Below are 138,067 nucleotides of genomic sequence, written 5' to 3'. Positions count from 1 at the left end.
TTTGATTACTATCCTTTTGTTATGAGTATCCTAGGCCAGAGGGGACCTGAATTCAGGGAGTCCCAACAAAGCAGGCCCAGCAACTCACCCCCAAAACCAAGCTGAAAACAATAAGGATGGAAAGAAAGGAATTTCTTCAGTGTAGCTATACCGGGAAGACAAGAAAGGAGCAAGCATCCTTAGCCTTGCCTTTGGAGATACTATAAGAACCCCATAATTGTATGCGGTGGGGAGGGCACTGGGGCAGGGAACAAGAGGTACACAAAGTTAGAAGCCACAAGAAAGTTTCTCACTCCTCACCTGCTATCAGTTTCCTCTGCTCCTAGCATCTCCTGTGTGATGGGGCCAGACTGCAAACCAGATCTTCAGAAGGGGACTCTGCTACCTTCCATCTGCTGCTTCTGGGAAGGCATGGACCCAAATTGAATCAAATGCAGGGTGATAGAATTACCAGGAAGTGTAAGAAGTATTAGGTAGATGATAGAGGAGAAAGTGGCAGAGCCAAGGCCCTGCGGCCCAGGCCTGGAGAGAGAGTAATGAGACCTGACAGAGCACGCGGCCGGAGGGCCTCGTGTCCCCACACCGGATCCTGATTGTTAGAAGCAGTGGGCAGCTCTGCAGGTTCACTCCACAGACCAGACTCCACCATCCCAAAGGCATCTTCCAGCTGGACTTGGAGCTGGCCAGCCTTACGGATGGACCTGTAGGCTGTGGCCTGAGAACTCAAAAATGGGCCCAAATATAAAGAATAGCCCACTCATCTGAAAGATGGGGAAGGAAGCTCCAGGGCTGAATACACGTGCCTTGAAGAGGCTCAGAGATGCTACAAAGCCCATACAGAAGCGCCCTTGGCAATTTGAAGATCTCCACCCTATCACTCGCTGTGCCTCAGTGGAGAAGAGAAACCTGAACATGACTGGTGTTTTCTGAAGGGTGCTGGAGAAAGAGAAGATGCCTCAAAGAAAGGAGAGAGGGAAGGGAAGAGACTTTACTGAGAGATTAAGCAAGTGAGAAGAGGGTGAGACACTGGCAGGGGCCCAGCTACTCAGGAGGCTCAAGTGGTAGACCACTAGCCTTGAGTAGAAAAGCTCAGGGACAGTACCCAGGCCCTGAGTTCAAGCCCCAGGACCAACAAAAAGAAAGAAAGAGTCAGAGAGAGAGAGAGAGACAGAGACAGAGACAGAGAGACACAGAGAGAGAGAGAGACAGAGACAGAGACAGAGACAGAGAGACAGAGAGAGACAGAGAGACAGAGAGAGACAGAGACAGAGAGAGAGAGAGAGAGAGAGAGAGAGAGAGAGAGAGAGAGAGAGAGAGAGAGAGAGAGAGAGAGAGGCAGAAAGAAGAAAGAAGACGGGGCTCAGCAAGCAGGCAAAGACAAACATTCCTGCAGCAATATCAAGCTTTCCATTTCCCTCATGGGACTGAAGCTCCCCAGGGCTTGCTTGCCGGTGACTTTGGACTATCAGTCCATTTCATTTTTGTGCATTACCCCCCATAAGCCATTGCCATAATAAATGGTCTCTAACCACGTACTCCTAAGGCTTCTCAATTTACAATCTGCCCTTCCAGAGGCCAAGGGCAAGCGTGTATCTGGACTCACACAGAGGACACCCACCCCACAGAAAAACAAGAGGCTCCAGGAAAGGGGAAGACATGGGTGAGACACTGCACGTGGGAATGGAGCCCCTGCATCTGCTCTGGTCATGTCCCACCCCACTGTGTCTCCAGCAGCTTGCCTCTACTATGCCTCCACACATCAGCCACACTGCCCTCTCTTGCCTCTCTGATAGTCTAACTACAGACCCGGAGGGTGGAGCCCAGTTTCCATTTGAATCAGACTGAGCTGGAATGCTGAGTTTATGGAGGGCATGCTTCATTGAACCCATGACCTGAACTCAGTACATGAGCCTGTGATCCACAACGACAGTAAGGAATGAGGCTATCTTCAGGCCAACAGAGAACTGACAATTCAGCAGAGATAGCTTAAAATTATTCATATTGTTCAGAGCTTAGGTCAAGCCAGTCAGGGCCTGTACTTCCAGAAATGGAAATCATGGCCTTTATTTCCTCGCTGTACAAATACAGAATGAGACTCCCTCACACCCCAGGGGCTGGGCTGAGGAAAAAAGGAGCACGTGGCAGTCCTAACACAAACTCAAGGCCCCCATCCCTTTGCCCTGCTGACATGGCACCCCCTGGTACCTCTAACCAAAGGAAGGCAAAATAAGTTCAGGGTGAGAGTCCCGAGGGCAGAAGCTTAGTGTCTCGTCATGGCTGGACAGCTGGTCTACAGCTGGGCTGGGCAGTAGGTAGAGTTACATACCAGGCTGGAGGCCTGAGTTCAGGAAAAGCTGTGGGAGAAGCTGGGTCTCACACTGCTGCCAGGCTTCTTCCATCTCTTCTTCCTCAAACTCAGTATTTTGCTTCTTAGCTGGTCAAGGTTTAAGAAGGTAGTCGGCAGCCTCAGCAAATGGAAGAAATGTTCAGCTTGAGAAAGAGTCAGGAGGATCCTGAGCTTGAAAACAGCTTTGGCTACATAGCAAGACTCTGAGGGAGGGGCAGGGGTGAGCGGGAGAAGGGACAGGGAAGAAAGAGGGAGTATGGAGGAGAAGAGGAGAGAGGGAAAGGAAGAGGGAGAGGGAGAGGACAATTGGATTTTTATTGTTTGCAACCAAAGAATATCAAAAGATAGATAAGTTGGTGTCCAGATTAAATGACAATCTGTGCATTTATCCTTCCTTTGCCCCTCCCCCCATTGGTATTGAGGACTGAATTCAGGGCCTTGAACTTGCTGGCAAGCACTCTCCGGCCGAAATAAATCCAGACCCCCCTTTATCTCTGCTTTGACAAGCTACTTTTTGGATCAATACCATGGGAAACAATAATTATTTTTTGTAGCTATGAAAAATGTAACTATAAATTGTTTCCATTTCTAAGATAGCCCTTTTGTATAGAAGGAATATTCAGGTGCCACGTCAATAGATCAAGGTAACATTCCCGTTCTTACAGAAACAAATTAAAAGTCTAAATCTTCCCAAAGATTTTAAGTTTGATGGAGAAATAGTATTCCACTTAGGAATCTTGAAGTTTTCTACAAGTGCTTGTAATCCTAGCTACTCAGGAAGCTGAGATCTGAGGACCAAGGTTCAAAGCCAGCCTGGGTACAAAAGGACTTGAGATTCCACCCCCCCCCCGCCAGTCCTGGACTTGAGCACTGTCCTTGGGCTTTCTCAAAGCCACAGCTCTACCACTTGAGCCTCAGCACCACTTCTGGCTTTTTTCTATGTTTGTGGTACTGAGGAATTGAACCTGGGTCTTCGTGCATGCCAGGCAAGCACTCTACCACTACTCATGGCCCCTTGTCTTTTTTTTTAATTGAATATATTTTATTTATTTTTAGCATAATTAACAGAGGGGTTACAGTTACATTTGCCAGACAGGAGGAGCATAACTTCACACACATTGCCCTTTCTCATATTTTTGTCCCCATTTCCCTCCCCCAACCCCCTCCCCTCATCTTGTTTCCCCCCTTCCATTACCTATTTCAAAATACACAAATAAACGTATATACAATGTATCAGATTACAATGTAAGATACTGTAACAATATGAGAATAACCAAGGGACAACAAAAGAGATGAGAAATAACAGTACATTAAGAACAACATTCACTTATTATATAGCTCTTGTTTCCATATAGGACCTGAGACTCTTTTTTTCATATATTTTTATTGTAATTAATAGAAGGGTTACATTATATTCACCAGATAGAAGGTGCATTACTTCACATACATTGATACCCTTTCTCATGTCTTGGTCCCCATTTCCCTTCCCCCTGCCCCCACCCCTCATCTTGTTTTCCCCCCTTCCCTGTCCAATTTCAAATAACCAAATACAAATATATCCAATATATCAGATAACAAAGTGAGATACTGTAACAATATGAGATAACCAAGGGACAGCAAAAGAGATGAGAGATAACAGTACATTAAGGACAACAATCACTCATTATATGGCTTTTGTTTCTATATCCTAGAAGGACCTGAGACTCTTCTCTCCAGTTAACCTCTAGAAAACAGGAAGTGGGGCTTGGCTCAAGAGTAGGGCAGTAGCCTTGAGCTGAAGAGCTCAGGGACAGGGCCCCAGGCTGAGTTCAAGCTCCATGATCCACAAAGAAAAAAAAAAAAAAAAGATTTTTTTCAGTCCTGGGGTTTGAATTCAGGGCCTGGGCACTGTCCATAGACACATTTTTCTCAAGGCTAGTGCTCTGTCACTTGAACCACAGTGCCACTTCCAGCTTTTTCTGTATATGTAATACCAAGAAATCAAACCCAGAGCTTCATGCTTGTTGGTGAACACTCCACCACCAGGCTATGCTCCCAGCCCTCTCCAAGAATTTTTTTTTTTTGGTAGATAAATTATTTTTTGCGGGGAGGGGGAGACTTAAACTCTGGGCCTAAGCATTGTCCCTGAGCTCTTCAACTTAAGGCTACCGCCCTACCCCTTGAGCCACAGCTCCGCTTCCTCTAAAATGATTTGTAAGACAATTTAAAAAATTTAATTAAACTTATTTTAATACATTTTCACTGTATTAATCAGTCCAGTATATTCAAAATCCTTTTTCAAACTACTACAGTTTTCTGGATAACCAAGCAACTTCTCATAAGAACTTAAATAGCTCTTAGTCATAAAATAAATGTCCTTTTAAATGTGTCAGTGCCATTTACAGATAAGATTTTCCTTGCCATTTTCAGCTAAAGAATAATCAAAATGAATTATTCCATATCTATTTGCCAAATTCTCCAAATGGCTTTGGGTTCCATTTGAGTCCCTCCTCGCCTTCTCCCAGCCTACCTTTTGCTTTTAGTGGCTGCCATGGTAACCAGCTCCCAGCAGGTTTGGCCTCGTATATCTCTTGGTCTGGTATCTTTTGCTGTATACCCTAATCCTGATGCCCAGACATGGCCTAGCTTCCCTGGAGATTGCTCTACATTCAGCCAGGTGCAGACTCAGAAGTGTAAGAGACTTGCCACTCTACAGGGGAAATCCAGAGAGAAGAACAAGCCAGTAAAGCTCTCTACCCTTCCTTGGACCAGTCTAGAGCATATCCCACAAGATTCTTCCAAGCGCCTAACAGTAACCAACTCAATTATGCATCTAGCCTTATTATTTGATTTCTGTTCCCTGTGATCCTTTATCAAAATAAACTACCTGCCCACAAGTTTCATGCCAGCTCTGCTTTCTAGGGGAAAGTCAAAGACAAACTCTGATATGCACAAATTATTTGGCTGAAATGCATGCCAATATGTACAAATCATTCCCAGATTTTACACAATAGCGATACTGTGTATTTTGGTTTGCTTCATAATCTCTGTTCTCAATTTTAAATCATTCCCAGCTGTTAAAAAAATACCCAAAGCTGGCTGGGAGTTTTGCCTAGCATGCACAAAGACACCGGTTCAATTCCTCGGTACCACATACATAGAAAAAAGCTGGAATGGTGCTGTTGCTCAAGTGGGAGAGCTCTAGCCTTGAGAAAGTCCAAGGACAGTGCTCAGGCCCTGAGTTCAAGGCCCAGGACTGGCAAAAAAATACCCAAAGCTGCCAGGCACTGGTGGCTCAAGTTTGCAACCCTAGCTACTCAGGAGGCTGAGATTTGAGGATCATGACTCAAAGCCAGCCCAGCACGGAAGTCCGTGACACCCTTTTCTCCAATTAACTACCTGGAAACTGTAAGTGGCACTGTGGCTCAAGGGTCAGGGCAGTAGCCTTGAGCTGAAGAGTTCAGGATCGATGCTCAGGCCCACAGTTCCAAACCCATGGCTGACCAAAAAAGAAAAATACCTAAGGCTACCGTCACAAAGTGCTGCAAACTGGCTCCCAACAACTGAAACTCATAGTAGTAGAGGCTGAAGTGTGAAATGAAGGTATTGGAAGGTCCACGTTCCCTGTGGAATGCTGGGAGATACCCTTCCTTTGCATTTTCTGTGCATGTGGTGGTGGCCAGCAATCTGCAGCATTCCTTGGCTTGTGGCTGCATTGCTCTTCTCTCCAGCCCCTTCTTCACATGGCCTCTCCTGTGGACGTGCATACAGCCAGCACTCTGTGTTTGCAATTCTTCCACCTCATAAAGACACCACAAACATTTGATTGCAACCCACCTGTCCAATAACTTCTTCTTAACTTGGTTTGCAATAAAATCTGTTTCCAGATAAGGCAAATGAGACCCTATCAAATAATAATAACTATAACAATAATAATAAGGGTTGAGGTTATGACTTAAGTGTTGAGTATTTGAATACATGGCCTTGAGTTCAAAAGCCCAGTGCGACCGAAAGAACAAAACAAAACAGATTCCCCAGTCTTGGGTATTCTGCTGTGGCAATACAGACAAAGACCATTTCTTGATTGTAGTCAGGCCAGTCTGAGGACCCACAGGTCTGGTGTCCGCATGCATCTCCCTTGAAATTTACCTTCGACAGCCACTGCCCAGGTGAGCACTGACAAGATTGCCTTTCTGGAGTTCTACAGGTCCAACTGTCCTCCCTTTGGAGGTAACTTAATAATTGATCTAGGTGCTGTCTCCCACCCCTGGGTTTTCCTTACCCATCAAGCTTCTTTAATATATTGAGCCTATTGCGTCAGTCCCAGGAACCAGACTACTCAGCTAATTTTCATCTTGTAGTCTCTCACTGGGCCTGCAAATTTCAGGTCCTCTTGGTCTTAGAGGGTCATCTACCTCCTTGGTCCTGGTTTAATGATAGCTCACTTTTCCATAAGTCCAAAACTTTGATTAGGACATTTTGACAATGACCACCAAGCTGCATGTCCACAATGAGAGAGACTTTTGTCTGATAGAGAATGGTTGACAGGAATTGTTTACAAGAGATCTTTCTTAGTTAAAGGATGCAAATCTCTGTTATAGAAAGGGAAATATAAGCCAGGTGCTCATGCCTAGAAGCCTAGCTATTGGGAGACTAAGATGTGAACACTGAGGTTTAAAGCCAGCCAGGGCAGAAAAGTCCATGAGACTCTTCCTCAATTAACCAGGAAAAAGCCAGAAGGAGAGATGTGGTTCAAGTGGTAGAGCAGTAGGGCTTGACCCAAAAAGCAAAGGGACACACACACACACACACACACCCCACAACCAACTTTTTATTAAAAGAGAAACGGAAACAAATAATATAGATCTGACCACACTTATTTAGTATCCTAAGTCTCTCCTGGAAAACCATAGAGAATGTTTACAACAGTGTGACAAATGAAAAAGCAATTTGCTTGCTAACCAAATCCACACAAGGTGTCAAGACAGGCAATTTATGCTCTGTTCTGTGTGTGTGTGGGGGGGTGTATGTTATTCCCATTCAAAGTACGAAGATTAAGAACTTTTGCTGGCAAATTGTTTAATTCCAGAACTATTGTTTAACCCTCTGAAACATAATAAGGTCTAATGTTTGCGTTAATGACAAGATTTATAAAAACACGATTTAGATAATTGTAGAAAATGAAAGCAGGGCTTATGCCAGGATTAGTGTATTAATTTCAGATTGCTGCATCACAAAGAATCACAAATTTAGCAGTTTAAAAATCACCCACGGAGGGAGAATGATGAAAGATGTAATGTGAATCAAGATGCATTATACTTACCCCTCTGTACAGCTTCTTAAGACCAGGGGGGTGTGGAAGACATTTTCCACCTTTTATGAGACCATCAATACTCCCTCCTCCTCCTCCTCCTCCTCCTCCTCCTCCTCCTCCTCCTCCTCCTCCTCCTCCTCCTCCTCCTCCTCCTCCAAGTAACAGCAAACCAAAGCCAATCTCTCAATCTCTCTCCCCACTCCCCCCTGTCTCTCTTCCCTCTCCCTTTCTCTCTCCCTCTCTCCCTCACCCCCTCTCCGCCCCTCCCATTCCCCCTGTCTCCCCTCTCCCTCTGCTCCAGCACTGTCCTTGAGCTTTCTTGCTAATGCTCTCCCACTAAACCACAGTTCCACTTCTGGCAAAGTCCTTGTAGGAAGAATTCCAAAATGGCCTGGAAACCTTGAAGGCAGTTTAGGAGGTGATAACCTGGGTCACAGTCGCCCTCTTCTGGTCACTGAGCAGAACTGCATTTCTCCCTCACCCTGAGGAGAGTCTCCTCCCCAACGCTGGGGAAGCCAAGTACCCTCGCTGTGATGCTCCATGACCAGCTGCGAAGACACCTGGTCCTCTGCCTCCTGCCCCCACATTGGCTGCCCGGACCCGTGTCTTCCCCGGCAGGTGTCTCCTCCCTTCTTCACTCCCTGCTTGAAACACACATTCCTGGCTCTTTCCCATGAAAGATGCTACTGTTACCCACCAATATTCAGTTCTCCAACTCAGTCAATGTGATTACTTCAGCTCTTTTATTTGTAGCATATTTCTCTTTGCCTGACACTTCATCGATGCCCCTTTGAAAGAAACTAGGGAGCTCTTAGTTTGTTGTTTGAGATGGTATCACACTACCTCGCCCAAGCTGGCCTCAACTCACCATCCTCCAGCCTCCGCTTAAACCTGCTCAGCAAGTGCAATGCTGTTGGTTTACATCCCCTTTTGAGTTGTCCAAAATACTGATACCTGAGGGTGGGCTGGCCACAGAAAGGGAAAAGGGAAGAAGGATGAACAAATGCTATTCATTTACACGATGTAGAAAATGACTATGTAACTTGTGGATGTGGCTGGGAGGGGGAAGCTAGGGGAAAGCAAAGGAAGGGGTGACACTGCAAATTAAAAAAAAAAGCAATGGGCTCATTATCTCACTTATGAAATGGTAACTCCTCTGTGCAACATGTCAATAATAAGAATAAAATTATACCAAAAAAAAACCAATCCTTGGGCCTAATTCCTGACTTCATAGGCCCAGGCAGGGGCCTGGTGTCTGTATTTTTAGGACCCTGCAGGTGAGTCTGATGTGGTAGAGGCCATTGCCTGCTTCCAATCATGGCTCTAGTGCAGTAGACACTTGGGTAGTGTTTCAAAATCCAGACCCACAGGCTCCCTGTTCCACTCCCGTCACACTCATTCAGAAAGTACAGAAAGATGCAGTTTTCCCAACCCACCTAGGTGGGTTTAAGAAACCCCAGCCTGGCCTGGGCTTGCAAGAAACCCTCGGGAAGCTCTCTCCTATACAGCTCGAGCCTGTGGTGCTGTGAGCGCCCACCAAGCTGCAATGGTTACTGGGTATAGAAGACTTTCCCCTCTGAGTAGCAGGAAACAGAAAAGAAAAACAAACTGCTACTTAAAAACACTGGGCGGAAGCTAGGGGCCAATGGCTCATGTCTGTAATCCTAGCTACAGAGGAGGCTGAGATCAAGGTCAAGGTACAAAGCCAGCCTAGGAAGGAAAGACTGTGAGATACTCATCTCCTATTAACCAGCAAAAAGCTAGAAATTGAGCATCAGCCTTAAACAAAAACGAAAACAAAACTAAGGGAGAGCATCCTGACTCTGAGTTCAAGCCCCAGTACTAGCACATAAAAAGAAAAGGGAAAGAGACAAGGTTCAGAGGGGGAGAGGCTCCTGATTTTTTTATTTTTTTTTTTGCCAGTCGTGGGCTTGAGCTCAGGGCCTGAGCACTGTCCTTGGACTTTCTCAAGGCTAGAGCTCTACCACTTGAGCCTCAGCACCACTTCTGGCTTTTATCTATGTATGTGGTACCGAGGAATCGAACCCAGGTCTTCATGCATGCTAGGCAAGCACTTTAACCACTAGGCCAAACTCCCGGCCCCAGGCTCCTGATTTTTTTATGATACTAATAACCACTTGACACTTAGCAATGATAGGCTGGGTTCTAAGCTGGTTGTCTCTAGGAAAGGAATTACAGGAATGGACCATCTGTTTCTTGTAATCTCACATGATGAGTGGGGAGGGCTGATGAGTCTAGGCTCTGATTCGAGCTCAGTCTCAAATGTACATGTTCAGTAGCTCTGCCCCCCAGCTGAGGACTGAGAGACCCCTGAGGGCTTCACCTGTAACAAACTGGAAGGCTTAGCTGTCAAATTGTTTTTGTTTTTGTAAAACTGCTTAGCCTGCTCGACCACCTGCGTGTAGTTTCATCCTGGTGGTTATTGACTGTGGGATTTGTAAGGTGACGTCATAGGGTGACTACCACCTGCATGTGGTGTTTACCTTTAAAAGCTCAGCCCCACAGACGGGTGGGGTTGCTCTCTGTCCCAAGGTGGAGAGTAGCCGCCTGCTGCTATTAAAAGTGACTCCTAGCTCAGTTCAGTGAGTGCTGGTGACTTTATTATTGGGGGGGTTGGGACTCCACAAAATGGCTGGAATATTACACTGCAGCTCTGGGGGAGGCCCCCCAACTAATCCTATCCATTCCTACCCCACCATCTCTCCCACTCTGCCCGTATAATTCCATAGCTGTTTGGCTCTGTGCCAGCTCTGGCCCTGGCTTTGTCCCAGTGTAATGTGAAAGTCCCACGACCCTAAAACAACCCACTCCTGTCTTTTTGTTTTCATTAGATATTCCAAATGTAATGTTATGCACCTATGGAACTTTTTTAAGGGGGGGGTGTGGGTGGGTAAGAGATGCTGGGAATTCATCTCGGGACCTCACATATACTAAGCATTTGCTCTGCTACTGAGTCACAGCCCAGGCCCCAGCACGTTTCTGGTAGACTAGCCATATGAAAGAACTTGGCAGTTGCCTATGGCTGGTAATCACCTGCACACTGCTGGACACTAGAGGCCCAGGAAACAGTGGGAATCTCTGATTCCAAGCACCAAATAGTCATCTTACAGCCCTGTCTCGTGGGATGCCAGAGAAAACAGGGCTCTTAGGGAAAACTATAAGCAATTGTTATTATGAAAGTAATAGGATTTTAACTGGGCCTTGGGCTTGCTTAGCAAGCACTCTATCACTTGAGCCATGCTTCTAGCTCTTTTTGCTTTGGGTTTGCTTTTCAGAGAGCATCTCTCATTTTGTCCAGTCTAGTCTTAGACTGATTCTCCTGCCTCTGCCTTCTGCTTAGCCGGGATTATCGGTGAACATCACAGCACTTTGGTCCTGGAATGACTGAGTGTAGTGGAAAACAGTCAAGGCCAGGCCAAGAAGAACAGGTCACGCAGGGCCAGAGCTCTCATCTGACTCTGGGCAGGGGTCCCCACAGGAAGAGTCCTTCACCTGGAGCCATGGTCTAAGACCTCAGGCTAAAGGGCAAGAAAGGGTTGGCATAAGGCTGAAGACCTCTTGCACCTGTCCAGGGGTTTTTGAAGAAGCCACAAGCCCACCCAAGGAAGTGAGGAGTGATTCCTGCACACCTCCCTCTCCATCTAGTCAGGGCTAATTCCAGCCCGCATTGCCGTTAGACATAAGTGTTCAGCGAGCAACTCTCTCCCGAAAAGCATTCTAAAGCAGCCAAAGCAGAGGTGTTGGCAATGCCAGCCGTGTGTGCAAGCAGCACTTCCAAATGGGACTCCCAGAAGGAGATCGACGGTTCTTAATTCAGAACACCTCAAATAGATGGCTGGCTGTGGAGGGGCTGAGCAGTCTCTAAGAGCCGCACACTCGTTCGGAGGTAATTATAGCTCTGATGAAGCTAAATCCCTGGAGCCTAGAAGTTAGTTGTCAAATTGCAAGCACCTTAAAAGGAGAGAGGAGAGAGAAGAAAGATTAAAAAAGGAATTCTGATTTCAAGTCTCTGGTATTTTTTTTTTGAAATTTGGGCTCATTGGATAAGACATGTGCATGTGGAGCTTTCTTTCATACAGAAAGCATATTAAAGCATCACAGGTGTGTGTGTGCATGCGCGCGCGCGCGCGCGCGCACGCGCGCACACACACACACACACACACACACACACGTGCTCACACTCACCTATATCCCCAGATATTTTTGGTTTGTACTGGTAGTGGGGCTTGAACTCCAGGCCGAGGCACTGTCCCTTAGCTTTTTTTTTTTTGACTCTTATTTTATTCAGGTAACACTCTGAACATATGTCCAAGAACACTCAAGTCATAAATCAGATAGAATCAGATGTTAAGATTGGTCTTCAAACATCATAGCCAACGATGCTATGCTTGCCTAGGATTTCTCCAATACAAAACCACATCCACACCTCAGTGGCCACCAAACCATTCAGTATAGCTTCCTTAACTGTGAGCTGTTTGAAGCTACCCGTCTAAGCACTATGGATTATTTTTTTCAGGCTCTGAATAGCTGTGGGGACCTCAGCAGGGGTTGGAGGAACCAGCTCAATCCAGGTGTAGTGTCAATATGTGGCCAATCGAGGTCTGGAGTAAGTCACAGTAGCGTTCACCAGCGTTGGGGCCTTCTCCACAAGGTTGCGGACGAACTGGGCCTTGGCTCCTGGACAGAGGGTCCATCTGCCCCTGTCCCTTAGCTTTTACAGTCAAGGCTGATGTTCTACCACTTAAGCCACAGCTCCACTTCTGGCTTCTCCAATAAACCCAGTTTCTCAGAGATAAGCATCTCATGGACTTTTCTGTCTGAGTCTAGTTTTGAGCCATGACCTACAGATCTCAGACTCTTGAGTAGCTAGGATTATAGGTGTGAGCTATTGACGCCTGACTCGCCCAGGTTTTTTTGAATCAAGCATTCACAATGCTGAAGGAGTTGATCAAAGGGAGAGGCTTCAATTTAGTAATTAAGGGTACTCTGCTGAGGAGGCAGTGCGTGTGTGTGGTGATCTTAGCTGCTTCCTAGCAGATCCTGGGTTAATGTTATAAATAACACATTTGCCTTTCTTGCAGATTCTGAGTTAATAAAATGAAGATATAAATGTTAAGAGAATTCATGCTATTCCATTGTTCTAGAAAGGGCAGCAGCATGAGGTATGTGGAATTCTGTGGGCAGCCTTCAAACCTGCTGGGACAGGCTCTGGGCTGGCTTAATTACCCAACACAACAGCACAAAGTCCATACTGAATAATAAATGTTCAAAGCTGATCTCTAAGGAAAAGAAAAGAGCAAGGAAGTATGCCTCAAAAGCTTAGGTGGGTGGTAATATTTATGGTATAGAGGAAGAAAGTGGGGTCTTTTTTGAATTTATTATTAAGGAGTTGTACAAAGGAGTTATAATTCCATAAGTCAGAGGTTCTTAGACAACCTCACCCCTTCCTTCACTTTCCCCCATCGATCCCTTCTGTCCCTGCCCACAAGCTGCATAGTTCATATTTTGCATTTGCCATTTTGTTTATTTATATTATTTTGCCATCCTGGGCTTTGAACCTAGGGCCTAGTGGATGCTAAAGAAACACACTGAGATGTATCCCTAACCTATTGTTTGTCTATTCTATTGTATTCTTTTGTGCTCTACCCAGGCTTTTTGTGTGTGAGAGGGGAGCTTTTGTTAGTTTCAGAGTAGGTCTTTTCTAGGCCAGACTAGATTGCAAGCTTCTTAGTTATACTTTCTCCATAGCTAGAATGACAAGCATGTCATCCTAAAACTAGCCTTTTGTTGGTTGAGATAGAAATCTCACAGATTTTCTGCCTGGACTGGCCTCAAATCATGTATGTGTGTGTGTGGAAAGGCAGTTCTGGGAGGTTAAACTCAGGGCCTTGCTCTTTTGACTGGCTTTTTCACTAAAATCTGGTGCTCTAGCACGTGAGCCACAATTCCACTTTTGACATTTTGCCAGTTAATTGAAGATAAGCGACTCATGGGCCATGGACTTTTCTGCTCAGTCTGGCTTGAAACCATAATCCTCGGATCTCAGCCCCCCTGAAAAACTAGAACTGCAGACATGTGCCACCAGCACTTGACATGGCCTCAAATCTTTCCCATTATTTAGAAAGTTACTATGAGCTGTTTGAACTTGGGAAGTGGAAGAAACACTACAAGTCAATCTCTGTACAGGCTGCCTGCATTCACCACACCACGGACTCCAGCTCCAGAAACCCAAGTACAGAAGGCACAATTTGGATGCCCCTTAGAGCTAGGGAGGCCCCACTGGGTCCCCTGCATCCTCTCCCCACCTACAGCTGGAGAAATCCCACAGCCTGTAGGGGACAGTCTTGTATCGACACTGGAGAAACCAGAAGATCAAAGCTTAGATTTCTTAGGCAGATAGTATTTTTTTTCTTTTTTCTTTTTTTTTAACCAGTCCTAGGGCTTGATCTCAGGGCCTGGGCACTGTCCTTGGGCTATCTCAAGGCTAGAGCTCTACCACTTGAGCCACAGCACCACTTCTGAGTTTTTCTGTGTATGTGGTCCTGAGAAATCAAACCATGCTTCGGGCATGCTAAGCAAGCACTTTACCACTAGGCCACACTCCGGCCCCAGATATTATTTCTTGACATCCTATATAATAAAAAGCCTTGTAAAATTCTAAAATGCAAAACCAACTATTACTTTTCTTGAGCAAGATGGACACGAGCTTAATCAATAGTTCAATCCACCTATGAGACAAAAGCAGGGAGGACAAAGGTCTTCTGAGATTAAACTGCATATTACACGACCTTCATATTGAATGTCCTTCCTGTGTGTCGACTGCCCATTAATAGGAGGAAGAATAATCCATAAAATAGTTTAGCCATTTGAACAAATAAGCCATGCTTAATAGAGGAAATTGAATTTGTTCCTGTAAGTTGTAAAAATTTTATTTAGGAAATTAGATTTGCTTGCTGAAGTTGTAAAATGAGCTCTCCAGCTTTTAATTAGTTTAATTCACTTCTCTGCATAGTGCATAGATTTTTCTTGCTAGTCAGAAACATTGAACTCCTGAGGCTGACTTTCTCAGGTTTATGAGCAGCTAGTAAATTAACTGTTGTCCATTTATGCTGCTTCTAGTATACTAAACCCAAACACGTTAAAATGTTCCTTTTCTCCTAGGTGTCAGAGGAAGTTTTGTTTTGTTTTTGTGCCAGAAATGGTGTTTGAACTAAGAGCCTCAAACTCTCACTTTGCTTTTTTGCACAAGGCTGGGCTTTATCACTTCCTGCTTTTTCTGAGTGGTTTATTGTAGATGAGAATCTCAAGAACTTTCTTGCCTGGGCTGGCTTTGAACCTCAATCCTCAGATCTCAGACTCTTGAATAGCTAGGATTACAGGTATGAGCCACCAGTGCCTGGCTTTAAGGATTTCTTTTTTAATGCTTTTAAATTGGGTCAGTGTTAACATGCTATTTCAATCTTTATACTCTTCCCCTGGGATAAACAAGCTCCCACATTCTTCTTGTCATTAAGGTGGGGAGCGTAGAAAATATCTATATATTTTCTATAAACCTATGTTAGCCATTTGTATTTTTATATTTGTATTTTTCTTAACTTGTCTTTCTGCTTCTGTATACCTGCTTGCTAAAACCCTGAGGAATGTAACTGCTGTTCTCGTGGCTAATCTACAACCACACACTCGTCCCCGGGTCCCAGACACTCCCAGATCTAGAGCATGAGTTACAAGGTCAGACTTGCGAAGGCCAGCGAACTAGACACAAGCCTGCTAGCCTCTCTGCGTCTGGCCCCTTGTTGGGTCTTTCTCCATTGACCCCATGTTGGGTCTTTCCCTTCACCCATTAGCCAATCAGTTCAAAGCACGACAGCTCGCTAAACCAACCAATAATTAATCACGACCCTCTTCCTGCTTTGTATTGCGCCAATCATTTAATGGAATCGTGGTATGAATTTCCTGCATGGTGTATTGATTTGTTGCCAATGCTTGCTGGGATCGTCCCCCTACCAAAGAATGTATTAAAGGTGCTGTAATTTTGTGCTCGTGGCCTCTGGTCTGCACTCGATTATCAGTGCACAGAGACCCGCGGTCGAGCTCGTCAATAAACGACTCATTGCAATTTGCATTGATCTTCGGTTGCTGTTGATCCTTCCAGGGGGCTTCAAGTTTCTGGGCATTACAAAGGCAATAGTAAATGTCTTCCACACAAATAAGCAAAATAACATTTCTCAGTTTCCACAAGCTCATTTGACAGCCACAGTGTCTTGTGAGGTGGGTTTTTATCTGCTTTTTATAGATGCAGAAATGAAGGCTCCTACCACTGGCTCCCAACAACCACTTTGTTTGACCATCATGGCCTGGTTTTTTCCATTGGTGAAGCTCCTCCTTTCCCCTCCTCCTCTTCCCCTTCTCCCCTTCCCCCTCCCATCTCCGTGTCCCCAGGTATGTCTCTGTGTCCCCAGGTATGTCTCTGTGCTGATGTTGTAAAGCTTTGGATTTCTCATCAGTTTTTTTTTTCTTTTCAGAGATAGAAGCATGTACTTCTACCAGTGTAGCTTAAGAAATGACATTTAAACTCTGTGATCTACAGTTCTGAAAACATGGTCTACTTGCCAAGAGATATTTGGGCCATTATCTGGTAAAGAGCTGTAGGAAATTCATTAGCTTGGAAGAAATATGATTACTGCAGTCCAATCCAGAAATCTAAGGTGGGGTGTTAATTATTAACAAGACATTGCCTGAAAGATACAACTCAGAATTATTAGTGGATCTGTTGGGAATATTAGGTTGAAATGAACAAAAGTCCATTCAAATCTACTCTAGAAAATAAGAAGGCATTGAACCTGCTCTCGGCATTCAGGAAACAGCTCCAAGGGCCCAGCCAGAAAGAACAACTCATTATCCTCATTTAATTATGGGGTTTTTTTTTGGTAGTGCTAGCAAAGGAACTCAGGGCTTAGTCCCTGCTTGCTAGACAAATATTCTACCTGGATCACCCTCCAGCTCTAGTATTCATTTTTGTCAAAAATCCCAACTTCAAGACATGGAGACTCATGGTGCTGAGTCAAGTGGTAGAGCAGTAGCCTTGAGCTGAAGAGCTCAGGGACAGCACACAGGCCCAGAGTTCAAGCCCTAAGACAAACAAAAAGACAAAAAAGGGGGGAAAATGGGATGTCAGATGCCAGTGGCAAAAGCCTAAAATCCTAGCTACTCAGGAGGCTGAGACCAATGTTGGAAGCCACCCAGGCATGAAAATCTATGAGTCTCTTACCTCCAATAAACTACTCAGAAAAAGCAAGAAATGATGCTACTGCTCATGTGGTAGAGTGCTAACCTTGAGCAAAAGAAGCTTAGGGACAGATCCCGGGCCCACAACCGATCAAGAAAAAAATGTTTTTTTAAAAAAGGTTCAAGAGACTATCTCAACAAAAAGGGGTATAGTGGTACATGTCTGTCACACCGGGATGCAGTATCTGTAAACAGGTGGCTCATGGTCCAGATTAGCCAGAACAAAAACGGAGATCCTGTTCCAAAAGTAAGCAAAGTAGAAGAGGGCTGAGGAGGTATGGCTCAAGCGATAGAGCACCTCACCTAGCAAGCATGATGCCCTGAGTTCAAACTCAAGATCCAACCCTCACCACACAAGAATGACAATCATAATCTAGGATTACAAGCATGAGCCCAGAGAGCCCAGCAGAGCTGGAACATGGCATGAGTGATACAATGTGCTTTTATTTTCCTTTTCAAAGCTGTACACCTCTTTGGACCCTGGAGCAAGTCTTCAGAGAGTGCCAGGCCTCTGTGGATACAAAACGCCACATACCTGCTCTATAATGCATGCTAGTGACCACGAATTCATCAAAGCTCCTTTTAAAACCAGCTGTTGCTCTAGGTTTCTTTCCAGATAATGATTGAGAAGCTGATAAAAAAAAATAATGGTGCCAGATAACACAATAGGAAGAAAACTAGGCTGCTTTTGAGGTTTGGTTGTTTTTGTTTTTTGTCGGTTGTGGGACTTGAACTCTGGGCCTGGGCACTGTTCTTGAGCTCTATAGCTCAAGGCTATTGCCCTACCACTTCTGGATTTCTGGTGGTTAACTGGAAATAAAAGTCTCATGGACTTTAGTGCCTGGGCTGGCTTTGAACCATGATCCTCAGATCTCAGCCTCCTGAGTAGCTAGGATTACAGGCATGAGCCACTGTGCCTGGCTGAAGTTTGGCTTTATAACTTTATTTTATTTTTGCCAGTCCTGGGGCTTGAATTCAGGGCCTGGGTACTTGAGCCTCAGCACCACTTTCAGCCTTTTCTGATTGTATGATAACCAAGGAATCAAACCCAGGACTTCATGCATGCTAGCCAAGCACTCTACTGCTAGGCCAAATTCCTGGCACTGTATCTTCATTTTTTTAATGTTGGACACCTCTGGGATCTTGCTCAGATGACTTAAGATCATCTGAAGTTGCTGGGATGGCTACATAACAGAGTGCTATCACTTGTGTTACATATACATATTCCTATACATCATGCATATATATGCATGGACATAATTTGATTTCAGGTAAATTTGTGCTATGCTGTCAACTTTGGAAGAAAGTATCTCAGTTTCCTATGTTAAGCGTGAGCCTATAGAAGTTAATAGCCAGGGATGTATCTATTATGTATCTTGGGCAAATTACTTAACTGCCTCTTAGTTTTCTTAGTTTATGAGAATGCTAATTATACTTATGTCCTTGAGCTACTGTGAGTTCTACAAACATAAAAAATTCATAGGTAGCCAGGCGCCAGTGCCTAGCTACACAGGAGGCTGAGCTCTGAGGATCATAGTTCAAAGACAGCCTGGCAGGAAGTCCATGAGACTCTTATCTCCAATTAATCACCAGAAAACCGGAAGTGGTACTGTGGCTCAAAGTGGTAGAGTGCCAGCCTTAAGTGGGTGAAGCTCTAGAACAGTACCCGGGCCCTGAGTTTGAGCCCCATGACCAGTAACAACAACAAAAAGTTGCTAGAGAGTAGATAAATAAGTAGTAATAAATCAATAATAATCAATAAACATTACTATTTTTATTCTATAAGTTACCAGCCAAGAAATTCTAACACATTGACATTTCTTTCGGTTAGTTCTCTTTAAGATGTTCTTGAAAGCGATGACTTTTAAAAACGATGAAAAACTCCTAAATATAATCGCTGCAAGCCATCTGTTTGCCCTCTTGAACAACTTTAAAAATTAATCTTGGCATTTGCTATCAACAGCAAATAGCCAAATATTAAAAGCAAGTATAACTTTAAGCTAATATTCTGTTGAGCTCAGAAATCCAACCTTAGGAATACACACTAGTTAACCGGGGTGAACTTGAGGAGAGTGGCTGAAGTTAAGCGGTGAACCTACAGAGGCTTTCAATATCTTTAAAAAAAGGAAGTATCCCCGTCAAGCTTGGGTGGGAAAAAATTGTGAGATGAGAAAAACAACCTAGACTTTTATGCTAGGTAGGTAGGTATAACTCCATGGTGTTACTTTTCCCCTCTTTTGCCCTTCTTATTCCTTCTTTTCTGAGACAATCCTAAGAAGCAAGCAAAAGAGACATCCAACCAGACAAAACAGACAGAGGGAACCCCGGTGTCCCTGGCAGGGCTCTTATGTGGAACCATTGTCCTGACTCTCTGCGCTTAGAGTATTTTATTGGCGTAGAAGAACTGCAGGAGCTCTGGATGATAGTGGCTCTGAAAGACATTAGCAAAAGCACATGTGAGGAAAGGACTGGAAGCCCCCGGAAATATGTAACTAGTGGCCAGTTGTCAATGCAAAGCATTAGGATACACAGAGGCGGGTGAGCTGGTAGCTGTGTCACCTGCTTACAACTCCTGACCTGAACCACATCTGCCAATAGCTGTGTGCACAATCTTCCAAGTCTCTCACCATGACAGTATTATGGGTCAATAACAGTGGAAATCAATGGCCAGAGTCATTTAGTGTGTGTCTGGGGGGTTAACTCCCTGGTGGGCTTTGGCCACCTTCTGTGTCAGAGACTGGAAGAGAATTCTCTCCTGCCCTGGCTTGCTCACCAGCTGCCGGCAGAGTTTGGAGTTCCTTTGATCTTCTTCACTCTGGAAGGTGCAATCCTTCTTCAGTTTCAGATATGGAGAACAGGCTTGAAAAGTTGTTTTGCATGCCTGAAGAAAGTAATATTGTCATCCTACTGTGAAGAAAATACCAGTGAGCTTCTAGGGTCCCAAACAAGCAAGACTGCACCCCAATCTATGGGCAGGTAGTTTGCAAAACCTGAACCTTCCAGGTGATACCTTGAACCTTAAATTTAATTTGTCTTTGTTTCTTTCTCTGTCCCTCTCTGTCTCTGTCTCTGTCTCTGTCTCTGTCTCTGTCTATCTCTCTCTCTCTCTCTCTCTCACACACACACACACACACACACACACACACACACACACACACACACGCACGCACACGTGGTTTGATAGAACCCTTTGTTCCCAGTGGTTCTGAAACACGAGCCCAGTCTCACTCCAAAGCAGGCTGTAGTTGATCCTACAAGGGCAGATCGTGCTCAAAGCCTAACCCAGAAGTTACACAGGGCCTTGAGAACGCAGGAGTGAGAAAGCTATGCCAGGCTCTACAGATAAACAAGTCTCTCCCTCTCTGTTATATGAGCTTCCATCCCCACTGAGCCAAACTGCTCCCTCTCCATCCTCTGCCAATCTGAGTTTCTCTAGCACTGATAGATGCTGGACGGGGCATGTGGAGTGGGAGTGGATGGATGTGACCCCCCTGGCTCTGGGAGAGATGACATACCAGAAGGCACTCTCTCCAGGATTCACCTGGATATGCTATGGACTACTCCTTTTGTTTGTTTTGGTTTCTGAGACAGGCTTTTGCTATAAAACCCAGGGAGTCCCCTGACTTAAAATTTTCCTGCCTCTTCCTCCTGAGTACTGAGATTACAGGTGTGCAGCACCCCTCCCAGGACTTCCTAGTTCTAACTGAAAGGAATCCCAATGCCTCAGCATCTGAGCTCTGCAGGCTGCCCCACTCCCTGCTAGGAAAAGCACAGAAGCTGTGTGTGGCTGATTGGAGGATCGGAATCTTACCTTGGCGACATGAGGGTTTCTATCCTGTAAATGGGTTAGGAGGGAATCCTGCGTCTGCTTCACCTGATTGGTAAAAAAATTCTTCCATTTCTTCCCAGCAAATGCAGCCAACTGCCCAAATAAAATAAAGGCCGAGTATCTCACGCTGTCATTGTCCTGTGGGTTGTGTCAACAAACAACAGAACCATCATTCTTAAGTACATATTGCATTGTGGACAATCAGGTGCAGTGTGCTTTTCCTCCTTGAGTCTGTGGACTCAAGCCATTCCACTGATGCTGTGCAACTCCGTTCTTCAGTTCTTCTACCAACCTATCCAGGATTTTTAGCCTGCGTCAATACCTATAGGAATTATTATTCTTTCCTTTGTTTAGTTTAGTTTTGATTTGAGTCGTTTTGAGTTTGTTCAGGTTGGGTTGGGTTGAGTTGAGTTGAAGTGGATTGGATTGGGCTAAGTTGGTTTTTTTTTTTTTTCCTTGTTCTAGAATGTACTTGAGCAGCCACCCACTTACTAGCTCCAGTATATATATATGTGTGTATATATATATTTGCCAGTCCTGGGCTTGAGCTCAGGGCCTGAGCACTGTCCTTGGACTTCCTCAAGGCTAGAGCTCTACCAATTGAGCCTCAACAGCACTTCCAGCTTTTTTCTATGTATGTGGTACTGAGGAATTGAACCCCTGGGTCTTCGTCCACTAGGCCAAACTCCTGGCCCTAGCTCCAGTATTTTTACCAGGTGACCTCTCTGTTCTTTTTCATCTGAGTTTCTTCCATCTATGATGAAAACCAGGATTGTATTTCTTCCCCTGACATGCTCCCTACTATCCCAGCTTTTGTCTGATTGGTTGGCTTGTTCATAAACCCACATCTTGGGGCTCCCTCCCATTCTCTTCCCTGTGATCTAGCTTATCTCTCTTTTCACCAATAGAGACCAAAGCCCAGGGCTCTGCAGCCTGCCGGAGTCTCATTAGCAGACAAGTTAGCCAACACAGGAAGCGAGGTCCTCTAACTTACTACATAGATTTTCTGTCAATGTTTCCTGGTCTTATGCTGCTCCAGGTAAGCCAGAGGAAACAGGGCTGGTCAGGAAAAAGCATTTAGAACTGGGATCTTAGAGACCTGGCAGAACTGAGGACCGCTGTTCAGTTTGTAAAGTATCTGAAAAACTTTGGCATATGTACACGTACAGAATCTGTCTCTAGGTTGTACTTCATTAGTTGTTCTGTCAAGTGCTTATGTGTATGTACAACTCAACAAACACTGACTAAGAGCTTACTCCCTTCAAAGCCTGCTGAGATATACAGCGTGCTGAGATATACAGGAATGCAGATTGCAGGTGGAGCACAGATGGTGAGTGAAACATGAAGCAGGCAGATACAAACTGCAGTGAACAGCACTGCAGGAGGACTTCCTTATTCTACAGGCTCAAAGTTTCTTAAAAACAAAAACAACAACAAAAAAAGACATGGCTGGGAGTTTGGCCTAGTGGTAGAGTGCTTACCTAGCATGCAGGAAGACCTGGGTTCAATTCCTCCATTGCACATACATAGAAAAAGCCAGAAGTTGGGCTGAGATGTAGCTCAGTGGCAAAGCGCTTGCCTAGCAAGTGCAACGTCCTGGGTTCGATCCCCAGCACCAAAAAGAAAAGAAAAGACACAAAAAAAAGCCAGAGGTGGCTCACACCTGTAATCCTAGCTACTCAGGAGGCTGAGATCTGAGCAGCTCAGTTCAGAGCCAACCTGGGCACTGAAACGTCTATGAGACTCTTTTCTCCAATTAACCACCAGAAAATGGGAAGTAGCACTGTGGCTCAAGGGGTATGGTGAGAACCTTGAGCTGAAGAGCTCAGGGACAGCACCCAGGCCCAGAGTTCAAGCCCCATGATCCAAAAAAAAAAGAAAAAAGAAAAAGCCAGAAGTGGTGCTGTGGCTCAAGTGGTAGAGCTTTAGCCTTGAGAAAGCCCAAGGACAGTGCTCAGGCCCTGAGTCCAAGGCCCAGGACTAGCAAAACACACACACACAAGTATTGAGCCCTATACTTCTAATACTCAGGAGGTTGAGATCTAAGGATCATAGTTCAAAGTCAGCCTTGGCAGACAAAATCTGTGAGACTCAGCTCCAATAAACCAGCAAAAAAGCCACAAGTGGAGCTGTGTCTCAAGTGGTAACCAGCCTGGAGCACAATAGCTAAGAGACAGCACCCAGATTCTGAGTTTAAGCCCCTGGCATACATTAATTGATTAACTGATTGACGGGCAAGTGGCTGAATAGTCATGAAGGCTTGATGCTTACATGACAAGTCCTCAAGGCTTGTGATGGCCATGTGGACATCTTCCTGTCCTCTCCCCAAAGATGAATGGTGGACATTTAAAAGAGAAAATATTTCTGGAGACAGGAAGAAGGTGCTAGATCAGCCTGGGCCTCTCATCATCTCAACATCTGCCCTCTGATTCATCTAGCTGGTGCCTGTGGCTGCATGGAGTATGAGGGGATGAGAAGCTGGTGTGAGCTGTTCTAGGAGTAAATAAAAAGCTCTGTGCTTTTCTTTCAGATAGACAGACAGAGCAGTGGCAGCACAGCATGATGGGTTAGCCTTCAGCATCCTCCTGGCCCCAGGCTAAACACTGTCACTTGAGCACTTCCTGTTCAACTGGTCTTGTCACGCAGTGGTTAAAAGATCTAATGCTGAATCCAAAGAGTCTGCTTTTAGAACCACTTACAGGCTCTGGGACCTTGGAGGAGGTTCCAGGTGATGACATGCAAACAATGAAGGAAACCCTGTCCCCACTTTCCAGGGTGACTGTGGGGATTCTGCGAGATCAGCTATCAGTATAAAGTGTCCAGCACAGTGTAGTATAGCACATGGCAAGAGGTCCCCAAAAACTATTGTCACAGTTGCAGGTAGAAGACAGCGTCCACTGCATGCCAACATCCCTGCCATCATCAGAGGGCATCAAGTAACTTACAGAAACGAATGTGGATGGTGGCAGTGGGGTACTGTACATCTTTCCTGTCCTCCCTAACTCCCCAGTTTCATCTCTCAACACTCATTAACAAATGTCATGCCCACACTTCCCGAGCAGCATTCTCTTTTCCCATCCCACCGTGATCACGACACTCCACAACGCCAGGCATCATCTCACTCACGTCATCCAGTAAAGTCCGGGTCTGCAGGGTGATGTCTATGAAGAAGGAACCCAGACATTTGCCCTGGATCTTCGCCAGGATGACGGTCAGGGTCTTCACGCTCTCGTAGATGACCTCTGAGCTCACGGGGTCATACAGCCCATACACCAGCAGGTCCAGCATCATTTTCTTGTGCTTCCTCACCTGTTACCAAGATTGGACATACCATTCGTAGCCAAAGAATGGCTTCTTGTGAGGCAAAGAAGCAAAGTCTACTTCCAACCCTCCAGTCGTGGAAGACATGGCCCAGGAGACTGTCAACTCCCGCCAAATCACAAACAGTTCTCTAAATGCAACCTGAGAGCCCAACTAGGTTACGGAAGACAGAAAGAGCAACGTGGAGTGTGGGCTCTGAGCAGGTGAGTTCAAGGAAAAGAGCAGGCCAGGGCCATCTAAGGGCCTGCTCAGCCTTAGGTTCCTTATGTACAATAGCAAGGACTTGAGATGGTTCTGCCACTGGCAGATGCTAATGGAAGCAATGTGACAAATGTCTCTTACTAAACAAATGTAAACAATGAGCAAGCCTCTTCCATAACCCAGGAGGGCAGTGGGGGTGGGGGGATCGTGTGTCAATCTTAATGTTAGTGTTTTCCACAGCTAATAATCCAGAGGATTCCTGTGACTCTGAATCACTCTACTATCTGCTCTCCTCAAATGTGGAAAGACCCTGGAACTTACTTCCAGACTAACAGAGACTGACAAAATTGAAGTCTCCCTTGTGGCTTCTTCATCGGGTGTCAGACTCTGCTGCAGCAGACAAGCTGCCAACAAGAAAACAGAAACCTCAGTCCTACAACTGGAGAAGCCCCGTCGTGCCTGGAGACCTTGGGAGACGACCTTGGGCCTCAGGAAGAGTGTTGGGTCAACATGGGGTCTCATCCTGGACACTGTGAAGTTCCCCCAATGCACTGCTCCATGAGGCTAGGTGACACCTGAGGTGATAGCCCACCAGGTGTCACGGCCATGGGGAATGCACTCCCAGGAGGCTGGGAGGGGCAGGGAGGCCCGCTGAGCTCCATCTCCCTCCCCTACCTGGTCTGGGGCTTCGCAAGCCATGGTACCCAGGCTTTTCATTGCCAGGTGGCGCTTTTTAGCATTGGGATCGCGTGCTTTTTCAGCCAGGATGAAAAACATATTCTTCAAAGGCTCCTGATTCCGGAGTCTCAGTTTCCAAGAGACCTGGAGGTAAATGTATTCATTTGGGAGAAGTCAGAATCATAATCTGAACCCGACCCTGCCACACCCTCCTTCCCTTGAAGAAAAATCCTACTACTAAAGGGGTGTGTGTGTGTGTGTGTGTGTGTCTGTGTGTTGCTGAGGATCAAACCAGAGTTTTACATATGCTAAGTACACACTCAGCCACTGAGCTACACTGTGAGCCACTAAACTGGTTCTCAAAGCAGAGCTCCCTTGACCCTCTTCTTCCCTCTCATTTTTCTGCTTCACTTCATAGCTGAACGCCACAAACAGCAAGTCTGTATGGCCTTGCTTTTTACAACTTCTCCTCCTGTTCCCTCTTGATCCCCCTGCAGTCAGGCTGACACCTCCCTCCGCCCACCCCCACTCCCCACTCCACAGATTGCTAATCCCAAGGGTTCATTCTCAACAGTCACCTTCCTTAGCCACCTCATCGAAGGAATGTGACAAGACTGGCAAAGCAGAGCCACACACAGCTGCTACACATCCACAACCATTTCAAGGCACTTAAAGGCTGTCCCACCTCTAGAGAACGCAGGCATCTGAGCCACTGAGATCCCGAGGAGAAACGCACACGCATACACATGTTGGGAAACACTGCATGTCAGATGCACAAATGTCTTCTTCAAAGACTGGACTCTAAGCCACCATATACAAGAGATGGGGTGCCGTGATCCACATACACAATGAGCTTTGTCACCAGGAACGCTCTGGTGTTCTTCAAAGCCGGAGCACAGCAACCACACTAGAGACAGACTCACAAGCATGAAAGACCCAGACAAGGGAAAAGCCACTGCCAACATACCCCAGCTTTAATAAGAGGGGCTACCACATTGGGTTGAGATCTGGCTATTTCTCTGCTAGTACTTGAACTCAAGAAATCATATCCTCCCTCAGCTTTTTTTTTTTAATCAAGAATGGTGCTATACCCCTTAAGACACATCTCCAACTTTGGGCTTTTTTGCTGACTAATCAGAGATAAGAGTCTCTCAGATTGTCTTCTCAGACTAGTTTTGAACCAGGACCCTCAAATCTCAGCCTGTTGAAAGTCTTAGAATTATAGGCATGATCCACCAGCACCAACCCCATCGCACTATCAATGAGATTTGGTCATTTCCAAGCCTTGTGGTTACTTTTGACTATTCATTGCAGTTCATTCTGTATTTAAATTGGTAAGTCGGCAGCAGATTAACTTCTCAGCTCATCTTGTCATCTGATAAACATTCTGTTCATATTAAAAGAATTGTCATCACATGGTTTTCAGAAGGGACCTTGGTAAACAGCTCTACCTAACTGCAGGCACCTGCAGGCCAGGCAGGCACATTTCTCCATTACATTTTGTTTCAAACCTTAGAAAAGAAGGACAGAAGTGATGTTCTTTTCTTCTTGGGCTGGGAAATTGGGATAGGAAGGGGCTGGTCTAGGATTCTCTGTGAGTTGTCCATGGAACTAAAAACAAAATAAAAATCCAAAGTCAGAATCATCATGTGAGCCACAAACAGCCATCTCAAGTCTCAGCGTTGACAGGCATTGCTACACATGGCACTGAGCCGGAGTAAGAATGCAAAGGGCTGCCAATGCTGAATTTGACCTTTGAAATGATTTTTTTTTTGTATCTTGGTGATAAGACATTTGCAGAAAAATCTTGATTTTTGCCTTACCTCCCCAGACTTCAATCCTATGTATGCTTTGTACTTTAGCTGGGATATTAGGCACATACTGTATGGAGGTTTTTCAAGTTTTTCTATTTTATTTCTGCCTCCTGAGGAGCCAGATATGAGCCATCCCCAATCACTCTTAAAAGCTCACAACCTAGGTGCAGACCTGTTGGGAGCCAGAGTGGAATCAAACTGTACTTTGATTTGCATCAGATAATTGCTTGATTGTCTTATTGTTTTTTGGCCTTCTTCTGTTCAATTGATCTGAGATTTACCATATGAATGTAACCCCCAACAGTTCCCTGATTAACCATCTGGATGTAACACCTGGCAGTGCCCTGGTCTCAAGAAGGGATATAAGCTTTGAGTTGAGAATAAACGAGGCGGCAGTTTTTGCCTGGGCTGCAGACCTCCCAGACCCGATGTGTTTGTCTCTCTTCTATTTTTTCCAGTCCCTGCCCCCTATTTCAGGAACCCCAATTTGCTGCCGGTAGGCCCCGGCACAGACCAAGCCTGTGAACGCTTCAGTTTGAAGCATCTAACACTTCCCTAATTGTTTTTACTGACAGTGTGACCTATAACACGGCCTGTAAATAGAAAAATAAAATCAGCTTCAGAGAATGTCACCAAGTACTCCATCCTTGACCAGGGTTCAAATCCCTCTGAGCCCAGTCATACAGTAGTATTGCAAGATGCCTCAATTTCCCCCGTAGTGTGGGCAGACCCTGGCTGAGGGCACCTTACCTGTGTCTCTAGGCCGTGGCTGTCACCTGAGGAGCTGCTGTGATTGGCGGGGGAAGCAGCTGGTCCTGGGTCCCCGGGGAGGGCAGCTGTCCAGCTGGGTTTCAAATGTGATGACTCAGCTAAGTCTTCCCAGTTCTGACTCCCTGACATCAGATAGGGGAAATTAGAAGGTGACACAGGTTTTCTAGAAAGTTGGCCCACTGCATAGCACCGGAAATTGAGATCAAAAGGAGGGAAGGGGGGGCAGTGCTGTCCCGGAGGGAATTGCCCTCCAGTGAGAAGGCTCTTGTAGATGGGAGATGCCCACTCTATGCTGAGGGATCTCCCTCCCTGACCCCCTTCCTGTGCCTTCCCTTCCCACCAGGCCGGCCTCACCCAGACTTTCCCCCAGAAGGACTAGTGAAGACCTTTGCCCACACCACATGACATGGCGCTGCCCACGTTATACCCTCAAGTGGCCACAAGATGGCAGCATGGCGCCAGTGTCCAGCTTCCAGGGCTGCAGCCTCCTCCGGGACCCACCTTTAGGCCACAGATAGGGACACTGTGTTCTAAGCCAAAAATCCTCACCCCCCAGCTACAGTTTTAGCCCTTGTCACCCTTCCTGGTCAACAAATAGGATATGTCCTGAAAGGAGCAGTTTAAACCCTCAACCACTTCACTGGTTGGGGGGAAAATAACAAAATATTAAAAAGCTGTACCTAAGTTGGTCACCACTGGTCCACACCTGTAATCCTAGTTGCATAGGAGGCTGAGATCTAGAAGACTGTGGTTCAAAGCCAATTCTGAGAGAAGAGGCCTTAAGATTGTATCTCCAAGAGCACCAGCAAAAGGGTCAGGCAAGAAGCATGGCTCAAGTGGTAGAGTACCAGCCTTGATTGAACAGAAGGCCTAGTGAATTAGAGGCCTTGAGTCCAAGCCCTGGTATGGACAGGGGATAAAAAGGCCAGATTTCCATCTTTCTTCCTTTCCTGGGCTCTATGATCTAACTATGGATAATTATTAGCTAGCTCTGTGTTAAGTAATACAAGCAATATGTCTTAAAAGAAAATGTCTCCAAAGACTTAGTGGCTTATTGATATAGTAACACATAACATTATTGAGTATTTCCATGTGCCCGACACTGACATTACATAAACATTGTCTGGACTTCCCACCTCAATTCTTACAACAAACTGAGATAAGAACTCTTCCTAGAGCTGGGAGCATGGCCTAGCGGTAAAGTGCTCTCCTAGCATGCATGAAGCCCTGGGTTCAATTCCTCAGTACCTCATACTCAGAAAAAAAAAAAAAAGCCGGAAGTGATGCTGTGGTTCAAATGGTAGAGCTCTAGCCTTGAAAAAACCCAAGGATAGTGCTCAGGGCTTGAGTACAAGCCCTAGGACTGGCAAAAAAAAAAAAAAAAAAAAATCAAAACAAAAAAGCCTCTTCCTACCAGTCCTAATTTAAGGCTGGAGAAATTGAGGCACAGTCCTGAATTCAAATCCCAGTTCTGGTGCACGCATCAGAGGACAGGAGAGAAAGAGGACACTACGGAGAAAGTAAGAACAACCAGGCTGAAGACAAAAGCCAGTGTGGTTTGGGCCTCAAGGCCACCACAGTTGACGTCTTAGGATCCAGTTTCAACAACAGAGGGACAGAACAGGAAGCTGGACTGCCAGCCAGCATGACACAAAGAAGAAAGAGGAAACTGAGATGTCTTTCGGAAAAAGGAAATCAATAAATAGACTGAACAAGACAGCAAGGTCAGGCAAAGGCATGCTGGCTTTTTGGGCGTTGCTAACAGGATAAAGCCTGAGGGTATCCCCAAGCCCTACATGTGGGCATGCCAATCATGACCGAGTAATGGGAAGACATGGAGGGAATGAAGACAAGGGTAAAGGGTGCGGTGGGGAGGAGGGAGAGAGGAGGATGGATCAGGGAGGGGGGGGGGGTTCTGGGAGAAGAAAGGCGCCTCCTGTTTGTCTCTAGCTGGGAGAAAGCCAGAGATGAAGACATATCAAACAAGAGAGTTTTCATATGGAATCAACAGTTCCAGTCTTCCAAATTTGTTTTCCTCTTTTCAAGAAAATAAGATGGGACAAGTGCTGGTGGTTCAGGCCTGTAATTCTAGCTACTACTCAGGAGGCTGAGATCTGAGGATCTGTTAGGATCAAAGTTCAAAACCACACTGGCAGGGAAGTCTGTGAGACTCTGATGAACCAGTAAAAAGCTGGAGGTGGAGCTATAGCTATAGAATGTAGCTGTAGAATGCTAGCCTTGAGCAAAAAGCTCAAGGCCCTGAGTTCAAGCCCCAGTACCAGCACAAAGCAAACAAACAATGAGGTGGGGTGTGTGTCAGTCAAGACAGAATCCATATGCTGATCCATGCAGTTCAAGCCGGGATCAAGCTTGATCCAGAAACTGGATAAAAATGTTTTAGGCACAGAGAGTAGAAGAGGGATAGCTGCAGTGAGACAAGATTCTATACAAAGTCTCACTGGAGAACTGAACTGACATCCACACCCTGAATGGGCAGAAACAAGGAGACCCTTCTATTATTAGTACTAGTTGTACTACTACTGGTACAAATGACAGGGACAAGTGACAGTCATTTGTCAAAGTGGCTTCTCTTCAGTGTCAGAGCGGTCAGAGGCACCTCCTGGTCAAGCATGCCAGGCTCGTCAGGCTCTTGTGTGAAGAAAGGATTAAAGCCCTGACTTGATTTTTCACTTCTCCAATGCAAGGTGGGGAGTGTAGCTCAGCAGCGGAGTACTGGCTTAGCATGCCTGAGGGCCTACGCGCCATTCTCTGCTCTGCAAATAAGAAGATTAATAGAAGAAAACTCGGGATGGAGATGCCCTCAGGAGCAGAGATCCTGCCTAGCATGTTCAACACTCCTATGTACCAGCACACATCCCCAAAAGAAAGAAAATAAGGAAGGAAGAGAAGGAGGGAAGGAAAATTTGCTTACATCCTCCACCAAAGATGATGCCTTCTTATCCATTCATTCTGCATGTGCGCGTGCGTGTCGTGTGTGTGTGTGTGTGTGTGTGTGTGTGTGTGTGTGTGTGTGTGTGTATGTGCCTGCTAGTATTGGGACTTGAATTCAGAGCCTGGCATGCCTTGCTTAGCTTTTTTTTTTTTTTTTTTTTTTTTTTTTTTTTTTTTGCCAGTCCTGGGCTTGAGCTCAGGGCCTGAGCACTGTCCTTGGACTTTCTCAAGGCTAGAGCTCTACCACTTGAGCCTCAGCATGATTTCCAGCTTTTTTTCTATGTATGTGGTACGGAGGAATCAAACCCAGGTCTTCGTGCATGCTAGGCAAGCACTCTACCACTAGGCCAAACTCCCAGCCCCTTGCTTAGCTTTTTCACTCAAGATTGGTGTTCCACCACTTAAGTCACATCCCCACTTCTGACATTTTCTGGTTAATTGGAGGTCAAAGGTTCAGACTTTTCTGTCCCAGCTTGGACTGACCTGCTCAGCTCTCAGGCTCCCGAGTAGCTGGGATGATGGGTTTCAGCAGCGGGTGTGGACCTTCAATCCGCTTTTTTCAAGTGTGCATGGAGATCCTGTCCAAATGCAGAATGCTCAGCAGGTGGCACCAGTGGGCAGACTGCCCTCCTGAAAACCCACGGGGAGGACTTAAGACTGGGCACACAGCTCTCTAGCAAGGCAAGACTGCTCATGCCACAGGGAGGAGCTGATAGAGAGCTCGAGAGTCCAAGGACATCGACTCAATGGAAGCCCTGCTGCATGACACGTGGGCCCTGGCTGCACAGAGAGAGCTCAGCGTGGACACAGATGCAAAGGCACGTGAGGAGGCAGCTGCAGTGGGAGCTGGAGGCCAGCCAGGCTGTGGATGGGTCACGGCGGCTCACGGCCCCCACCTTCTCCCATAGTCCATCGCCCTGTGGACACAGTGGACTGTCCTGATGCCCTTCCACCTCCCGTGCACTCTGTGAGTTTGAATCCGAAAGTGATGATCTTTTTGCTTCCTATCTTAAATAAAATGCAGGCCGTAAAAGGGAGTGGCTGGGCTTCACCCTGCTTTGGCTGTGGGAGCTGCAGCCTCTTGTGACCCAGCTGTCCCCGTGGGTGGGTACAAACTGTGAATGAAAGGATGGCTCTTGGACGTCTCTTAGTCCCTCCCTCCTGACTGTATTAATTGACACTCATGCTTAGAACCGCACTCAAAAGTAACTTCTCAGTGTTTTCCTGTAGCCTCTGGGCCTGAGCTGATCTCTGGCTATTGACTCCTTGCTCACCTGACCCAAAACCCCACATCGTCATGCAAATCAAGAGGCTCCAATCTTCATTTTCCCTTAAGAACTCCTGGTGCCAGGAGCCATGCCAATATCTTAGCTACTTAGGAGGCTGAGAATAGGAGGTTCAAGGTTCAAGGCCAGCTTGGGTAGAAAAATCTGAGAGACTCCATCTCAATGGGAAAAAAAAAAACTGAGCATAGTAGTGCACAGTGGTTATCCCAGCTATGATGGGAAGGTCAAATCCAGGCCTGCACCTTGGCAGGAACTGAGACCCTATCTCAGAAGTGGATAAGTGATAAGAGTTCTAGCCTTGAGCACAAAATCTCAGGGATAGCATTCAGGCCCAGAATTTAGAACAAAATAGTACAAAAGGTGCTGGAAGAATGGCCCATCCATCAGTATAGCACCTGCCCAGCCTAGCTGCATAAGAGGCTAAGATCTGAGGGTTGCGTTTTGAAGCCACCCTCAGTTAAAAAAAAAAAAATCCTGATTCTTCTCTTCTCTCCAGTTAACCAGCAGGATGTCCAAAGTGGAGCTGTGATTCAAGTGGGAAAGTACCAGTGTTGAGCAGGAAAATGCTAAGCATGTACACAAGACCCTGAGTTGAAGCTCGGGGGGGGGGGGGGGGCGAAGGGAGAAAGAGAGAAAGAGAGAGAGAGAGAGAGAGAGAGAGAGAGAGAGAGAGAGAGAGAAAGGGGAAGGAAGGAGGAAGGAAGGTGATCATCTTGAAGTTTACAGTCTTTTACTTTTTCAAGATAGTGTCACTCCAGCTCATGATCCTCATGCCTCAGACCCCTGAGCGTAAGGATTGCAGGCATCCGCCACCACACTCGGCTCCTGTAGATTCTCTGATCACCAAACACACCCAGGTGAGCCACATACCCACGGTGTGAACCCTCCTTGCAGACCTCATGGTCACACGAGTCCACACATGAGCGGCTCCCGGCCACACTGAGATGACCCACTCTGCAAAGGAACCGACTGCCCCTAAACCAGAAGAGATGGCACAGGAGAAAAAGACGTCCTAGGAGACACATATGGCCCACCAATAAATTCAGTATAAAGTCAATGTAAATGAGAACTTATAAAGAAAGAAGGAAAGTCAAGTTCATCAGGCAAGGTAGCACAGACAGAGAGACCCAGAGTTATAGCATAGCCTGGGCTTTGTTTCAAGAAAAACAGTGAAGCTGATGCAGCTCAATCTTAAAAGCTTCTCCTACGTGAGTACTTACTTTCCCCCATCACATCATCAGTGGTCCTCTTTCCAAAAAGTAATCGTAAACTTTCGTAAGCATTGTTCAGCTGGTGAAATCTACAGCAAGGGATTGGCCATGTTATACTACCACAATATTAATAGACCCAGAAATGATGCTGCGCTGTTTACCTGAGCTGGGCAAGGCGGAGCACCGCGTGGCTGGCTTCTCTCTCGGCCCGTCCTGGGGAAAGGCGAATGTAGCTCATTCCATGGCAGCAGCGCTGTCCTTTCAGCCAGCCTCCAGTCCACAGTGAGCTGCCTTAGTCCTTGACGAGGGAACAAGAACAGTCAATAAATACACAATAGAAGCTTTTGTGGCCCATCTGCCCCCTGACAATGGCTACAGATTCATGCCAAATGATACCGTTTTTGCAAACTTTTATAAAGATTCCCACAGTTTGTTTCCGATTTTCCTGCACGCTGCCCACGCTTGACATCAGAGACCTGATCAGCAGACAGCATGGGAGAAGGCAGAGCCACGGGAAGCCACATGGCTTGAGCTGCCGTTCCATCCTCTCAATCCTGCAGGGGCAGGCCGAATTCCCCAGCCCCCAGCTGGTTCAAGAGCCTGGGATCTCAGTGGCCTCATTTGCTTTACCACGCATTTACCTCTAGGAAAAGAGTGCCTTTTTTTCTTTTTTTTGCTTGCTAAGGATTTCCAGACCTGTTTCACCAGTACTTTGTAGAATATGGCCTCCTATCTCACCTTGGTGTGCACCTGAGCCACCATCCACCTATATTAGGCATCCTTGTAGGTTGGCAGGCGCTCGTCTCCACATCTAGCTTTACTCCATGGAGATAGAATACCGTGGACTTTTCTGCCCACACATCCAGCCACAGCCTTCCACATAGTTTACATGGTAGGCATAAGTCGCAGTGCCTCGTCATGCACTGAGAAAAGGTCTTGTGAACTTTTTCTGCCCCACTGGCCTTGAACCATAATGCTTCTGTTCTTAGCCTCCCAAGTAGCCAGAATTACAAGTGTGAAACAGTGGTGACAACTTGGGACAGAGTTCTTATTTATACAATTTCCCTTTATTTTTCTTCCTTTCTTCCTCTCTTCCTTCTTTCTTGTTTCTTTTACTCTCCTTCCCTCTTTCCCTCTCCTTCCTTCCTTCCCTCCCTCCTTTCTTTTCCTTCCTTTCTTCTTTCCTTCATTTGTGCCAGTCCTAGGGCTTGAACTTAGGGCCTGAATACCATCCCCAAGTCTTTTTGCTCCAGGTTAGCATCCTATCACTTGAGCCATAGTTCTGTTCTGGGCTTTTTCCCTTCTCTTCGGTGTATAACTGGAGATAAGAGTCTCATGGGCTTTTCCCACCTGGGCTGGCTTCAAACCAACACCTCAGCCTTCTGAGTAATGCAGATTACAGGTGTGAGCCATCTGCAGCTGGCCCCTTTCACCTTTTAAACCGTGTCTTCTCCTCCACCCCTCTCCTCAACCTTTCTTGTTGCTGTCTTAAATTTGTTTCAAATATTGCTTAACCTCTTCTCTCTGAGAATGGCCTCCCTCTCAGGAGTGTTTCTGTTCTTCACATTGATGGTAGATCCCTACTCAAGAGGCTGAGCTCTGACGAATGAGGTTCAAGCTCAGGCAAAGCAGAAAAGTCTACAGGAGTCTTGCTTGCAATTCATCACAGATCCATAGGTGGTAGAGCCTCTGCCTGGAGCAAAAAAGCCAAGAGTTTCAGATGCTGAGTTCAAGCCCAGTACTAACACTAAAGAAGTAAGTAATTAAAAGCTGAACTCGTTATTACAAACCCCCATGCTATGTCACGTCTGTAATCCCAGCTATTCGGGAGGCTGAGCTCTAAGGATCAGGGTCCACAGCCAGTCTGGGCAGAAAAGTCCATGAGACTCCAATTAACCAGCAAAAAAGGTAGAAATGGATCTGTGGCTCAAGTAGTCAAACACTAGTTTTTTGAAGAAAAGCTGACAGAGACCATGAGGCCACTCATTTCAAACTCCAATACTAGCACAAAAATTAAAATAAAATAAAACCCATTCTATGCTAAGAATTGACCTCCCCGCAAACAAATACTGATTTAGAGTACATGTAAATTGTTCCTCAGAAAGTGGGTAAAAAGGATCGTTCTTGGGCCGGGAGTTTGGCCTAGTGGTAGAGTGCTTGCCTAGCATGCACAAAGACCCAGGTTCGATTCCTCAGTACCACATACATAGAATAGCTGGAAGAGGTGCTGTGGCTCAAGTGGCAGGGCACTAGCCTTGAGGAAAAAGCCCAAGGACAGTGCGCAGGCCTTAAGTTCAAGTCCCAGGTCTGGCAAAAAAAAAAAAAAGAGGATCATTCTTTGGTGAACAAGAATTACACTTAATACAATATAATTATGTAACCCAGCAACCCCAAATCTTACAGTAGTGACATTTTTTAAAGAGGAAGTATATACATCAAACAATATTAAAAGATTAACTTCAGGAATGGCTTTCAAACAAGAGTATAGAATGTTGCTTAATAAAATATTTTTCCCCTCCTTGAACACTTGTTTGTTAAACTTGTCATTTAAAATATGATATAAAAATCAACATTAATAAATTCTTTAAAAAATATTTTTCTACTCTTGATGATATCATGTATTTGTTTCAAGGCTAATGCATCAGGCCTTGTTTTGATTATGAGTTAGAAACATTTTGGTTGTAATCTACACATTCCATTCTTCCACATTCTGCCTTCTTTTGGGGCAAGGCCTTCTCTAGACACATTAATACAACAGATATTCTTTCAACCTGGCTAACTTTCTGCTTAGGAGACTGATTATTTACAGTCCCAGTGTTGATTTGTGTCTTCTTTGGTTTAATTGCCCTGTGTCATTAGACAAATATTTATTAGTTCATTAAACATTTATTGAGAGTCTTCTAGGTCCTTGACTCTCTGCCCAGCACTAAAGCCTGGGGGACATCAAGATAAATATAAGATTAACAACTCTATGATCCCTGATCTTAAACAGGTAGGTCCCAGGCTAGCTGACCCAGGACTTCTCTCTCTGTCCAATGTTCTCGACCATGTTTGTTCTATACAATCAGGAATAAGGGGAGGCAAGACATAATCCCAGAGGCATCAGAGCTGTGCAGGGTGGAGAACACCAGAGAGTGAAGTTCAGCTCTGAAGCTCAGCTCCTCCCTGCTCCTGACCCTAGGTGCAACATAACTGTTGCTGACTGGCCCAAGCAATCCATTGATGCCATTGTGCATAGGATGAGGCAGAGAGATTGTATGATACAAATAGTGACAGAAAGACTAAGTCTTAAGACAGTGGCTCCCAGTGTTTGTGTGTGTGTGTGTGTGTGTGTGTGTGTGTGTGTGTGTGTGTGTGTGTGTGTGTTTATTGTGCTGGTACTAGGGCTTTGAACTCAAGGCCTTGTGCTCTTGCTTGACGTTTTCCACTCAAGGCTTGTGCTCTACCACATGAGCCAGACCTCCACTTCTGGCTTTTTGCTGGTTAATTGAAAATAGTCCCATGGACTTCCCTATTGGACTAGTTTCAAACCGAGATCCTCAGGTCTCAGCCTACTGAAGTTGCTAGGATAACAAGTGTGAGCTGCCAGGATCCAGCTTGTCAATGTCAATAGGTTTTTATTAGGAACAGACATGTACGCATACACTTACCATCTTCCAGTCAAGAACAGAGGCTTAAAGTACTGCAGATTCCAAATTCTTCTTCTATACAATGGTCTGATAATTCTAAGAAATGGGAGAGGTTCTTCTAGTGTACTGTTTTTAGTTATTTCTTTTTCTCTTTCTTTTTTCCCCTTGGTCTATTGTGATTGTTTTTGATTTCTGTGCCCTTTGTCATATATGTAAGTATATCAGATTTGGGAATGGGGAACCACAGAAACAGAGGGACAACGTAGCAGTGACACGCACTGGACACTACGCTGGAAATTAAGTTTACAGGTTGGCAGGGGAGGGGAGTTGGGAGGAAATGGGAGAAAACGAGGGAAAGGATAACACTGTTCCAAAAGAAATGTACTCCTTACCTTACTTAGGTAACCGTAACCCCTCTGTACATCACCTTTACAATAAAATTTGAAAAGAAAAAGAAAAATATTCATTGAAACTCACAAAATAATTGAAAATCGAGACAAAATAATTAGGTAATAAAAGCAGATTATATATATTATATAATTAAAAAGATAAAACAAAATGATCTGATATTTCCATAACCTTCTCATATACTTTCAGTAAACTCTAGATGATTTGTAACATCTAATGTAATATAAATGATGTTGTAGACAGTTGCTATACTGTCTAGCAAATAGCAGCAAGGAAAAAAAAGAGGTCTGTGTATGTCCTGTTTAGACATTTTCTTTGGCAGTACAGGATGTTGGATTCAGGGGCTAGCCCTTGTTAGGAAGTAATCTACCACTTGGGCTTTGCCTCTAACCCATTTTGGCATTGGTAATGTGTGAGGGGAGTTCTTACTTTGTGCTTGCTAGGCTTTGATCCTTCTACTTGGGATTTCTCACGTTGCTGGCAATGACAGGCACCCTCTACCATGCCTAGACATTGGTTGAGAGGGATTCTCACAGTTTCTTTTTGCCCAGAATGACCTTCAGCTTCACTCCGGGAATTGCTCCCGCCCACTAGGATTAAAGGCCCGCAGTCACTGTGTCCAGCTGTACATTTTTACCAAGTACTTTCTATCCTGAGTTGGTAGAAAGCATGGACACAGAACCCACAGATACAGAACTGGAGAGAGAAAGAGAAAGACAGAGATTGATTTTAAGAAATTGACTCACATATACTTGAGGAAGCTTGGCAAACCCAAAATCTTCTGGAGCAGCCAGCAGGTTGGAGGCACAGGACCAGCAGCGGGCCAAGTCAGCAGGCTGTTGCTGGCTAAGTTCCTGCTTCTCAGGGAGGTCCGTCCTTCCATACAAGCCTTCAGTGGACTCCCTTCTGGATTATGGAGGGTTATCTGCTGGACTCAAAGTCCACCAACCGAAATGTGGACCACATCCCAAAACACTCTCACAGAAACATCCTGAAAAACCTCGTCACCTTACCCAGGCCAGTCGACACATTAAAATGAACTGTTACAGTCTGTAGCACATTAACATCTACTGTATAGCTAAGGATATACCTTAATAATTAGTTCATCTTTGCTTTGAGGTTTTTCTTCCTCTATTCTGATTGAAATCTGTTCCTCTCTGGAACATGGCTCTGGTTCAAACTCTTCTAAGTTCCTTCAGTAACTGCCTAATATCCAACATCTTCTTCCCAATCCACCCAACATATTACATCCAGGGTTATCTTCCTGGAACAAAGAACCATGCTACCATTCCGGGGCTCCTCATTTACAAATGAAATCAATAAGCTCCAGACTGGCATCTAGGCTTGCCAGTATCCCAGCCTGGTCACATGACTGGCCAGTCACCTCACATGCCTCCATCTTTTGTTTCTTTTATTATCCTTCCAACTGCAGACCTATTCACACTTTCCTCAAAGGCAGCTTCTTTCATTCCCCCAAATGTCTACACTCTTGTCCAATTTTCATATTCTAGATTGGATGAGGTCCCACATAACCACCCAAATTAATTGTTTCCTCCAGCCTTCATTAGACAACCCCACACTCAAAAATGTCCTCTCTATATCTATTTTTGAACTCAAGGCTTTGTGCCAAGCCTCCAACCTTTTCTCTTTTTTCAGCTATTGGTGGTGGTGGTTGTTGTTTTTTAAAGTGACAAAGCAAGGGGTTTAATAGAGGGCAAGAAAGAGAGATTATGGTAGTAAGGTAAATAGTGGGATAGAGCTGGATGGTTAAGGGGATTGCAGCTTTCCAGGATTTGGAGAGTGTGGGAGATGTTTATTTTAGTGTAACAAAGTTAGCATAGAGAGAAAAAGAGAAACATGTCTACTCCCTATGCAGGAAATGGGAACTGAAGACTCCTCATTAATTATTTCTTCCTTAGGGTCTCACATTTATGCCAAGGGCTTGTCTGCACCATGATCCTCTTTCTGAAGCTTCCTGACACAGTAGGCTGCCATGCGTAATTCACTGATTGAGATATGATCTGGGTAACTTTTTTTTTTGCCCCAGCTGGCAATACTACTCATCTCTGCCACTTGAGAAGCTGGGATACAGATGTGAATCACCCAACAACCTCTCCAGATCTAATAGTTGGCTCCATTTCTCATCAGACACATTATCCATGAACCCTTTTCTAAAGCCAGCTGCCTAGCTGGCTAGATGGCTAGCAAATAATCCATGGGAATCTGTACCCTGACACTGGTCTCTGAGCCTCTGGACAATCCATTGATGGTCCAGTCTTTATTAGGTCCCGTCTATACCAGTGGACCTAGTGTTTGAGGAAGGGAAAGCTTTCTAGCAAATGATTCACCATGCATTCTCTGAATGATTGAGATCCTTAGCACACTTCTGGCGAATCTTCATTTACCAGAAGCAAGTATTCGTTTGAGGCATTGCTAACTCTTGCATTTAATTCTGCAGAAGCAAGACAGCAATCATGATGAATTAGCTTGCTAAAATAGTACATTTTTTTATTTTCCAACAACTAATCAAAGGTATTATAGCTTAAGTAACTTTTATTTAGTACCAATTTCATTGGGGGAGGCAGGGACATTAACCCATTATGACAGTAAAATGCCTCTATTGAGTAAAAGATGGCCAGTCATTGGGTGAAGACCTGCCCAGCCACTCCTTAGGACAGGAACATTCTGGAATGGCTTCAAATAAACAATTGTCGAGGATTCTCTAACAGCTGGGTGGGTCCAAACATTGCTGACAACGGTCAGATGACCTCTCCAGCCCTGGGGGTACAGCACTCCATCGGGCTGTGAAATTATAACCTGCCTCATCACACCTACGGACCTCGGAGAGATGTCAAAGAACACAGGATATTGGGATCTGAACTCAGGGCTTTGAGTTGCTAGACTTCAGTGCTCTGTACTTAAGCCATACTTCCGCCTCTTAGGTGTTTCTTGAGGGAGCAGCGTAATTTTGCTAGTGGCATTTGCTGGACACTGCGCCATTCCTTATGACAGTTATTCTGGTAAGGACCCTGTCTCTGAATCTAACGCAGGATTGAATACGATCAGCCCTGCAAATAGAAAGAGATCAATAATTTCCCATCCCTATGCTGTTCCCTGACAAAGGCGCTGCCTATAAATGTTTGTCTTCATCATGTGATTTGATAATATGTGTTTGAGTTCCAGCAATCTTGCTAAAGGATTGTAGGCAAGGAAGTCCCAATGGAAAGCTTTTTATAGTTTCAGAAAAATCTTACTAAAGTCCTTTGTGACATGATTTCCCTTCTCTTTGCCTCCATATCCAGCCATTTCATCTCTTCCACCTAAAATGTAAAACAAGTGAAATCAAAATAAGCAATGCACACTCACAATGGATCTTTCATTTTTTTCAGTCTTTTTCCTTTTTTTTTTTTTTTTTTGTTGGTCCTGGGGCTTGAACGCTGGGCTTGGATGCTATCCCTGAGCTCTTCAGCTCAAAGCTAGTGTTCTACCAGTTTGAGCTACAGCATCACCTCTAGTTTTCTGGAGGTGATTAAGTTGAGGTAAGAGTCTCAAGGACTTTCCTGCCCAGGCTGGCTTAGAACATTAATCCTTAGATCTCAGACTCCTGAGTAGCTAGGATTGCAGGCATGAGCTACTAACACCTGGCCTCTGGGCAAGTGTTTCTGATGACTTGGCAGGGCCATAAAGATCAACCTGGTAAAAGACTAAACATAGAGCTCCCCTAAGACCCAGCAATTCCACTACTTGGCATTTACCCAATCATCCAGAAATAAGGACATACTAAATCCACTAGGATTGGAAATGGAAAGCCTTAGAAAAAAATCATATCAAGTGAAGTAAGCCAGACTCAAAGGAACAAAGGCTCAATGGTTTCCCTCATTTGACATAATCAGTAGAAACCTTGGGCTCTCCTAGCAGAGGTTTACAATAGAGCAAAACCTAGATATATAAGGCCATATAGGATGACGCTAAATGAAAGGACCTCCAGGATATAGAAACAAAAGCCATATAATGTGTGATTGTTGTCCTATGTTATTTCTCATCTCTTTTGCTGTCCCTTGGTTATCTCATATTGTTATAGTATCTTACCTTGTTATCGGATATATTGTATATATGCTTATTTGGTTATTTGAAATACGATAGGGAAGGGGGAAAATAAGATGAGGGGAGGGGGTAGGGGGAGGGAAATGGGGACCAAGACATGAGAAAGGGTATCAATGTTTGTGAAGTAATGCACCTTCTATCTGGTGAATATAATGTAACCCTTCTATTAATTACAATTTAGAAAATCAGCCTGGTTTATCAGGACAGGTTCCAAAGTTTGACAGTTCAATCCCACAATTCTGGAGGTGTGCCTTGCAGTGCAGCTAGGTTATGGCCAGATGGTCAGTAAAAAGAACACACAGCATTCAGTAAACAGGCTTCTGCGGAGGTTGCAAAAACAATGGAAATTTTAAACTAGGTGACTGGGAGTTGTATCTTAAAGCAAATATTAATTAAGAATCATTTCCTATTTTACCTGTGTTCAAGTTTTGCATTTGGGGCTGGGGATACAGCTCAGTGGTAGAATGCTTTCCTGGCAAGTGTGAAGCCCTTGTACTGAAAAAATCCAACAGTTTTGAGTTCAGGGTTTTCTCAGCATAGCCAGCCAGTTCTTTGAGGCCAAGGACCCCTGAACTAAGAAAGTGATGATGAAGAATCTCAGTAATGGTGACCACATTACTAAAATTGGTAACAAAGAGAGAATGTTCTGTTCTCAGATTTTCCTGTTGTCTTAGATTATCAGTGAAAAAGATCCAGGTGTGGTAACCCTCAGGAAGCTGACAGAGGAAGGAGAAACTTGAGTTCAAGGCCAGCCCAGGCAGAAAAGTCTCCATGAGACTCTTCAGTTAACTACTCAAAAACCAGAAGTAGATCTGTGGCTCAAGTAGTAGAATGCTAGCATAAAGAGACTCAAGGACAGTCAGTGCCCAGGCCCTGAGTTCAAGCCCCACAACTGACAATAAAGGAAAAAAGAAAAACAAATCCAAGCCCAACTGGCCTTACTTTCTTTACCTAAAACAAAACCTCACAGGTAGAATTAATTAGTCCTCACACAGCTTTGCAGGTGGCCTCCAGGGCTCACATCTCATCTTCTAATTACTTAGCTATGGTCCTTTTCCAGGCTTTTTTCTGGCATGTCTGAGATAGTTCTCACATCTCTGAACCCAAGATCAGATAAGGAAGGATGGGAAATGTCAGCTAGGAAGGAAAGTCCATCATTGTACTTCTTCAGATAGCCAGGATTAGGCACATGGATGCTTGTTTCCTTTCCAACTTCAAGAAAGCCAATGGAAGAAATGTACTCTTTACCTGACTCACGTAACTGGAACCCCTTTGTACATCACCTTTATAATAAGAATTAAAAAAGAAAGCCAGCAAGGCGCTGATGGCTCATACCTATAATCCTAGCTATTCAAGAGGCTGAAATCTGAGGATCGTGGTTCAAAGCCAGCCCAGGAATAAAAGTCCGAGAGACTCTTATTTCCAATTAATCCCCAGAAAACCGGAAGTGGCACTGTGGCTCAAGGGGTAGAGCACTAGCCTTGAGCTGAAGAGCTCAGGGACAGTGCCCAGACCCAGAGTTCAAGCCCCATGATGGAAAAAAAAAAAAGCCAGCAAAATCAAACACCTGGCAAAGGTAAGATGGAAGATGGATCGTAGTATTTTCATCTTCTTTTTTATTTTTTGCCAGCTCTGGGGCTTGAGCTCAGGACCTAGGCACTGTCCTTGGGCTTTCTCAAGGCTAGAGCTCTACCTCTTAACCCACAACACCACTTCTGGCGTTTTCTGTGTATGTGGTACCGAGGAGTTGTACCAGGGTCTTTGTGCATGCTAGGCAAGCACCACTCTACCACTAGGCCAAATTCCCAGTCCTTGGATTGTCATATTTTGAAATCTAAAACTGAGTTATAAACTAGTCTAAGTAAGGTACACAGAAGAAAAGCTAGACATTTGTAGCAAAAAAAAAAAAAGAGAGATTTCAGGAATAGAAACTTTTATGTCCATTTGAAAATTTTAGAACGGGCACCAATGGCTCATGCCTATTATCCTAGCTACTCAGAAGACTGAGAATGGAGAATCAAGGTTCAAAGCCAGCCTGGGCAGGAGGTCCAGGAGACTTTTTTTTTTTTTTGCCAGTCCTGGGCTTGAGCTCAGGGCCTGAGCACTGTCCTTGGACTTTCTCAAGGCTAGAGCTCTACCACTTGAGCCTCAGCACCACTTCTGGCTTTTTTCTATGTATGTGGTACCAAGGAATTGAACCCGGGTCTTCATGCGTGCTAGGCAAGCACTTTAACCACTAGGCCAAACTCCCAGCCCCTCCAGGAGACTCTTACCTCCAACTAAACAACAAAAAACTGGAAGTGAAGCTGTGGCTCAAGGGAGCTGTGCTAGCCTGGAGAAAAAAAAAATCTTGAGGACAGCACCCAGGCCCTGAGTTCAAGTTCCAGTACCCCCACACACACACAATTAAATTAAGTCACTAAATCAGATGTTAATTCCCGTGAAGGCACTTATCAGCCATCTGGCAAATATTTGTTGGTTGAATTGATTTGATTTGTGTGGACTGGTAATGTAGGTCGCGCCAGCAGACTGTGAAAGGTTAATTAGATTTAGTATTTGTTCTTTTGTATGAATCATCCTCTTTACCGAGACTGCTTCATAATCTTCAATCTGGTTCACCTCCTCCCTGCTGTACAAAAGAGGTGGTATAAAGTTCCTAAATATATGTCTATAAAATCCTCGCAGAAGCAGCTGGGTGGATCCTATCAGCCAACAGTAGAAGCTTGTGAACTTCTGAAACACTCACCCTGGCTGCATCTAATCAATACTAAGCACTGTGCCCTCTGTCCTGTCCCAGGCCACTTCACAGGTCCTGTCCCCAGTGCCCCTCTTTCGGGCCTCGAGTGCCCAGCGCTTATCTTCTCATAGTGCCCACCCCAAGGCTTCAAAGTGATGCCACTGGAGGCGTGCCCTCTCCCAAGGCCACATTCTCACTGCCCTCAGTGGACACACTTCCTGTCTTGTCCAGACTCATCACAGATCTCAACCTCCAACTTGTGCCCCAACATCTCCATTGATATCCAGGAAGCTACCCCTTGCTGGATCCAGGCCCCGCCCCAAACTACTGCACCATCTGCACTTCCATCTCTTTGGTCTGCCTTGGGCCGGCGATTAATCAGGGCTATTCAAAGAAACAGACCAAAAAGATGTGTATACATGCAGAAAGAGCCTATTTTCAGTTGTTATAACAATACCACACACTGAGCCCATGAGAAGTCTCTTTTTTAGTTATTGCTCTGGTCCAAGATCAAAGGGATGTATCTATGGATGGCTTTCTAATGATGCCCATGGGGTCTAGAGACATGGTGAGTGTATGTGCATTTCTGTCTGTCTCTTTCTGTCTCACACTCTGTGTCTTTGCCTCTGCCTCTCATGGTGTTGCTGGTCCAGGGGCTTGAACTCTTGAGCCACAGTTCTACTTCCAGCGTTTTATTAATTAATTGAAGATTACCACTCACAGCCTTTCCTGATTGGGCTGATTTGACACTGTGGTCCTCTATCTTAGCCTCTCAAGTAGCTAAGATTACAGGCCAAGGCCAACCCAGACCCCGTAGTGAGCCAGGGCCACCAGAATTAGATAATGGGGCTCCACCCTGACCACTTTGTCTAATCCCATTCATTCACAAAACACTAGTCAAACGAAGCATTCTTTTAATGTCACACAGTGGAGATTAAGTTTCAACATTAGTGTCTGAGGGGACAAAGAAAGACAGAATAATGAACTAGTTCTCAGATCTGGCAGACTAGAGATTCCGGGAAGAGGCGCAATCCAAGTTCAGAGTCCACCTGCAGAATTCCTTCTTGGGGGTGGGGGTGTGGGGGCTCAAGTTGTCCTCAAGTCTTCCACTGATTAGAGGAGAACCACCTACAAGATGGTGTGCAATCAGCTTGACTCAGTGAACTGGTAGATTTAATCTGTTGTGAAGAAAAGCCTTCACAGAATCATTCAGGACCATGTTTAAATAACGATTTAGGTACTGAAGCCCAGCTACTATGGCTGGCCTAACAAAATACTAAAGACTGGCAGCTTAAACCACAGAATTTTATCTTCTTGTATTTCCACAGTTAAGACATCTCAGCTGAAGATATCAGCAGGACTGGTTTCTTCCAGGACTTGGCTCTGTTATAGGGTCAGGAGGAGGGGATTCCACATCCCTCCAGGTGGGGATTCCATGTCCCACCAGAGTCCACCACACAGAGATGGTCTCCACACAAAGCAGCCCCTTTCCCCCAACCCCCCTGCCCAAACCAAGTGGATATCTGTTGGGGGCCGAGTAACACCATGTTTAATAACTTTCTGCTGAGACCTGTAGTAGGGGTAAACAAGTGGACCTCTTTATCCTGCCCACCTGTTGTGCTGATAGGCTCCCGCACCCAATATAAGGAGGGGCGTTTTGGAGAGAGAGATTCCTGCCTTGATGAAGCTGCGTGGTGTTTCTGTTCGTGCTCCAGGGAAGCAAGGCTGAGTGCGGGAGGCCAGTGGGCCCTCTCCTCTCGCGGCTTGGACTGGTTGGGGTGTGTTTTTCTCCATCCCTCCTCAAGAGGGACTGGGGATGAAGGACCCTGACATATTGGCGCCTAAAGTGGGGCATGAAAGGGGCACGACTGGGAGTTGAGCCAAGTGAGAGATACATGGAGGAAAGAGTGAAAAACCAGAGAAAACTTGAAAGGCACAAAAAGACTGAACAACCAGAGAAACCTGAAGGGAAAATGCAGGCTGAAGTCGCTCACAGGGAAAGAGAAAAAGACAGGAAGACAAAGGAAAAAGACAAGGAGAAAGAGGAAGAGAAAAAGAAAAAAGGTGGTAAACAGAAAGGGAAGCAACTACCTGCAAAACCAGAGAAATCTGAAAGGAAAAAGAGACTGAAAGGCCAGGGAAAATGCAGGCTGAAATTGCTCACAGGGAAAGAGAAAAAAGAGAAAGACACAGGGAGAAAGAGAAAGAAAACTCCTCAAAGACAAAACCAGTGAATGTGTGTGTGAAAGATTTTAATTATTCCCAGATCACCTCTGAAGCACAGGTCACTTTGGGTATGGTAGGTAGGAACCTCGCAGAGGGCGAGGCAATGTCCCAGGAAGGGAGGAACCTCGCGGGAGTCTCTGGCCAGAGCAGTAGGGTGAGGCCTATTTTCTAATGAAATGTCAAAAAAAAAAAATTACCTCGCGGAGGGTGAGGCCTATTTTCTATTTTTCAATGAAAGATTTTAGAATAGAACCAAATGGGTTCAGACTGGAACGACCGCGAATGTGTGTGTGAAAGGTAAATCTAAGTCTATACAGGAGTAAACAGTTTAAGAACAAGTGAAAAGCGCAGACTTGAGAAAGAATTAAGTGGTAGTGATCTAGAAAGCCTGTGCTCGGGTTCAGAAGAGTTGAAAACAGGCTAAAGCTTTTTAAAGTCCCTAACAAAATACAGAGACGACGCCCCTGAGTCAGCTTGAAGAAGTTACAGAAAATGGATCTTCTCCCAAAACCCCCTTAAAATGAAGGGACCAGAGTCATTTTTGGACAGTAGTTTAAAACAAAAAGGGGGACTGGAAGACTCCATTTCTTCCATTGCCCTGCTATTCCCTATGGCTTGTGTGAATGTTTCCCTATTTTCTCTGTTGTAGTCAGAGCCACTCAGTATATACTAGTGCCTGTACAGGAGGAGAATGCTTTCCCGCTCATCAGTAAAAGAGACTTTGGTATTTTCCTGTCCTTACTGCTGCGAGTATTGTCCTTGCCACTGTGGTTCCTACAGAGAATGCTTTGAATGTGAGGACTGGAATTATGTGCACAAATGACAATATTCTAACTTTGGGTGATTTTTACCTTGAATATGTCTATTGCCTGCCTACAAAGTCAATGCAGAAAGTGTTAATGCGACAGGCATCTGCTCCCATGGAAGTAGGTGCATCCCCTCAGATCTGATTTGCTTAAATGGACGGCTGGCAGTCAAAGATGGGCAAGTCCCAGCTGTTAGCCTATCTGTCAACTAGGGATGAGAACCTAGAGGGAGGAATGAAAGGGACAGGAGACACGAAGAAGGCAGCAAGACAAGCATTCTGATCAAGCTGCGAATTTTATTTTTCACACAGGGGCTTATATGCCTCTTCAGGAGAGGCAAGAGAGAGCTGGGGTACTGCTCAGGGTAGGAGGTCAGGTGGTAGGATGTTTACATATCAATACAAGCAGGCATGAGTTGCTTAGTGACCTTAGGGCAAGGACCTATACAGGTACATTCTTACGCTAAGAATTCAGGGAGGGGGAGAATGTCTCCGACACCTATCAACCTAAGACAGGATCCCATGACTGGTAAGAAGACTAATGAGCTTGGAGACACCTAAGACAGGCAGAGCCGATCTAATATGGTGGTAGTCCCACATAACCAAAGTTTTGTCTTTTTTAAGATAAAAACGGAGATGTTGGGGGCCGAGTAATGCCATGTTTAATAACTTTCTGCTGAGACCTGCAGTAGGGGTAAACAAGTGGACCTCTTTATCCTGCCCACCTGTTGTGCTGATAGGCTCTCGCACCCAATATAAGGAGAGGAGTTTTTGAGAGAGAGATTCCTGCCTTGATGAAGCTGCGTGGCGTTTCTGTTCGTGCTCTGGGGAAGCAAGGCTGAGTGCGGGAGGACAGTGGGCCCTCTTCTCTTGCGGCTTGGACTGGTTGGGGTGTGTTTTTCCCCATCCCTCCTCAAGAGGGACTGGGGATGAAGGACCCCGACAAATATCCCGCTTCATAGGGGGTGGGGATAAGGTTGCCCCTCCCTAGAAGGGCAAAGGTGGCTGGGCTGCTTTGCCTTTGCTGGCTTTCCACAATGGGGTGGGGAGCTCTTAGGGCATTCCAGATGGTACTAGTCTTTGCTCCCCTTAACAGCTCCTCAGCTTGTCCTCACATGCTCTTTCTGTGCCCAAATTTCCTTTTAATAAAGCCATCCATCACACTTGATTAGAACCTATTCCATGAACTCATTATAGATGCTGTAATACAGCTATAATCCTGGAGAATCAGGCTTTAACCCAGAAAACCCAGTGGAACATGGCCCCAAATACCATGCCTTGCACTCATTTATATAACTCAGTGTTTTTAACATTAAAGAGGGGCAAGTCACTGCTGCTTACAATTGAGGGAACTGAGGCATCTATATTAGTTCATGGCTGAGAAAAAAAAAATCACCCAGGGACAAATTTGAGATTGTTAGAAGTCACCTGCTCATTTGTTGCTTTTATTTTGGTGTGAGTACTGGGACTTGAACACCTGGCCTGCATAATGTCCCTTTAGCTTTTTTGCTCAAGGCTGGCACTCTACCACTTGAGCCTCAGCTCCACTTTGGATTTTTTTTTTATGACAAATTGGAGATAAAAGTCTCATGGACTTTGCTACTCAGGCTGGCCTCAAACTTCACTCCTCAGGTCTCAGCCTCCTGAGTAGCTACGGTTACAAGTATGAATCACTGGCACCTAGCTTTCTTTTTTTTCCCCCTAAAGTTTCAAGAGAAGAATTTAATGTCTCCAGTTTTCCAGCTCTGTAGTTGACATGATAATTATAGGGCACAAGGTGCTAACTGCATAATTGTGCTGTTATCCCACTCTTCTTCAGATTCCTGGCATATCACAGTCTCATGCTTACAAGACCTATTTATTGGAACCCTGGATGGGATGAATCAGCTAGCTAAGGGCTCCTTCCTTGAAGCAAATATTTCACCCATATCCCCCAGGGCTAGTTCCTAGCATAAAAATCAGGAATGAATCGTAATATTACTTGTTCCCACTTCATCCTGGCTTGAAAGAGACAAATCAATTATTTTTCTTAGCATTATTTAAAGGATCCTGTCAAATGACAAATAACATCACTTAAACTAGTCCTGTAGTTTGGGGATTTAACAACACAATGGGAAGGAGAGATTTCCTTTCTAGCAATGAACTTCCCTGATAGCTACTTTTGGCTTTCAGTAACAGTTTCTAAAATAACTTCAAACACAGAATTGGGAAGCTATCCTGATTTCCTTTTGCCTGTGTTGAGGCTTGAACCCAGGGCCAGGGCACCTCTCCCTTAGCTTTTTCACTCATAGCTGGTACTAGAACTATGCCTCCACTTTTGATTTTTTTTTTTTTTTGCTGGTTTATTGGAACTAAGAGTCTTACAGACTTTTCTTCCTAGACTAACTTCAAGTCTCATCCTCAGATCTCAGCCTCTTGAGTAGCTAAGATTACAGCCAGGAGCCATTAGCACTTAAGTGGCTGAATAATACATTCCTATTAGCATCTGTTAGTTGTATAAGAGGATCTTGCAATAATATGGGCACATGTATTTAGGGAAATTGAGAAGAACAGAAAACAAATAGGCCAGACTCAATCCTCAACAGGCGAGGTCTGTTTATTGAGGAACAGCAAAGGGCACAGATCTTCCCGTGGGTTTGGAGGTTGTGCAAGGAAGCAGAAAATTAAAAAAAAAAAATGGGTTATGGTTTTTTGGGAGCCCAGGGCTATGTCTTTGGCCAGGCCTACAGTGGAATGTCCCACCTGGTTTGAGGAGCTGTTGTCCCCTGGGGCCAAGGGTGGTGTCCTCGGCCCTGTGGCAAGTGTGTGGTCCAACCTGTTCACGTGCACCTGGTGTCTGGCTTGACATGGGGGAATAAGGTAGGATTCCTTCATGTTCCAACTTTAGATACACAGAAAGACTGGGCTGTGAGGAGAGACACAGGTCCTTCACTACCCATACAAGGTACCCTGATCAAGTTCACCTTCTCCATCTCTCTTCCTCATCTGTCTTCCCCCAATCTCCTCTTTCTCAAACAGTCTCAACAGGTAGCATTGTTCCTCACCCAGATTTTTAAGCAAGATCCCTATGGAGTTTAAAGATGCTCACTTCAATTTGTTACAGCAAAGTGATTTTTGGCTGGTGATGATTCCCATAAGAAAGCATTGTAGAAAACAGAATCAGCCAGGGACTGAGAATACTGGCCACTGCTTGGTATGAAAGGATAAGTGTTGGAGGAAAAAAGGAACCTTTCGACCAGGCTGCTCTATTTTTGTTAGAACCTAGTTGACTATGGTTAAAGACCTTCAAACATTAGGGACAAGACAGTCTTTATTAGTGCCAAGGCATTCATAATTACCTGGGTGTGGTAATCAGGAGACAGAGACAGAAGTACCACAAATTCCAGATTAATCTAGGCTCCCGAGCTGAAGCTAACCACAACTATACAGTAAAACCCTGTCTCAAAAAGCTAACATCAAATCGAAATGATGGTAATTATTTCTGTAAAAAGATACACTTCATGATGATAAATGCAACTCTGTGCTGTCTTTTCTTTAACTCTGCAAAAAGCACCCTGACATTACAGGGCTACAGAATTACACAGTAAACAGAATAGCTTGTACTTCAGAGGTTGAATCTAGCTAGTCTCCAGAGGCAAATACTTCAGGGTGTTGGGGAGAGGGGAATGTTTGTAGCCATATTTTGCTTTTACTTTGTAGGCCTCCAATCTGGAAATGGACCCAGTACTTCTTGAGCCAGAAATCAAGAGCCCAAAATTAATTGTGTTCCATTTCATGCCCCTCTGTCTTGACAGCTCTTCTGGGCCAAAAAAACAACCTTGTTCTAGAAAAATTCTGGAAGAACGCTTTCTAGAGATCCCACTCTAGAAAAACTCATGGAAGCTGCAATGGTACAAATTTCTGCCTCCCCAAACAGACACACAAACCTTATCCTTTCCTCACATCTGCCAGTAAAAAGGAACTATCCAATTCCAGGAAAGGCCCTGAGACTTTTTATCTCCAATTAACCACCAAAATGCCGGAAGTGGCGCTGTGACTCAAGTGGTAGTGTATTAGGCTTGAGCAAACTGCTCAGAAATAGCAGTCAGGCACTGAATACAAGCCCCAGGGCCAGTGTGCCCACATGCACACACAGACACACACACACCCCAAAAGATAAGTGATTGGGGCAAATCACTTAGCACTCAGATTACCTTGTTTAAGATGAGCAGGTTGAACAGATTGTATGATCCGTTTCCTTCCATTCCACTGTCATTTATTTCCATTGGCAAAAACCCTGTCTCTCTGCCCCTTAATGATTAGAAATGATTCCAGAAAGAACAGTCTTTCCCCCTTTCCTCTTTACATCAGTAGGTTTAAGGCATTCAGTGTTAATATTTCATATTCCAGTAAAATTCCCTCATCCCCAATCCCCACCCTTTATGGGCTCTTCAAGGGGTTAGAAACCTTTTATTTCCACAAAGGAGTTTTAAAAATTATTTTACTAGCACCATCTTGAGAATTATTACCATCATATCATTTTAGCAGGTTGCTTTAAGTCAAATACTATAACCTCTGGGTAGAAATTAATATAGTAAAGTTTGTAAAAAAGATATCCCAGCCGCCAGAGACTAATGAAAACATTGTCACGGGCTGTATTTGTTAGTATGCTGACTTAATGATTCTGTTTCCCATGTGTCACCTAAGATGTACTAAATCCAATTTCCCTATCGGAAGCTTAGATATCTGAGCAAAGCCGTCATTTGATCATCACAGATATTATAAATATCTGTGATAAAGTTTTGCATTTCAGCATCGGAAGTCATGTTGAATGGATGTAAGGATGATTGGATCTATCCAGGCAGGTATCAAAAAGATTTCTGCACTTATTCTTCTGCGTGACCATCCCAAAGTCATCAAACTGACAGTGATAGGGCAATTCACTGATTCTGAAGTGAGGGGGGTGCAATATTAACAATTAGTTATGAAGCCAATGCCAGTGACTCATGCTTATAATCTTAGCTACTCAGTAGGCTGCGATCTGAAGAACAAGGTTCAAGGTTAACCTAGGCTGATAAATTTGAGATTCCAGTTAACCAGAAAAAAGTTGATAGTAAAGCTGTGGCTCAACTGGTAAAGTGCCAGCCTTGAATATCCAGCATCTAGGCCCTGAGTTCAAGCCTCAATACCAGAAAACAAAACAAAAAAACAATGAGTTATGTTTCAAAGTGTTGGCTAAATGCGGTGGCCACTCTTGAAAATCCAGCACTCAGACTAAGGCAGCAGGGTCTCAAATTCAAGGCCAGTCTAGGCCCTGAAGTAAGACCTTTTCTCAACCCTGTCTGTATACATATGTGAGGACACACACACACATACACAGCAATTTACCATCCACTTACCGTTTCCAAATCTCTCATCAGTGACTTCAACACTCAGAAATAAGACTAAGATTGAAGGCATGACTCAGTTGGTAGAACGCTAGTCAATGAGCAAAAGTAACAGATTCAGCGTTCAAGTCCCAGTCTTAGAAAAGAAAGAGGAAGTAGTACTATGGCTCAAACTGGTAGAAATGATAGCCTTGAGCTGAAGAGCTCAGGGACAGCGCCCAGGCCCAGAGTTCAAGCCCCACGACCTACACACACAAAAAAAGAAAGAAGGAAAAGAGTCTTCAAACATGAATAATTAAATATATATACTTGATAATTATATCAAGTATATCCATATTAATGGATAAAATATTCATCTCTTTATATTTAAACTATCATTTTTTTCTCTCTCCAGTGCTGGGGATCAGACTCATGGCCTTGTACGTGCACAGCACATGCTCTACTTCTCAACCACCTCTCCAGCTCGGCTTCCTTTTTCCGTGTCCAGAGGAAATGTCTTCTCCCCCAGGGAGTCTTCCCCATCTCTCTGGAAAGGAGCAATCTGGCCTCTTGTGAACTTCCTCAGTGGTATCTAACCCTATCTTACTGCACTTTCCAGTTTCTTCCCTCTTCATGCCATGATGAAATGTGTAGAAATCTTATTGTCTGACAGAACATAAAATGTTATGTCCTGGAGTACAAAGTCTTCCAGATCAGGAACTACAGGAACATATAAAGGGATCTTTGGGCTTATATATCCTACTATTCTCAGTAAGCTGAGGGAGGACTGAAGCAAGGGAAGAAAAAAACATAGCAGCTACTCAGAGGTAAGGCCTTGTGGTAGAATCTCCCTCTAGGGGAGTATCCTGGAGAAAGTGAAGCCAGGATTCAGGAGGAGCTGGTTAAAGGCCAACTGACTAATGAAAGACATTGTGTCTGAACAATTTGGAATGGATAGGGGAGGCAGAGAAAGGGCCTGGGAATTTGCCCTCCAAGTGTCACCTGGCACTACAGCCCAGCTTTCCTTGTCTGACCTGTAGCTTCCAAGTCCACTCCTTGAATGGGCTCACGCCACCTCCAGCTCCTCTTGACTAGGCAATGGTGGCTGATGCCTATAATCATAGTTATTTGGGATCTGAGAATTGTAGTTTGAAGCTAGCCTAGGCAGGAAAGCCCAGGACACTCTTCTCTCCAATTAGCTAATTAAAAAGTCAGAAGTGGAGGGGCCTAGTGGTAGAGTGCTTGCCTAGCATGCACGAAGACCCGGGTTCAATTCCTTGGTACCATATACATAGAAAAAAGCCAGAAATGGTGCTGAGGCTCAAGTGGTAGAGCTCTAACCTTGAGAAAGTCCAAGGACAGTGCTCAAGCCCATGACTGGCAAAAAAAAAAAAAAAAGTGGAGCTGTGACTCAAGCAGTAGAGTATCAGCCTTGAGTGGGAAAAGCTAAAGGACCAGTCCTGAGTTCATGCTCTAGTACTGGCATGTGTGCACGGGTATGACACACAAAAAGGAAGTCAAAAGTTTCTTAACCTCTAAGAAGCCAGGTCAAGGCCTCCCCTGGAAAAGTACGCATCAGCTACTTGAGAACACACAACAGCCCTGTTAGAAATTTCTTCCCAGCCAAAGAACACAGCTGCTCCTACCACAAAGTCATTGGAACATCAGCTCCATTTTCTGACCTTTTGGCAGTTAGTTGGAGATAAGAGTCTCATGGACTTTCCTACCTGGACTGGCTTCAAAACATGATTCTCAGATCCTAGTCTTCCCAGTAGCAGGATTACAGACATGAGCCAGGAGAACCACACTTGGTTCACTCATTAACTGTGAATCATTGTGCATAGATGTCTGAGCAGCTCCCTTGAGACAAAGATTGCATCCTGTCCACATGCTCCCTTCAAAATGGTGTCCATTCTTGAAATGGCTATTTTCTTTGTAAACACTACTGTGTGTGTGTGTGTGTGAGGTGTTTGTTCCCCCCGCCCCAGGATTGCCTTTCTTTTAGATAAGATATCCTTGCTCAATTCTCAGAATCCACTGATCAGAAAATTTATTCTTCCTCCCTTTTCGTTTTTTCTTATTTTTAACTAAACATTGCAGCTTTGAGGGAATGTAAGACTTAGAGCAAACAAAATAGTGCCTGTATGCTTCTGGCCAAAGTGTTCATTAATATAGTGGTTTGTCTCAGTTCCTGACTCCTGCTAGCCAAGCTTCATTTTCCCTGATCTCTCCTGCCTCACCTCACTCTCCCCCTGTCAGCCAGACCATGCTTACTGGTAGAGATCTTACTTTCATTTGATGTGAGATTAGCCACAAAGTCCATTAATCCAACTGACTTTGTGACCAGTCTGTCCTCCTAAAGCCAACATGTCAACCCAGCCAGCCCAAAGCAGAAACCATCAAGGCTGCTTTCTGTCTGGCTTCTCCATCCTTGGGGAACAGACTTATTTGTAGGTGAGGGAGCATCACAGACCTTGCTCCAAGTGGCCTGTAGTGCATTTCTTCCCAGAGCCTCCTCAGCTCCCAGTGCTGCAACCTCCAAGGGACCTACCCAGGGTTCTGCTTCTCATTCGAGTTTGCCAACAAAGCCAAAATAAAATCCAAGTGTTGGCCATTCTTTCTTCTAAGAAAGGTTTTGTAGTCACTCTCATGGCATTTAAATCGTGCTTACTGATAAGTGAACTAGCCATTGGATTCCAAAGGACATAATCTGAGGGATTTGAGAAACATGTTTCCAAAGAAGCTGCCCAGCCTCATCTCCACCTTCCCTTTGACCTAACCCTCTGCCTAGGAGAGTACAAAAACTAGTTCTGCTCTTTACCAAGCATTTGATTTGCCTATTTGCTGAGACCTCCCAGGATGCCCAGCCAAGGAAGGAGCCCAGTCCACTTGCACACATTTAGAAACAAACAAGTTTTGCCACTTAAAATGTCTTTCTCATGAGGCAGCCTCATGCCTAGCTACTCAGGAGGCTGAGATCTGAGGACTGAACTTCAAATCCAACCAGGGCAGAAAAGTCTCCAAGACTCTTATCTCTAACAAACTACTCAGAAAAAGCCACATGTGGAGCTATAACTCAAGTGGTAGAATGCTAACCTTGAGCAAAAAGAAACTTAAAGACAGCGCCCAAGTCCTGAGTTCAAGGCCCAGAAGACAACTCCCACACACACATTTTCAAGATAGGATCTCATGAGGTAACCCCATATTGGCCTAAAACTCTTATTCTCCCTACTTCAGCCTCCTGAATGCTGTTATTACAGGCATGTCCCACCATGATACTTATAAAGCATATTTCAAGCATGTCACTACTGTTATCCTGTTCCTCCCCCTCCAAAAGAAAAAAAAAAACTTTTAAGCAGGGTGTGTTGGCTCATACCTGTAATCCTAGCTACTCAGGAAGCTGAGATCTGAGGATCAAGGTTCAAAGCCAGCCTGGGCACAAAAGGACTTGAGACTCATCTCCAATTGGCCTCTAGAAAATGGGAAGTGGGACTTTGCCTCAAGGGTAGGACAGTAGCCCATTGGTAGGGCAGTAGTCTTGAGCTGAAGAGTTCAGGGACAGCTCCCAGGCCAAGTCCAAGCCCCATGACCCCCCCCCCAAAAAACCCAAAACTTTTAGTAATTTTTATTGCTTATAGACCAGAGACCCAAATTCAAATTAACATGATGTTAAAGGTAACCACAGGCTCGATCCCTACCTGCCTTATATTCTCCCACCAGAAACTCCTGCTAGTGGAGAAAACTGAGATCCTACATCTGCCTTTCAATCTGAATGTCATGTCTAACTCTCAGAACCTTTGACATCTTTCCAGGCTCAGGTAGAATGGTAACTATACATGCCTTCCTTGATTTCCTCTACTGTTTCCTTGCTCTTGGCACTTCTGTGAACTTCTTCTAGAGCCTCCATGATCTCTTCCTACAATAGTATACACAATTTTATTATCCCTCCAATTCCTGGTTCTTTTTTTTTTTTTTTTTTTTTTTTAATGCTGGTACTACAGCTTAAACTCAGAGCTTTGTGCTCTCACTTGTTTCTTTGGCTCAAGATTGACATTCTACTACTTGAGCCAGGCCTTCACTTTCAGCTTTTTACTAGTAAATTAGAAATAAAATTTTCGTGGCCTTTCCTGCTCTGGCAGGTTTAGAACCATGATCCTCAGATCTCAGCTTTGAGTAGCTAGGATTACAGGTATGAGCCCCTGGAGCCTGGCTGAATATTGATTAAATCTGTTGATCCACAGTGATAAATATTCTCAACAAACTTTTATCATAGCTTAAGAGCTTCAGTGTTATAAACTTTAATGATTTCTCATCAACCATACTTTCAGTCCAGAGGTTAATTTAGGTATGAAGAACTTGAACTGAAAATCCAAGTGAATTGTATTCAAGATAACTGTAATGCTTGCTGGGAACTTCAGAGAAGAACCAGTTCTTTTGTATCCTCTGCAAGCTGGGGGAGGAAGGGAAACTGGAATGGTAAACTACATAGTCAAGGTCCAAGTAAATGAAGGCCAAGATTAGATTAGAGGCTTTGCAAGCTGATGGCAGCATTGTGCTGAGATCCTGGGAGAGCTGGTTCTCAAAGCAGTTGATGAGTCATCAAACACAGTGTGCTAATGAATTAACAATGACGTTTGAGATTGGTGGCCCACACAGGACACTGTAGACAGGTTCTTTGCAGACTGTTCATTCAGAGCGGTGGGTAGAAGGGGTACAGAGAAGACTCAGCTCCCCCACCCAGGCCTCGACTGTATCTTTAGAGAATGAAGACTATTGAACTTAGAGACAGCATGAGGCCCTTTCCAGATGGAGAGGTGTGAGGGAGCAATTCACTCATATAGTTGGTAAACCTTCTAAGTTAGTGCCTGGGACCATTGCTGGGACTCACAAAAGACCCACTCCTGGTGGGGGTGCCTCACTCCTGTAAACTTAGCTACAGAGGAGGCTAAGATTTGAGGATTATGGTTTGAAGCCAGCCTGTGCAGGAAAGTCCATGAGATTCTTATCTCCGATTAACCACTAAAAACTGAAAGTGGATTTATGGCTTAAATGATAAAGTGCCAGTCTTGAGCAAAAAAAGCCAAAGGAAAGTCCAAAGCCCTAAGTTCAAGCTCCAGTAATGGTGCACATACCATGCACACTACACAACTACAGAGGGCACAATTGACACACCTTTAAAAGAGTAGAGGCCAATTAAATGAGAGAACAGAGCAAGGTAGCAATAAAATGGGTCCAACTTGTGAAGTCTCGAGAGTCAGCGTGTTAAATGTGATCCAGACTCAGAAGAGGACTGGAGGAGAGAGAACAGGGAAGGGTGGGGATGGGAATGGTAAAGAAGAGAAATGGTGGACTTTAGACTTACAGAAAAAAAAAAATTCCTCATCTCTACCCAACCTCACTGTGTCCCAGGAGCTGTGTGAAGTCCTGGTACATAAGTATATTTGATATTTAAGTGACTCAAATAGAAGTATGCTCCATCTACACAGCTGGATCATTCCTGTCCCCTTGGGAACTCTCCATCTCTACTAATTTGTACTGGCTTCTCACCAGTCCTGGCTTTGCATCTCACCTCTCTCAGGCTCCAGAAAGATGAAGAACTTGAAATCGAAGAAATAAACTGTTTCTCCCGTGCCTGATTTGAAGCTCAGCAGTTGTTTTTACTATCTTGACATGGTGTGAGAAAGACAAGCTGATAAGTTGGAAGAAGAGAAAGACAGAAAGACAGCTAGTTAGGAGCTTCAGCTTTTAATGTGGGCTGGGGAACACAATGTAAAGAGTGGGGAAACATGTCTTAGTGACAAATGGGTGTGCATGTGTGTATACACAAGCCCAGTACTGAGCCTGGAATTTGGAGACTTGTGCTCTTGTTTGGCTTTTTCATTCAAGACCATTTGAGTCACAGCTCCACATCCAGGTTTTTGGTAGTTAATTATAGATAAGCCTCCCAGATTTTCCTGCTGGGCTGGCTTCAAACTGCAATCTTCATATCTCAGCCTCCTTAGTAGTTATGATTACAGGCATGAGCCACTAGCACCCAGTGATAAATTTATGAAAAGAGATGAAAGAAAAATCATCTTCAGATTCTGTTGCCATCTGTTGAAACTTATATTTCTGTTGAAAATTAGTGTCTGCTTATACACTTAGGTATTTTCACATACCCATTTAACTGGGTCTTTTGAACAACCCTGAAGATATCTTAGATATTGTAATGTGGAGACAAGTTCTCATTATATGACTCGGGCTGCTGTTGAACTTCTGCTTCTTTTACCTCAGCTTCCTGGGTGCTGGAATTATAGGCCTGCACTACTTTACTCAGCTCCGTAAGTTTTGTGAGAGATGTTGAGAGAACTGCCATGGTTCACGGCTAGTAAATGCACAGCAGAAAGGAAAACCAAGTATCTTGACTCAGCCTCATGTTGTCATCATGACATTATGGACATAGAGAAGTAATATTTGTTGAAATGACACCATTGGAAGTAGCATCTCACAGAGTAAAATACCTGGGTTTGATTTGGGACCCATGTGTGTGAACATCTCTAACTGAAAATGTTCTGTACCCATCTGGCTCAAAATCTCAATTTCCATCCCGACTCACATAAATGCCACCTACTGCTAGCTCATGCCTGCAAGCCTAGCAAATTCAGGAGGCTGTGTTCTGAGGATCAAAATGTGAAGGCAACCCTGGCAGAAAACTCCATGAGACTCTTCTCCAATGAGAGCTCCAAGCAGAGCTGTGGCTCGATCAGAAGAGCACCTTGAGTGAAAAAGCTAACGGGCAGCGCCCAGGCCCTGAATTCAAACTCTGGGATGGGCACAATAAATAAAGGAGCTTTCTCTGGCACACCGGGTCACATTGAATCCTGCCCTCCAGGCATTTGCTCTTTGTCTGCAACTCTCCAACTCTGTTTCTAATTCTCTCCTTTGCAATACTGCCTTTGACCTTTTGAAACTTCATTCTGAGGATCTTTTTATAGTCTCCCAGTCTTAGTTTCCCTAGTCACCTCCAGCTCCCCAAGTAACCCCAACATCCTTAACTCATCATACTAATCCTAGTCTTATTTTGATAACCAACCCTCCCATAATAACACCCCAAACTTGGCTCAACGGTTCAATCTGACTTTACTCTTCCTTTATCAGCCAGAGAAAAGTTTCTCAGGCTTACAGCAAATGCTTATAAATCATGAGTGCTAACCAAAGCCAGATCCTTACTATCTCCTGAACTTCTCCCCTGCTTAGAGTCATAGAGAAAGCCCTGAGATCTTCACTTACACACACTCTTACCTTCTTTACCCTTGTGTGTAGCAACATTCTTGCCCTCCCTTGCTCTCCCCATAACAGCAAAGTAGCTATCTTTCTGCACAAGGACAAGCTGTTCTCATCCCTCCTCAGGACTTTTTTTTTTTTTCTTTTTTGCCAGTCCTGGGCACTGTCCTGAGCTTCTTTTGCTCAAGGCTAGCACTCTACCACTTGAGCCGCAGCATTACTTCTGGTGTTTATGTGATACTGAGGAGTTGAACCTAGGGTTTCAACTAGGTAAGCACTCTACCACTAAAGCCACATTCCCAGCCCCTGTCTCTCAGGACTTTGATCTGTCCCATCACACTTTTTTCCTCTAACTTTGAAAGCCCCTTCAGCCACCCCTTCCCCATCCCACAAGACCCTTTACTCCTGCCGTGTCTCCTGCTTCTCTAAAGTTCTCAGTAATCTTCCTCAATCACCTCACTTCATATTTGCTTTCAACCTGCTGCAATCTGACTTTTTTCTCTAGCTAATTGTGTGTGTGTGTGTGAGAGAGAGAGAGAGAGAGAGAGAGAGAGAGAGAGAGAGAGAGAGAGAGAGAGATACTGGAATTTGAATTCAGGGTTTGAATTCTCGATTAACTTTTTGCTTAAGACCAATCCTTTGGGCTGGAACTGTGCCTTTTTTTTTGTTTGTTTTTTTGGCTAGTCCTGGGGCTTGAACTCAGGGCCTAAGCACTGTCCTTGGGTAAAGCTCTAGCCTTTAGGTAAAGCTTTAGCCCTGAGCCACAGCACCACTTCCGGCTTTTTTTTTTCTATGTATGTAGTACCTAGGAATAGAACCCAGCACCTCGTGCATGCTAGGCAAGCACTCTACCACTAGGCCAAACTTCTGGCCCCTGGGACTGTGTCTTAGTGGTAGAGTGCCTGCCTAATAAACAGGAGGCCCTAACTTCAAATCCCAGTACCACCACTTAAAAATAAAACATGACTACATTTACCCTACTTTTCCTTGTTGTCTTCAGATTTGAGCCTATTTCATTTTTCCCTGTTGAAATTATTCCTAAATAATATGTTTGTACAACTTAAAAAAAGACTCATCTCTACCATGCTTTATCAATAAGCAATACCTCTATTTACAGCTTTTTGGTGGTTACTTGGAAATAAGTCTCTCACATTTGTCTGCCTAGTATGAGCCCAAACTGTGGTCCTCAGATTTCAGCCTCCTGAGTGGCTAGTATTATAGACATGAGTCACTGGCACACAGCCTCCAACTAACTTTTGAAATTATACCTTAAGAACTTAAGTGCTTTCCTAATTGCTGCATCTAATTTTTCTTTCCTGGGCCTCTTTACTCCATTAAAAATAATTATTGCTAATTACAGTAAAATCTACATAAACAAAATTCACTGTCTTAGCTATTTTTAGGTGTACATTTCATTAGTGTGAAGTATACTCACATTGTTGTACAATCATTTTTGCAAAACTGAAACTGTATTCCCATAAAGCAATAGCCTCTGGCAAACATCCTCCTCCTTTCTGCCTCTGTGAAGCTACCCCAGAGGCCTCATAGAAATAGAATCATACTTTTTGTTTGTTTTTGTGGCTGGCTGACTTGACATATTATGTTTTCGAAATTCATCCATGTTGTGGGTGTGTCTGAATTCCCTCCCAAATCATATTTATTTGCATTGAATGACTAGATTTTGGTATTTATTCACTCTCTGATGGGTGGCTTCCATCCAAATGGGAGAAACTTTTGCAGTGTTTGTTTGCTCTATGTTCAAGCCCCAGGACTGGGTGAAAAATATAAAAGAGTCTTATGGACTTTCCTGCTGGGGTTGGCTTGAAGCAGTGCTTCTTAAAACTCAGGCTCCTGAGTAGCTAGGATTACAGATGTGAGTCATTAACAATTTAATTGAGTCATGGAGATAGCAGCCAATTTGCCTGAGTTGCAGGAAGCTGAGTTAACAGAAAGAAGCCAAAGCTGTTTGTGGAAATGCACGGTAGTATGAAGGCAAGTCAGGCTGTGACATTTGGATAGAGAAAGATGAGCCCCAATGTTCTCCTTTCTATGCTATTCAGTACATAATGGGTCAAGAGTCGTGGAGCCTAGAAAATGGTTTCATTTCCCTTTTTAAAAAATTTTTTCTCACAATCAATTTAATGCTTTGTTCTGATACTGGGACTTGAACTCAGGAACCTGACCCTTAGCTTTTTCAATTCATGTCTAGTGCTGGCATTCTACCACTTGAGCCACAGTTTCAGCTTTTTTGGAAATCACATGCTTTCCTTCCTGGGCTTCAAACCATGATCCTCAGATCTCAGTCTCTGAGTGGCGACAATTGCAGGTGTGAACCACAGGTGCCCAGCTATCAATTACTTCTTGACATGGCTAACAACACGTGCCCTTGGCATAGGAGATGTGAATAAATTCCTCTTTACAAGGAACAGAGGTGAGTCAGACAAGTTTCTGAGCCATCTAAGCTGAGAATTTTGGCCAGTTTTCAACCTAAAGCAACCTCTGCCGTGTTAATCAGTTAATACTTGGTGTTATGATGTGGCATCTCCAACAACTAGGTAGTCCGGGAGACATGGCTTCAGGCAAAGCTTACTAAACTGAAACCATTTAATAAATGTCACCATCTCTACTTCTTGGAGTAGAATGTTTCCACATAACCTTGACATTGGAGGAAGGACTAAAGAAATAACTGTAGGAAATGTTTCCAGCAACACAAGTTGAATACACGGATTGCTGACAGGTTAAAAACAGGGTTCTTAGCTGGACTTAGATAAAAACTGATAACAGTTAGTACAAGAGTTCTTTGTCACTATGACTGTGTGAACTAAGATTGGGAACAACATACTTAAAAAATAGTTTCTAGCTGTAATTTAACATTTCATCAGTTATAAATGTGGGTAAACAAGCCACCAAAATGAGCAGAAATCACAGGGTTTTCATATCTCTTGGCAGCTGTTACAAATACTTCAAAATAGCATTAAGGCCAGTTTTCAGACTCACCATTAGATTTTTATTTCATGTATTATAATATTGCATATAGATTATTATGCCACAAATTTGGGGTTTAAAATTACTCTGGTAGCTATTTTGTTGTAACTAGGTTTTTTGGTTGTTCTATGTATTTTGTTACATGTGTTTTTAAACCCATCTGAAAACATCTTAGATGTTACCAGGATGCCAATGGTATCTGCACACCAGCGGATAAGAATCACTCATCTGGGATGCCAGTGGCTCATGCCTGTAATCCTAGCCACTCAAGGGGCTGAGATCTGAGGGTCCAGGTTCTAAGCCAGCCACCCAAAAAACAAATCTGAGTGAGTCTTTTCTCCACTTAATCAGCAAAATGCCAGAAGTAGAAGTGTGATTCAAATGGTAGAGCACCTGCTTTGAGTGGGAAAAGTTAAGCAAGTATAAGAGGTCCTAAGTTCAAGCTCTATTACTGGCATAAAAAACAAACAAATAAATGCTAGTATAAATGATCATGGTGACGCAGGCAGGCCTATACTTCCAGTTACCAGACAGACAGATGTGGGAGGATCTCTACCCAAGGCCAGCTCCCAACACACACACACACACACACACATAGCACACGCAGCACACAGAATCTTTAATCTGCATTATTTGAGTAAAACTGCCACATTTATCGCTGGCACAAAGATATAAACAAGACATTCTATTCATACCATTTTGTGATCTTCATAAGCTGGGATTCATTCTTTTTGTGAAGTAGTCTTATTTATAAATAATCACTTAATTTGTGTTCTGCACACTCTACAGATATAATTTCAACTTAAGTGCAAAAAATGAAGAACAAGAACAAGAGAAGGAGGAGGAGGAGGAGGAGGAGGCAATGGTGGCATTCTCCTTCTCTTTGGATGCCTGCTTATTGCTGGGACAGGCTGGCACAGACATCAAAAAGACTAAGTCCTAAAGTGAGCCACTGGAATTGAACCAAACCTCCAGGGAGGTCCTGAGGTCCCTTAGACATTCTTGAGGAAACCACTGTCTGTAGGAAGAACATCAGAAAGAATTCATAGCCCTTTGCACTTGGGAAGCAATTTGCTTCAGAAAGCATTTCAGAACTCTAAGTCTAAAATCAAAAGGTGCTTGGGAGGTTCCTTGTGATTTGTGAAAAGGGTAACATTCAACACAATGTTGCCCATTATTTTTACAGTTCTTAATTTCCATGCACTAGGGGACTCACCATTTGTTGCTGAGGAGGAAAAGATGTCATATAATAAACCACTGCCATCCATTTTGGTGCCCTCAAATGACTACACATCTGTTACAGCATGTCTCTTGGTCAGGGAGTTTTGAAGGCTTTATAGAAAAATATTCCTGCCCTGTGTCCAAGGGATAGATTCTCAGAGGTAGATATTAAACTTAAAGTAGCCTAAAAAAATCCCAAAGCCTGTGAGGGCAATTGGCATCCTTCCAAGATGCCAAGATCTCCACAGGACTATGAGCATGATGTGGCAGAGTGATCAACTAACATAGGTTGAAGCACTGAGTTCAAATGATGCCCCGTACCTGAGCATGTCTGTGTGGGAGTTATTCCAGAAACACTATTTTGATGATCAAGGTAAGCATTCTCTGGATCCTCCCCTAAAACCCCCACAAAATACATCACTAGAGGCTTTGAATTCATCCAATTTGGGGTAAACATTCTTGCTGGTGTCTGATTCAATATTATACATTTTGTGAATGAATAATAAAGTACTGCTTGAGTTTTAAACCTAACTAACATACTTTTTGGTGTAGGAAGGTAAAAATAATGATTGTACTTTGGCACAAGAATTCTTTAGTGCTGGGAACTGAACCTAGGGCTTTGTGCATGCCAGTCAAGTGCTCTATTACTGAGCCATGTTCCTCATCCCTGGCACAGGAACTTCCTGGAGGTAAAGGAAGCATCATAAGATTCCTGCTATCCCATAAATAAAAATCTATTCATAGCAATGTGTATTTCCAGAATTCAGCCCACCAGAAGCCCTTCATGCTTCTCAATTGTTTAATTTGTGTGGAACCATCTGGGCATAATAGTACAGTGCTAATCCTGGCACAAGATTCTGCTTAGGTTTTGTTTTGCTTTGCCATTCCTGGGGCTTGAACTCAGGGCTTAGGCACTGTCCTTTGGCTTCCTCAAGGCTAGCACTCTACCACTAGAGCCACTTCTGGCTTTTTCTATGTATGTGGTACCGAGGAATCAAACCAGGATCTCGTGCATGCTAGGCAAGCACTCTACCAGTAGGCCACACTCCCAGTCCTGGTTAGGTTTTCTAACAAGCCCAGGTGGTGGCAGGGCAGTCACTGCATTCAGGACACATAGGTAACAAGAGAGCCCAGAAGAGAGATTAGAATACAGGTAAAAGACAGCTCGGGAAGATCCTGAGGGGCAACCTTAGCAATACTGAAATACTTTCATAAAAGAAAGAAGACATTGCCACAATGCTAGGGTGCTAGTCAACTTTTACTGTACTCCTTTTGGCTGATTTAATGAGTCCCGGGTGTGTGTGGTTCTGAAGGTCAATAGCATTATAATTTTATCCATAGACATCAAAGCACTGATTTTCTTTTTAAAAATTAAGATTTTTCTATTATTAATGAGCCTGTAGAGAATGTAGAATGCATGTTTAGTAGAAGCAAAGTTCTAGGTTCAAATCTTACACACATACATCCTAAAATGTTAGCTTTTCATTATTCATAGAAATTTCTGGAATTTTCCTGAAAATATGTATTATAATTAAGGCACTGCTTATTATAGTATTAGTTTACCTTTTAGGCAGCCTGCAACATTATATCCATTTAAATTACACTGGGAATTGTTAATTGTTTTTTGTTTTGAGATAATTACCACCCTCTGCGCTTCATGGTATTTTTGGAAAACAGTGCTGCTTCTTTTCTCTTTTTCTTTTCCTTTCTTTTTTCTTTTTATTTGCTAGCCCTGGGGCTTGAACTCAGGGCTTGAGCATTGTCCCTGGGCTTTCTCAAGGCTAGCACCCTACCACTTGAGCCACAGCACTACCTCCAGCTTTTTCTCTGGTGTGGTACCAAGGAGTCGAACTTAGGGCTTTGAACATGGTAGGCAAGCACTCTACTGCTAGGCCCACTGTTCTTTTACTGTTTCTCTTCCCTCTCTCTCTCTCTCTCTCCATCTATCTCTCTCTCTCTTTCTCTCTCTCTCTCTCTTACTTTTTTTAAAGTATTTTTTAAATTTATTTTTTTAATTGTCGGGGTAATGTATAGAGGGGTTACAGTTACAATCGCCAGTAGTAGGTGCATTACTTCTCACACATTGATACCCCCACCCTCATTATTGTTTCTTTTGTCTTTTTTCTCTTTCTTCTTTTTTTTTTTTTTTTGCTAGTGGTGGGGCTTGAACTCAGGGCCTGAGCACTGTCCTTGGGCTTTTCTCAAGGCTAGCACTGCCACTTGAGCCCCAGCACCACTTCCAACTTTTTCTATGTATGTGGTACCGAAGAATCAAACCCAGTCCTTGTGTATGCTAGGCAAGCACCCTTACCACTACACCAAGCTTCGGGTCCCTCATTACTGTTTCTTAATGATACAACTTGCTTACACCAAAAGCTTTGATGTCTCGCTTCCAGACTAGACTGACAGAGGGCTTGTTTTTACAGTGTGTCTAACAACAAATACCCTCAACTATCCTGTTTACTGTCTCCTCTATGTTTAAAGAATTTGAATTTTTAATGATCCTAATTTATTACAGGATAATCCCCAGTGATAAAGTCAACATTCATTATTAATGCTTTCTGGGCTAAGGCAAATGGAACAAGGGAAACCATGCAGTTAGCTCAATCTTCCTGCTCTTGCTACAGATAACAGGTAGTACATGATTCCATTCATACACTTGCTTATTACAGAGAATGACTTATATAATTCCCTGAACCTCAATAGTATGGATTTTTCAGAAGGAAATTCATTGCAATGTTTGGATAAAATAAAGCTGGTCTGTTTTCATGGTGACTCATACAAACATCATTCTTTAATTTTGAGAAAAGCTGGCAAAGAAATGCTAATCTTGAGATAAATGACATATATACCGTTTTACTTTATGTTATTATTTGGTTTTATTTGTGCTGGTACAGAGGCCTGCTTGGCTTATGCCCATATTTCACTTTCCAGCTTTTTGCTAGATAATTGGAGAAAAGAGTCACAGACTTTTCTGCCTTGATTGCCTTTGAATCTTAATCCTCAATACTAGCAAAAAAAATAAATTATATATGTTCACACACATATATTTATATATGCATACATAGTTTTATTTTTTGCGGTGGTTGTGGGGCTTGAACTCGGGGCCTGAGCACTATCCCTGCCCTGAGCACTGCCTTTTGTTAAATGAACATAAGAGTTTCATGGTCCAGATATCACTGGCTCATGCCTGTGATCCTAGCTACTCAGGAGGCTATGGTTTGAGGATTGTGAGCCCAGGTAGAAAAGTCTCAATGAGAATCTTATCTTCAATTAACCACTCAAAATACAAAAGTGTCACTGTGGCTCAAATGGTAGAATGCTAGCCTTGAGCACAAAGATGCTCAGGGACAGTGCCTAGGTCCTGAGTTCAAGCCCCAGAACCGACAAAAAAAAAAGTTTCATAGACTTTCCTGCCAGGACTGGTTTCAAAACTTGATCCTCAGATCTCAGCCTCCTAAGAAACTAGGATTGCAGGCATGAACCAACAATCCCCAGCTGATGTATGTATGTATGTATGTATGTATGTATATATATGTATGTGTACATATATGGTAATTATTTATTGAACATTATCTGCATTCCAGAGAGCTGATATGACAATCCTTTGTTTGCAATTGTATATTTTTAGTTTTACAGAACCTTTGTATATTTTCTTCTCAGTTCCTTCCTTCAAAGCCTACAGGATATAGGAATGCATTGTGTCAAGTGAAGAATGAGAGATTGCACTAGAACTTAAGAATTCCAAGCTGCCAAAACATGCTCTTCTCTTCAGATGACAGCGTACAACCAACCAACAACCAGCCAAACAAATAAACAAAGCAAAAGCAAAATCATTGAAGTATTGAAGCATTTGTCCAGAAAATTTGCAAACACCTCTGACACTCATGCCCATAAGAATCCAACTAATCTTTCTTCTTGCTGTCCACAATGGGACACATGTACCACTGTGTTTAAGAGTTGTGTTTCTTGTTGAGCCACATTTCTATTCAAGAGTTATTTTATTTCAATTTCCTGGTGAGAACTGGTTTGACTTTCTTCTTTCAAGGACAATTCAAAAAGTGATTGAGTCTCAGCCTTATTCCCTATTCCCAAAAGCCTCAGTTTGTATAAACCAATTATAATATATTTTTCTGTGCTGTGCAGGCTCAATATTCATTTTTTTTTTGCCAGTCAGGGCCTGAACACTGTCCTTGGGCTTTCTCAAGGCTAGCACTCTATCACTGGAGCCACAGCACCATTTCCAGCCTTTTTCTATATATGTGGTACCAAGGAATCGAACCCAGGTCTTCATGCATGCTAGGCAAGCACTGTTACCACTAGGCCAAACTCCAGGCCCCTCAATATTCATTTCTAACAGTTACTGGTTGAATGCACAAAAATCTTGATTCTGTCATAACTTCTTAATTGATACTTCTTTATTAGAATATCTCATAATTACTATTAGGTCAATTTGAGGATATTAGGTTTAATGTCATCAGTAACAACAACGATAATGATAATGATGGCATTGATGATGATATTTGGTATTGTGTGCTTCTGATCTACTGTATTAGACATTAGATATTAAATTTATCCTATGCTTGGAAAATATCTACATGCTTACATTATTTCTGGAGACCTAGAAATGTAAACGATTTTCTTTGGCCTTTTATTTATTTTTTATTTTGTGTGTGTGTATGCTGGTACTGAAACTTGAACGTAGGGCCTCACACTCTTGTTTCACTTTATGCTGAAGGCTGGTACTCTACTGCTTGAACTGCATTTCCACTTCTGGCATGTCACTGATTAATCTCTTGGATATGTCTACCCAGGCTGGTTTTGAACCTTCATCCTTATATCTCAACCTACTGAATAGCTAGGATTATGTAGGTGTCAGCCACTGTAGCCTTTTAAATATTAACTATTAAGGTGGTTCACTGCAACTATTACTGAATCAAAATAGCATAACTTAAAGATGAACTAGACCAATTCCAGCATTTGAATACATTGAGACTAAATGAGGCCAGGTGGCTCACACCTATTAATCCTAGCCACACAGGAGGCTGAGGTCTGAGAACTGGTTTGAAGCAAGTCTAAGCAGGAAAGTCCTTGAGACTCATATCTCCAATTAGCTACCAAAAAAGCCAGAAGTGGAACTGTGACTCAGTGGTAAAGTGTTGTCCCTATGCTCTTTTGTTCAAGGCTAACACCCAGGCCCTGAGTTCAAGCTCCAAGACACTCCCCCCCTCTCTCTCTCCCTCTCTCCCTCTCTCTCTCCTCCCTCCCTCCCTCCCTCTCTCCCTCCTTCCCTTCCTTTCACACACACAGAGCAAATGGTTTAAAAAAGAATAAATAGTAGTTTCAAAGTATTGCAGTATTTTTATTTTATTTATTTATTTATTGCCAGTCCTGGGCTTACGCTCAGGGCCTGAGTACTGTCTTGGACTTTCTCAAGGCTAGAGCTCTACCACTTGAGCCTCAGCACCACTTCTGGCTTTTTTCTATGTATGTGGTACTGAGGAGTCAAACCCAGGTTTGTGCATGCTAGACAAGCACTACCACTAGGCCAAACTCCCAGCCACAGTATTTTTTTTTAACCTTAGGATAGTCATTGTGCAGAAACTAACACATACTTTATACACATCTGCTTTCCATCATCCAGAAAACTATCATCACTATCAAAATAATGGCCACTTTCCTTATCCCAGGAGTTCTATTCCTCAATGTAGTTCTTGCCTATAGAAACAAGCAAAGAGAGTTTTAAGTTTTGTATTGCCAGTAATGATTATTCATAGTGTCCAGTTACCATTTTTTTTCATATGGGGGCTTGAACTTTCTTGGGTATTGTCCCTGAGCTCTCTTTTACTCAAGGCTAGTGTTCTACCACTTTGAGCTACAGCTCCACTCCCAGTTTTTGAGTACTTAATTGAAGGTAAGAGTCTTAGGGGACTTTTCTGCCTGGACTGGCTTTGAATTGTGATCCTCAGATCTCAGCCTCCTGAGTAGCTAGGATTATAGGCATGAACTATCAGCATCTGGCCAGTTACAATTCTTTTTATCTCTCATGGTTTAGATCTTCAACATAATATATGTAACATATTATATGGAATATAAAACATATATTGTAATATATTATGCACTATATAACATATTATATGTACTATATAGCATATATTATGTAATATATTATGTACTATATAACGTATTATATATTACATCACATATAATATATGGCATATAATAATATAGCTATATATAGTGAAAAAAAGGGAGACAATCATCAAGTACCTGATATCTGAAATAAATACATTGTTATATTAACTCTTTCTGACTACAAGGTCATTAAGAAGAAACTTTGGCTAATTCTATCTGCCCAATACTATTCGAGAGCCACGCCACACTCCCTTGCTTGTCATCTTTTGGCTCATTGAAAGATGTCATGCCTCCAAACCTTTGTGGCAAGAAAAAGTGGGATGGAACAAAATGCCAACTAAATATGAGACTGTCCTTCAAGGCCCCCCCAACAGCTTTCATCTATATGATTACAACAGGGTCCCCTTAGACCAGCACTGTCCCGAGAGGGAAAAACACAAGCCACAAATGGAGTCAACATACGTCATTTTCTCTCTTCCCTTCCCTACAACTCCCCTCCTCAAAGGAAAACTGTGGGATCTGATGCTATCTTTAGGAATGCATCCTCTTTTTTGCCAGTCCTGGGGATGGAACTCAGGGCCTGGGCACTGTCCTTGAGCTTTCTTAAGGCTAGCACTCTACCTTTTGGGCCATAGCACCACTTCTGGCTTTTTCTAGGTACGTGGTAACCAAGGAATTGAACTCAGGGCTTCATGCATGCTAGGCAAGCACTCTACCACTAGGCTCCCAGGAACACATCCTGTTAACTGAGTTGAATTATAAAACACAGTTTCTGCTGGTGAATTGGTTGTTGATGGGTGGGGGAAACCCATGCTTCTCCTTTTTTTGAGATGAGTTCTTTCTATGTTGTCTAGCTGGTTTTGAACTTCTGGTCTCAGGAGATGCTCCTTCCTTAACCTCCAAGTGTAGAGGCACTACCACACCTAACTCCTCACCCACAGTTTGGGACCAGAGGCAAAGTATTGTATTTGTAATGACGGAAAAGCAAGTTCATATTTTTTTTTCTAGTAACAAACTGGTCAGTTTTTTTCTTTCTTTGAGAATTTTAGTATTAGCTGATAGTAATTATACAAGGGTGTCTTTCAAATGTTACATTTCCACATATTTATGATGTATCCCGATCAATCATACCTTCTATCACCTCTACTTCCTCTTATCCCTTCCTAAAATAGTTTCAACAGGTTTCATTATTATTTGGAGGTGGGGGAGGGTCATGGGACTGGGCAGTGTCCCTGAGCTCTTCAGCTCAAGGCTACCACCCTACCCTTGAGCCACAGCCCCACTTCCTGCTTTCTAGAGAAGAACTGGAGATGAGTCTCACAGCTTTGTAGTGCCAAGGCTGGCTTTGAACCTTGATCCTCAGATCTCAGCCTCCTGAGTAGCTATGATTACAAGTGTGAACCACCACGCCCAGCTCAGGTTTCATTATTTTTATAGCTGTAATCTACTTCAACCTTATTCATTCTTCTAAATTGCATTTCAAAATTACTCACCCTCTGCTTTTCTGTATCTCTTCCCCCTCCAACTGGTGATTTTTCACTGGAAAGCCTTTGGCCAATAACTAAAAATGAAGAGAAAGCGGATATATTTGTATTTGGTTATCTGAAATTGGATAGGGAAGGGGGGGGGGGGAAACAAGATGAGGGGTGGGGGAGGGGGAAAGGGAAATGGGGACCATGACATGTGAAAGAGTATCAATGTGTGGGAATTAAGGCACCATTTATCTGGCAAATATCATGTAACCCTTCTATTAAATACAATAAAAATATATTTTAAAAAAGTGAGGAGAAAGAATCTTCGAATCAGGGTATATCTGGCAAGCAGGTGACTATCTCCTTGACTCTGGCAGATATTTCGTTTAACAAGGACTTCACTGACACAATTTAATTAAAATAAGACCCTGCACTCCACAGTCCTTAAACCTGGGATAGAGTCAGATGTAGGACAAACTGCCCCTTAAAAGACAAAGAACTTCACCTCTCCTAAAGAAAGTATACAGATTTGAATTTTGGACGTTTGCCACATTTTGAAAGTTTCTGGTAATTGGGATTATTTTAGGTCATGCATATTTATAGCTCCTCTTCCACTGCAGTGGTTACTATAGCAGCCATACCTATCATTTATCGTCTAACTGCAGGGTTCCCTCACTTGACCCATCCTTCCATGTTAGGTAGTGTAACCGCTCAAGGATTTGCATAATTGTCAGACAGTTCACCTTCCTCTACTTCAGTTTTCTCTGACCTAACACTTCTACCACTTTAAATTTATTCTATCTGTCCTGCCTCTTGCTTACTACTTATGCCTTTATTTAAAAAAAAAATTGTCACGCGTTGTTTTAAAAGTATACAAATTCAGGAAGCCTAACAGAGGATGAAGGAGGATGCTTATATTGGATGTAGTTTATTTGCATGTATGAAAATAGCTCGGTGAAACCTTGAAATTGTTTTAGGAAAAGGGAAGGAAGAGAGGAGGAAGGATAGACAAGATTGTCGGGATGCACTGTATACGTGATGGAAATGTAACAATGAAATCCTCTTTGTACAACTGATGTATACTAACAGCAACAACCACCAAAAAAAAAAAATACAAATTCGATCGCGGTGAAGAATTTCTGATGTTTCTGAAGTAAGAATGAAGAAATGCCCTTCAAACCCAAATCATAGGTGGGGACAGATGTGGGAAGGTGTGGTTCCTGTCCTTTTAGGGACATGACTTACGGCTGTGGGTTTTTTCTTTCCCCCTTAAAGAGGACATTAAATATCTACTTATGGCGATGGTGAAGGCGAGGGGGTCAGCAGACTCCCCGTGCGTCAATCACCCTGCCAGGAGCCGTGGAGATCACCATCGAATTTTGCAGAACTGAGTTGTGCACACGACAATAAAACACAACAAAAACCGCTCAGAAACAGAAGTCGTTGCATTTCCTGGATCTTCTCTCTGCTTCCTTTCCATTCTCCAGCCTGGGGTCCAGCTCTGGCCTTCCTCGGCCGCCTCCTTCCCGCTCGTGGGTGGTCCAGGTCGACTCCTCCGCCACCCCCATCCCGGCTCCCCGTTCTGTTCCCGGGACTCGAGACTGGTACCCGGGAACGGCCCGATCCGCGCATGCGCACAGCGTCTTCTCGCGTGAACGCATCACCCGGCGCTCCCCCCGCGCCCCACCTCCTCCCCAGCTCGCGGGTGGACGCGGGCAAGTGCGGGGCGGGGGTCTGCAGTAAAGCCAGCCTTTTACTCTTTCATGGAGCCGTGCGCAGCAGAGCTCATTTTGCTCTGCTCGGCACTTTACCTGTCCTCGGGATCGCGTCCGTTCGGGCGCGCGGGCGGCCCCGGGACAGTTAACCTCCAGGAACCGGGCAGAGGAAGGTGATGCCGAGGAAGCCAGAGCCTGGGCCGCCAGGCCGCGCGGCCTGAGGCGCAGCCCCGCCCACCCCGGCCTGCCCGCCTCCCATTGGCCCATGCGCCCGTCCGTCCGCCCATGGCCGCGCCGGGCCGCGCTGCTTTCCTGGCTACCTCGGCGAGTGTGGGGCCGCCCTCACCAGAACGAGCCTGAGCTGGAGCCGGCTTCGGGAAGCTCGGCGGAGAGCAAGGCCGGGCGGCGCCGGGGCTGAGCATCGCAGGGCGGGCGGGCGGGCGGGCGGCAGGGCCGCGGATCTCTCCGGGTGCCACACCACCTGTCGCGGGTGAGACGCGGTAAGGCTGGGATGCGGCGCGCAGTGCGGGCCTCGGGGCGCGGGGCGCGGGGCGCAGGGCGCTCGCCGGCCTTCCCCGACCCGGCCCCGCGAGCCCAGCGCGGCCTCCACGCGGGCGGATGGGCACCGAGGCGAAGGGGAGGGGCCGACCCGGTCCGCACGGTCCTCGGCGCCCGCGCCCCGGGCTCTTCCCGTTGCATGCTTTGGGGACGCGCATTCTGGGTTCCCCCGAGCGCCAGTGCCAGGGCGTCCCTGCCACCCCGACCCGGAGTTCACGGGCGTTCTGCCCTCCGTTCGTGCCAATTAAAGACACTTTGTGGCTCGCTACCCCTTTGGAAGCATCTAGTGTTGGGCCGAGAGGTAGGCGCGTGTGTTCCTCGAAAAGAGTTACCGCTGCTCAGAAACTTCCAAGATGGGCAGGGTCCTTCCTGTCCATTCATATGAAACGGTGTGTCCTGGACGCTCTCAATAACCACCTGTGCTTGGTGTTGTGGCTTTAGATTTTTAAGGTTTTTTTTTTGGGGGGGGGGGGAGTTCTCAAGATAATTCTAGAAAATTGATGCTTCTTGTGGTTAGAAACGTGATCGCAGTAGCCGAAGTGTGCCCCTACAAAACGTCTTATCCTCTTCATCTGCGGATTACTTTGTGCCAATCACTTGTGAGCAAAACAGTTAATAGCATTGTTATTTGTGTCACTTCTGGCAGTCGTTGGGTATTCGTTGTTGTTCATGGGCTGGGCAGTGTTCTCTAAATAGATTATCTATGGATAACCTTTTGAGGTTGTACTGTTATTATCTCTCAGTATACAAACCAAGAAATAGAGGCTTTGGAAAGCTTAGTAATTTTCTCAAGACCACCGTTTTATAAGTGAGAGTTTGGATTCAAACTCATCAGTCTTAACTTTATAGCGCTTGCTGCCTTCTCTTTATAAACCATCTTCAGGTAATTGCAGAGTAATAGTCATGACATAAATTTTTGTTTTCAGTTTTCAAAAGATTCTGGAAGTTAGAGAAAGTCCTTTCCCTACCAATCAATAAGTAATTGATTATATACTACAGATGTCACGTGACTTGCAGAAATGGGAGATAAGAGTTCAAATATTGGATCTTTAGTCACTACTGAGCCCTTATTTGTCACCTGCACCTGCATTTTTTTGTGATAGAAAGCCTTGAAAGTTAGCTATAGAGGCCTGAAAATGCAGATGTATCATGCTGTATCATGCGGTTGTAGGAATTGCTGGGTAATGTTTTTGTGAAAGTTCTTCATCCTTTTGAGATTAAGATTCCTGCTCAGTCGATGTTACTGAGAAAGAACTTCTGGCATGTAGCTTTAGAAGGTGCTTACTTATGTTTGCTTTATTATTTTTTCATATACTGATAGCAGTTTTTTTAAGTCATAAAAGAAAAACTCATTTCAGAAAGTTATTAGTGGTATAAGGGTTCATTGCAACATTTCCACATATGTACACAATGTATCCTAGTCAACCTCCTCATTTGCAACCCTCCCTCTTCCCCTTTTTAAAACAATCTCTACAGTTTTCATTGTTCTGTTTTCATACATGCTAACAAACTACTTGGACCCTGTTAATCCTCATTCACCTTCATTAGCCCTCAGCACTCAGGCTGGTTCCACCACATCTCCAATAGACCTTGTTTTGCTCTGTGTGTGTGTGTGTGTTAATTGCACCAAGGGTTTTCACTATAGTGAAATGTATAGTGTGCATATATTTTACTCAGATAACTCTCTATTGCTTTCTCAGAGGTTTTTGTTTTAAGCTAAAAACCTATGATGTTCATGCATAACTTGTATTTAATTTCATGAAAGTGTCTGTATTGGTGTTTTGAATATTATCTTCAAATGGTTGTGTGAGGGGGCTTCAATTTAACATGCTCACTTATATTTATAGTGCATCTTTTCCTTTTTTATCTTTTTGTGGGTCTTGGGGCTTGAACTTGGCGCTGTCTCTGAGCTCTTCAGCTCAAGGCTACCTCCGTACCCCTGGAGCCCCATCCTTTCTCAAAAATTAAGATATTTTAGACAGGCACTGGTGCCTCACATCTCCAACGTAGGTACTCAGAAGGCTGAGATTTGAGGGTGGCAGTTCAAAGCCTAGACAGAAAAATCCATGAGATGCTTATCTCTAATAAACAATAACAACAAAAAACTAGAAGTGAAGCTGTTGCTCAAGTGGTAGAGTGTTACCTTTGTGCAAAAGAAACTCAGTAATAGCACCCAATCCCTGAATGTAAGCCCCAGGACCAGTGTGTGTATACACATTTGTGAAAACACCATACCACACACACACACACACACACACTTTTTTTTTTAACAGTAAAAAGGGAGAAAAGTACTAACTAAAACATAGAAACTGGTAGCTGGTAGCTCATGCCTGTAAATCTAGCTACCCAGGAGGCAGAGATTTGAGGATCACAGTTTAAAGCCAGCCTGGGTAGGAAAGTCTGTGAGACTCTAATCTCCAGTTAAACTACCAGAAAACCAGAAGTGATACTGGGCCTCACAGTGATAGAATGCTAGCCTTAAGCAAAAAGAGCTAAGAGACAGTGCTCTGAGTTCAAGGCCCGAAACCGATCACACACACACACACACAAAAGATAAGTTAGTACGATGAATATGATTAGTTTCTCCTCATTTGGTCACAGACTGGTGAAAATCTTTCCCAAAGTAATAACAACTCATCTTTTGGGAACATGTGGGTGACAGCTGATTCTAAAGTAGTAATTAGGCAAGTTAAGATTCACATTCAAGTGTTACCTAACTGCAAAGCTTGTGCTGTTACCCGAGTCATGACCTCACTCTATGCGAGCAGTGTTGCTTTCTTAACAAGTGTTGACCATCTTCTGTCTGTCCCTACATCCCCCAGAAATCCTGGGAGAGTAGTCTCCAGTAGCTGAACAGTTTCAGTCCTAACAATCCTGCTTGTACACACCATGTAGAGAGACATTTCCATGGCTCCCACTTTAGCTTAAGTTCTGGTGGTGAAGGACAGAGCAGGGTGAAGGGCATTGGCTTTACTGGGTGAGAAGTGAAGTATGTCACATAAATTTTAGTAAGCAACTTTTTTTTGCATACATATCAAAATTAGAGTCTCACCTTCTTTTGTTTTCTTTTTACCTCCCTCATGTTTTAAAGTTTTATTTGGGAAAAAAAGTGGGGAGTTAGGTGCCTCCCCCACTTTGATTGTGCCTCTAGAAGCCCCACCATTCAGTTTCTCTTTGTAACTGTCCTGGTTCTAATCTTGACAAAGATTGTTTTTCTTAAGCTTTCCTTTTAAATTGTATCTGTTGGTTTTTAAAGGTGCTATGAAAATTACTTCTGTATTTTCTTTGATATTTTAAGCTCTATTACAATCAAGTTCTCTATTAATCTGAATATTCTAACACTTTAACTTTGTAATTATAGTGCTTTTACCTGTGTTCTCTCATTTGGGCATCATATCAAATGACTCTGTCATGACTGCAAAGGTTAGAAAGACGAAATTCAGCATTTGATAAGGGAAAGATCTTAACCAAGAACTGAAAGTAAAAAGTTCCATGGATCAGAATACTGATCGTAATTGCTGATTACATTGTTGTAAGGGAACTCAGTTGCTAGAAACAGAAGCCACTGCTTAAAAGGCCAAAGTCTTTATTGGAGAATGGGTGGACAGCTGGTACACTATTGTCTCAAAGACAGCCAGCTCTGAATACAGCTATCACAAAGATTATATAGCCCCCCAAACCACAGCAGGTATATGGAATGTGTCCTAACAAAAGTAGTAAAATATATATATATATATATATATATATATATATCAAAACAAAACAAAGACACTTAAAGCTAATAAAGTAATTGAATATCAGCAAAAGCAAAAAAAAAAAGAAAAAAATCAAAAGTGGACACAGTCAAGGGAAATCAAGGACCAATTATCTAAGGGAAGTGAGACTTTCCTGGAACTTAACAACTCAAGACACACTAATATGTCAAAGAATGTCTTCTATTAAGGCATTTTGCTTATAACCCAGGCTCGTTACCTCAGCAAAATGTGAGGGATTTTTTTTGTTTTCTGTTTTTTGTTTTGTTTTCAGATCCTCTTTTATTTAAGATAAAATGTATTCCATGTTGCTTTAGGTTTGCTTACCTCACCAGTATTTTGTGATAGTGCTAATCTAATTTTTTTATGTGTGTGTGCCAGAGTTTATGTTGTGACAAAGAATGTTCACTCTCTTTGATAGAGCCATTTAGGGTTTTTTTCCCTCTAACCCAAGTATCATTTTTTTTTTTTTGCCCGTCCTAGGGCTTGGACTCAGGGCCTGAGCACTGTCCTTGGGCTTTCCTCAAGGCTAGCGTTCTACCCCACCTGAGCCACAGCACCACTTCTGGCTTTTTCTGGGTATGTGGTACTGAGGAATCGAACCCAGGGCTTCATGCATGCTAGGCGAGCACTCTACCACTTGGCCATACTCCTGGCCCTGTTGTTTTCTTTTGTTGTTGTTTGTTGTTGGTGCCTGCCCTGGGTCTTGAAGTTATGGCCTGGGAAGTGGCTATCTGTCCCTGAGATTTTTTTTGCTCAGAGCTAGCATGCTGCCACTTGAGTCACAGCTGCACTGTTGGTATATTTATTTATTGTTTGTTTGTTTTGCTCGTTAATTGGAGATAAGAATCTTTTGGGGTTTCTTGCCCGGGCTGGTTTTGATTGAACTTCAATCCTAGGATCTCAGCCTTCTGAGTAGCCAGGATTATAAGCATAAGTTACCTGTATCTGACTTCTTCTGTTTTTTAACACTGCTGTAAGCCATCTTTTGAGTTGTGTGGGGGGGAGAGAAAGTTACTTAGTACATATTTTTTCTACTATTGTGGGTATAACAATATTATTAGTAATGTGGTATATTTGGCACAAGAAATTTGTGTAAAGCCTTGATGGGAGCTGGGGCTGTGATTGTATATACCTGCAATCCTAATGGGAAGATCCTGAGTTCAAGAGCAGTTTGGGAGCTGCTGGTATCTTACTTTTAGCTTCTAAGAGATAGGGAAGATTGAAATTTGATTGCAGAAAAGTCCTCATGACTCTTATTATTATTTTTTAATTAAACAGCAAAAATACATGGTTCAGGACCAGTAGTTTAATGGTAGAGTGCTTGCCTAGCATGCACAAAAACCCGGTTCAATTTCTCGGTAACACATACATAGGAAAAAGCCAAAAATGATGCAGTGGCTCTAGCCTTGAGATAGCCCAAGGACAGTGCCCAGGACTGGCAAAAATAAATAAATAAATAAAATACATGATTCAGAGTTGAGCTAGCAAGCCAAGCTAATATCAGGCCTTTGAGTTCAAGCCTTAAGTTCAAGGCCAAGCTAGGTACTGGTGGTTCATGCCTATAATCCTTACTACTTAGGAAGCTGAGACCTGAGGGTTGCGGTTTGAAGGCAGCCTAGGTAAGAAAGTCTGAGAGACATTTATCTCCAATTAACCATCAGAAAACTGGAAGTAGAGCTATGGCTCAAAGTAGTAGAATGCTATAGCCTTATGCACAAAAGCTTAGAGATAGCACCCAGGCCCTGAGTTCAAGCCCCATGACTACCAACAATAAAGAAAAAGTTCAAGGTAAACCTTTGGTAGGTAGCTAACACCTGTCTCAAAAAAACCAAACTTTAATCTTAGGAAGCCTATAGTGAGGTCTACTTTAAATTTACAAACAAGGGAAAAAGGGATACCAGGTTATTGGGGGGGGGGTTGGGTTTATGTTCATAGTTTTATTAAAAAAAACAAAACAAGACAACCTTCTACATAATAGGACTAAAGGACTTTCCTGGTGATTGATTGCTAAATTGTGTTGAATTTACATTCTGCAAGAGCTAAACAGACATGGATGGCTTAAGGTTTAAGTAGGAGATTGTGTAGTCCTCATTCTGGTCCTAGCATGTGGTAAGTGCTATGTAGATGACTAAATAATTATAACATAGATTTAAAGAGAAGAATGAATCAACTTCCACTTTATGGAGGATGATTAATCTTGTATTAGAATCTTCCTTTCTGTAAAACAGGCTTCTGTGAGGGAATGAGTACCATTGGGGTGGAGTAAGGCTAGACAAAAGGGTGAATGAGAATGAATGTAGTTGCTTACACATATGAAAACAGTACAGTGAAACCCCTTAAAATTGTATTAAGAAAGAGGAGTGGGGCTCGAGAGAGTATGAAGTGGGTGAGGTTGAGCAAAATAAATTCCATACATGTAAACAATAGCATAGTGAAACTCTTCCTTGTTCAGTGTTATATCTTAAATTTTCAAAATATTGTGAGCTGGGCACAGTGACTCATGCCTATAATCCTAGCTACTCATGAGGCTGAGATCTGAGGATCAAGGTTCAAAGTGAGCCTGGGCACTAAAAAGTCCACGAGACTCATCTCTAACCAGAAAAACCAGACGTGGTGCTGTGGCTCCAGGAGTAGGGTAATAGCCTTGAGCTGAAGTGCTCAGGCCCAGAGTTCAAGTCCCACAACTGACGATAAAAAAGCCCAATAGAAATGTAGATATAGAAAAATTGAAGTAAGCCAGGCACTGGGGGCCTCATACTGAGGATGAAGATTTCAAATTAGCCCAGTCAGGAAAGACTGGCATCTCTCTAATTCACTATCAGAAAAGCTGGAAGTGGAATATTGGTTCAAGTGGTAGAGTGCAAGCCTTGAGCAAAACAACTCTGGGACAGTGCCCTGAAGTTGAGTACATGGCAAATCCTTAAGTACCACCAAAAGATAACCCTCCAGAATTTCAGATTGAGAGATTTATATAGTCAATCAAATTTCACCTTGAAAAATGGAGTGTTGAAGGGAAGGGAGGAGATATATGGAATAAGGAAGCACAACATAAACAATTTCAAGGGCTGAAAAATTTAGGACAGGTAAGTGGAATTGGACATTTCAGTTTCTATCTCTGACCTTTTTCTCATTTAAGAGCTTTAAAGTGGTTGTGGGGAGGGGGAAGACAGGTTTAAAGTAGGTAATGTCTATACCTTGTAGTAACTCTAGTTGTGATTCAAGGATTTACATTTAGATACGTAAGTCCACTTATTAGAGAAATATGCCATTAAATGTAAGGTTTGTATACTTGATTGTGAGTGTGTGTGTGTGTGTGTGTTGCTGTCCTGCTTAGGGAAGGAAGTTCTGTAAATGATATTTGGGCCATAATTACATATTGAAGCAGTATTGGATGAAATATTTGGTCTTTGTTCCTGTTCTGGCACAAAACTAAAACTCCTTAAGAGTTTCCTGAGTGGCAAGAATGTCTTTTATTATTCATTATGACTCCTTTGGATCACATCCGTTAATGCAAAAGAGGTGGGAGCTTCAAAACAGGCCTGCTCTCTGTGAACACTGAGCAGTTTTAGAGTTAGAACACTGCCTCACCCTTGACTCCAGGAAAGGGCATAGCTACATAAATCAGGTTTTCTTGAGTTCCTCCTTGCCAAATATATGCAAGTGCTAGGAACCTGCTATGCTCTACTCCTTCCCACAGACTTTGTATATCTCGTCATCCGGCTATTAATTAGTGTCTTTTCTATACACTTTATAATAAATTAGATATGAGTTTCATTTTTCCTTGAGTTTTGTGAACCAGTCTAGCAAACTGTCAGTTTCCTTGGGGGAACCCAGATAATATATACTGGTTGGTTAGATGTATAGGTGACCCCTTCTGTTTACAGTGACAACTGAAGCCAGGGCCGATTTGTAAGGCCAGGTCCTCAACTCTGTGTTCACTGGCGACAGGGTCAGAATTGAATTCAGTTATGGGACACTTCCATTGCTCTCTGCTGAAGAATTTTAAAATTCTAAACCTTTGCATACATCTGGCCTCACAGATATGCTGTATGGTAGGAGAGGAGCCTTGTGTGTGTGTGTTCACAGGATTGTTGTCTGAAGTGTTTGTATGAATGTGTAAAAGAAAATCTAAAAGATATTTTGCTGAGTTCCACAAATTAATGAAAAGTCTCCCACCCTCGCTCCATGACCTTTGATCTGAGGTATTTTCTGTTGCAATCACTTTATAATCACCATGGGCTCAAAGAAGAGAAAACTCACTGATAAGCATCTGATGGTTTGCTAGGATCTTGAGGCCAAATTGGGCTGCTAGAAAGACCTTGATGCAAAAATATATACGTATATATTTTTTTAAGTTGCTTATTTGAGCATATGCCTAATTTCCTATCTACTTGGGAGGCTGTGATCTGTGGCACCAAGGCAGCCCAAACATAAAAGTTGTATCTCTGCCGGGAGTTTGGCCTCGTGGTAGAGTGCTTGCCTAGCATGCACAAAGACCCAGGTTCAATTCCTCGGTACCACATACATAGAAAAAAGCTAGAAGTGGTGCTGAGGCTCAAGTGGTAGAGCTCTAAGCCTTGAGAAAAGTCCAAGGACAGTGCTCAGACCCTGAGCTCAAACCCAGGACTGGCAAAGAAAAAAAAAAAAGTTGTATCTCAAGTTAATAGCAAAAAGTGGGAAGTGGAAGTATGGTTTAAATGGTAGAGCTCAAACTTTGAGTGAAAAAGCTAATCAAGAGCACAAGACTATAAATTCAAAAAGTCTCTGGATTGAAGTCCTTGCTGACCTCTGAATTGAAATACCTGTAGAACTGAGTCAAATAATGCCACTATCACTCAGACTGCTCAGTAAGAATGCATATACATGTGGATGTAAAATATAGGTAGCAGATATTATATTGTGCTTTTCAAATCACAGGAATTTGTAGCTGTTGTTTTTATTAGGGGGAAACAGCATTTTTTGCTGAAGAAATAGTGAGTCACTACTTTATAATTGTGAGGCATAAGCATCTCTGGGCACCGACCTTTGTACATGCAACCATATAAAAATGTAAAAACCATTCTTGGGTCAAGGACTGAACAAAAACAAGCCACAAGCCCATCTTGGAGTGCCAAGTGCCACTCCTGTGAAACAATATTGTTTTGTCCATAAAACAATACAGCTGAGACACTGGAGCCATTGACTTGTCTGAGGATGAAATGTGAAATATAGTGAGCATTTTTCATCATTAGTAAACTTATTTTGTCAGATTCTCCTATGGAAACATGAGGAAAAATAGAAATGGGGGAAAGTAACAATTCTAGATTGTCTTTGTAACTTTTATATAAATGTGGAATCATTGGGAAATAAAAGCTTACAGTAAATTCTTCTTTTAAAAACTTGCTCTTCGGGGCCAGGAGTTTGGCCTAGAGGTAGAGTGCTTGCCTCGCTTGCACAAAGATCCGGGTTTAATTCCTTGTTACCACATACATATTAAAAGGCCAGAAGCGGTGCTGGGGCTCAAATGGCAGAGCTCTAGCCTTGAGAAAGACCAAGGACAGTCCTCAGGCCCTGAGCTCAAGCCCAGGACTAGCAAAAAAAAAAAAAAAAGTTTGCTTTTCAGAGATATTTTTGGTAGAGGACTTTGGTCTCATATCTGATAGATAAATGCTGTACCACTTGGATTATATCTCCATTAGTACCCAGGCTGAACTCAAACCAAGATTCTCCTACTTACTGCCTCCTGTATAGGTGAAATCATTGGTCAGCATGCCTGACTTCTTTGTTTAGATGATTCTTACTTTCTGTGTAGGCTGGCCTTGAACCATAATCCTCTCAGTCTTTGCCTTCCTAGTAGCTGGAAGTAAATGAATTATACATGTAAGCCATATTTCCCACAGGCATAGGAATTTTTTTTTTTTTTGCCAGTCGTGGGGATGGAACTCAGGGCCTGAGCACTGTCCTTGAACTTTCTCAAGGCTAGAACACTACCATTTGAGCCACAGCACCACTTCCGCTTTTTGCTATGTATGTGGTTCTGAGGAATTGAACCTGGGTCATCATGCATGCTAAGCAAGCACTCTACCACTAGGCCAAACTCCCAGCCCCAGGAATAAGAATTTTTTAAACTAGGGCCGGGAGTTTGGCCTAGTGGTTAAAGTGCTTGCCTAGCATGAGCAAAGACCCGGGTTCGATTCCTTGGTACCACATACATACAAAAAAGCTGGAAGTGGTGCTGAGGCTCAAGTGGTAGAGCTCTAGCCTTGAGAATGTCCAAGGACAGGGCGCAGGCCCTGAGCTCAAGCCCAGGACTGGCAAAAAAAAAAAAAAAAAAAAAAAATTTTTAAACTATATTTTGGATTTATAAACATCATCTAAGGTACATATTTTTTAATTTTAGTTTTTTATTGTTACTATAAAGGTGACATACAGAGTGGCTATCTAAATACAGAGGACATTTCTTTTTGGACAGTGTCACCCTTCCTTCACTTTCTCCATTTGTCCCTCCCATCCCCATTCACAAGTTGCATAGTTCATTTTCAGCATAATGCCCGTGAGTACCATTGCTGCATTTTTCACCCTTTTTCTTCCATTTAGTATGTGTATTTGATAGTATTTATTTCTCTCTTAATTTGAAATCACTGAAAAACAGGTTACACACACATAATGTTTTATATATATATAATATATATGTTTATGAGATACTACTTGTCCCCCTTATACCTTGTAGTGCATATTGAGAGCAAGAGTATATTATATATGACTATCAAATTCAGAAAAATAGAAATTACAATGCAGTCTCTTGTCTTCATTTAGTTTTCTCAGCCATACTCTTTATAATTTTTTTTTTTTTTTTTTTTTTTTTTGCTGGGCACAGTGGCTCATGCCTGTAATCCTAGCTACTCTGCTCAGAAGGCTGAGATCTGAAGATCTCAGTTCAAAGCCAGCCTGGGTGAGACTTTTATCTCCAATTAACCACTAGAAAGCTAGAAATGGTGCTGTGGCTCAAATCGTAGGGTAGTAGACTTGAGCTGAAGAGCTCAGGGACAGCACCCAGGCCCAGAGTCCAAGCCCCATGACTAACAACAACAACAACAACAACAAAAATTGTAGGGAAATGTAGACTAGTCCATGGTCAAGTTTTGTATTTAATTATCATCTATTCAGTTTTAATGAATTTCATTAATTTTTAATCTTTGTCTTTTGTGGCATTAATATTTTTGAAAAATACCCCATTTGTTTTGTTGTATTTATTTCTTGATTGAGGCAGGGGTCGGGGAGGCGGGAAGAGGATACTGGAGCTTGAACTTCGGGTATGAGAGACTCAGACTTTTCTGTCTTGGTTGGTTTCAAACTGTCATCCTCCAGTCTCAGCCTCCTGAGTAGCTAGGATTATAGGTATGAGCTATCAGCTCCTGGATCAGGTCTTGGTTCTTGATCCTGTACATGGTCATATTAAGCAACACATTTATATGAAATACCTAGAAGAGGCAAATTCACAAAGACAGGAATAAGGTTGGTGGTTGAGGAAGGAGGCATGAGTAATAACTGTAATAAGTGTTCATTTTCTTTTGTGTTATGAAAGTGTTTTGGAAGCAGATGGAAATGACAACTGTGAAATGTTGAATTTTGAAGCAAGGCTTGGTGGCACAGACCAGGGAGGCTGAAACAGGAGGATCTTGAGTTTAAAACCAGTCTAGAATGTGCAATGAATCCTTACCTCAATAGCGAATCTTTCCATTTAAAATAGACCATTTTATAATATATGAATTTTAAGTCAGTAAAAATTAGTTTCTAAAAAGTCCTTATGAGGGCTGGGAGTTTGGCCTAGTAGTAGAGTGCTTGCCTAGCATGCACGAAGAACCGAGTTTGATTCCTTGGTACCACATACATAGGGGAAAAAAAAAAAAAAGCTGCAAGTGGTGCTGTGGCTCAAGTCGAAGAGTACTCGCTTTGAGAAAGCCCTAGGAATAGTGCCCTGAGTTCAAGCCCAGGACTAGCAAAAAAAAAAATTTTTTTTTTCAGCCACTGTGCCTAGCTAATCTATGAAATTTTAAGGAGAAATGTGACTCATTTTATGTTGCAAATGTATAATACAAGTGCTAGAGAGGTTAAGAGTAGGAGGATCAGGAATTTGAGGACACCTGGCTACATGTGGTTTCAGGACATGAAAAGGATTGCAGATTCTGATTCTTGGTAGTAGAACTGATAAGTAGAAAAACCACTACCTGCAGTTAATAGTTACGGTTTTCCATTTTGAAAATTCCCTTATGTTTGTGGTGGGTTACTTCATATATTTTCTAGACAATTGACATGAATTTTTATATTTACACATTTTCTAAGACAAAATTCTAGACATTAACTTCTAAATATTAAATATAATGCATTGGAGTTGGGAACCAGTGACTCACACCTGTAATCTTAGTTGCTCAGGAGACTGATACCTGAAATTGTACTCTGAAGCCAGTCTAGGCAGGAAAATCTCTTTATTTGCAATTAACCAGCAGAATACCAGAAGTGGAGCAGTGGCTGAAGTGGTAGAGCTTAAGCTGGAGCGAAAAAGGAAAAGAGCTTAAGGTCCTTAGTTCAAGCCCCAGTATTGGTACCAATAAACAAATGCAAGATTTTTGGATAGCTTTTTGGCCTGAAATGTATATATTTAAGTTTTCCTGTCATTTTTCTTCCTGCTTCCAAATTGAATTCTCAGACTTTTGGGGTTTTTTTTTGGGGGGGGGAGGTAAGAGCAGTACTGGGACTTTGACTCAGGGCTTTGAGCTCTTATTTAGCTTTTTTTGCTCAAGAGAAGCCATGGCTCATTAAAATAAAACTGGCTCTGGTGGCTCATGCCTATAATCCTAGCTACTCAGGAGGCTGAGATCTGAGGTTCTTGGTTCAAAACCATTCTGAGTAGAAAAGTCTGTGAGACTCTTACTTCCCAATGGACTACTTGGAAAACAATAAAAGTGATGCCATGGTTCTAAGTGGTAGAGTGTTGGCCTTGAGTAAAAAAAGCTCAGAGTCAGCATACCAAGGCCTTGAGTACAAGCCCCAGAGACAGAATATAATATATAATATATATATATTATATATTGAAAAACAAACTCCTTTTGATGTTCATTAAATGCTAATTTGCTTCTTAACATTTCAATTTATTTTCTCCCATATGGAGACACACCTCACCTCACTGGTGCAATAAGAAACTATATGTTTGGCACAGAGTCTGGCATATGATCAGTGTAAAGAGTTAGTTGTGGTTATTATCTCAGGAGCTCAAGAGTGTTATCAAGAAAATTGACTTCGTCTCTACCATCCCTGCCTTGGTACAATTGCAAAAGTTTAAATGCTTTCTGAAATAGCATGATGGCTCAGGGAAAGATGACCTTTCTAAACTTGCTTTTGAAAACTGACAGCTCAATGGTTTCTTTGCTTTGTTTCTCTGAAGGTGAAAGTAAAGATGTTTTCCCGCCTAAGAATAGCCACCACTCCATGTACTTTGGCATGCCGTCATCTGCACAGGAAAGAGAAAGGCAAGCCACTCATGTTGAATCCAAGAACAAACAAGGTTAGTAACATCCATGCAGTGCAAACTTTCCTTCTTCCTGGTACAAGTCTGATAAAGCAACTGGATGGGTATTAACAGTTTTACACTGAAAGAATTTAGCACCATTTGCTTTCTTTACATAAAAGAAAACCATGGCTACTTTACTTCTCCTGAACTTCATCCTTCACAACTTTTACCACCAGAAAAAAAACCATAATTGTGCCATAATTGTAGCCAAAAAGCAAAACACAGCAACTAAGAACAACACTGAAAGCCAATTTTCTTTTTCTTTCGTTCCTTTTGGGGGTATGTGTGTTCTTTTTGGCAAGATAATGGTGTATTTACATTTACTGAGCCTGTAGCATACTCAACTTGGGCCAGTCAGTTAAGTCTTTGGAGGGTGGAGTCAAAATTATGAAGGGAACCTCCACCCAGCTGTTAAACAAAAATCATCTCACACAAATAACTTTGCCCATTAAATGGGCAACAGCTTCAAAAACAAAAGCCCACTGTCACATTTTTAAAAAAATTTTTGGACAGTTCTGGGGCTTGAACGCAGGGCTTGAGCACTATCCTTGGGCTAGTGCTCTACCACTTGAACCATAGCACCACTTCCAGTCTTTTCTGTGAATGTGGTACTAAGGAATGGAATCCAGGGCATTGTGAATGGGAGGCAATCACTCTACCTGGAGGCCATTCTCCTGACCCCCTCCGTAGCTTTTTAAAATGTTTTCTTTGTGCTGGTCCAAGGGGCACTGTCCTTGAGCTTTTGTGCTCAAGGTTAGTCTCTGCCTCTTGAGACCCAGCTCCACTTTGTGGTTTTTGGTTATTAATTAGAGATAAGAGTCTCATGGACTTTCCTGATGAGACTGGCTTTGTACTGTGATGCTCAAATCTGAACTTTTAGGATTATAGGCATGAACCACCAAGAGCTTGGCTTGATTCTTTCTATTGTCATTCCCAAGACAGGAGTAATGGGAAATGTTGAGATCCACTTTATCCATTTATTTATTTAATTTATTATTATTATTATTTTGTGGATCATGGGGCTTGAACTCCACCTGGGCACTGTCCCTGAGCTCTTCAGCTCAAGGCTACCACCCTATCCCTAGCCTGGGTGTTGTCCCTGAGCTCTTCAGTTCAAGGCTACTGCCCTACTCCTGAGCCAAGCCCCACTTCCCGTTTTCTAGAGGTTAATTGGAGATAAGAGTCTCATGTCCTTTTGTACCGGGCTGGCTTTGAACCTTGATCCTCAGATCTCAGCCTTCTGAGTAGCTAGGATTACAGGTGTGAGCCACTGCGCCTGGCTAATTTTTATTTTTTTAAGTTGGATTTAGCAGGCAAATTTCTCTCTATTTTTATTGGCAATCTTAGGTAGTAAATATAATAGCTATGAGTACTATCACTGCCATGCTAAGTTGTTACATAGAATATTTAAGAGGGTTGGTTTTTGAGTTTTAACAGCCTGGGCTCTGGTTCCAGATTTTTTTTACCCTGTGACTGAGCATCTGTACAAGTTCTCTTAAACAACTCACCTGAAGTTCTCTGAAAATTGACAAGAATAATTAGTTCCTAATTTGTGATATTTTCTGGGTACTGAGTGAAGTAAAGTTTGTGACATCCTTAGTAAGCATAGTGTCTGGTTTAAAAAAAAAAAGTATTAATAATGGCTAAAGACTACAGCTTAATGGTAGAGTGCATGCTTAGCATGCACACAAAGCTTTGGGTTCAATCCCCTACACCAAAATAACAAATAGCATAAACAAAACATAGCTCTGAATATATTTATAAATAGTAAGATAATATAATTCTGGAAAGACATTTCTCTGTTTTCTTTTTGTGCTAGTAGTACTGGAGCTTGAATTCAATGCCTCATACTTTCACTTTAGTTTTTGTTCACGGATGTACCACTTGAGCCACTCTTCCAGTGTAGCATTTTGCTAATTAATTGAAGATGGTGTGAAAAGTTTCTGTTTAAGGCTGGCTTAGACTCACAGTCCTGAGATCTCAACCTCCTGCCTAGCTAGAAAGAATTACAAGCATGAGACACTGATTACCTACTGGAAAGAGATTTCTTACAGAAAGCTTTCCAAGAAGAGGATTTATAGCATATTTCAATAAGAGATGTATTTGTGTGTGTGTGTGTGTGTGTGTGTGTGTGTGTAAAAGAACATTTAGATTAAGATATAATTTATTTTAAAAGTAGAGTCAAGAAAAATTTACTAATTTGTTTTCTGTCTCTAGAGAAAAACAATGCCCTGTATAACATGGCAAATTTTCTATGATCTTAGGTCAACAAGGAGAAATTTGTCCAAAGGTCACACAGATGACCTTATCTTTGCATTTCTGATACTTTGCACAGACTGAAAACTCAGCAGACACCTAGTGGCTTATATGAAACTTAATTAAGGGTATCTTTATCCCCTCTCATTTTTTGCCTCACTTCCCAGATTTTGCTTGTTCTTTAAAGATGCAACTCATTCCAAATCCATGGCTAAACATGAAGTTCAGTGGTTGCCCATTTACTTAGCATGCTTGAGGCCCTGCCTCAAGCACACACACACACACACACACACACATACAATACACACAATACACAATTTTCTAGTAGGAGCTTTTCACACTGCAAAAGACTGTAATGGTTACTCTCTTTTCTGAAACTCTTAATTCTCCTTTATCTTCATCTTCCTATTTGTATGGCAAGTAATCAGTATGGTTACTTTGTGTTCCTGTCATGTCTTAAGGTGTTATTTGTGTTCCCACAAATTTCTCTCTTCTTGATTCAGTTTCCTTTGAAGACAGTACAGTTCAAATACTTTGTCTTTTTTAGTGTCTTGGGTTTAGTAGACATTAGGTTCTGGTTTTATTTACTTATTTGTTTATTTTACTTAAAACCTATCCTAGGGATTTAGTGGCTATAAGGAATATAAAAAGTATATTAAGTGAAAAATTTGAATGAGGATAACCTAAATGTATTATATAGTACTTCTATAAAGAGTTCCAATTTACAGGTCAAAGATTCCTTGGAGACTTACCATATTAAGAAACCAGATTTGTGCTTCACATATTGTAAACGGAATTAATAACTTGTTATATATTTATGTGTATTACTTTAAAGAGCTTGTTGTTATTAATAAAGTAAAAGGACAAGATTGAATTTTGAACCTTTTTGATGTATCTATAATCCTCCTGTATTAAAGGTATACTTGTGATAATGCTTATAATAACTGTTTAGCTATTAAAATGTGCCACTGGGTTACATTATGTTCACAGTTGTATAACTAGCACTGCTGTGTAGTGTCAGAACTGCTTTGTAACCCCAAATGGAAACCTAGTATAGCAGGTATATAATAACTTAATATTCATTTTTAACACAGATTATGAAGATGACAATGATATTTTATGCATTAGTGATCCCTCCATAGGACAGAGGATCAGGAAATCTCAGGAGTTTTATGTGGAGGTTTATTACGATTACAGCTGTAAAACTATTAAACAACGGTGTGATGACAGGATGGGCCAGCACCAACTATATGCGTAGCCTCCCCACACCTCCTACCCCAAATGCTTTTCATTTTCTTTGAATGCTATTCTTTGGATTGGCTGCAAGAGAGAAGGCAGGGTTTTTATAGACAATGTGATGTGCTGTTCCTGCAGGAGTTCTTCTGAAATCGGAAAAAATGCAACACTATCAACAGCCAGTAATTCTCAGATTCCTCCTGCTGCTTAAATTCTTTATTTTTCCAGTTGCTCCCATAATAATAGTGAACATTTCTTTATGCAAAATATTATTGTCAAGATATAAGACTGGGAAAGGATCCTGCTACATGTCCCAATTTATTTTAGCCAAAGTTTAGTGTCTTAAAGGACTTCATTTGGAATAATGAGATAGACTGCTAGAACTAAAAGCACTTCATATTCAAATCATTAATTTAATTGAAGAAGTGTTAAGGTAGAAGATTAGCTCCATCTTTGCTCTGTGGATTAAGGAATGTCATCCCCGGGAGATTTAAAGATTTATACTTTTTGTATCTTATCTAGAGCTTTGGTTTTCTAATTCTCAGCTCTGTAGGTATTTTGTTTATTCAACTTCTCTAATAGTTACAGAGTAGAATAAAAAATTGAGTTAGTTTACTTACATAAACAATATGGTTAATAAAAATATGACTATCACTACAGCTATTTTCACTTTCCTACCATCTCTGTTAAAATAAATTCAGGTTTTAAATTGTAGTCTATAATTTAATATGCTATTTGCCACTAGGAAAAATAGGAATACATCTCTATGATGCTTAATGTAATATGATGGCTGCATATTAGTTTAGTAGATAGATTTGGAACCAGAAGGACTAACAGTTCCACCAGTCTTTGATGCTTTGCTGGCTCTGTAATTGTGACTGTACTGATCATCTCTTTGGACCTAGCTATGGTGTAAGTGATGGTGCCTATTCAAAATTCAGACATTGACATCTTTATCCCCTCAGAGTGATGGTATTTGCACTTCTGTATTTGTATATAGTAGCTAATGCGTGGAGGCTCCTCATGGGAAAAGGAGTCTCCTTTAGAAAGAGACAAAATGCTGGTGACATGTCAATATTGCTAGCTAGTCAGAAAGCTGAGAGCTGAGGTCTAATTAGAACCCAGCCCAGGCAGGAAAGTCTGTGGCACTCTTATCTCCAGTTAAGTACTGAGAATCCGGAAGTGAAGCTATGGCTCAAGTAGTAAAGTGCTGTCTTTTAGTAAAATAGTCAGCAGACAACACACACACACACACACACACACACACACACACACAAAAGCTATCCTGACTCTTCCAGTGCATGGAGACAACAAGATGTCTTCTCTGAGGGATGGTTACGACACATTGACACTTTCCTGTCTTTGGAACTGTGAGGAATAAAATTTTGTTTATAAGCTTCCCAGTGTGGGTTATGTTTGCTACACCAGCCTAATGGACTAAAGCAGACCTCCATTTCTTCATCTATATTGTTGCATATAAGGATACAGTAGGTCCTGGTATTCACTTAAGGTGATGTTGTATTTTAGTAAGTCATTGGTTTTGGGAGGTTTTTTTGGGGGGGGTTGGTCCTGGGGCTTGAACTCTGGGCCTAGGCGCTGTCCCTGAGCTCTTCAGCTTTAGGTAGCATTCTACCACTTGAACCACAGCGACACTTCAGTTTTCTGGTACTTAACTGAAGATAAGAGTCTCACAGACTTTTGTGCCTGGCCTGGCTTTGAACTGCGATCTTCAGATCTCAGCCTCCTGAAGTAGCTAGGATTACAGGCATAAGCCACTGGCGCCCATGCCATTACCCTACTCTTGAAGAGTATCAGTTCTAGTATTAACACTGTAAGTCATGTCAGCAGTTTTGTACATATTTGACATTTTCCTGATCCCTGACAGGTTATTCTAACTGCACTTAGGAGGAAAAGAAAGGCGTCTTGCCCACTCACATGCTTCCCTGCACACTTCAGAAACACCTGAGATAATCAACTTAATAAGAAAAGGTATACTTTAGCTCATAGTTGCAGATGCTTCAGCCCATGATCTGGCTATGCTGCTTTGGGGCCACATCATGAGAGAATACAGGATGGAACAAAGTTATTCGCCTCATGGGTCAGGAAAAAGATGCCAGTGTCCTACTGTCCTTTATGGCCGCTTACCCAGTGACTTGAAGACCTTCCAGAGGCCCTGTCTCTTTAGTGCTCTGCCAACCAATAGCATCACTCCAGGGAACAAACCTTCAGCACCTGAGCCTTTGGGACATCATGTAACATCTAAGCTGAAGCCTTCTCATAAGTTTATCTCACAGTGCAAGGTGCATTCTGTCTCTGACAGTCTCTAAATTTTTACTTATTCTAACATTGCTTCAAAGTCCAAGTCCAAAGTCTTCTTTAGGACCCAGAACAAACTCAGCTATGAGCTTCTCTGAAAGTCACATACTTCCAAGGTACCCAATGACAAAACAGACATAACTATTTCAAAAGATAGAAATAAGAGATAGAAAGGATGGATTGAACCAAAGCAAGACAATATCAAGCCCTTCATCTGCTTGTCTGGCATCCAGTACACATGGGGTCTGATGTGGCCTCCCAAGGGCTTGGGTGTCCATTCCCCTTCCCCCCACCCCCAGTGGGCTTGCATGCTGCCTTCAGCTTTCTTCAGAAGATAGATAGTACTTTGCTAGCATCTTCACTGGAGCTTTATCTTCACCTTCAGATCCATATGCTGTTCTGTCAGGGCTGCTTGCTTGTATTTACATGCCTGCAAACCCAGAATATGCAGGTAGCTCCAAGGCCTTATAAATACTAAGCACATTGTAGGAGTTTTCCCCTTCCTCCCCTTCTTTTCTGCTCCCTTCCCTCCCTTACCATAATAGGAACTGGATGCTTATGACCTTGCCTCATCCTCCTGGGTTGCTAGGATTACAGACAAACACTATAATTTCTGGCTTCCTACAGTGGCATTTCTGAACTTGTTCAGTCTGTATCCCTATTGTGTGTATCTGGTAAAGTCTCTATTTGGTTAGTTTGGTTAGAGAGTTCAATGTCTAGAGCCAGAACTAGAACCAGTCTTCCACAGTCTGTGTGTGTTCAGATTCACCTCTAGCACTTACCTTCCTAAGTGTGTGTTGACAATTCAACCTTCACATCCTCCTTGCACAGAGCCTCAGGCTTAGCCAGGGGTGAGAGCTTAGGCCTCTCTAGTATTTCCTGGACAGGGCCATAGGTTGAGCCTTGTAGATTACCTAAAAATACCCTATAGGCATCCTGTTCTATCAGCTTTTCCTGCTCAGGTTTTTGGTTATTTTCTACTTCTAGTGTCATCCATGCAGTTGCCATACTGACATACTGCTTTTGATTATTTTTCACAAGCTCTGTGGATGTTAGAACAAGGTTAGAACCCTGTTCACATTTAGTAAGCCATGAGGTAGGCAAGATAAAACAGTGATCTACAGGGAAACATCAGATAGGTCAAATCATGGCATTGCCCTGGACTTAGGAATTGGCAAAAGCTCCAGTCCTTTCTACCCACTCCATTGACTCACTCCTAGCCTGCTCATTTTCAATGGTCGTTGGTTTTCAAGACTACTTTTGAATAGGAGAGGTTAGCATTTGGTTGATTTCCACAGTTCAGAAAAAAACAGTTCCACAGTTGATCCTGACCATTGGCCAGTATTGTCCTTTTATGAAGGAAAATGTTTCCAGAATTCATACACCAGGATTTTCTCTGATTCTAGGTGTTTTGTTTTGTTTTGTTTTGCTAGTCTAGGGCTTGAACTCAGGGCCTGAGCACTGTCCTTGGGCTTTCTTAAGGCTAGAGCTCTACCACTTGAGCTACAGCACCACTTCCTGCTTTTTCTATATATGTGGTACCAAGTAATCAAACCTGGGTCTTCATGCATGCTAGGCAAGTACTGAACACTAGGTCAAACTCCTGGCCCTGCACTTTTTTTAAAAAAAACAAAAGAATTTGCTCCACAGTTGGAAAATGGAAGTTGAAAGTATTCTTATGACATTATTGATTTTGATTGCATTTTATTGATTTAATTTATGTTACATGAATCTGAGTAGAATATATAATCTACTATGAGTTTTCCGAACATATAATGAGTTAACCGCAAGTGTGCTTTGATTTGCAGCTTGATTTTTTTTAACAATGGGTTTCAAAGATCTAATACTGAACCTATTTATTTATTTTTATAATTTTTTATTGTAATTAATAAAAGGGTTACATGATATTTGCCAGATAGAAGGTGCATTAATTCACATACATTGATACCCTTTCACATGTCTTGGTACCCATCACCTTCCCCCCCACCCACCAACCACCCCCCGTCTTGGTTTTTCCCCCTTCCCTATCAAATTTCAAATAACCAAATACAAATAAATATATCAGATAACAAAGTGAGATACTGTAACAATATGAGATACCCAAGAGACAGCAAAGGAGATGAAAGATAACAGAGTACATTAAGGACAACAATCATTCATTATATGACTTTTGTTTCAGTATCCTGGAGGTCCTTTCAATTAGCTTCATACTATATGGCCTTATATATCAAGGTTTTGCTCTATTGCAGATCTCTGCTAGTAGAGCCCAAGGTTTCTACTGGTTATGACAAATGAGGGAAACCATTGAGCCTAAGTTCCTTTGAGTCTGGCTTACTTCACTTAATATGATTTTTTCTAAGTCTTTCCATTTCCTAACAAATGGGTCGATGTCATTTTTTCTGACAGCAGCATAGAATTCCATTGTGTACAAATACCACAACTACTGAACCTATTTATATACATTTATATGTTAGCTATTATCGTGGTATTTCGTGGTATTTAATATATTATAATCTTCTTACAGTATAGTTAGTATACACTTAGTTTGTTACAACCAACACAACTAGAAACAGTGTCACTAACTTCTGCTTTTTTTGGTCCTGTGTCTGCATGTGTGTCTGAGATGACTGGTGATCATATTGTTTGACAAAACAAAATCATCATTAAAATTTGAAGAGCACTTAAACTATCTTCCAAAAGCCTAGTTTAGATTTCCAATAGTGTATTTATGAGAGTAATATTTTTCCAGTTTCATCAATCCTGGATGTTTCAGATCTCATAAATTTTGAAAGTCTTAGCAAATGTATTTTATTGACTTTTAAATTTGCATTCATTCAAATGACATTTTACAAGACAATGCCATTGCTACTAGAGTAAATAATAACCATCATCCTTTTATTTCTCTTCTTTAGGGAATGGCATTTACACTACAGGAACGACAAATGCTTGGTCTTCAAGGACTTTTACCTCCTAAAATAGAGACACAAGATATCCAAGCCTTACGATTTCATAGAAACTTGAAAAAAATGACCAGCCCTTTGGAAAAGTAAGAGTTGATTGATTTTTTTAATTGATATTCTGATGAGAAAATTTGGGACTGTTATGGCTGACAAGGCATGAAAAAATATAATAATAAGGTTTGATTTTTTTATCAGCTGACTACTTTTCTTATGTGTGACAGGACTAAGGTTTGTACTTAGGGCCCCACTCTTATTAGGCAAACACTCTACCACTTAAGCCTCACCTCTAGTCGAGTTGATTAGTTCTTTTTTCCTCCATCTCCCTCTTTTTTCCTTTTCTTTCCCTCCCTCCCTCCCTCCCTTCTTTCCTTCTTTCCTTCCTTCCTAACTTGCTTGGCTGGCACTCTAGTATTTGAGCCATACGTCTAGCCTGCCTGACTTTTTACTGATGTGGAGGTGGAGTCTTACAGATTTTTCTGCCCTGGCTTAACAACCAGGATTCTACTGATCTCTGCTTTCTGAGTAATTTAGGATTACAGTCTGCAGGCACTAGCACCTGGTATGCCTGCTACTTTAGTAAGTTGTTCACTTATGTTGACTATTATGATAACAATTGAGGCAGGAACTATCATGTAATTTACACCATTTTATTTTGTGACTTCTATCATTTGTGTGTGTATGAAAAGTGATCTTGTGTATAACAAAGTGGTCTCTGAGCGTGTGAACGGGATGATATTTCTGGAGACTTCAAAGGCCAAGGGCTGCAACTGCTGAGGGCCTTTTAGTTTGTGGACACTGCAAAGCCTTGAGGTGACATGGAACATCATATAGTAGAGTCTCACAAAGGGTGGCTTTTTTTTCTGTCATTCGTGGGGCTTGAACCCTGGGCCTGGACACTGTCCCTGAGCTCTTCAGCTCAAGGCTTACTGCCCTACCCCTTAAGCCACAGTGCTCCTTCCCATTTTCTGGTGATTAATTGGAGATGAGAGACTCATGGAGTTTTTTAGTGCCCAGGCTGGCTTTGAACCATGATCCTTAGATCTCAGTTGCCTGAGTAGCTAAGATTACAGGCATGAGCCACCAGGCCCAGCTTTTTTTTTTTTTTTTTTTGGTTGGTCATGAGGCTTGAACTCTGGGTCTGGGTGCACTCTTCCACTCAAGGCTAGTAGTGCTCTACCACCTTGAGCCACAGCCGCCACTAAGGTGGCCTTTAAAACTTACTTTAATTTTAATTTACTTGTTTCCTATGTCATTGTAGGACTTTGAACTTAGGGATTCATGCTTGCTAGGAAGATACTTTGCCACTTGAACCCTGATGCTTCCCAAGCTGGCTTTTTAATAGACCCACTCCTAATAACTGGTCTACTCCATCATAGCCCACTACTCTTATGAAAGTATTGATCCATTCACAAGGGCAAAATCCTTACGCTCCAATTGCCTTCCAAAGGCTCCATCTCTAAATACCGCTGACGTATGCCTTTGGGAATTCAGGTTCTAACACATGATATGTGGCAAACACATTCAAATCCAGTAATGTATAACTTGACACTCCAGACATTCAAAACAATTATCCTCTCTAGCTGACCATTACAGTGTGAGGTACAGTGAGACAAATGCCCATTCAGGTTGTATCCTGAAAACATCAGGTCAGGAAGTCAGTGGGGAAGTGATACTTAAACTGGAGTTTGTGAGGTCTCATCACACTTGATGATCTTTCTTTTCTTTCTAACACAGATGTGAAAGTCAGGTAAGATTTAGAAGGACCATGGCTGAATAGAGTTGGCAAAGAGCATGTTAAGTATTAGGAAAAACTACCAGGATATGATGTGAAGCTGAGCATGGTTAGACTAGTGGAAATATGACATTGGTTTGGGCTTATGAGTTTGCTGGGTTGGAACAAGTGCTATATTATTTCATTTTTACTCGCTAATTCATTCTGAGCTGTAATGTGACAGACTTTGTTCTAAATTCCTCTCCTATAGGATAGAGTTGAGTGCTTCCATGAGGGTATTCACTTACTGGTGGGAGAGACAGACACTGTGGAAGTGTACTGCAGTAATACAGAGATGTGGAAGTTTGTAAATGATCACACAGTGACAGACTAAGTGAGAAAACTTGTACTAAGATCTAGAGAGGGGACTGAAGATGAACTGAAAGGAAAGTGATGAAGGAGCTAGAAATCCAGATCTCTCAAAGAATTAGAAAGTGAAGATATTATATCTCTAGCTTGGTGAGGGATTGTAATCAGAGAGTCAAATAAGAGCCTTTACCATTTCTGAGCTTTTATAATCTTGGCCAGGAACTAGTGCCAGAGACTCACACCTATAATCCTAGCTATTCAAGAGGCTGAGATCTGAGGATCAAAGTTCAAAAGTAGCCTGGGCATATGAATTGGAATGACTCTTATCTCCAATTAACCAGCAAAAAGCTGGAAGTGAGAATGTGGCTCAAATGATAAAGTGCTAGCTTTGAGTGAGTAGAAAAAAATAAGCAAGAATGTGAGGCCATGAGTTTAAGCACCAATACTGCCACAAGCTAAAAAGGAAAGAAAAAGGGAAGATGGGGTTGGCGGGGAGAGAGAATATGTGTGTATGTCTTTAAGTGGGGACTATGAGGTCATTATGAGGCATGTGGAAGAGCTGCTACAGTGGAATTGAGGTAAAAGTGGTAGCAGCAAGAAACACCAAAAATTGTACAACTTCTTTCGGTCACATGCTTGGCAGGCCATGTATTCTTTCCTTAACACTTGTGCTATCTCTCCCATCTGAATAGCCCAGCTGTTCAGTTACTTTCCTGTAGTGGGCAGGAATCTTCTTCCTTTGAATTACTATCTGTTGATGTCATTTCTGCCCCCAGGAGCTATGTAGAACATATAATTCATTTTTTAATGCTTCTCTTATTTATTCACCAAATCTTTTCATACTAGTTGGATGTCTCTTTGCTAGCTCCCAGAAATAATACAAGTGTAGCTTATGATGTTAAGTCATTGTAATCCAGCTTATGATGGAGTTGCATCCTGATAAATGGATCATGAATTGAAAAAAAAAAGGTGGTTTTTTTTTTCCCAATCTTGGGCCTTGAACTCAGGACCTGGGCACTATCCTTGGACACTTTTTGTTCAAAACCAGTGCTCTGCCACTAGAGCCACAGTACCACTTCTGTCTTTTTCTGTATATGTGGGAACAAGGAATTGAACCCAGGGCTTTATGCATGTTAGGCCAGTACTCTACCTCCAGGCCACACTCCCAGCACCTGAATTGAAAATATCATAAGTGGAAGATGTATTCAGTGCACTAAGCCTACCACATATCATAGCGTAGCATCACAGTCCACTACAGAATATTGATTATTGACCCTCTTGATTGCATAATTGACAGAACTGTGGCCCCCTACAGCTGCCCAGCATCCAGAGAGAATATGATACTACATTACCACGGAAACATTTTAAAATTCAGAGTATAGTCATGCCTCTCTCCAAAGGAAATTGGATCTGGGATTTCTCCTTTCCTCTCCCCACACTAAAATCTTTGTATAAAATGGTATGTAACTTACATATATCTTCCAGTTTATAAATAATCCTCACTTTACAATGGTTCAGTGTAGATTTTTTTTATTTTTTTTTCATTTTTTATTAAAGAATTTATTAACATTGATTTTTACATCATATTTCAAATGACAAGTTTAACAAGCAAGTGTTCAAGAAGGGAATCTCTATATATAATCACTGGGACTTAGTTTTTAGAACTTAATCCAAATTAGGCTAAGGGTTTGTATGTCATAGAAACATATTAATTTATGAAATAAAGCGCTAAGTCTATAGAGTCATAGGTTTTTATGCCTATATAGTTATGATTATATTCCCATTACCATGTCCATAGCATTGGATATGCAAATATTGAGTCCTCGCTCTTGTACTCTTTGGATTTAATAGCCACATATTAAGGATACCATGTGCCTTTTGTTCCTTAGGTCTTGACTTGTCTCATTCAACATGATTCACTCTAGATTCATCCACTTTGCTGCGATTGCCATTATTTTATCTTGTCTATTGGCTATGTAGAATTCCATTGTGTATATATACCACATTTTCTGTATCCATTCATCTGCAGTAGGGCATCTGGATTGTTTCCATTGCCTGGCTATTGTGAATAGTACAGAGATGAACATAGCTGAGCAGGTGTCCTTATCATATCTTGGGTTGTGATGTTCAAGGTAGATTCCCAGAAGTGGTATGGCAGGATCGTAGGGGAGGTCAATTTTCAGTTCTTTAAGAAAACTCCACACTGCTTTCCAGAGTGGCTGAACTAGTGTACATTCCCACCAGCAGTGTATTAGGGTTCCTTTTTCTCCACAACCCCACCAGCAACTGTCATTGTCTCAGTTCAAAATCTTGGCCATGCTTATTGGGGTAAGGTGGTATCTTAGGGTTGTTTTTATTTGCATTTCCTTTATGACAATAGATGATGAACATTTTCTTATATGCTTTTCTGCCATTTTAATCTCTTCTTCTGATTAAGTTTCTCTTTAGTTCCCTTGCCCATTTAGTGAATGATTTGTTGGGTTTGAGGGGGATTAGTTTCTTGAGTTCTCTGTAGATACTGGATATTAAGCATTTATCTGATGTATTATTGGTAAGTATCTTTTCCCAGTTGGTTGGCTGTCTCTCTACTTTTGTGGCTATGCTTTTATCTGCACAGAAACTTTTATTTTTAGGTAGTCCCATTTATCGAGTATCTCTCCAATCTGTTGTGACCCTGGGATTCTTTTGCCGATTTTTTTTTTAATTTTATGATAGTATAAAATTACTGCAAAGTTGAGTGAAGAAGAGAGTAGGGTATTGTGCAGTCTGTATGTAGGAAGTCTGACTTGTATGCATATAGATAGGTATGTATAGTAGAGAGGAGAGTGGCTGCAGTAGAAGATATGACTATGGAATTACACCTGGACAGAGGTGGTCAAGCAGAGAGTGCATTAGGTATAGCATCTCCAGGGTCAGAGTTGTGGTACAGTTGAGTAAATGAAGATGCAGATCAATACAGAAAAACAGTGAAGCTGGGAAGTAAAGCTCGTTGCTTTTTTAGGGGGTATGTAGATGGGGAGGTAAGCCTACTTTTAGACATTTAGGTTCATGTTTGAAAGCCATTTTTTTTAATGTGTTGAAGGCTGACTCATATTTTGTTTTTAATTTCAGATACATCTACATAATGGGAATACAAGAAAGAAATGAGAAACTGTTTTACAGAATACTACAGGATGATATTGAAAGTCTAATGCCAATTGTGTACACACCCACAGTTGGTCTTGCCTGTTCCCAGTATGGACACATCTTTAGAAGACCTAAGTAAGGCTTATTTTTAAAAGCTATCTATATCTATATGTTACATATATAAATGTATCAATGATTGTGTAAGAAAAAAATGATTCCATAGCACTTAGATTTTTTTCTGTGCTAATAGTCTCATCTCAACTATATATCTTATTGTACAAAAGCTTAGTGTGAATTCTTTAAAAAATAAAAAGCTTAGTGTGATTAAAAGAACTTGATAAAAGCCCAACATGTTTGTTTGTGCCTTTTATTTTTATGTAAGTAGCACTCTTCTTTAAGGAATTGTCTTTTTTTTTTTTTTTTGTCTCTTTATTTTCCCCACAAAAGGATTTAAATTCTAGTGGCAGATTTCCCATTAAGTCTTTTATCTAAGCCAGTCCTAGGGCTTGTACTTAGAGCTTAGATACTGTCCCTGATAGGGCTCAAAGCACTCAAGGGCACCTTCCTACCAGTTGAGCCACAGCACCACTCCAGCTGGACTGGGCTTTTTATTAAAGCTCATCAGATGATTATGTACCCTGAGAAAAACTGCTGAGATAATACTGATTTGAGCTACAGTAATGATGCCAAAGTTGAGATGCCACTGAGCAAAGTAAATACAGAGGTTACTTCAGAGACAGTAGGATCCGTGGAGACCACTGTTGCCTGGCTGTTTTGGATCCTACATTTTCTCCATGCCCTTACTTTTCTTCTTCCTTCTCTCCCTTTTTTGAACTCTGTCTAGATGATCTCAGAACCATGTACTGTATTTTAACTCTTCCTTAACTATCCTTAACAATGGATACTTCAAAACAATATGTTTTTTTTGTTTTTTTCATATATTTTTTATTGTAGTTAATAGAAGGGTTACGTGACTTTTGCCAGATAGATGGTGCATTAATTCCCATACATTGATACCCTTTCACATGTCTTGGTCCCCATTTCCCTCCCCCCACCCCCACAAAACAATATGTTAAAGGTGATAAACACATACTTTTGATTTGTTTCACTTTTTCCTAATGCTTCAACTATGTTATCTTTTATGTGAATTTTTGACTTTCCAGTTTCATTAGTAGTTTGTTTGGCCATAGTCTGCTTCTTTATATTTGGTGGTCTACGCCTTTATTATTTTTTTTACCGCAGAGTATTGGGTTTATTTGCCCATGTGACATGGATACATTTCTTGGTAAACTGATTATATCATTTAATAATAGTCTTTGTTTTAGCCACTATGTAAACAATGTAATTACAATTTGAAGTAGTTAAGAAGTGTTTGGAAACAAAGCACTAAATCTGCAGTGTATATTTAGCAGTGTAGCTAAATCTGCTTTGGACTTATACTATGTCTTATTTTATTAAAATATCTAAGAATTCCAGTTATGGACAAGAAGTGAGGAACAAACAAAACTGTCATGAAATGCAAAGGTGTTTTTGTTCTGTTGCAGGGGATTATTTATTTCAATCTCAGACAGAGGTCATGTTAGATCAATTGTGGATAACTGGCCAGAAAATCATGTTAAGGTACTAATAGCACAACCCTCCTTTTCACAATGTTTTATTTGTCCTTGTAAGTTACCTCTGAATATCCAAGAACAGTTTTTCATTGTTGCTCTGATATATGCACTTGTACATTCAGATTTATGCTTTGTGACAGGCAGAGATGGTAATAGTAATAGTTGTAAAATGGTTTACTGGTTTTGAATATCACTCTAAGAATAAAATTGAAGCTTTTTCAAAAGGTGAACCTAAACAGTCACTAATACCCCAGTCACCTGTTTCTGTCTCATTAATTATTTTAAATAGAGAAAAATACACTAAAATGCCATGAAAACTTTTATTCTGCAATAAATGCTTTTTTAAAATAAGAGTTAAATATAGCAGTTGTAAACCCCTGACCAACAAGGCTGATTTTCATAAAGTAAATAGTAAGAGCTTACTTCAGGATTTTTGGTGGGGTGCTGGTGGCTCATGCCTATAATTATAGCTGCTCAGAAAACAGATCTGAGAATCTGCCTAGTTTGAATCCAGTCCAAGCAGATAAATCCAAGAGACTTTTATCTTCAGTTAGCCTTCAAAAAGCTGAAAGTGGCTTAAGTAATAAAGTGCCAGTCTAGAGCAAAATAAGCTAAGGAAAGGGCAAGGCTTTGAGTTCAAGACCTAGTACCAGCATACAGAGATATACACACACATAAATGTCTTTTGGTAGGTTTTTGTGTTTATTACAGGCAGTAGTCTTACTTGTCTTGATCACATATGCCTTCCTTACGAAATAGATACAGATGGAGAATCATTAGTTCAGATAATCTAGAAAAAATAAGATAAAATGAACTCATGGTAAATCTTCATATGTAGGTATGTATTTTTTTTTTTAATTCTAGATCTTTTTCTCCTTTACTCTTGGTAGGGCTTTTCTTATTTGGGCTAATGTGTCATTATAGGACACTATAGTTTCTGAATATCTGGGGGAACCCTGGACTATAATCCTCCTATTTAAATACCCCATGTAGCTGGGGTTACAAGCATGCTCCACCACATCCATCTTTTTGTTGGTTGAGATGGAGTCTTGAAATCTTTTACCCTTTGAACAAGGAATGTGACTTAGTGGTAGAATGCTTACCTAGCATTACTAAGGCTCTGGGTTCAATTCCTCACTACCACATAAACAGAAAATAAATATAAGAAAAAATTAACAAAAATAAAAGAAAAATAATAAAATTTAAACACCTTTTACACAAGCTTGCTTCAGACCACAATTCTCCATCTCTACCTCCCTCATAGAAGTCCAATGCGCTATCCATTGTACTACAGAGCTAGTTCTCCCTAGTAGTTAGGGTTACAAGTATGAGCTGTTGCATTCAGCTTAACTCTTTAAAAAGAATTAATAAATCAAAATAAGCAGAAATCCTATATTAAGTATGCTTCATTGGTTTACACTGGAAGTTAGCTGAGAAACTTTTTTTTTAATGAGAGTGACAATATATGAAAAAATGCATTTCTTTAATGCATCATTATTGAGCCAGTGTAATTTGCTCTGTTTTATTTTGTCTTGTTTGTGATTAAGGCTGTTGTGGTGACTGATGGCGAAAGGATTCTGGGTCTTGGAGATCTGGGTGTCTATGGAATGGGAATTCCAGTAGGAAAGCTTTGCCTGTATACCGCCTGCGCAGGAATACGGCCTGAGAGATGCTTGCCTGTGTGTATTGACGTGGGGACTGACAACCAAGTGAGTCTTATTATTTTACCCTTTGATCTAATACGGCCTGAGAGATGCTTGCCAGTATGTATTGACATGGGGACTGACAACAAAGTGAGTCCTATTATTTTACCCTTCGATCTTCCTCTTGGATCCTTAAAATTGTTACATTCTGGGGCCGGGAGTTTGGCCTAGTGGTAGAGTGCTTGCCTAGCATGCACAAAGACCCGGGTTCGATTCCTCGGTACCACATACATTGAAAAAAGCTGGAAGTGGTGCTGTGGCTCAAGTGGTAGAGCTCTAGCCTTGAGAAAGTCCAAGGACAGTGCTCAGGCCCTGAGCCCAAGCCCAGGACTGGCAAAAAAAAAAAAAAATTGTTACATTCTAGCCAGCATATATATATACACTCATATATACTGGTGGCTCATGACTCTTCCTAACTCCTCATCAGTCTGAGTTCTAATAATCACAGTTTGGATCCAGCCCAAGTAGAAGTTTGTGAATCTCTCTATTTCCAGTTAACTTGTAAAAAGCCAGGAATAGAACTAAGACTTAAGTAGTAGAGTACCTACCATCTTTGAGCAAAAACGGCCTAACAAGTGTGTGAGGCCCTGAGTTCAAGTCCAGAACACCCCCAAAAATTATATGCCTATTTCAAAGATGATGATTTTTTTTTTTTTTTTTTTTGCCAGTCCTGGGCTTGAGCTCAGGGCCTGAGCACTGTCCTTGGACTTTCTCAAGGTTAGAGCTCTACCACTTGAGCCTTAGCACCACTTTCGGCTTTTTTCTATGTATGTGGTACCGAGGAATAGAACCCGGGTTTTCATGCATGCTAGGCAAGCACTTTAACCACTCGGCCAAACTCCCGGCCCAGATGATGATTTTTTAAGTCCTGTGATTATGTATTAATCTTTTTCTTCAACTCTTTTTAATAGTTATACAGACAATATAGTAAATTAAACTATTAAGTTTCTAGAAGGATTATGAGTTTTATATGTTTAATAATGTAATAAAAGATTTTGTTTTTCCATTGGTTTCTTTTATAGGCACTCTTAAAAGATCCCTTTTACATGGGCTTGTATCAGAAGCGAGATCGTTCACAGCTTTATGATGATCTGATTGATGAGTTTATGAAAGCAATTACTGATAGGTAAGTTTAAAAGTTATAAGTGTATCAGATATGAAGCCACCTTTAATTAGAGAGGGGGCAGTAGAGTGTTTTGTATTTATGTTCTCTGAAGATAAGCAGATCAAGATAAAAGATTTGGGGACTTGGATTTTTAAATGTCCAATGAGATGTGCCAGTAGTAGGTGGTATCTCTGTTCTGCCTTGCATTCTGGAGTTTCCGGACATATGAAGAGCCTGCACTTACTGCACCTAGCAGATCCTCACTGCTTCCTCCCCACTTGAGTCCAGGACTGCCAGTTGAGTCCACCGCTCCTCAGAAGCTTTCCTGCATATTTTTGGTTGGTTGGTTGGTTGGTTGGTTGGTTGGTGGGTTGATTTTTGCTAGTCCTGGGGCTTGAACTCAGGTCCTGGGCACTGTACTTGGGTTTTTTTCAGGACTAGCGCTCTACCACTTGAACCACAGCGCCACTTCTGGCTTTTTCTGTGTATGTGGTACTGAGGAATCAACCCCAGGGTTTCCTGCATGCTAGGCAATCAATCTACTCTCTCCTCAAAGTATAATACATCTTGATCAGTATCTATTTCATTGTTCTCAGTTTTTTTAATTTTATAAGGTATATAGTGATGTTATGACATTCTCCTACAACTTCCTCTTGTCATTTGTCACCCTCCTTTGTGTACCTCCTCCCACACACAGTAAATACTAGTTTCCTGGTATTTACTTAGTTAGTTAGGTCATAAGTTATTCAAAGGAGTTATACTGTTTGAAATTTCCCCTGCACATACCATACTTTGGTTACTATATGACTCTGTATGTTTATATATATTTATAAAAAGAATGCTTGCACAGATGAGAGAAACGTGTCCTTTGTCTTTCTGGGCCTTACTTATTTCACTTAAACACAAATTTTTCTAGTTCTATCCATTTCTTTGCAAATGATGTAATATTTCTAATGAGGGAGTAAAATTCCATTGTGTGTGTGTGTGTGTGTGCGCGTGTGTGCGTGTGCGTGCATGCACGCACATGTACATTTTTTCAATACTGCCATTATGAGTTTTCTTGTTTTTAGATATGGACGGAACATACTCATTCAATTTGAAGACTTCGGAAATCATAATGCTTTCAGGTTCTTAAGAAAATATCGAGAAAAATATTGTACCTTCAATGATGATATTCAAGGTACAAAAAAAGAAAGTTTCTGATTCTTACTTTTTTTTTTTAAATTTTATTAACATTTTGCTCAGGCCCTGAGTTCAAGCCCCAGGACTGGGGAAAAATAAATAAATAAATAACCTCAGCAAATGACTCACTTTTTAAATAGCTATAATATACTTAAATTTTTTTTTAAATTTATTTTTCTTTGTAGGGACAGCTGCAGTTGCTCTAGCAGGTCTTCTTGCAGCGCAAAAAGTTATCAATAAGCCAATCTCAGAACATAAAATCCTATTTCTTGGAGCAGGAGAGGTGAGTTTTGTAAGCTTTTTAAAAATTAAAACTAATGTTCTTCATAATTGATGTTTATAATAAAGAAGTAGAGAGTATGAATTCAATATCTCTTTTTTGTTTTGTTGGGTTTTTGTTTTGTGCCAATATGAGGGCATGGATTCAACACTTAGGTGCTTTTTCTTAGCTTTTTTGTCCAGCACTGAAACTCTACCATTTGAGCCACAGCTCCACTTCCACCTTTTTTTTGGAGGTGGAGGGGCCTAACTGGAGATAAGAGTCTCATAAAAAGTGGAGCTGTAACTCAAATGGTAAAGTACTATCTTGAGCAGTAAAGCTCAGGTACATATACACAAAAAGGGTCTCAGGGACTTTCTTATCCAGGCCAGCTTTGAACCATGATCCTCAGCTCTTGGCCTCCCTGAGGAGCTAGGATTACAGATGTGAGCCACCAATGCCAGACATCAGCACCTTTTTTAAAACATAGTTTAAAATGTTTAGAGAGAAAAATCACGACTTAATTTTTATGTGCTGTATAAAGAATAAATCAACTATTCTTTAATATCTAATCTTTCATATATAAATTAATCAAACATTTGCATTGGGCTCTAGTCTCTCTCTCTCTCTCTCTCTCTCTCTCTCTCTCTCTCTCTCTCTCTTCTCTCTCTTTCTCTCTCCTCCCCCCCTCCCTCTCCCTCCCCCTCCCCCTCCCCCTCTCCCTCTCCCTCTCCCTCTCCCTCCCCTGATCATGGGGCTTGAACTCTGATCCTGGGTGCTGTACCTGAGCTCATCAACTCAAGGCTAGCACTCTACCACTTGAGCAACAGTGCCACTTCTGTTTTCTGGTGGTTAATTGGAGATAAGAGTCTCATGGACTTTTGTGCCCTGGCTGGCTTTGAACCCAGATCCTCAGATCTCAGCCTTCTGAGAAGCTAGGACTACGGGTGTGAGCCATCAGCTCTAGTCTTTCATTTTTTTTTTTAACACTGTGTTTTGTTGGACAGGCTGCTCTTGGAATTGCAAATCTGATAGTAATGTCTATGGTGGAAAATGGCCTCTCTGAAGAAGAGGCACAAAAGAAAATCTGGATGTTTGACAAGAATGGTTTATTGGTTAAGGTAAAAGTACCAGACTTAAAAACTCAAAATATTGTTCTTCTAATATTTTAGTTGGATTTTTTAAAATATTGCCATTTCTTCAAATCATGTATCTCACTAGATTATCCAAATCATGAGGCTTAAACTCTGGGCCTGGGCGCTGCCCCTAAGCTCTTCATCGCAAGGCTAGTACTGTACCACTGGAGCCACAGTGCCACTTTGGGTTTTCTGATGGTTAATTGGAGGAGAGTCTCATGGACTTTTGTTCCCTGGTTGGCTTTGAACCTTGATTCTCAGATCTTAGCCTCCTGAGTAACTAGGATTACATGTATGAGCCACCAGCGCCTGGCTTCATTGTCTTTTATAGGGACTCATATGCAGATCATAATCTCTGTGTTGGTTGCAGACTTACTCATTCTTGCTTTGTCCTCTGGTTCCATCTCTCCATCAGTCTGTGAGTGTGTGTGTGTGTGTGTGTGTATGTATGTGTGTGAGTGTGATGAGCCAGAAGTGCCAAGCTTGTTCTCTAGCTCTTAAGACAACGAAGATGAAAAGTCTTCGGACTTTAAATTTTAAGTAACATGATTTAAAGTAACATTAGGGGGCTGAGAGTTTGGCCTATTGGTAGAGTGCTTGCCTAGCATGCACAAAGACCTGGGTTTGATTCGTCAGAACCACATACATAGCAAAAAGCCAGAAGTGGTGCTGTGGCTCAAGTGGTAGAGTGATAGCCTTGAGAAAACCCAAGGACAGTGCTCAGGCCCTGAGCAAAATAAATAAATATATAAAAAACAAAGTAACATTAGGCTGAAGTATACCAGACAGTGTAACCTGACATGTATTATATATGATTGTATTTGGCTGCTCTAAAACTAACTTGAATGTAAAGATGATCATTAGGATCAAGCCCAAGTCCTCATGCATGTGCTATAGTTATGAGCTCTCCTTAGTTATTCACTGAGCCTTCAAGGGACTTAGAACACCTTAGTTAGCATTATAGCTAGTAGTTGAGCTTGAACTCTGAGCCTGGGTACTGTCCCCAATCTTTTTTGCTCAAAGCTAGTTAGTGTTCTATTACCTAAACCACAGATCCACTACATCTGGCTTTTTGAGGTTAGTTGGAGATAAGAGTCTTCATGGACTTTATTTGCCTGGCTGGCTTCATTCAAACTGTGATCCTCAGATCTCATTCTCCTGAGAATAAATCAACTCCTGGCTTTTGAGAAGAAATTGTTGAACATTTTGGGAATCATAATTCCCCCATTGCAATATAATAAAACTCGATGCACACTCTTCCAGAGAGCCAGTTCATGGGTGGTAAAGAGCTCTCCCCATCAATTGTCTTACCACCTTTTGGACCTGGTTGCCTTCTTTTGAATTAGTTCTTTTTATTAGCATATTTTTTATTTTATTTATTATTATTGTAAGAATTCAGAGCCTGAGCACTGACCCTGAGCACTTTTTTGCTCAAGCCTAGTGCTCTACCAATTGGAGCCACAGCTCCATTTCTGGTTTGTTTTCTGGTGGTTAACTTGTAAGTAAGAGTCACCCAGACTTTCCTGCCCAGGCTGGCTTTGAACTGCGATCCTTAGATTTCAGCTTCCTGAGTAGCTAGGATTATAGGCGTGAACCGCCAGTGTGGGAGTAGGAGGGTAATTTTTTTAATTAAACTAAGTTTATTTGAAAGTAAAAGGAAAACTGTAAAAGAAAATAGAGCTGAAACTTTTTCTTCATTCCCTGTAGTCTATTAAAATAAAAAACAAATCAGAGTATATAAATGATGAAACTTGAGACTTAAATTACATATAATTGAAAGTAACAATAGTTACAGAAGTATGCTGATCAAGGATTTTGTATGCATTTTCTCCATCAGTGCTTCTGAAAATCCTAGATCTTTGTTTACTTACTTGCTTGCTTCCTGTGAAGCTTAGCAGCAGTCACAGAAACTGAATTTGAAAATTGTCAGGAACTTTTCCAAAGTGATCAGCTGATACACAGTGGAGATAGAATTCAAATGACAAAAGCCTTCCTGTGAACCCTTTGAAAATGCTGCTTCCGGGGCAGCTAGTATGTAGAATGTAAACATTTGCAGGGTACCAGTGGCTCACACCTGTAATCCTAGAACTGAAGAGGCTGAGATCTGAGGATCATGATCCAAAGCCAGCCTGGATAGGAAAGTCTTCTAAGACCTTTATTACCAATTGACTACCAAAAAGATGGAAGTGAAACAGAAGCTCAAGTGGTAGACCCTGAGCCCTGAGCAAAACTCCCAGGGACAGTGCCCAGACCCTGAGTTTGTGTGAGGGTGGGGGTGGGTTTACATCTTCACAAGGCTGTTGGTGGGAGAGGTATTTATTTTATTAGTATGCAGTTTTTTGCTTTATTCTGCCATGGTAAGTTTCATCAAATGTCTGACAGTTCTTCAGTATTTGTAGAGTGAATGCAGTGTTAGTAGCTACAGTGGGTTGCCCTGTCACCAGTGGGAATCTATAGGTTTGGAGTTAGTATTTCCTTTGAGATGTGCAAGTACCTTGACTTATGGCTTGGCTTCTCATCTCTGCTGACAGTCCTAATCACTGCCAACTGTTTTGAGACATTTGAGTGTTTTCCGTTAAGCCTCTATGTAGAGAATTTTTAGTAATCCTGGGGCAGACCATAAGAAGCCAGTGTTTTGGTCACTGGATCTTTTGAGATTAAGCTTTTAATTATTTCTCAGCCAAATAAATAGGGTTGCTGTTTTTCTAGCACTTTCTGGTTCTGTAGATATTTAATTTCATTGGAAAAATTCACATTTAGGGGTAGCTTTTCTCTTATCATTCTGCATTTTTTTCCCCCAGTGGATTTTTTCTGCTTTAAACCTTTGAGAATTTTTTTCCTTGTTTTAGCCTCATGGTGTTTTTGTTTCAAAGCCAGGATTTAGGTAAAAAGGCATTACTCTTTCATCTAGCCAGCTGGAGCCAGAATGCTCTGTTCCTATTTCTAAATTCTTGGCAGCAGAAGTCCAGAATATCTATCTGAAGCTCTGAAAATCTCAAAAGATTTTCCTGAAATTCATTTGGTGACAAATCTAATTGATCTGGCTGGGCATTGGCTCAAGCCTGTAATCCTAGCTACTCAGGAGGCTGAGATCTGAGGATTGCCGTTCAAAGCCAGCCAGCCAACGCACTATCTCTAATTAATTAATTATCTCCAATTAATCACCAGAAAACAGGAAGTGGTACTGTGGCTGAAAGGGTAGGACACTGTGGCTCAAGGGGTAGGACAGTAGCCTTGAGCTGAAGAGCTCAGGGATAACACCCAGTCCAGAGTTCAAGTTCCACAGCCAAAAAAAATCTAATTGATCCAAATTTATCTGGAAGAAAAATGTGATCTGAGCTACTGAGTGACCTTCTTAATGTCAGAAAAAGTGGAAAGGCTAGAAGGAATATACGAGTGATAGAGCTTTTACCTAGTATATACAAGGCCCAGGGTTCAGTCCTCAAAACAGCGCTGCAATAAGTCAGCCAACCCACTGACACACTGTACTTCATAAATTTATTAATCCATTTGATAGAAAATGATTGTATATTCATTCTATTACCATTTACTTTTCTAAGTATGTATGTATGTGCCTTTTCACTTAATCTTTAATATGTACTTACTATAAAATACTGTTTTGGGGGCCGGGAGTTTGGCCTAGTGGTTAAAGTGCTTGCCTAGCATGCATGGAGACCCAGGTTCAATTCCTCGGTACCACATACATAGATAAAAACCAGAAGTGGTGCTGAGGCTCAAGTGGTAGAGCTCTAGCCTTGAGAAAGTCCAAGGACAGTGCTCAGGCCCTGAGCTCAAGCCCAGGACTGGCAAAAAAAAAAAAATACTGTTTTTGTTTTTATTTAAAACTTTAGGGAAGAAGTGCTACCATAGATGCCCATCAGGAACCATTCGCTCACCCAGCCCCGGAGTACGTCCCTGATACTTTTGAAGATGCAGTAAATGTACTGAAACCTTCAGCCATAATTGGTAAGTAAAGTTGTTGATGATTAACTCTGTTACTAACTCTGTTACTGGTTATAACTACTATGTAGGATAAACAAAAATCAATTGACATTTTACCTAGCATTTAACATACATAGTTGTCTGTCAGTGTTTGTGGAAGCTTGTTCCAGGGCCTACTGGCAATCGGTGGTGCAGTATCTGTACGCAACCCCTGCACTCCCCCTCACATACCACTCATTTCTAGATGACTTACCATACTCTGTTCAATATAACTGCTGCAAATAGCTGTTGTACTGTATTCCTTAGGAAAAGTGACAAGGACATGTTCAGTACAGTTTTTCACCTCCAATGCTTTTCAATCTGCAATTGATTGAATTCACATATGTAGAATCCCATAGATACAGAGAGATGACTGAGTGTGTGTGTGTGTGTGTGTGTGTTAGTTTACATTGCCATGCATGAAAATTCCTTTCAAAAGGTGCCACTTGGTGGTGTCAGTGGCTCATGCCTGTAATCCTAGCTACTCAGGAGGCTGAGTTATGAGGATCATGGTTCAAAGCCAGCCCAGCCCAGTCAGGAAAGTCTGTGAGACTCTTACTTCTAATTTACTGCTCAGAAAAAGGCAGAAGTGCTACTATGGTGCAAGTGGTAGAGTGCTAATCTTGAGCTGAACAAGCTCAGAGACAGTACCCAGGCACAGAGCTCGGGAGAAACAAAATATGTCCCTTACTTTCAAGTGTTAACCATGCATTTCATGTATACTCTCTCTCTATCTCTTAGGAGGTTCTTTTTTAAGTGGTGGGGTCTCAAGTTGTGATGGTATATTCCTATAATCCCAGCACTCAGGAGACTGAGGCAAGAGGATTTTGAATTCCATGCTTTCATTACATAATGAAAGCCTGAATTGAGCAAATAGGGGAGAGTTAGGATTGCTGGGCATTTCATTATGTTGCTCAGGCTGGCCTCAAAGTCCTGGACTTGAGGCATCCCTGCCTCAGCCTCCTAGGTAGCTGGGATTATGGGTATATACATGCATGCCCAACTTCTCCTGCTACTATGCTTTTAAAATTGTATGGCTATTGATTGGGCTTAAACCTTAACCAGACCAAGATTATTTGTCTGACCTTGTTAGGAAAACACAGTGTAATGTCAGATTTGTGTTTGTGACAAAACTGACAACTTTCAGTGTGTTTTGAGGTAGGAATCTAATTGTTGATATAAGACTATATTGACATAGCACTTGAGTTCTCAGCAACAAACGCAAATCTTTAAAGGAAAAGGCCATTTGATTTCCTGGGTAGCTCTAACTTTGGCTGGACAATCTTTTTTTTTTTTTTTTTTTTTTTTTTTTTTTTGCCAGTCCTGTGGCTTGAGCTCAGGGCCTGAGCATTGTCCTTGGGCTTTCTCAAGGCTAGCACTCTACCACTTGAGCCACAACACCACTTCTGGCTTTTTCTATGTATGTGGAATGCTGAGGAATCGAACCCTGGTCTTCGTGCATGCTAGGCAAGCACTCTTACCACTAGGCCAAACTCCCAGCCCCATGGCTGGACAATCGTATAATTGGATTGCTTTTTATGAAGAAGTCCTGCTAAATATTACGCAGTTACACAGAGTCATCAATTGTATGTTCCTGCCGTTGAGAAAAGTTTTTTCACCAAAAAGGACACTTGTATTGTATAGTGAGAAGGTATCTTAACAATTCTCTGGTCATATTCCTCTCAAAACTCAATATGGAAACCCATAAACGTTCTCATTGACTGCTTCTGCAGGGTCAAGGAAAGGAAAAGAAAAAGGTTGTGGGAATAAGGCATTTGTTAATCTCCAAACTCCCACCATGGCACGTGTGTTCTTCCTTTCTGCCTCCACAGCCCCGGTTGCCTATCAGAGTGCCTGTTGAAGGTTCTTTGGTTTTCTATTGCAAAAAACAAACCGACATACAAAAAAATCCGCTATACTCTGCCTGTATTAACCTCTTTAGAGGAGTAGTATGGGGGTTTGAACTCAAGTCCTTATGTTTGCTAAGTGGCTGTCCACTTAAGCCATGTCCTAGTCCTTTTTTGTTGTAGTTACTTTTCAAGTAGTGTTTTGTGTTTTGCCTCAACTGGCCTTAGTCCATTGTTTCCCTGCCAATGGCCTCACCGTGTAGCTGAGGTCACAAATGTGTATCACCATGCCCAGCTTATTGATTGAGGTTGGGGTTAACACTTACATTTTGACAGGGCTGGCCTTGAGCCATTATCCTCCCGGTCTTGGCCTCTGGAGTCAGTTGGTTTATTAGTGTGATCCAGTTCACCCAGCTATGTCATTCTTACTTGGATCCTCATGGTCCAGTATTATGACCCAGACTTGTAAAGAATTACTGAAAGGTAAGCTCATCTGTACCAAAAATGGATTACTCCAGCTGATCTTTTTGTCCCATCTGAATGTTATTTTTTAATGAGTACTATAGAATTTAAGAGTTTAAGATTGCGAAGCTTATAATGCTAATGGCTCTTGACTGTAGCCCTAGCTATTCAAGGAGGCTGAGGTCTGAGGATTGCAGTTCCAAGCCAGCCTAGACAGCAAAGCCCATAAGACTCTTATTTAAGGAGCAAAGTTCAAGTTCTTAGTTTAATCCCCAGTGTTGACACATACAAAAAAAGAAGGAAAAACAAAGATTTTAAGACTTTTTTTAAAATTTTCTGTTTTAAAATGCACTTACATTTTGTCAACCTAACCATTCTTAAGTGTGTTGTTCAGCAGTGTTAAGTACATTCCCATTATTGGGCAACCAGAGTCCAGAACGCTTTGCATCTTACAAACATGTACCTCTATATCCATTAGACAGTAATTGCTTATTCCCAGCCCCTGGCAGCCACCATTATACTTTGCCTCTGAGAGTCTAAACAGTTCTTGATACTTCTGATGTGGATCATTTTACTTGGCTTAATGTCCTAAAGGCTTATGAATATTGTGGTAAGTTTTATCCAGAGTGAGGGAAATAATCTGATCCTCTTTTTCTTTTTTCCTTTCCTTGATATACTATCTGTATGTGGTACACAAATATCTAAGTGAAACATTTCAGTATTTCATTGTTTTTCTTTTCAGATTTGTTTTCTCATAGTGTTCACTCAGTTTCTATTCAAAGTCCATCTTTTTTTTTTTTTTTTTTTTTTGTGGGTCATGGGGCTTGAACTCTGGGCCTGGACACTGTCCCTCAAAGGCTATGCCCCTACCCCTGGGCCTGGGTGCTGTCCCTGAGCTGTGCAGCTCAAAGGCTGTGGCCCTACCCCTGGGTCTGGGTGCTGTCCCTGAGCTCTTCAGCTCAAGGCTGCCACCCTACCCCTGGAGCCACAGCATTGCTTCTAGTTTTCTAGTGGTTAATTGAAGATAAGAGTCTCAGGGACGTTAGTGCCTAGGCTGGCTTTGAACAATGGTCTTCAGATCTCAGCCTCCTGAGTAGCTAGGATTATAGGTGTGAGGCATTGCACCTGGCTTCAAACTAGCGCTCTCGCTTGCCCTCTCTCGCTCTCGCTCGCCCTCTCTCTCTCTCTCTCTCTCTCTCTCTCTCTCTCTCTCTCTCTCTCTCGCTCTCTCGCTCTCTCGCTCTCTCGCTCGCTCTCTCGCTCGCTCTCTCTCTCGCTCTCTCTCTCTCTCTCTCTCTCGCTCTCTCTCTCTCTCTCTCTCTCTCTCTCTCTCTCTCTCTCTCTCTCTCTCTCTCTGGTGTGGGGTGGGGTATCATGGGGCTTGAATTCTGGGCCTGGATGCTATCCCTGAGCTCTTCAGGTCAAGGCTGCCACCTTATCCCTAGAGCCACAGTCCCACTTCCCATTTTCTAGTAGTTAATTGGAGATAAGAGTCTCTCATTGTTTAGATTCTTTAGCACCCAGGCTGGCTTTGAACCAAGATCCTCAGATCTCAGCCGCTTGAGTAGCCAGATTATAGGTGTGAACCACCGTGCCCAGCTTCAAAGTCTATCTTTTAATGAGAGTTTTTCTATGATTTTTGTAATGGTGAAGGTGTTGCAGAAATGTTGGTAAGAATTGCTTTATTACCGGGGCCGGGAGTTTGGCCTAGTGGTAGAGTGCTTGCCTAGCATGCACAAAGACCCGGGTTCGATTCCTCGGTACCACATACATAGAAAAAAAAGCCAGAAGTGGTGCTGAAGCTCAATGGTAGAGTGCTGGCCTTGAGAAAGTCCAAGGACAGTGCTCAGGCCCTGAGCCCAAGCCCAGGACTGGCAAAAAAAAAAAAAAAAGAATTGCTTTATTACCCTTGTGTTGAGGTTGCTTTTTCCTATGTTCCAGGAGTTGCAGGTGCTGGCAGGCTTTTTACTCCTGAAGTACTCAAAGCCATGGCGTCTATCAATGAAAGACCTGTAATATTTGCATTAAGTAATCCTACAACAAAGGCTGAGTGCACACCTGAAGAGGCATACACACTTACAGAGGTATTAGTCAGTGATAACCATGTAACTCATTGTGTCTGTTGTTTTCCTTCTATTAGTTTATTACTTACACATTCTTGCACTTAGTGGTTTTGCTAGAGATCTACCAAACTCTGGTACTGGGGCTGGTACTCTGGACCTCATGGTCTTTCTTTTTCACTCCAACCAGGCACTCTACCACTTGAGCTGCTCCTTTACTTCTGGCTTTTTGATCTCTAATTAGAAATAAGAGTCTGCTCAGGATGACTTTGAATCACTGTCCTCAGATATCAGCTTTCTGAGTAGCTAGAATTACAGATGTGACCATTGTTTTGGCCTTTGGTTTGGGGGTTTTGTTTTGTTTTTTAGTCAGTGAAATGAAGATGGTAAGAGACTCACAGAAGGTCTTTCATGAGAGTTAAATTAACTTGAGTTAGCACCTGTAAAGCTGGTACAGAACCCAAAATAGCAGATGTACAGTAAATGGTAGTAAATTAATTTTGAAATTTCCCCCTTCATTCACGGAGGCTATCTCAAGGCTACTGCTCTGCACTTGAGCCACAGCACCACTTTTAGCTTTTTTTGTTTATGTGGTGACAAAGAATCGAACCCAGGGCTTTGTGTATTCTAGGACAGCACAATACCACTAGACTACACGCCCAGCCCAGAAGTTTTAAGTTTTTGAAAGTCATCATTCTTCTTTAGGACAACTTAAAAATATTAGTTCTGAGGACCTGTGAACATCCTTCCGTCTTCAAATGTACTCCTCAGTTTTCTCGGTGCTTCATGGTTTTCATTGTAGAGATCCCTTTCCTTCTAAAAATTTGTTCAATAGTTCTTCCTTAAGTGCTAGTCATTGCTTATATTTCCTTTACAACTTTGAACATAGCTCCACTAGTTACTATTAATCAGTGTTTTTAGTTTTAACGTTCAAGAAAAACTTCTTTGATTAAATTTTCTAATGCTTCTGTTTAAAAAAATAAAAGTCATCATTTGATTTTATTTGAATGGATACTCTGCAAAAAACCATTCTCATTCCAATAGGATTTTGATAGTATGTTATATAATAAATTACATCTGTTTCTCAATAACTAATTGTGTAATTGACTTTAGGATTTAGGTCTGAATTCACCTCAACTTTCTCATGCATGTAAAGGAACAAAGTTGAGATGGTTTAATTTCATTAGTCACAAGGCTGACATTATTTTAAGTAACAAAGCTGATACTAATTTCATCCACAGGGAAGATGTTTGTTTGCTAGTGGCAGTCCATTTGGGCCAGTAAAACTCCAAGATGGAAGAGTCTTCACACCGGGTCAAGGGAACAATGTATATATTTTTCCAGGTAAATGCCCACATTATTTATGTTACACATCTATGTTTAATCACAGGAACATGCTTAATGGAATTCTTTGGCACTTAAAGTTCAAATGAGCAACTGTGTTTATAGAATTTTAATATGATTATATAGGCAAACTCAAGGAATTCAGCAAATCAACTTGTTCTGTTTTCTCAGGGTATTTGTTCATGGCAGTAATCAGACTTTTTATTGCAGAACTTAAATTGCACATAGTTCATTAAAATGACTTACCCCTCTGTATTTCCCTTGCTCCCTCCTTATCACAGTTCTCATATGAAACTCCTGTTGCTGGTTTGCTCTGACTTTTTCTGGTCAGAAAAAAAATCAGTCACATTCACTTAATTCCCTCTGTCCAGGTTCTTCTAAATCCACCGAACATAGGAACTTGCCTCTGAACTGCAGGCCATGGTGCACACAAGCCTTCTAAGGCCTCTGTTCCCCTACTTCTTACTTTGTCTTTCTACTTCGAGCTCTCCTGACTCTCTTTTTATCTTTACATAGCATGCTTAGAAATTATGATAGAAATTTTTATGGTTTGCCAAATGCATAATGAAAAAAATAAAATCTGTTATTTAGCTTTTTTCTCATTCTTCTACCTCATTCTTTTGGTAGTTAATATTTATTTTCTTTTTCATTAGTGGTGGGGCTTGAACTCTGGACCTGGAAACTGTCCCTGAGCTCTTCAGCTCAAGGCTACCACCCTGCCCCTTGAGCCACAGCACCGCTTTTGGTTTTCCAGTGGTTAATTGGAACTGAAAGTTCCATGAACTTTAGTGCTGGGGCTGGCTTTGAACTGCCTTCTTCAGATCTCAGCCTCCTGAGTAGCTAGGATTACAGGTGTGACCAGTGCCCAGCTTGGCAGTTAATATTTCTACATTGTAGAGTTTTTTTTTTGGAATCAGGGTCTCACCCATCTAGGTTAGTCTTGGTTAGTTTCAAACTCCAAAACTTTCACCTCCCTAGTGCTGGGGCAAAATTTTTCATTTTGTGTTTTGCTACTTTCCATGCTTTGTCTATGGATTGTGATTATTCAAAATCATTACTAGAAGAACAGGTACAAAAACATGATAATATTAATCTCCAATTCCACTGTGATTTGATCAGTGTACTAACACGCAATTCTGTATCACTAGGTTTTTGAGACTTAAAATCTTTCAGTTATAGGGCCAGGAGCATGGCTTAGTGGTAGAGTGCTTGCTTAGCATGCATGAAGCCCTAGGTTTGATTCCTTGGTACCACATACACAGAAAAAGACAGAAGTGGTGTTGTAACACAAGTGGTAGAGCGCTAGCCTTAAGAAAACCCAAAGACAGTCCTAACACCCTGAGTTCAAGTGCCAAGACTGGCAAAAAAAAAAAATCTTTTAATTATGAAATTTAAGGAATTTTCTTTAATTTATTGTCAGCCCTCTCTTGATCTTACTCTTCAAGGGAGAGCCCTTCAGGGCAAACACCAGAGCATCCAAGGTGAAGAAAGTTACCTAAAAATAAAAGGTTTGGCCAGGGGTTTGGCCTAGTGGTAGAGTGCTTGCCCAGCATGCCCAAAGACCCAGGTTTGATTCCTCTGTACCACATATATATAAAAAGCCAGAAGTGGTGCTGTGGCTCAAGTGGTAGAGCTCTAGCCTTGAGAAAACCCAAGGACAAGTTGGGTGTGGTGGCTTACACCTGTAATCCCAGCTACTCCAGGAGAGTGAGATCTGAGGACCATAGTTCAAAGTCAGCCTGGGGCACTAAAGTCTATGGAACTCTTTTTTTTTTTTTTTGCCAGTCCTGGGCTTGAGCTCAGGGCCTGAGCACTGTCCTTGGACTTTCTCAAGGCTAGAGCTCTACCACTTGAGCCTCAGCACCACTTCTGGCTTTTTTCTATGTGTGTGGTACCAAGGAATCGAACCCGGGTCTTCATGCATGCTAGGCAAGCACTCTACCACTAGGCCAAACTCCCGGCCCCTCTATGGAACTCTTATCTCCATTTAACCACCAGAAAACCAGAAGTGGCACTGTGGCTCAAGGGGTAAGACAGTAGCCTTTAGTTGAAGAGCTCAGGGACAGCATTCAGGCCTAGAATTCAAGTCCCACGACCGAACTGCCGGGGCCAGCCAGCAGTGAATGGGGATTCCTGATTTAGGGAGTGAGGACTTGGAAAAGAAGCAGACAAGAAAAAGATGGGGTCGGGAGGTCTACAACTCAAGTCAGCAGCCCAAGACTGCAGCCTAAGGAGAGTTTAAGACTATAGCTGTGAGCTTAAGACTGTAGCCCCATTTATTTTTTTGTTCCAATCTTAATTACTTTTCTTAAAACCAGAAACTGCCAGGTGTTGCATTCCTACAAAACAGCAATCAAGTTTCGGATATGTTAAACAAGAAGAGATTAGCATAGCACAAAGTCATGCTAATAGCTCATTTCCTTGTGTAATGAGCTGTGTGGGTCCAAGGTCACTCTAACCCCACACCTGGCCCCCAACATCTCTCCTTTATTGTACAAGAAGCGAACTCTCCTGTCTTAGGTTGGGTGGATCACTGACTCTGCCTTACCCATCATGGGGAACTTCTTCAGATCAAGCTGAAGACCCTGTCTTAGGTCGGTCAGAGCAACATCCCTGGACCAACAAAGGTCATCAGCAAGCCTTTTAAGTAGCTCAGGGAGGGAACATAGTGCTGGAACTGTTCAGACAACTCCTTGGCAGTCTGTGTTATTTCAGCGTCAAGTGATGGCATCTGTTCAAGTCCAATAACTTGTCTATGAAGCTGAAACAAATCTAAAGACAAGTTTGTATGATGCCAAATTCCATTTCTCTGGGGATCTGAAAGTCCAAAGTCCTCACCCGTTGTCTCCACCTAGGAATGATGAGTCCAGTAGCTCTTTACTGGAAACCAGCTGATGAACATGTCCCAAAATCAACTTGTAAGGGCTGTAAAGGCACCAAGGGTTTAGTTCTAGTCCTCTCAGGAAGCAATTGTGGGGTGGTGGAATCAGGCAGGACGGAATGTGTAGCAGCCTCCTCATCTTTCAACACCTCCAATGGAATGTCACACCTCCTGCTGAGTCGGGCACCTGAAAATTTCTGCACAGACTGGTTAAAGAAGCTTAACCTAAGTCCTGACTTTGGTGAATTCTCCCAATGATTTCCTGATTGCTTTACCTGAGCACACTCATTTTTGCAGGCTGGCACCCCATTAGTTTTAAGGACAGTAATACCAGGGTCACAACTTTTAGTAACCAGATTTCCTTTAAATGAGGCTAGAATTCTCTAGACAGGTATAGAGACTTCCCCACAAGTGCAGTCTCCACTCTTGCACATCTGTTACTACTCTTTCCCATACCTCTAATTTATCCTGTCTCACTTTCCAAAAATGACTCTGGTCTCTTAATCTTAAGGGAGTTGATGGGTGAAGATCCATCTTCTGTAACTTCTTCAAGCTCCTTCAGGGGCGGTATCCCTATACTTAGCTAGGGACCCTAAAAACTTAGCCTATTTTACCAAAGGGTTGTCAGAATTACATTTCAGGAGCAATATTTTACTCCAAACTGGAGATCATATAAAACATTTAACAACTGCACAAACCTTTCCTTTGGCTGCAACAGTGTAGCTTACTTAGCACCCATTTGCAAAGGCATTTTCTTAATTGTCTGGGGAACTTAATCTCTGTGACCCTAACAATGCCACATTTACCTATGTAGGCCTATATACAGATCAATAGGGACACAGCCTTAGGTCCACAGACTTCTATCATTAATTTGTGGCTGGTGTCAAATCAAAATTTGCTCAGTTAGAACTTTGAGTAAATACAGGGGATAGTAAACTGCCCACTATTACAGATGCCTGACAAGATCCCTCCCAGTTATGGAGTGAATAGATATGGACATTAGTAAGGCATGTTTACAGACTATTCTATGACCTCCTGGCTCTGATAAATTTTGAATTGTCAAGCACAAGTGACTCTAGGATCTGACACCATCTCTGCCATCATGTAGTGGCTTACTGCATCTGGATACTTCATTGATTTTGTCTCAGGAGTGTCTATCTACACAGGGATAAATGTCCCATTGGCATTTCACTTGGTTGGTTTCTGGACTTGAACTCAGGGCCTGGGCGCTGTCCCTCAGCTCTCCAGCTCAAGGCTAGCACTCTGCCACTTTGAGCTCCAAAGCAACTCTACCTCACTAGCATTCTGCTGCTAGATTAGACACAGCAATCTCACAGGGACTTTGCTTTGACCAGGCTGGCTTAGAACTGCAGCTTTCAGATCAATGAGTCCTACAAAAGGCCACTTTACTCCAATTATAAGCAACAAGGTAGTCAACACAGAAATAGTCTCTAAGCATGATTTTACCTGGAACTTGGTAAGGCCAAAATTACATCTGAATAAGGATTGCTGTCCTTCTCCATGGACCTGTGGGAAATTGCTATAAAGTAACTTACAAGAGCAAGCTGAAATAGCAATTAAGCAATCATTTTGGTAGTCCTAATTTTCCTTTTTTCTCTTTCTTGAAACAAACATTTAGGACAACTTTCAAATTTTGTTCAGAAACCCATTTCTAATTTTCTTTAAAACTTTTACTGATATTTGCTTAAACATTTGACACTTTAGTCTTTATTTGCATTTGAAAAACCTAAGAGGCATCTTTTCCCTTGCAGTTTAGGTTACTGCCCTAGAACTCCAATAACAGTTTAAATTCAAATGAGTTTTTCCTTAATGCAAGAACTACAAACATCATCAGTGCACCAAAAGTCCAGACTTCATTTCCTTCTTTTTCTAAAATACGTCCAATTGCAAAGTAGCTTGAAACCAAATCATAAGGATAAACCTTTAAACATTCCTTTTAAAACCCTTTTCCCCAATTTAATACATTTTAGGAGGCACCCACATTTTACCATCAGATGGTCACACAGGACTTTCCTAAGTTATCCTATCCTTTCTGTTGGCATTTGATTACCTAAACAGTTTTAAAAGACAGGCAATGTTTCTGACACTGATAAACAAATTCACATTTGAATTTTGATACTTATCTCCAAACTTAAGGAAATAAATTCCAAATTCCCTAATGCCTCTGGGCTAAACAAGATACAATGTTTACAATGTTTACAATGTAAATAGCTCTATGCATGACAATACCAGATTTTTTAAATGCAGATTTTAGAATCTTTAGAAAAATCATATTAACCGGTTCCTCTTTAAAATAATGCAATAATCCTTTGAGACACTGGAATCATTCAAACCTAATAATTTTCTTGAAGTTTAGACATAGATTTATCCAATTGCCTTTGTGTTTCAATTATAAATTCATCATTTTGCATGCTGACAATTTAACCTTGAACATGTTCACTCACACCCATTCACACACACATTCATACTCAAAGATCTTAATGCGCACAAAATTAATATTGGGCATACATTTTCCGGAAGTTTGTGTCAAGAGAGTTTTGCCAGTTTTACTCTTGCAGGTGACAACCATGTTTTAAAACAAAGCTTTCTAACAAGGCAACTTAGCTGAAATTTATTTTTCCAGAGCTTGTTCCTGATGTCAGACATAATACTTTTTGTAGATGAAAGTTGGATGGGTGTCTTAAACCTAGGGAAACTAAGACTGAAGTCTGCGTCCTGCCACCAACAGTCTCCAGACTGTCACTTCACCAGGTTGTTAGGAAAAAGAAAACTAGACTAGGCCTTCAGCTACTTTGTCTGACCTTGGCTGGCCTCAACTGCAGCCGAGTGGGAGGGGCCATACCAGGCCCAAGACCTATCCCAGGTGGGGCCAAAACTTTTACTCCCCAGAAATATTGAAACAGATAAAAAAAGATGCATGCACACACACCCACACAAACTTCAAGGATCCATATTTAGGACTGATACCAATATCAAAGACAAAATTGGACAAGAAAAAATACCCAAGGAAAAACATGTAACAAGAACAAGACAGAGAAACAGAGACTTTTAAGTAACTCCCAAACTTCTGATGGCATGCCTTCCCTTAAATCATGGGGCCCTGAACTCAGGGGGCTCCTCCCCTACAGAGATTTCCATTCTCTGGTAGTTGGCCGGCGGAGGCCATCCTAACCTACCTACTCTCAAACAAAACCAGACATGACTCATAACAAGAAAATTGAACTCAATCGGATACACTTAACACAAAAACATGAACTCAGATGGATGTTCTCACCAAACAGCTTATTCAGATTTAGACATGTCTTGCCTGTAAGACTCTCAGGCATGCCCTGTTACCGACAAGAAACCCAGAAGGGGGTCAAGGCATCCCTTGACCACCTTGGCCTTAGAGAGCTTACTGCATCCAGCTTTTCCTCTGTTTTAGGCTCTACCACTTGAACTACAGCACCAATTCTGGCTTTTCTATATATATGGTACTGGGGAATCGAACCTGGGTCTTTGTGCATGCTAAGCAAGCACTCTATCACTAGGCAAACTCCTGTCCCCTAAGATCTCAGTTTTTAAAAAATATTTTTACTATTATAAAAGATAATGTTGTTGGGGGCCGGGAGTTTGGCCTCGTGGTTAAAGTGCTTGCCTAGCATGCACGAAGACCCGGGTTCGATTCCTTGGTACCACATACATAGAAAAAAGCCGGAAGTGGTGCTGAGGCGCAAGTGGTAGAGCTCTAGCCTTGAGAAAGTCCAAGGACAGTGCTCAGGCCCTGAGCTCAAGCCCAGGACTGGCAAAAAAAAAAAAAAAAGATAATGTTGTTATAAAGGTTATGTTCAGAGGGTTTACTGTTTCATAAGTCAGGTAATGAGTACATTTCTTTTTGGACAATGTCACCCTTCTCTTTGCATCTCCCTGTTTTTTCCTCCTGTCCCCCGTCTACAAGTTGTGTAGTTCATTTTCAACATAGTGTGCAGGTATCACTGTTACCTTTCTGAGTTTGTAAAGTAGCTTTAGTAAATAAACTCCTTAAAATGTGTTCTAGGTGTGGCTTTGGCTGTTATTCTTTGTGAAACCCGACATATCAGTGACAGTGTTTTCTTAGAAGCTGCAAAGGTAAATGTTTCAAATATTGTTTATTTTGTAAAGGATGAATTACAAATATGAGTGGATCTTCAAAGCAGAGAGAATAGGTTAAATCTGCTTTATTAATGGAAAGAAAGTTACCTGCCCGTTACTTTAGTGTCTCCTTTTTTTTTTTTGTCATGGGGCTTGAACTCTGGGCCTGAGCACTATCCCTGAGCTCTTCAGCTCAAGGCTGGTGCTTTATCACTTTGAGCCACAGTGTCGCTTTGGTTTTCTAGTGGTTAGTTGGAGATAAAAGTCTCATGGACTTTCCTGTCTGGGCTGGCTTTAAACCACAGTCCTCAGATCTCAGCCTCCTGAGTTGCTAGGATTACAAACGTTATTTGTCTACTTCTATCGATGGTTATAAACTATAAATCTTTTTGTGTTCACAGCATTTATATTGTATCTGTGTCTACGTATGTAGATACATACATTTGCACATATACCTACAGGTAGCAGTATGATTACACAAGTAAATTAGAATTCCTTTGCTATGTAAATGAGTAAATAATGGAGTTTGGAATGTTAACCTACTGGAGCTCCAGACTTCACAACAGGAATTCTGAAACACTCCCCCAGTAACTGATATCTGTTTTCTTACTGGCTGTTGGTATTATGCCAGGCTCTGTAGGAACCAAGCAGAATGTATCAGTAAGCCTTTACATTTCTTTATTGTTTAGTGGAGCATAACTTTCACTCCTATAGTGGTCTAGTGTATTCCTATAAGAAATAAGAATTTAGTTGACTCTGTCTTTCTCTAATTTTTAAAATTTTTCCATTTTACTACATGCTTCTGTTAAGCAATAGTAAAATTCTGTTTTTTCTTCAGGCACTGACGGATCAACTGACTGATGAAGAGTTAGCCCAGGGGAGACTTTACCCACCACTTGGTAATATTCAGGAAGTTTCTGTTAACATTGCTATTAAAGTAAGTGACGTATATGTGTTCGTATAAATGTTAATGACATCTTCTTTCACAAATAATATGAGTGCATTAGAAGTAGGACCTTCATAGTAATCTTACTTCTTTTACAGGTTACAGAATACCTATATGCTAATAAAATGGCTTTCCGATACCCAGAACCTGAAGACAAAGCCAAATATATCAGAGAAAGAATATGGCGAAGTGAATATGATTCCCTGCTGCCAGATGTGTACGCCTGGCCTGAAGCTGCATCCCGCCCTCCCCAGATAACAGAGTAGAAGTGCTCTCCCAATACTGTCATGCTTCAGGGAACGCTGCCTTTTTTTTTTTCTTTAAGGCAAAGATAATGTTCTCATATTTATGATGTGGTCATGTTTTATTCTTCCTCATACTAATTGCTTGACTTATTTTCCCCCATGTCTACATCTGTTGGGGGTAGTTGTGTTGATGACAAGGAATTACCCTATAGTCAGATAATCACAGAATGCTTCAGTCCTGATGTTTGCCCATACAAGAATTGTTAAAAATGTATTTGTGGCTGTCTTCACTTGTACTCTTCTTATTCATGCTTGCCAAGGTATTTGTTCATTACTATTTGAGGTAATTATCGTCTCTCACCCACTTATTTTGGGGGTACTAAAAACTGTGGGCATGAGAATTTTGAGAAGCCAGGAAAGAAAAATTGTCACTATCTAAATTTACACATGTGCACACACATACACACACACATAAGTTTCTCTCTCTTTATATATATATATGTATATATATACATATATATACATATATATGTGCCCTTTATTTTACCTTCAGGCTCAGAAATTCCTTTATAGTACACAGATCTGGAAATACAAAAGAAAATGTTTATTTTTTAGAATTGAATCAAGGCTTAACTAACATTATGAGAGAATAATAGGAACTTAGGAGTACTGTTGCCTGTAGGCAAATAAAGGTCATTTGAAAGAACAATGTATAAAAATCACTTATTTAATAATAATAACAAATTTAAAAGTTTCACTTATAGTATCTTATTGTCCAACTAAAAATTTAGTTTCATTCTTTGAACTTCCAGTTGATGGAGTATGTGATACTTCATGCATACATTATGTCTGGCATCGTGTGACTTTTTGAAAATAAATGGTAGTCTTGTTTCCCATGTGAATGAGTTGTATTTAACTAGAGAGACTATACCCTTACTCCAGTAGTAATGATCACTTGAAATAGTGTTGGGGTTCACCTGGGGGCATCCCTTCAAACATTATTACTAGAAATGACAGCACGTTCTGTATCTACTACTTTTCAGAGCAAACTAGGAATGCATAAAGTAGGTTTTTCAGACCAGGAAATGTCACTCCTAATCACAGGAAAATAGGCAACTGAAGAGCCCATATTGAAAATTCTGTGATAGCATCTGTCTACTGTGGAGGCTTGGAGTGGACAAAGTTGCTAAATGCTCATTCGAGACTAGTGACAACAATTTAAAAAAATGGTTACCTATAAAGCATACATACATATTTCTCTGTGGGAAAATCATCTTTTTGTTGTTTATCTTCTTTAGGCCTATAGTGATTGATTCTAAATATTGAACATAACTTTTCTTTAACAAAGAAAGCTTGGAAATGACTGGCATTTGGAGTTTGGGAATACACAGTAGTTAATCTAACAGATGAGTAAGTCAGAAATCTGTTTCCTAAATTAATGAACTTACAAATTTGATTAACTAAAATCAAAGGGTTTTTTATTTCTCTTTTTTTTTTGTTTGTTTTGCTTTGGTTTTGGGTTTTTTTTGTTTTTTGTTTTTTTTTTTGGCTCTAGGGATTGAACTCATGGGTTGGGCACTGTCTCAGCTCTTTTACTCAAGGCTAATGCTCTGCTTCTTGAGCTATACTGCCACTTGCAGTTTTCTGGAGGCTAATTGGAATTATGAGTCTCATGGACTTCCCTGCTTGGGCTGGCTTTGAACCATGATCCTCAGATCTCAGCTTCCTGAGTAGCTGGGATTACAGGCAAGAGCCATCAGCATCCAACTAAATTTTTTTTTTTTTTTTTTTTTTTCAGAACAAAATCACCTCTGAAAATAGTCTGTGTGAAATCTTGATTTTAGTTTAACATGACAAGCATATGTTACAAATCTGTTTTTGGTTTTGATTGCTTTTACTTAGCTTATTGAAATCAGGGACTTATACTGAAAGTAATTTTACTAAGATGCGTATTTATGAACTATGTATGAGTATTCATGAATATTATTAAATATTTAAAGAAAAATAGACTAAATTGAATGTAGCCTGCTTACATAAGATAGGAATTTTCTATTTCCTTAGCTTTTATAAAATGTTGCCTATTTTAGCCGGGCGTGGTGGTTCACACCTGTAATCCTAGCTACTCAGGAGGCTGAGATCTGAGGACCACGATACAAAACCAGCCTGGGCACTAAAGGCCATGAGATTCTTATCTCCAATTAACCACTAGAAAACCTATCCAGAGATAGTATGGAAGCCGTAGAGCTCAGGGACAACACCCAGGCCCAGAGTCCAAGCCCCACTACTAATTTAAAAAAAAAAAATGCCTATGTAACAAGTATAAATGATTCGATGTAAGTTGAATTCAAAATTTTTAATTAAGAGTACAGACAGGAGCTTTTACCTTGAGAAAGTAGGAAGAGACCACAGTGATTTCCAATTGGAAGAGAAACAGACATTTGGGCTTTGGGAACTTGGACCTAGCAGAAGCTTGCTCTCTTGGATAGAGAAGGAATTCTGTCAAGTAGTTGTCAGTTGATTTTTTAGTAGGAGGAAGTGAGCACGCCTGTTTTTCTTATCTGCCTGAGTTGTGAAACAAGTTGGGCCACTAATGAGGTTAAGGTTGTAGACAGTAATAGAAAATGTAGTTGAGTATTTTGGCTAAGATATTTTTTCAAAGGTGGATTTAAATCCCCTCCCCACTTTTTGTATTTGTTTTTGTTTTTGAGGTAGGGTTTCTCTGTAGCTCAGGATAACCTCAAAGTACTGAGCCTCCTGCAACAGACCCCTGAATGCTGGAAATGTACACATAGGCCACCACGGCTGGCTCAAGGATGTTTCCTTTGTAGGCTTTCTTTCTCTGTTTGTGCTGGTACTGAGTCTTGAACTAAGGGCTTTACACTTTCCTCAACTGTTTTGCTGGTGAAATGGAGATAAGAGTCAGATTTTTCTGAACTAGATTGCTTCAGACCATGATCTTCATATCTCAGCTTCATGAGTATCTAGGATTGTAGGTGTGAGTCACTAGCACTCAGCCTCATGGATGGTTTCTTATCCAGGAGGTGTTCAGAATCACTGTGAACCTTCTTTTCAGTGGAGATGACTGCTTTTCCTCCAGTAGTTCCCAGACCACTAGGGGCAGAGCCCTGAGCAGGATCCCCTCAGAGATTCTGCACATGGGTCCTTTGACCTCACAGTCACTGTCTTAGTGATAAAGTCAGATCATCTGGACACCTAAACCATGTTGCTTATTTACTGAGGGTGAGGGTGAGGCTGGCTTGAAACTCTGTCCCTCCCTCCCTCCCTTCCTTCCTCTCTGTCTTTTTACTTCCTTTCCAACAAATTCCCAGCTGATGCTTTTGTGGCTAGTACAGAGAACACACTGAAAGCTATTCTGCATGTGGTACGCACTTTAAGCGTAATGTTTAAATACATGTTTCCATTTATATGAAAAAGACCTGAAAATAAAGGTCTCTTGTCTAGATTACATACAATTTTTCAGACTAGTTAAAAGAAAAATTAATATGGTACATATTTTCTGAAAATCAGTAAAAACTGATATAGATTTGTAGCATGTAGCCTTGCAATTTTCATTTGCAAAAGAATTGACTGTCATTTTAATTTTAATTTTTTTTAACCAGTCCTGGGCCTTGAACGCAGGGCCTGAGCACTGTCCTTGGGCTTTCTCAAGTCTAGAGCTCTCCCACTTGAGCCACAGCACCATTTCCATCTTTTTTCTATATATGTGGTATTGAGAACCCGGGTCTTCGTGCATGCTAGGCAAGCACTCTACCACTAGGCTAAACTCCCGACCCTTTAATTTTATTTTCTAATGATAAGACCTTTTCTCTAAATTATCATCTTCTGAATTTAAAATAGTTCTCCTGTTCTCCTTTTTGCAGAAGAATTGCTAAGTGAATTGAGACTTAAATGTGATTGCTAAGCATATGAAACCTTAGTTATACCTCCCAGATATGAGAAAGCCTACAGGGGCTAGTGAAAACTTTACCTTGGAAACTGGTATATAGTTCAGGCCTGGGACTGGCAAATATATGTGTGTGTGTGTGTGTGTGTGTGTGTGTACATATTAAATCACATGTAATACTTGAGAACATTCATATAAATCTCAAAGCTTTTTACTAGAATTCTACTTACAGGGCAGTTCTATCACCAATTCCACATTTCTATCCATGGCACAAATTCCTTGTCAACAGATGTGTTATATTTTCTTAGTGCACATAAATATTAAAATGAAACCCTCTACAGGCAAGCTAAAGTGACCGTTAATGTTTTAAATATTCAAGATAATTGTGCTTCAGAAAACTTCCCTCTCATTTGAGGTTATCCAAAGACATTTTAATGTAAGCCCCCCCAAAAAAATCTGATGATGCCCTTTTCAAATTTAAATAAATTCAGGAGAATCTAAAAAAGAGAGCATAATAATTGTCTAATCCTTAAAAGGAATCACTGAATACATACATATATGTGTGTGTATATACATTTTTTTTTTTTTGGCCAGTCCTGGGCTTGAGCTCAGGGCCTAAGCACTGTCCTTGGACTTTCGCTAGAGCTCTACCATTTGAGCCTCAGCACCACTTCCAGCTTATTTTCTATCTATGTGGTACTGAAGAATTGAACCTGGGTCTTCGTGCATGCTAGGCAAACACTCTACCACTAGGCCAAACTCCTGGCCCCTGACTCCTGTTTTCCTTTCTTAGATTTTGGACAATTGTGTTTCAGAGAAAAGTAAGTGTGGAAATACTCAAAGTTAAGTTGTATAGAATGTCTTCATTAGTCAAATCACTTCATATCTCTTTTAGTAAACAGGATTTTGCCAAGAAATTGATTTTGCATGGCTATGTAATCTTGTTTTCAAGTAAGAGTTGAAATTTCTACTCAGAAAGGATATAGTAAATATCCTCTTAAGTTTTAAGACTAAGGAAAATAGTCTTCAGTTTTGAAATTTTTTTTTCTGTGTGTGTGTGTGTCTTTGTGTGTGTCTTTGTGTGCATACACGCATGCCCTGGTGCCAATGTGTGTCTAACTGTTTGCTTTGGGGTTTCTGTTTTTGATTGGCCTGTGGATTTTTTTTCTTAGGTGAGGGGCATAAGACAGAGTCTTACCTAGCTCAGACTGGACTCAAATTCACAATCTTCCTGCCTCAGCTTCCTGAGTGCTGGGATTAGGATTTCTTTTTATGTTCTAGAAAAATCATTTTCCCTTTCTTCATGTTAGGTGTTTCTTCTACTAAACCATTGTTCCCATATAGTCATTTTGAGTTATCACCAACACATTTGGTATATTCAGTTGACAAGTGATGACAACCTAGATTGTGTGGATATTGCTTGTTTTGTACCAGATATTGTAAGCATCTGGAATATTTAGTCAAGATAGCCTTAGCTCTTACCTTGTTTCCCAGACAAGGACAGAGAGGTTAATGACTCATCTCCTGATGAGTAACAGAACTCTGGCTCTTACCTCACATGCCTGTCAGTGAAGAAGAGCCTCTGTAGGCAATTTTAATGGAACTTTAAGAATATTTTCAATCAAATATTTGAAACCATATTTGTTTGTTTGTTTTTTACCAGTTCTTACAATATTGGTCTTTAGTCCTGTTCAGTGCACTTCGTCAGCTCATTTGACTTTTACTGTTTTATTGATAATTCAACACAGGGTAAACCCTTGTATTTATTCAACTCCAGCATTTTGGTTATTTGATGTATCCATTAAAAATTGGGTATAAATGTGATCAATTACACCAAAGATTCTCAACAGCCATCTTTTGATGCCAATCAAATCAATTTTGATAACACTTATCTATCATGTTATTCCCATGTTTCCTCGCATGTCAATATGCATCTTGTAAGGTCTATTCTAAATATTGTGTGAATGCATATACAGCTCCTTTTAAGAAGGTAAAAACAACTAGAAGGTCCTCATAGAAAATACATTTCTGTAGTCTTATTTTAGCTAGATAATTGAGGGAAAATTGCTGCCCAGTGTTTTATTACACTTCACCTAATGAGCTTTAAAACTAATAGAGACTAAAACAGTATTTTTAACAACTAATAGTTTTGTGTTCTCTGTATATATCCCAAACATGAATTCCTGACTTGAGGAAAACTTGGCATTTGCAGCTCCTTGCTTACCCACCCTTGTACTCTGGGTACAGTGGTGGAAGAACCAGTCTTGTGATTGCCCATGGGAATAGGTTCAGGGACTAGCATTCACCTCATGTAGAGCGTATTGTACTTACATATGGTTCCAGGAATCAGTCTACAACTTGTGAAGTCTTTTTTTCACTTTTTGTGATATATCACTTGTAATGAGATGTGTGTTCTTATATTTTCTTAGTAAAATTTTCCTATGTATTAAAAAAATGTTTGGTGACCTTATTTTTAAAAGGTGCTCTGTATAAGGCACTTATAACTTGCTATTCCCATAAACCTTAACACACACATACATACACGCATGCAACACACGCACGCACATACATGCACATACTCCAGAATGCTTGACTTCTTGTGAATGCATTGTTGGGGTGTGTATATACATAACAGTCCAGAAACTCAAACTCAGGGCCTGAGCAATGCTTTTATGCTCAAGGCTAGCTCTCTACCACTTGAGCCACAGCACCACTTCGGTCAACTGGAGGTAAGAGGCCTATGAACTTTCCTGCCCCAGCTGGCTTCCAGCTGGGTTTCTAAGATCTCAGCATCCTAAGATTTCAGGATCCTAAGATCCTGAATAACTAAGATTAAAGGTATGAGCAACTGGCACCTGGAGTATTGTTAGATTTAACCTTGTGCTCATTTCCCCCCCTTTATTTCCTGGTGTTCAACTTCTTGGTCTATTTCTCTCCTTTAATTAAAATAGTAAAAGAATTATTTTCCCCTTTCTACCCCCTTGCTTCATTACCACACCAAAACTCTAAACTTAAGATCAGGAAATACTTAAATTTGGAATGTGGAATGTGATTATAATTACACAGAGCACTTACTGAAGTCAGTCACTGTTCTAGACATTTGACACTTTTTATTCATTTAAACCTTCCAACAACAACAACAAAAAACCCTCACAACACTTAGAACAGTTATTAGGGTGGCATTAAAGGGAAAGCCAATATTTAAACCTTTCCTGTTATGCTCAGACAAAACTTTGATCCTGTTTAAAACCAGTCTCTGAGCCTGAAGCCTGTGCAGCAGAATATGGCTGCAGACCCACAGGCAGGCTAGGCCGTCTTGTCTCGGTAAGCACTGACTTAAGAATCCCTGTTGTTCCGTATTCCTCCTCCACTGAATCTCTTATGTCTCCTGTTGTCAAATTTCTGACATCTTCCTGCATCCTTACATTTCGCAGATGCCTCATTTCCAATTTCACAGAGAAAAACAATCAGAGAACAAACTGGGGCTTCCCCCCTCCCCACCCCACATCCTGCCAGGTGTCTTGGGAAGGTGAAAAGCAGCAGCTGAAGCCAGTCTCAGAGCTTGGGCTTGGCCCAGCCAGGGTGTGCTGTTGAGTGTACCTTGTTTCACAGAACCACATCACCCAAGGCTACTCTGGCTGATCCAGATAGAAACAGTTTGAACACAGCTAAAATACAGCCATTGTCTAAATCATGTCAGTGACCAAAATACCAGTTTGTTATAAACTGTAGTCCTAGCCTCACTCTTGGCTGCATTTTCTATAGTTTACAGAGATGACCAGTCATAGGTTAGGGCAGATAGATAGGGGTAACACTAAGTGTCTTTGTCCATTTTCATTGTGGGGACAGAACACCACAGGCTGGCTAATTATAAACAATAGAAGTCTAGTTTTAGTCTAGCTGTGGAATCATGCCTTCATGCCACACCGTCTATTCTATGGCAGAAGGCAGAGGGCAAGAGAGAGATCGTGAAAGGGGACCTTGCCCATCCTTTTACCACAGGGACCCATGATCTCAATGCTTGAGATACTAAAATATTCAGGAGAACAGAACATTGATGGCCTCGTGATTTCTTAAAGATCCCACCTGTCAACATTGATGCCTTCAGCATCGAACCCTGTTATTTGATAGTGACTCCCCTATACGTATGGTGTTAAGAGAGCCTGGTGTGTGCTGTCTTCCACTATAGGATACAAAGCGGACAGGAAGAAGAGTCACCTCCTCCCAACCTCATGGCAGCTGAATGATGGTAGGTATTGAATGGTGTCATGCCAGTGACAGTATCCTAAGGAGGCTCTGGAGTAATGCCTTAGCTATGGTTTTTATAGTCTCCATCAGTTCATGTTTTCTTTTTTTTAATGTTCAATATATATATATAGTTATCAGAATATATTTTTATTTTGCTCAATTTTTAAAATTTAAATTGTATTATAAAGATGATGTTAAGAAGGTTTACAGTGATATAAATCAGGTAATGAGTACATTTCTTTTTGAACAGTGTTGCCCCTACTCTCATTTTCTTCCACTTCCCCCACACACACACCCCTCCCCTACAAGTTGTAAAGTTTATTTCCAGTAAGTTTATTTCCAGTAAGTTTCACTGCTGAATTGGTTTACTCTTTGTCCCACCCATTTAAGTGATTCCCCTTCGTCTCCCCAAATCAGAAAAACATATATAAGACAAAGAGTACAGAAATCAAAAACAGTGACAAAGTGGAACAAGCCAAAGGACAAGAAAGAAAAAAAGAACTGCAAATAGTACAATTAAAAAAAAAACACCTCTTATTTCCATTTCTTAGAGTTCTTTCCAATAAGCATTCTTTTTTTTTGCCGGTCCTAGGGCTTAAACTCAGGGCCTGTATGTTGTCCCTCTTTGTGCTCAAGGCTACCACTCTACCACCTCATCCACAGTGACACTTGGCTGCCTTCTTCTGAATACTTTATTGGAGATAAGAGTCTCAGACTTTCTTGCCCTGGTTGGCTTCAAACCATAATCCTCAGATCTGAGCCTCCTGAGTAGCTAGGATTACAGGCACCCAGTGATAAGCACCATTTTATGTGGTTATATGCACTTAGCTATTCAGCCATCCTCCTTTGTTCACTGTGCAAATGTTTAGAGTGCTGTTAATTAATCATGTCCAAGTGTAATTATTTGTCTTTTACTATCCATTGGATTAATTTATAGATTTATAAACATACTCTAGTTATTACAAATGAGGGAAATCATGCAGCCTATGTTTCTTCGGATTTAGCTTACTTTACTTAATGTAATTTTTTACAACTCTTTCCATCTCCTTAGGAATGAGGTAATGTCATTCTTTCTGATGGAAGCATAGAATTCCATTATGTATATATACCACAATTTCTTCATTCATGCATACACTGAGGGTCATCTAGGTTGATTCTGTGTCTTAACTATGGGGAATAATCCTGTGATGAACACGGTTGTGTTGGTGGCTTGAGTGCAGGCTGGTTTGTTTTCATTTGGGTTAAATGCCCATGAAGTGGGATTGCTGAGTCATAGAGAAGCTCTATGTTTAGCCTTCTGAGGAATCTCCATACTACTTTCCAGAGTGGTTAGACAAACTCACATTCCCACCAACAGTGTAGTAGTGTTGTTCCCTTATGACCATGTCCCCACCAGCATCAGTTGTTATTAGTTTTCTTTTTTTTTTTTTTTCGCCAGTCCTAGGCTTGAGCTCAGGGCCTGAGCACTGTCCTTGGACTTTCTCAAGGCTAGAGCTCTACCACTTGAGCCTCAGCACCTCTTCCGGCTTTTTTCTATGTATGTGGTACCGAGGAATCAAACCCGGGTCTTCATGCATGCTAGGCAAGCACTTTAACCACTAGGCCAAACTCCCGGCCTGTTATTAGTTTTCTTGATAATGACCATTCTAACTGAGATGCAGTGGAATCTCAATGTTGTTTTTGACTTGCATTTCTTTTATAGCCAGAGATATTGAATATTTCTTCATGTATCTATTGACAATTCTTATTTCTTCTTTAGAGAAGTCTCTCTTTAAGTTTTTAGTCCACATAATAATGGGATTATTGTTTCTTTGAGGATTTGTTTTGGGGGGTTAATTTTTTGAGCTCTATTTTAGTTATGAACCCCTTTGCTGATGCATAATCAGTAAAGATCTCCTGTTCTGTGGGCTTTCTTTTATCTTGCTAGCTCTGTTCTTTGCCATGCAGAAACTCCTCAGTTTGATGCAGTTCCATTTATCTACTCTTTCTTTGATATGATTCTGGGGCATTACTGAAGAAGTTTTGATATGGGCCAGGAATGTGGCCTAGTGGTAGAGTGCTTGCCTAGCATGCACAAAGCCCTGGGTTTGATTCCTTGGTACCATATACACAGAAAAGGCCAGGAGTGGTGCTGTGGCTCAAATAGAAGAGCACTGGCCTTGAGAAACCTCAAGGAAGGTTTTTTGTTTTGTTTTTTTTAATGGGTCATGGGATTGATCTCTGCCTGGCCTGTCCTCTTCAGCTTAAGGCTACCCTTGAGTCAAGCCCCACTTCCTGTTTTCTAGTGATTAATTGGAGATAAGAGTGCCCAGGCTGGCTTTGAACCTTGATCCTTAGATCTCAGCTTCCTGAGTAGCTAGGATTACAGGCATGAGCCACTGCACCCAGCTGAAAAAGATAGTTTTGATCTGTGCCAAGGAGCCCTAGTGTTTCCCCTATCCATCCCGTTCCTGTGATATTTTCAGAGTATCTGGTCTTACATTGAGGTCTTTAATCCATTTGTAATTGATTCTGGTACAAGGTTATATATAAGGATCTAACTTAAGTTTTCTGCTTGTGTATAGCTTATCTGCCAGCACCATTTGTTGAAGAGGCTGTCTTCCATCCTGTGTTTTTGGCTCCCTTAACAAGGATTAGGTTAGTCTATGTTTTCTAGAAATCCTGTGTGCTATTCAACTTTCTTCTGTTTAATTTAGGCAAGTTTAATTTCTATCCAATAACCAAAAGTTCTGACTGACATCCAGTGAAGATGCCAGCTACTCACTTATATAAATATGCATATTAACACAGCAGCCCTTTCAACGGACTTTCAACTCTTTTCAGAGGTAGGCAGTGCTTGATTTCTCATACTCAATGATCAACAAATAATTTCCAAATATCATCTGAAAGAGGAATATAATGTTGTGCAACTTGCCATATTAGTACTTCATTGGCTCTGACAATTTTCCCATATAGTTTTAGGCATTGTCCATCCTCCTTAATTCCAGGTCAACTGTTCCTGAAGAGGATGTAATAGGTTTCTCTACTGATTGGAGAAGACAATTAGTCTATCACATGAGGACTGAGAAGACGGCTTTCTCCTTCCTACATAAGTTACATGAATGGGTGTGGCTGGAATGGATTATTTTGAAGTGATTCAATTAGACTAATATTTTAGGAAGCATTTCCAACAAATAACAGTCCTTGTAACAAAGATTTGAGGCAAGAAGACAAATATTAATTTTTACCAGTAGAAAACCAGAGACTCAGAAAAATTAAATGACCATGTGATCACCCAAACACAAAAGATTAAAGGCAAGACAAACTTTTTACTCAAAAGTTCATGTTGTTAAGCAATGAAAAGCAATTGACAAATTGGGGAAAATATTTGCAATTTGTTGCATAATATATAAGAAAATGTCCCTAACATATGGAGAGCACCTAAAAATTGAGACCTAGAAATGACACAGTACTACAGAAAACTAACCAACCGGGTCTGAGTATGATAGGACATGCTTATATCACAGCTAGTAGGGAGGCAGAGATGGGAGGGTTGCAGTTTGATACTAATTCAGGAAAAAAGTTATCAAAAAGGAGCCAGGACGCAGGAGACTGGTGAGTCTCAGGAAGTAGAGCACATTGTGGCATTGCTGTTGATTTTTTTTTTTTTTGCCAGTCCTGGGGTTGAACTCAGGACCTGAGCACTGTCCTTGGGCTTTCTCAAGGCTAGTGGTCTGCCACTTGAGACACTGCACCACTTCTGGCTTTTTCTATATGGTACTGAGGAATTAAAAGTGGTTCTTTGTGCATGCTAGGCAAGCACTCTACCATCAGGCCAAACTAACAGCCTTTGCTGTTGATTTTTGACATAGCAACACTGTTGGACTTGTACATAAATTGCCTAAATGATTTGCATTAAAAAAATCCCATATAGGGGTTGAGAATGTGTCCCAGTGGGTAAAGTGCTTGCCTAACACTCAAGGCCCTGGGTTCAATTCCTTGGTGCCACATAAACAAAAATAAATAAATAAGCTCAGCACTGTGGCTCCTGCCTATAATCCTAGCTACTTAGGAGGCTGAGATCTGAGGATCACAGTTCAAAGCCAGCCTGGGCACTAACGTCCATAAGACTCGTCTCCAAATAACAACCAGA

The 138,067-nt window shown here is 41.9% G+C and overlaps 2 protein-coding genes, 1 long non-coding RNA gene and 1 pseudogene across 10 annotated transcripts; 1 reads left to right on the top strand and 3 right to left on the bottom strand.

Annotated features, from left to right (window-relative positions):
* Positions 1 to 11,981: 11,981 nt before the first annotated feature.
* LOC150049672 (ATP synthase F(0) complex subunit g, mitochondrial pseudogene) lies at positions 11,982 to 13,124 on the bottom strand (annotated as a pseudogene).
* Positions 13,125 to 18,700: 5,576 nt separating this feature from the next.
* On the bottom strand, positions 18,701 to 34,760 carry Mro (maestro). Of its 4 annotated transcripts, none has more exons than XM_090353085.1 (9): positions 34,525 to 34,760; positions 33,171 to 33,307; positions 30,996 to 31,090; positions 27,540 to 27,682; positions 26,487 to 26,586; positions 24,973 to 25,119; positions 23,902 to 24,084; positions 20,758 to 20,913; positions 18,701 to 19,827 (listed from the first exon to the last, which is right to left on the bottom strand). In XM_090353085.1, exons 5-9 carry the CDS (start codon positions 26,580 to 26,582, stop codon positions 19,624 to 19,626), a joined length of 786 nt encoding a protein of 261 aa, XP_090209211.1. In that variant the 5' UTR covers positions 26,583 to 26,586; positions 27,540 to 27,682; positions 30,996 to 31,090; positions 33,171 to 33,307; positions 34,525 to 34,760; the 3' UTR covers positions 18,701 to 19,623. The 4 variants fall into 4 exon arrangements, with proteins under 4 accessions (XP_090209211.1, XP_090209213.1, XP_090209210.1 ...); XM_090353087.1 differs by lacking the exon at positions 34,525 to 34,760 and having other exon boundaries at positions 18,701 to 19,377; positions 19,720 to 19,827; positions 33,171 to 33,340; XM_090353084.1 differs by lacking the exon at positions 34,525 to 34,760 and having other exon boundaries at positions 33,171 to 33,342.
* Positions 34,761 to 39,626: 4,866 nt separating this feature from the next.
* LOC150049670 (uncharacterized) lies at positions 39,627 to 73,251 on the bottom strand. Of its 4 annotated transcripts, XR_016538817.1 has the most exons (5): positions 73,151 to 73,251; positions 71,361 to 71,428; positions 52,297 to 52,529; positions 49,661 to 49,823; positions 39,627 to 40,366 (listed from the first exon to the last, which is right to left on the bottom strand). It is a non-coding gene; the product is annotated as an uncharacterized LOC150049670 (long non-coding RNA). The 4 variants fall into 4 exon arrangements; XR_016538819.1 differs by lacking the exon at positions 49,661 to 49,823; XR_016538818.1 differs by lacking the exons at positions 49,661 to 49,823; positions 52,297 to 52,529 and having other exon boundaries at positions 73,151 to 73,247.
* On the top strand, positions 73,075 to 126,679 carry Me2 (malic enzyme 2). Of its 2 annotated transcripts, none has more exons than XM_090353081.1 (16): positions 73,075 to 73,554; positions 86,789 to 86,908; positions 95,635 to 95,768; positions 100,874 to 101,023; positions 102,433 to 102,508; positions 104,049 to 104,210; positions 105,227 to 105,330; positions 106,380 to 106,489; positions 106,677 to 106,774; positions 107,758 to 107,871; positions 111,738 to 111,852; positions 116,118 to 116,260; positions 117,478 to 117,580; positions 124,519 to 124,589; positions 125,431 to 125,529; positions 125,637 to 126,679. In XM_090353081.1, the coding sequence occupies exons 2-16, from the start codon at positions 86,801 to 86,803 to the stop codon at positions 125,802 to 125,804; spliced, it is 1,755 nt and encodes a 584-aa protein (XP_090209207.1). In that variant the 5' UTR covers positions 73,075 to 73,554; positions 86,789 to 86,800; the 3' UTR covers positions 125,805 to 126,679. The 2 variants fall into 2 exon arrangements, with proteins under 2 accessions (XP_090209207.1, XP_090209208.1); XM_090353082.1 differs by lacking the exon at positions 73,075 to 73,554 and adding an exon at positions 73,905 to 73,913.
* The last annotated feature ends 11,388 nt before the right edge of the window (positions 126,680 to 138,067 follow it).

Source organism: Megascapheus bottae, chromosome 19 (assembly GCF_031878675.1).
Source record: "Megascapheus bottae isolate mThoBot1 chromosome 19, mThoBot2.hap1, whole genome shotgun sequence".
Taxonomy (NCBI): domain Eukaryota; kingdom Metazoa; phylum Chordata; class Mammalia; order Rodentia; family Geomyidae; genus Megascapheus; species Megascapheus bottae.
The sequence above is the reverse complement of the archived record's forward strand: the minus strand, read 5'-3'. Positions and strand labels throughout refer to the sequence as shown.

Excerpts from the sequence above, each read along its gene's own strand:
- Mro (XM_090353085.1), bottom strand. The coding sequence starts at position 26,582 with ATGGACAACTCACAGAGAATCCTAGACCAGCCCCTTCCTATCCCAATT. Across the intron at positions 25,120-26,486 it reads TTCTGTCCTTCTTTTCTAAG|GTCTCTTGGAAACTGAGACT; the intron begins GTTTGAAACAAA and ends ATTTACCTCCAG. Across the intron at positions 20,914-23,901 it reads CCCGGACTTTACTGGATGAC|GACAATGACAGCGTGAGATA; the intron begins GTGAGTGAGATG and ends CACAACCCACAG.
- Me2 (XM_090353081.1), top strand. The coding sequence starts at position 86,801 with ATGTTTTCCCGCCTAAGAATAGCCACCACTCCATGTACTTTGGCATGC. Across the intron at positions 101,024-102,432 it reads CACATCTTTAGAAGACCTAA|GGGATTATTTATTTCAATCT; the intron begins GTAAGGCTTATT and ends GTTCTGTTGCAG. Across the intron at positions 106,490-106,676 it reads CTTCAATGATGATATTCAAG|GGACAGCTGCAGTTGCTCTA; the intron begins GTACAAAAAAAG and ends TTTTCTTTGTAG.